This window comes from Sipha flava, unplaced genomic scaffold (assembly GCF_003268045.1).
Source record: "Sipha flava isolate LNK unplaced genomic scaffold, YSA_version1 252_pilon_pilon, whole genome shotgun sequence".
Classification (NCBI taxonomy): domain Eukaryota; kingdom Metazoa; phylum Arthropoda; class Insecta; order Hemiptera; family Aphididae; genus Sipha; species Sipha flava.
The window spans coordinates 2,046,049-2,165,817 of NW_020272904.1; the positions used below are offsets into that span (position 1 = coordinate 2,046,049).

At 26.8% G+C, this 119,769-nt stretch overlaps 7 protein-coding genes across 9 annotated transcripts; 4 read left to right on the forward strand and 3 right to left on the reverse strand.

Annotated features, from left to right (window-relative positions):
* Positions 1-22,344: 22,344 nt before the first annotated feature.
* LOC112684610 (serine/arginine repetitive matrix protein 1-like) lies at positions 22,345-41,285 on the forward strand. Its single transcript, XM_025556219.1, has 9 exons — positions 22,345-22,526; positions 27,806-28,018; positions 29,582-29,753; positions 33,606-34,955; positions 35,044-35,357; positions 35,435-35,520; positions 36,207-36,271; positions 36,818-36,990; positions 41,010-41,285. The coding sequence occupies exons 1-9, from the start codon at positions 22,515-22,517 to the stop codon at positions 41,013-41,015; spliced, it is 2,391 nt and encodes a 796-aa protein (XP_025412004.1). The 5' UTR covers positions 22,345-22,514; the 3' UTR covers positions 41,016-41,285.
* A 5,037-nt stretch (positions 41,286-46,322) lies between these two features.
* LOC112684578 (40S ribosomal protein S16) lies at positions 46,323-48,047 on the forward strand. Its single transcript, XM_025556164.1, has 5 exons — positions 46,323-46,503; positions 46,663-46,707; positions 47,360-47,491; positions 47,660-47,774; positions 47,839-48,047. The coding sequence occupies exons 1-5, from the start codon at positions 46,465-46,467 to the stop codon at positions 47,982-47,984; spliced, it is 477 nt and encodes a 158-aa protein (XP_025411949.1). The 5' UTR covers positions 46,323-46,464; the 3' UTR covers positions 47,985-48,047.
* A 4,083-nt stretch (positions 48,048-52,130) lies between these two features.
* Positions 52,131-56,057, reverse strand: LOC112684613. The gene is made up of 9 exons (XM_025556223.1): positions 55,906-56,057; positions 54,805-54,963; positions 53,967-54,096; positions 53,601-53,883; positions 53,315-53,501; positions 53,061-53,237; positions 52,838-52,987; positions 52,591-52,773; positions 52,131-52,524 (listed from the first exon to the last, which is right to left on the reverse strand). Exons 1-9 carry the CDS (start codon positions 56,054-56,056, stop codon positions 52,247-52,249), a joined length of 1,698 nt encoding a protein of 565 aa, XP_025412008.1. The 5' UTR covers position 56,057; the 3' UTR covers positions 52,131-52,246.
* A 2,031-nt stretch (positions 56,058-58,088) lies between these two features.
* Positions 58,089-75,438, reverse strand: LOC112684556 (protein PF14_0175-like). The gene is made up of 23 exons (XM_025556129.1): positions 74,755-75,438; positions 73,970-74,080; positions 73,738-73,845; positions 72,570-72,644; positions 72,153-72,212; positions 69,990-70,187; positions 69,855-69,917; positions 69,076-69,180; positions 68,741-68,863; positions 68,132-68,194; positions 67,459-67,560; positions 67,156-67,347; positions 66,841-67,044; positions 66,338-66,709; positions 66,216-66,278; positions 66,049-66,135; positions 65,693-65,794; positions 65,541-65,630; positions 65,380-65,481; positions 58,614-58,745; positions 58,428-58,544; positions 58,268-58,370; positions 58,089-58,127 (listed from the first exon to the last, which is right to left on the reverse strand). The coding sequence occupies exons 1-23, from the start codon at positions 74,771-74,773 to the stop codon at positions 58,112-58,114; spliced, it is 2,607 nt and encodes an 868-aa protein (XP_025411914.1). The 5' UTR covers positions 74,774-75,438; the 3' UTR covers positions 58,089-58,111.
* Positions 75,439-75,566: 128 nt separating this feature from the next.
* Positions 75,567-92,400, forward strand: LOC112684614 (homeodomain-interacting protein kinase 2). Of its 3 annotated transcripts, none has more exons than XM_025556226.1 (21): positions 75,567-76,068; positions 82,388-82,738; positions 83,533-83,754; positions 83,813-83,905; positions 84,761-84,979; positions 85,122-85,296; positions 85,373-85,593; positions 85,652-85,840; positions 85,908-86,117; positions 86,698-86,904; positions 88,410-88,646; positions 88,716-89,007; positions 89,073-89,164; positions 89,227-89,327; positions 89,402-89,588; positions 90,388-90,545; positions 90,613-90,831; positions 90,906-91,076; positions 91,225-91,431; positions 91,786-91,959; positions 92,086-92,400. In XM_025556226.1, exons 2-20 carry the CDS (start codon positions 82,394-82,396, stop codon positions 91,943-91,945), a joined length of 3,705 nt encoding a protein of 1,234 aa, XP_025412011.1. In that variant the 5' UTR covers positions 75,567-76,068; positions 82,388-82,393; the 3' UTR covers positions 91,946-91,959; positions 92,086-92,400. The 3 variants fall into 3 exon arrangements, with proteins under 3 accessions (XP_025412011.1, XP_025412009.1, XP_025412010.1); XM_025556224.1 differs by having other exon boundaries at positions 92,096-92,399; XM_025556225.1 differs by lacking the exon at positions 75,567-76,068 and adding an exon at positions 76,277-76,521 and having other exon boundaries at positions 92,096-92,399.
* A 4,630-nt stretch (positions 92,401-97,030) lies between these two features.
* Positions 97,031-110,277, reverse strand: LOC112684596 (glucosamine-6-phosphate isomerase). Its single transcript, XM_025556196.1, has 7 exons — positions 110,051-110,277; positions 103,387-103,515; positions 103,188-103,289; positions 102,613-102,795; positions 102,085-102,269; positions 97,982-98,155; positions 97,031-97,242 (listed from the first exon to the last, which is right to left on the reverse strand). The coding sequence occupies exons 2-7, from the start codon at positions 103,508-103,510 to the stop codon at positions 97,201-97,203; spliced, it is 810 nt and encodes a 269-aa protein (XP_025411981.1). The 5' UTR covers positions 103,511-103,515; positions 110,051-110,277; the 3' UTR covers positions 97,031-97,200.
* A 2,005-nt stretch (positions 110,278-112,282) lies between these two features.
* Positions 112,283-113,499, forward strand: LOC112684576 (signal recognition particle receptor subunit beta). The gene is made up of 5 exons (XM_025556162.1): positions 112,283-112,510; positions 112,590-112,756; positions 112,828-112,967; positions 113,025-113,156; positions 113,235-113,499. Exons 1-5 carry the CDS (start codon positions 112,420-112,422, stop codon positions 113,428-113,430), a joined length of 726 nt encoding a protein of 241 aa, XP_025411947.1. The 5' UTR covers positions 112,283-112,419; the 3' UTR covers positions 113,431-113,499.
* Positions 113,500-119,769: the final 6,270 nt, after the last annotated feature.

A 119,769-nucleotide genomic window follows, 5' to 3' on the forward strand; every position in this document is an offset into this window, starting at 1 on the left:
TCTTTATTCAATTAAAATATAAAGGTACAAAAAATGTATTCCATTATAAAAAAAATGATTATGACAGGTTCTGCTTGTAATCACTAATAATCGGGTTTTGTTTAAAATTATAGGAATTGACAATTTAATATGTAAAAATTAATTTGTTAAATTTCAACAAAAATCAAAGATTCAACAGATTGGAATTATTCAATAAATATTTATGTAATTAATTATAATTATTTGTTGTTTAATCATCCATTTATGTTAATAGTTAATTTATAGAAATCTTTAATGTTAATCGAAAAATGACATATTTTGTTGGCTGTAATTATGAACCAAAATTTAAAAAAAAAAATTATAAAAATACATACAAAGAAAATCTTTAAACCCAAGTTTTTTTTGGCTAATTTGTTTTCATCTTTAAACCTGATATACACGTTTTCATTTAATTTATAACTTGAATTAGAAAAAATTGCACATTAAAGTTATATTAAGAATGCAAATATGTTTTTACCTTTATTAATTTATTTCATTATAATGTATGCTTAACAAAATTGGTACGTTATATATAATTGTACACATTTTAAAATTAAAATATATGCTTATACATTAATGGTTATTTTTCCATTGGTAACAAAGAAAGGAACATTTAAATTAATTTTGAGTCTTACACTTATATAATTTTTTAAAAAAAAAAATATCCAAAAACTACCATTACATAAAATATTATTTTAACTAATGTTTATAATATATTTTAATTTCATTACACAGTTGCTATTTATTTTAATACTTTATGTGTATATTTTGTATTAGTTCAAAGATATTATTTTTTTTTTTTTTTATATGTATTAACCAATGATTATGTAAATTAAAATTCTCTATTTTATCAACTTCTAAATACAAATAAGTAATGCACAAATATTAACTAACAAATAATGAAGTAAATTTTACATATGTACAAATTGGAATAACTTATTGTTTTATTTATACTTTGTTCGTTATTTTTATTTTTAAATTGGCAGTATTCGAATGATAAATTTTTGAAACTTATCTGTCTTATATATATATAATTAACACATCAAATAACTTAATCATATTTATTCACAAAGTTGATAGTTATAACAATTACAAGATGACTTTTATGCTGTTTCTGAAGTAATTATGATTTTTTTTTTTTTTGCTTTGTTTTTTTGTTTTAATGATTCTAATTTTGGTCTGTTTATAACATAAGTATGAGATATGTCATAATATTTATGAAATTAATTTACAAATGTGTTTTTGTTTTTTCTCTGGTTTAACAAGTAATTGTCATTTTTATAAAAGTCATTTAAGCGTTAAAAACAAAAAAAACTAAACTTATTTGATAAATAGGTTTAAATTAGTTTTTAAATATTTTTTTTTTTTAATTTTAAAGAACTTTAATAAATGGAGTTTGAAAATGTCCATACACACAATTGTGATTACTTTTAAATTAATTAAATTAATTTGAATTCATATTAGTATTCTATTAAAATATCTTCTGTTTTAAAAGTAATAAATAATATATTATTTATAAATTGTTTAGTGATTTAACAAACATATTTTATTTGATACTTAAACAACTAATTTACTAAGTACCAACAAATTTTAATTTCAATACTTCACATGATATTTGTAATATTTCACTAAAAGTTACCATTTTTCATTTACTTATTATATACTATTATTATTATTATTATTATTATTTTTTTTGTATGAAAAGTTATACGGGATATGTATATGTCTAATATAAATGATAATCATTTAGTAACATGTGTAAAACAAGCAATAAATTGTTATTGTTGTTATAATTAAAGGAAAACATATTAGTGTACAGTGTTAATAATCATTTTAGTAATTCATATTGTCTAACAATATGTTAGAATATTTAAATTGTTTAATTGTTACTTTAATATTCATTATTTTTATGAACAGCTGTGGTTAAAATATTTTATTATTCAATACAATAATGAAAAATATAACTGTGTTTTTTTCAAATATGTAATAATTAAAAATAGAATAAGTGATTTCCAAAATGGTCGGTGATTTGTTTTTATTATTTTCATATTTTCAGTTATATGTAGTTTAATATGACCCAGTAGTTGTCTTCATAATTTGATGATTTTCAATAGCCTAGACATGGGTGTATATGGTGATTTGTAGTACCTGTTCTTGTACATAATTCTATTTCTGTCCATAAAATATGTTTTAAAAAAATCCATAGTTCTTCTTTATTCATGAAGACAACTTATACAAAAACTTGATTTTGCCACTCTATCATGAAACATTAAACTATGAAATTGTTGAAAATTATACTGATGAAGCACTTTTTTTTCAAAAGTTTCCATACTGAAGTTTTTGTAAGTCTTGCTGAAATGGGATGAATATTTTTTTGAATCTTTTGTAGGTAAATCAAAATCTTTTTTTTTAAGTTTCACATTAAAAATCACGTCATGTTCACTATGATGTTCTATTAATATAATTTTTCCAAAATGTCTGTTTATCTGTAATTATAATAAAATATAGGTATCTATTGGAAATCGGAACTTTTACCTAGTTATGTTCTGAGGCTCGAGTATTTGTTTTAAAATACTTACACAAAATACATAAAAAAAATGTAACCGATACATCAACGTGGACCGTTTATTTATTTTCCCAGTAGAAATTTCTGACCTAGTCCGGCCTGGTGCACGGTGTAATTTGAACATTTTTTGTTTGTACGCTGATGGACGACACACAGTACATTATATATCGTTGTACGGTGTTCGAACAACACCGAAATCGACCGCACACTACTTTATTTTTTTTTCATTTTTCCTACAAATGCTCTTCTAGTTTCCGCATATTGTGCCTCCTGTTTCGTGCACCGTACATTTAGCATTAGCAGCTACTGCCATACGTCATTGTTTCTTAAAACTATCTGGGCGAAACTAGCTCTGGCAACGGAGCGGGGTTTCGGGGCACTGGTTCTCGCATCCAGATCGGGTCCACGAGTTGTGGATGGCGGTAGTAAAAAACTCTCCTGTGGTGGGAGAGACGGGTGGAAACGCCCGCCCCAACAGCGAACTTGCGCGCATGGGCTGTCCAGGGTGGTGGCTCCACCTACGCAAGCCGTCCACGGAAAATGCGATTCTGCTCCGAGCCGTAACCTTTATAATTCCAAAGTCGAATCTGAAGTCGCTTGGAGCGACGAAACCGACCCGTCATCTGGGGGTTACGATTTTCGTCCCCCGGGTGGTGACCGGCACGTCTCACGTTAGTCTCGGTCAAAGTCGTCTCATCCCGGGGCCAAAAGCGGTAACGGGCGACTAACCTAGTCGTGATGGTGCCTGTCCCTCAGTCCTGTATTGTCGGTAGCTACTGGGGTAACGTCTCGTTAAGCGAGTTATGTTCAACCAATAACAACGTTAAGTCTACGATTGGTACGTCGGGAGGTGCAGTTAGCCCAGGTTGGCATGTGTCTGACGTGTCTTTCCGCTGCACCTATTTCAGTTTCGGCTGAAACTGAGGTTGGACTCGACGGGGCTTAAGGGATTGCTGGATAGCTACCGGGCGTACACCGGACGCACGAGGCCTCATTCAGGGTTTTCACGGTACGAGGGTCGGCGGGGAGCGGCGTCAATTTGCCCGGAGCACATGCTATCCGTTGCGGCACCTTTTCGTAATTAGCGCCCAGCGTTACTACACGGTAGGGTGAACGATACGAGCCGACCCGGTGCAACACGATTGCGCAATTTTTCCTTTTTTGACTCGACTAATTACACCATGATTGCGCAAAAAATTTGTATTATGATTGCGCCCCGATCCCTTATTACCTAACAAAATCATAACACCATTGCGCACCAAATTATATGTGTATATACTATGTATAATAATTAGGCTTAGGGACTATAGCTCTGGTGTAATCAATATTATATGATATAAATACTGGTATTTAAGTACATTTTAAACTTATGCCTTAGAGAGTAAATCCATCGGAGACTAATTAAATTTTTAATATAAATATAACATTAACTAAGACTAAAAAACAACAACAGCGTTATAGCGTAATAATTTTTTTTAGATTCAGATAGACCAATTTTTGAACTTCAAAAATGAATACTTCAATGAACAAAATGAATAAATGCAAACAAACAAAAAAGTATATCATTGTTTAGTTGTTGATTACTTTATTGCAGTACACCATTTTTATTTTTACTTTAAGAATTTTAATAATGTACGATTTTACAAAATTAATTTTATAATTATACAAAACTTGAAAAGTTAAATTTAACGTATTTAAACAAGTCGTAGTACAATTTCGAAATATAATAGGAGCCAATTTTCTAATGAAAATGTACCCGATGAACAGAAGATTGGTGATAACAATAAAAAACTCATAAGTTATGCAAACATGTGCAAAGCAATTAAATCGAAAATTGATACAAGTAAAAATGAACCTACTTTAGAAGATAGAATTTGGTATATATGATTATTAATATTAATCACTTATTTATAGTTTTAGTGAAATAAAACAGCAATAATAGATTACATTTCAGACTAAGTACTATATTATAATTTAAGAAATATTTTTGATGATTGTTATTATCTGTACACTATTAGAAATGTAATTCATCTAGACTATAAAATTTAAAGTGAATGTGCATAATGCTATCCTTCAAAACGGTTTGCTTTCACCGCCTGGGTTCGTTGCTTCCATGGAGAGTACACAATATTTCATACGTATAATAATATCATCAACAAAATTATCTTCGATAAATTAAAAATTATTTTTAAATATTTTCAAGTTATTTGAAAGAAATTAATGAAAATCTTTTCAACCTGCCCGGAGACGTTCCTGTCGCTAATTGAGTTGCCGAGGACTTGCGGATGAAAGCTGGAATTGCCGTAGAATTCAAGTACAAATATCATGCATATGCTCTTGATCAAATCAGTACTAATTTTGATTGCTTTCTAGACAGTATTTCGGTAATATTGAACAATTGTTTGATCAAAATCTGACTGTAGGCGATATTGGTGTGATTGTCGACGACCGTAATGAGACCGTTTTTTACATGATAACGAAAAAATCTAATGTCGGACAATCAACTATGCAAACGTTATCAGTAGCCCTAAGGTCTCTATTGATAAAAATGAAAGCGATGAATTTAGCCGTGTTGGGGGTTCGAAAAATCGGTTGCGGGTTTGACGGTCTAGATTGAATGAAAGTTAAAGAGATTATTGCAAGTATCTTCGCTGGATCGTGGATAGTTTGCATCCCATCTAAAGTAAATGTTGGAGATTACCAAATATTGAGAAGTTATCATTTTATCCTTAAACCTTTATAAGATATTCAAACACATACCGCTACCACTGTTGGAATAATTTATTACACCAAAAGATTTATTGAAAATTTCTTAAAACCCTTCTGTAGCATCACAAATATACTACGAGTATGTATATGACATTTTAAACGAAATCACAAAACTATCGTTTTGACTTTATATGTGATAACTTAACCTTCAACCCAGATTACCTTTATGTAAATAATATTTATATAATACGTTAATATAACAGAAATAATAAAATATTGAATAAAAGTGCTGTATAAATAATTAATTATAATAATTTTAAGTACCTAATATTGCCATAAATAACCAATATAAATTCTAATAACGAAAAAATCATATATTAATGATCTCATATTGTAATTTTTATAATACTTGTTAGACCAATTAAAAATAATCAATAATTTATTGTATGGATGATATAAATAATTATGTATCATACTTATTATTTTAATAATAATAAACTATATTTAAGCCCGGATTAAGGGGGGCAAAGGGGTCCATGGCCCCAGGCTCACAACGGATATCAAAAAATAGTAGGTTTTTCGTTTTTAAACTTTTAGCTCGAATAAAAACAAGTGTAAAATAGTAAATAGTTTTATGGTTTTATGTTCAGAGAGTAATTCTTTAGAGGTAATTAATACCGATGATATAATTAAAGGGTTTGCTTCCCGAAAAGAAAGAAAAAAATTATAAATTAGAATATAATTATTTTTTGTCTCTGAAATATATTTATGTGTGGGTCATCAATATTTTGATTATGGTTATGGGTCCCTAAAATTGTTTGACCCCAAGCCCCAATTTATCATAATCCGGGCTTGAACGTCATGTTACTAGGTGATATTTTTTATTTTATATTAAGCCGATATTTAAAGCCTAACCTGTTTTGTTTTTAAATTAAAAACAAAAAAATCTAAATAATCTTATTTACCCAAATTTCAGCAGTTCACTGGAGAAAATGTTAAATGCCGCTTTACTACCTACATATTATTATACAAAATTATTAATTTTTTAACATTATGTTAGATAAGTGAAAATTGAAAGTTAAGATTTAAAAAAAAAAATTGTATAGTAATAGCTATAACCAGCTGTTTTGTACTTATTTTAAAACAAGATATGTTAAATATCAGAGGGGGCACTACCCCTCCTGATTTATTCTAGAAAGGCAATTGCCCCCCCCCCCCCCCAGTGTAAGCCTATATACCTAATAATATGCCATAATAATAGCTTGGGGAGAAAATTCACTGCCTTTACCCTGATAAGAATCTTCCTAGGTTAAAATGTTTATAAACATTATCAACAATATCTTCTATGTTAGTATCCGCGAAAATCGCCATGTCTGAGGCCTTGATTGACGGACGAGTTTTCGATATATGGCCTGTTGTATGTCACTTCTATTTTAAGTTGAATTTTACTGGTAGTGCTAATGATTTCAAAATTTCTAGTAGCTCCAATTTGATTGATACGAGGAATGTCAAATAATTGAGATTACTTTTAATATTCTTTTTATAATACCAGATGATGGTAATATTATTAAAAGCTGTACCTACTCGCACAAAACCATGCGTATTTCCAACTATGTTCAGTCTAGTTCTTTTTTGTACGTCTACGGCCGCAGAGTTTATCGGTCTTTTACGTGTATCAATCCTACAGAAATTAATATACTTAGAAAAAAAACTAGCTACCTAACGGGTTATATTAAAATTAATCTTACCTGGATTATCACACAAATATGCACTTTCTACACAATCCGCTAAGAGACCTAGTAATTCATCGTCATCATCGGGGAGTAACTGAATTGGTTCCCGTGTGAAAAAGGTATTTTATTAAGTTAGACCGAATTGGTTCCCGTTTATGTACAGGTAATTTTTAATTTGGTACAAAATATAAATTAGACAGTATAAAATATAAATGTACCTAAACGGCTACACTCTATAATCTATACTATAGATTCTATAGTATAATATACAATAAGATGATAATATATTTATATATTGGAAGTTTAGCAAATTATCGGTGATATCCCGATTAATTAAGATAACGATTGAGATATATGTACTTTTATAGCTGTATGGTATATCGTCTATATTATCGTATGTACGAATGACAATAATTTTGGTGAGCAGTGAGCACTGTACAGTCTTAAATAACACATCGTGTAAATTTGTAACTTGTATTTCGTATTTAAATTTATATTTTTGAATTTTAATTTTTCGTAATTATGGAGTTTATATTTAGTGAAAAGGAAACTAAGTTGTTGATTATTGTTAATTACAAGTTTGGATTCCAAAAGAACCTAGCAGATAACATACAGAGGTGGATATGTACAAAACGAAAATGTAAAGCATACGTTAAATTGAACGGAGATTGTTTATGTGAAGAAGTATTAACATATAACCACGAAAGTGAAGACGATGGTAAGCTTGTGCGACAACAATTGACAAATTCACTAAAAAGAAAATGTGACAAACTTATTACAGATCGACCATCTAAAATTATACGCAAGGAAATAGCTTCAAACAGTCATAGTGAGTCACTACTTCAAAATGATATTAACAGAGTCCGTAAAAATTTGAATGCTGCTAAATTAAGAACAATTCCCAAGTTACCTTCTAATCTTGAAGAACTGCATAAGTGTTAGTGAATATTCGTTAATAACTAATCTCGGAGAAAACTTTATTTATGACAACGATTCTGTCAACAATATAATTACATTTACATGCACGCAGAACTTGGAACTCAAGAAAGCCGCTACGTTATTTGTCGATGGAACATTCAAAAGTTGTCCTAAGCAATTTTACCAATTCCTTTCTATTTTTATCAAGGTACAAAACAGCTATGTTCTTGTCGTATTCAGCCTACTCCCAAACAAGACTACAGACACTTACATACTTGCATTAAATAAGGTCACAAAATATCTAACAGTTGGCATGGTTTTCGTAGATTTTGAAACAGCTATCCATAGTGCCATAACTTCACAGCTACAATAAGTTACAGTTAGAGGTTGCAGATTCCATTTATGTCAGTCATGGTGGAGAAAAATTCAATAGTTTGGTCTCTCCAATGAATTTAAAGATAATGCTTCAGAAATCGGACAACTTTTGAAACTATTTTTTGGACTGCCCTTATTTAAATGGCCATAAAACCTTGCTGCCAAAAACTGGATCAGTTCTTCGACTACGTTCATGATACATACATAATGACAGACAGTATCTTCCCACCGAAAATTTGGGCTAGATTTGACAAAAATATTGATAGGACTACACATTTTTGCGAATCGTTCCATTCAAAGCTGAATAAAGAATTTACATCTGCTCATTCTAATATATTTTATTTTATGGAAACTTTAAACAGTATTCAGACATAAAATTATATTAAATTTCGAAGTAATAATACTAGAAAACTTACTAGCAAACAAGAAAAAAATAACAAATTCTTGGAAAATTGTATGGCTGAGTACACTAATAAGAAGCTTACGCGAATTGAATATTTAAAGAAAGTTTGCTTTAAATTTTCAAATCAACGGTTTTAAATAATTTTATTTATCATATTTTATTATTTGTATTTTATACTTACACCTAGTGATGACAAAAGTTGACTTCCAAATCAACGATTTAAAATTGTATATATTATATCATTTTTTTTTTATAACACACATAACCAAACCAAGCCTTCTTTTAAGTTAACAGTTCTAAGCCTGTAAAATTGAGAAGGAAAATGTGCGTAAATAAATGGGAACCGATTTGGCTCAACTTAATAAAATACCTTTTTTAAAAGGGAACCAATTCAGCTTACCTTAATAAAATACCTTTTTCAAACGGGAACCAATTCGGTACCAGCCCATCACCGTTATCGTCCATTGTTCTTCGTTGTTAGACGGTCCAGCCGGAATGTCGGATACAATAATCTGCGGAGCAATTTCGATTTCATTACATTGCACTACCATCTGCGCTCCTATTTCAGCACGCTGTGCTGCTTGAACGCTTGTAATAACTGAAAATGATTAAATAAATAAAAAAAATTATATTATAAGTGATGAAACATACCATGTCTATTTTTCATATGTTTTGCAAGAGTATCGAGTCGGGTATATGTTTAAGGGTATATAATATAGTATACATGTATACAAATGTAAACCGGATACCGCTATGGATTTTAACATGTCTTGATAGATGATTTTTACTCGAAAAAGATTTCATGCACACTACAGTTAAAAATATTTGATATGTTTAAAATAACACAACAGTAAAGTAGAACGTAGCGAATTAAGTTAAAACTGTGAAAACAAGGAGCAAATAAAGACGGTTATGTGAGTAAAGGACACATAAAAATGATCACATTTGGATTGCCAATATGCCAAGAGCTCATAATTTTAGTCGATTTCACTAATTCTCGGATAAATGTGTAAAAAAAAGTTTATGGGGTGGTAAAATATATTTCTCTAATAATATAATAATTCGTATACATTTTTTTTTTTTTTTTTAAGAGCTTTTATTATATTTTAAGCTAAACAGTTAATTATATAATACAATTATAGAACAAATTAACATAGATTACCAAAGAAAAAGAGTACTTAAAACAATTATAGAACTATGATAAAAGAGAGGAATAAAAATATATAAAATTGAAAGTATTAAATGGTAAAACCGGCATCCTGAATAAAAAAAAAAATATATATAATTAAAACAACCTGTTCGGAATTAAAATAGAAGAAAGATCAAATGGAACATTTAAGGAGTTAAGAGAGAAAATTAGATTAATACGTTTTATGGAGAGTAGTTATAGGACAATAAAAAATATAAGAAAAGTCGCAAATGCTTTTCTCAGTATGGAACGTACAAAAAGGAGAATCATTTAGATTTAATTTGTAAGCGTGAAAGGGTAAAAAATAATAATAATAAAATAATATATATATAGATAATGCCCTACACGTAGACGGTTGAACTTTATAATGTAAAATTTCGGTAGCAATATATTTCTGAACCAAATATCATTGGTAATATTAGGTACAATATATTTGAGTCTAGTTGCAAAGTTAGCAATGAATTGATAAGGGCTTTCGATAAAATATTAGATGAGGAGGAAACCCAAGAATAGTCATTGACCTTATAAATAGACGCCTGATCCTGCTCTGTATTTTGCCTCAAAATATTTACCATTGGGGGAGGAGAAAAACGGTAAAGAATGAAATGAAAAAACATTTTTTGAAAGAGATGAGGAACGAACTTTAGACTTAGATTTTTTTGAATTGAAAAAATGGTAATTGTCATTTAACTAAGGGAAGTCCTCTACCTGAGGAGAGAATTTGGGGGCCATATTTTTAGAGGCAGGAGACTGGCTATTAATCATATCTGAATATTTCAATACAGAGGTGCAACACTTATTTTTTTTAAAATTCAATGCATCTTGATAAGAGATGTTTTCACTGGTCATAATTTTCTTGATTTATTTCTGAGCCACCCATTCCTGACAACTATGATCAGTGGCCACATGAGGAAGTTTACAATAGAGGCAGGAAGGATCAGTGGCTTGAATGATAGGACAATCGATGATGGAATGTTTGGAGCCACCACAGTGGCTACATCTGGTATCACTCCGACAACATTTCTGGGTATGACCAAACCGGAGACAACGATTGCATTATACCGGAGATCGTACACTGGGATTGACTTCAAATAAAATATTGAACATCGAAATAAATTCCGGCAGTTAGGGTGAGAGAAATTTAAATTCAACAATGCGGGTTATTGTATTAATGCCATCCTTATTTATTGTAATACGTCTAAAACTATTGGTACTGAAGAACGGACTCCTCGAAAATCGCATTCGAAAATATCCGTATTAATTTTAATCACACCAAAAGAATACAATAAATTAGAGGGAATACAAGCAGAAAACACATTTTCGACTAAAAATGTAGATATCAAACACAAATTACCATTAGTGAAGGAATCAAATGTTATTTTGATTTTTTTAAACCCAACGGGTTTGGTATTAGTAATGCCAGTAAAATTAATAGAAAAGAATTTAGCAGCCTTAATTGGATGCCACCTTCCTAAATTTTTATCTTATTTTTATTTTTATCAATGTATTCGATGAGAATAAAAATAGGACCATTATATTCTGACGAGAAGATATGTTGTTTATGCTGTAATGCATTCTGAACGACATTAGAGCAAGAATTATCCCTGATTATTTGAAATAGAAGTAGAAGTGTAATTAATTTGAGGTACAGCATGTTGTGAATTGTTGGGCTCATTAGTATTATTGGTGATTATAACATCGTTACGTGCCGAATCCAATGGCTTATTTATTGTAAATAAGGCATTATCGAATTCAAAAACCGAATTAAGCTGGTTTTCACGTAGTGGTTTAGCCGCGAGCGGTCACGGTTTTTAGCCGCTGTGAAAAACCGCCTAAAATTGAACACCCATGTTTAAATAAGTTTATTCGCACGAGAAAAACCGCGCCGCTTCTTGCCGCGTACAATCGCCTCCGACCACACATGTTTAAATTTTGAGTGGTCGACTGCATCCGCTAGCTAAAATAAAATGGGTATTCTTAATAGGTAAATACACACGAAGTGGTTCTACCGCTAGCGGTCGCGGCTCCTGAATGTACGGTCAATTTTTAAATTACTCTCGAAGTGTCATCTTTATTAAATAAGTACATTAATTATAAAATAATATTCGTATTGAGATCTTTTGAAATGTTCGATACCGAACGATTTATTGTTGAAATTCAACTTGAAATTGGCCTTTATTGAACCTTTTTAAGTTTAATGGGTGAACCCAATGGTTGCGTTTTCTTTTCAATGCGTTTGGATGTATATGCCTCTTGTATAACGCGTAGATTACACACACAGCCTCAAAGTCGTTTAATGTTTCCATTTATAAGTTAAGAAAAAATGTTAAATTTGACCAATACTCAACCACGTTGCTTACACGACTAACCTAATTACAATGTCCTCTTCTCTTAAAAATTAAAATTTGGCGGTAAAAATCATCAAGACCGTTCGTGGGAAAAAACCGCGGTGGCTAAACCGCTACATGTGAAACCAGCTTTAGATGTCTCTAAAAACGAAGTCTTATCTAAAATCTGTTGTAGGCTCGGAGGTGAGTTCAAGATGTAGTATTATTCGACTTACGTGCATTTTTTCTACTGACCTTAGTTGTGAAATCGGGATCATATCCACGAGACGGATTTTTTATTGATTTCAATTTGGAAGGAACAGGGGATTTACCCACGCGTAGATCGCCGTCCGAAAACGAAGACATCAAAGTGTAGCATAATTATCACAAAATTAAAGTACACCGCGATAATTAAATAATCGAAAAGGGAACTGTACACTGTAACTGCTGAGCCAATACTGATTCTTATACATTAATTCCGATTGAAAAGGTATTTTGTAGAGATGGGCAAAATATATTTTTTAAAAACATCGATGTTTTCGTTCATTATGGGTATGGAAACCATACATCGATGTTTTTATTGCGATGTATTGAAAAAAAAAATCGATTTTTTTCTAATCTGAAGTCCGATGTTTATATAACGCATAAGTTCCAAAGTGTGCGCCGCGATGTATGAATAAGCAGTGCTCGACTTAAGGGGGACGGAGTACCCCAACTAATTTTCAGAAATTTAAACGTCTCCCTACTATTATGTTATAATTATAACGCTTAACAAGTTTTGGGGACGCTCTATTTTTTAAAGTAAATAGAGTCCCTCTTCTTTAATTTTTCCAAGTCGAACATTGTGTATAAGGGCGCCGCACCGTCATGAAATACTATCGGGTCTAAGATTTTCCTTATGATTAGTCATGCTATGACTTAGAGAAGAGTGCCCTGAAAAAACCTTAGATCAAAAAGGACACCTTGAGTCGAAAAAGTTTGGGAAGCACTGATATAACGTATTTATTTAAACATTTTATAATTTATACATAACATACATACATATATCATAGAAACTTATTAAGGTACAAATCGATATTTCAAATGTAGATACATCGATGTTTTAAACTTTTGGCCCATCCCTAGTACTTTTGGTACGCATTGATAAACTCATGTTTCGACAGGCACAATAATATTTATTGTTTAAATAGCGTCTTTATATATATAGTCTAATGCAGAGGGATGGCCAACCCAAATGATCTTGCGGGCCACTATGGAAATACATTATGATCCCGCGGGCCACATATAAAATTATATAAGAATTTTTCTCCAATATTAAACAATTTGGAGTAAACATTTTAAACAGGATTAACTATAATTAATTATACTTAAAATAAGTTATGATGTATTAATTATTTAAAATAAACAGAATAAATTATTATTGTTTTTATCACCGTATACTGAATTCAATTCTTTCAAGAACTCTTTAAATTGTTGGTACTGAATTACATGTGATCGAATGTAATTCACTGTTTTCATGACTACTTGCATAACATGGTTTATCGATAATACTTGGGAACAAAGATTTTGTTGATGAATCAATTTCTTACGATTACGTTGTTAACAATACGAATTCCGCGTTATGCAAGCACTCCAGAATATTTTATTGGGACAAAAATTATTTTTTTTGTAATTTTTGATAAATCTCGCAGGTTGGCCACCCCTGGTCTAATGATTCTTCAATACATCTGTTGTTATCCATGATTTATAACTCATACGTTAACAATTCTGGAAATAACTATTAGGTAACCAGATGTTACAACGTTATTGTGGTAATAATTTTAAATAATAGGGTCTAATAAAAACATAGGTACTAAACAATAATATCATTATGAATGGAGAATTTCTAAATGATTCACTAATATCGATGGTATTTACACGTGCATACATTGACATTCCTGGTAATGACTATTAGGTGACCAGATGTTACAATGTTATTGTGTTAATAACTTAAAAAATAATATAATTATATAATAACATTTTAAATAATTTTATGTATGTGTATATAAATGTATATCATGTATCTTATGTATCATCTTAAATAATATACGTATGAGAGGAAGTATAAGGAGAGGTGTTAATATAAAATATTCAGATGGCATGTAGAATAAAAGAGGGGATATTATAAGTAGGTTACGCAAATGATAGCAAAAAAAAAAAAAATACATCATAGTTTTAAAAAAGGGGGAGTAATGGGGAAAAGTAAATTACGTGAAATATCAGAAAAAAAAAAATGTAATATTGAAAAAGAAAAAAGGAGTGGCGGCGGCGGGTTTGGTGGCTGTTCCAAAATACTCTATTTCTATCTACTCTAAGCAAATGGAGAATTTTATTGGTTTATTTTTTTTTTATTTATCAAACCTTTTATTATTATTATTATTAATTTATTATAAGACATTCTTAGCCCATAAGGCTACTTACATCTAGGATAATTAGAAACAATATTTTTTGATTATTTTCACAGGATAATAATTATAAGTAGAATAATAATAATAATAATAGTAAAAAAAGTAAGAAAAACGATAGTAATAAGTTAGTTTGGTTGGACATACCTATGGATACTACTGATTTCCAAAAATGTCAAAACATAATAATTCAAGAACAAAAAATATGAAATTTAAGAAACTAAAGTTTTAAAAAATAAAAATAAAATATTACAATATCGATATGGTAATAAACTCTTTAATTTGTTTATATATATTTTACCTTAAAAGTAAATGAAAAATAATCACAAACATTAACAAAAATTGATTACATGCTATACTTTAAATAATAAAAAACACTTAGTATAATATGTACAATGGTTTATTATTCAATAATGACAAAAAAAAAAAAAAAAAAAAATTTGAAGCAATAATTTATAAATTATATTTAACTAGAAATGCAACAAACAGTTTATTCATTTTCAAAGTTTTGGACAACCAAAATAGATACAATAAAAAAAAAAAAAAAATAAAAATTTGAAGTGGTTTTTTGGTAAATAAAAAATAAAATTTATATAGAGTATTTTTATGTGTTTAAATGTATGTATAATTAAAATAATTATATCAAACCATTATTTTATTTATTTTCCAGTTCAACAGTTAAAAAAAAAAATAAAATAAAATAAAATAAATAAATAAATAAATAAAACATAAATACATCATTTATATTTATAAGCTCTTTTAGTTATTATTAGGGACCGGGTTTATATGCAATATATGCAAATGCATATATGTATTGGAATAAGCTTTTTGAAATCTGATGCGCATTGTCCCCGATTTAAATCTTTCTTATTAAAATAACACTAATTTTACTTTGCATATTTCAACGTTTTAACCTATTAAATGCATATTCAATGCATGTTTGTAGTATTATAGTGCATATTATTATTAATAGCACATATATTCGTTTTTGTCGTAATTTCACATTCACAGCACCATAACATCGATAAAATTGCGGCCGAATACACAGGGTTATCGAAGAAATAAGAAATCAATTCCCTCAAGTTGATGAAATCCTTTCTGACGTCAAAAAACTTTTTTAAAAGCTTCATCGCAAACGACACTTTTCTGAAATATGGTCCCTAATCTAACACTTCCACCACAACCAATATTAACGTATTGGGGTACATGGCTAAATGCAGTCTTTAATTATTGTGACAACTTGGAAATTATTAAAGAAATAATTTTTCAATTAAATAGTGAAGACTATTTCAATTAAAAAATCACAAGATTTGATAAAAGATCCAAATTTGAAAGCTAATTTAATTTACATTAAATCAAATTTTGAAAGAATTCAGAGCACGATAAAAATATTAGAATCAAAAGATTACTTATTATCAGAAGCTATGATCAAAATTAAAAATGCAAAAACCACATTAAAAAAATCATAAAACAAAATTGTTGGTATTATAAATGTCAAACTTTTATACATTTATAATACATTTCACATAATTGTACATCATTTTAAACAACATTTTAAGTGAATATTTAAGTACATATTTAAAAATAAAAATATATTTTATAGCATATTACAGCATTTTTAAAAGCATATTTTGAGGGTTTTTTGTGCATATAAATCCGGTCCCTAGTTATTATATATAATTAATTAGTAACTAATTAGACATTTTTTTTTCTCTTAGGCAGTGATGTATTGCTAAAATAAATCATGGGTATACACCTTATTTCACGCAGTAATTATCATATGGTAGAAACCAAAAAAACTCACTCATGAACTACACATCCTTAATTATGACTGTTTGATAACAAAAACTTGTTGTTAAATGATAACAAATTTGAATTTTTCATTAAAAAAAGAAAATAATGATAATATATTCAGTACCGAATCACATCATGAATATAATCACAAGTTAGGTTAGTCAAGGTACAGCTATTTTTCAAATTACAAGCTATACACTATATATGGCGGTATATCCACGTATCATCAATTTCTCACTAACTATATGCCATGGATAAAAAAAGCATATTAGGTATACGCCGTATACCCTCAAATACACCACTGCTTTTAGATTCCTATTCTCCTTTTTTTTGTATTTCACGGTCTATATAAATATCCTAGCAATATGTTTCGATAGATTTAGTTTATAATTTATGTACCTATATTTATTTGTTCATTATGTGCGGTCAATCAAGATCCCACAGTAATAATGAGCTATCTCTTTCACCTAATGTGCGAAGTTTTCAATGTTTAAATATATAATTCAAAACACAATGCCAATAAGTAAAAAATGATTAAATAGTATAAATTTAATGTTTAGAGTTTATTATTAATATTTACAATAATGATAAAATATATTATGTTGCCTGGTTAACACAATGCAATAAGTAAATAAATATAAATAAATAATATTAATGAATAAATGTGCTTATAGCAGCAATACAATAGTGAATAAATTGTCTATGATGGCACACCACAATGTTTAATAATAACAACAAGATATAATTTGCCCACGGCAATATGACTAATTATAATGAAAAATAATAGCCTTTAGCGACTAGGCCCGTCGTCCTTTACACAACAATGAACACAAATATGGTCGACCAATACTCACATGTGACTGTGATTGATGGCGGATTGCATCCCACGCGACTGCACCAGTACTGTGACTATACAATTGCCTGCGACGGCACACCGCAGTGTATGAAATAACACACTAAAGTCACAGCACTTGATACGTGCGACCACCAAAGCGCAGCCACAAACGAAAACACTGCAAAGGTCCACAGCCCTGGACTAAAACACAACGAATGAAAACCACGTTATTCATAAAGCGACCGCTGGTAAAACTGAAAAACAATAAAAATGAATCCGCTGGACAATATCTAATTGCCTCGAACGTACATTACCAAAGGTCGATTCACAAACGAAAATTAAAATACTCAATAACGAGGTTTGAATAAAATGGCTGCAGACGTACGAAAACTTGACAATGAAAATTAATATGCACACCACGAAGACACATAGACGAGAGCATAGAAAAGAATACTAACACTTTACTAAGTTCATAATATTATCTACACAGTAGGAAAATAATACAAAACATTATACAAAAACAAGTCCGCATTTTAAAGTTGTCATGAACAGTCGATAATAAGGTGAAAAGAATACGCGCGCGAACATAGAAAAGAATGCGATGGACTGAGACAACCGCGATAGTGGCGCTCCACGAGTTTGATGTAATAAACTAGAATACCTAAAATTGTGTTACCACAGCTTGGACGAAAGAGAGACGGCACTGGCGACATTCACCACGAAGGTGGTCGCCGGACACCACAATGAAGATAAATGCCTCAGTGCCACCACACAAAACTGAAAAACATGAGAAATTAATGACATTTTGTGGCACTGAGAACATGATTTTGACTTTTACTTAAACATAACCGGAAAAAACTTGAAAACGTGCAATAACGAACATTTACGTGCAATGATAATAATGCGATTACGTATCCGGCCGGTCGCACACGGAGGCTTATCATCACCTCTTGACGATGGCAGCGGATACGTTACGCACCGCTACGCATCGCACGAAAATGATATCACAGAAACAAAGATCATGCCATGTTGGTAGGAATGGCAATTTTTTTGTGAACTTCGATGTATCGATTTATTTATTTCAAAACATCGATGGTGACAATATCAACAAATTAAAAAACATCGAAGTCAAGAACACGATGCATTTAGAAAAACATCAATGTTTTTTAAAAAATAACACATTTTATAGGACAAAAATTATTATTCTTTGCCATAGCTTACAAGCAGTGACGGTGCTAGAGTTAGCGAGGCCCTGGGCAAAATAAATGTTGAGTCTTATAATTGATATTAATAAAATATTTTAAGTTCAGTTAAATCAGAATCGCAGGGCCTTAATTATAATTTAAGGCTCGGGGCCATGGGCAATTGCCCCTATTGCCCACCCCCTCGCGCCATCCCTGCTCACAAGCTAAATGAATTATAAACAATTAAAATTTAAATAAACACAATCAACTCAATTGATTTACTCATTTATTAGAAAGATTAAAAAAAAACATTGTGTAAAAAATGTAATTTAAATTAAATGAATACAGTTCACAGTCAATAATAATCACAATATATTCGTAAGCAGTGGCGTATATAGGTTTTCATTTGGGTGGAAAGGAAAGAGAAAGCACACTATTACGAAAAAAATTACTTTAATACTATTAAGACTTCTCGACAGTCTTTACACCATCAGAAAAATAAAAAACTCAATTTTTTTAATGATTTATTATTTTTTAAAAGTATAAAAACTACATTGTAATAAACAAATTTTTTATTAGAGTCACTCAAAATTCACCACATATTTTCTTAAAAGAATAAACATATTTTATAAATATAAATATTTAAATTATCGCATAAGTAACATTCTCAATATCGCGACAAATTTTCGGAAACCCCCATTAAGACATATCCATGTTAAAAATAACAATCTTTAACAATGGTGTTTTTCATTTCGGAGGGGGGCCGGGCATATTATTATGAAGATCAAGATACAGTCATCCTGACTTATTTTATTAATCAAGTTAATATTAAATTATAATTATACGCAGTGGTTAGTGGGAAAAATGTTGTGGGGGACTACATTCATAAAAAATTGAGGAGCGTTTCCCTTCCTAATTTTAAATCTTACCAACCTTTTTTTAGGAAACCCATGAGGTTTAAGCCTCATCTGTTACATGGGTGTGAGTGAGATGCGGCCCGGCGTGTCGTTTCCGGTGTTGGAGACCGGTAAATTCCGGCCCGATAATATTTTAGCCGTAGGTTAGTTGCGGCCCAACAATATTTTAGTTATAGGTGAGTTGCAACCCGAATAATTATCATTACCTATGTACCTATTGGCTAGTAACTATATTTACGATGCGGTGTTGGCTATACATTTAGTGATAAACGAATTGTTCGATACGTATAGCAAGTTATATCTTTATATAATATAATGCAGATAATATAGATCGTTTTATTGTATTATCTGCCATATGACTTACATTAACTACGTTAATCGGATAATTTCAAATGGCAAAATGAAAATTACTATACGGTGATATTAATTTACGAATATTTTATTTTTATTTATATTCTTGAAATGACAAATATTAATAATATACGACAATACTAGAAAATACGTAGTATTAATAAATTTATATTGTGATGTTTAAATACATGTACTATGTATAGTATATAAATTATTGAATGAGCCGCAACTCGTACGTACCTCTCATAAACCTGGGCCGTAACTCGAACGTTATTTAGGGTTTGGGCCGCAACTCACCAACACCGTGTTACACATATGTTCATAAAACTTTATTTTCATAGGGTGTAAAAACTAATTTCTCCCCAAAAAAAATAATTCTATACATATGCCTGCTCAAAAAATAAATAAATTGAAATACATAGTAGGTAATGTTTAAAAAATTTAACTTAAATTTAAAAAAACTAAAAAGAAACAATTACTAACTTTGCTAGTTGTTGGTCAACGTAAACAGTATCAAATACGTACATTCAATGCTGTAACTGGAAAAAAATTTCGGGGGGTCTAACATTATTATTTAATACAATTTATAGTTAATAAACTATATTCACAGCTAAATTGTTTCTACTTTTGAAAATTTCGGGGGGGGGGGGGAACCCAGTTACGGCCTTACGTACATTGCACATAAGGTGTGTACTGTTTATATTATAAGAGTGCCTATCCTATCTGTATCTCTATCTATCCGTAATTTAATATTTATACTATTTAAAGTCATTCTATTTAGTTTATATTTATTTTAAATAATAGTCGATGTCACTATCACTTTAATTTTAGAACTATGGGTAATAACCGCTCGGGGATCATCTATAACTAAACACAGCGTTAATTAAATTAATCCATGGTGTATATTATCTACCATTTTTGCTTATCATTATAACTAAATTTTATTTCTTCGAAATTTTGTCCAAATCAAGATAATAAATTTCATGTAATATTATAATATAATAAGTATTGTATATTTAATATTGTATTTTAGTGACCAATGCCATTAAGCGTTCACTTAGACTTTTGGCAACTTAAATTAAAGAGGACGCATACTTACCTTAAATAAGAAGGGGGACTCCGTCCCTCTCTGTCCCCTCCCACTGTAACCACTGGTTATACGTATATCTATATTTTATTGTTTGCAAATGAAAAATTTTAAAAATATTTTGTGTAATATCCTTAAACATCGGAGATAAAGCAAACATCAATAATAAAACATCGGGAAACGTGACACAGCGATGCAAAATATCGAAACTTTACCATCGATGTTATACATTGATTTTTTTAGCTTAAAACATCGATGTTTCCGAAACATTGAAGTTTTTTTGACATCTCTACATGTTGGCGCTGTGTTGTCAGATTGGACAGTTTCTCGGCAAATGGGCTACCTCAAAGGTCCTAAAATCGCCCAAAATTATTAATTGGCGTATACACGCCAATTAAGCTATTATTTCAATATAAATGGGTGATTTTGGGCGCCTTTTTTTTAACCTAATATCGTTGACGGGAGATTATTTTAAAATAGGCTCCTGAAGCCACTACTACAGAATAACTATATTACCTATATATATTCTGTGTCAGGCACGTAAATGGATGCTCATTTTAAGGGGAGTCATTAGTGCCATAGTCAGGGAAGGTTTAGAAGTTAGCTCCCTCATTTTCCTAAAAAAATGATATCAGGATTAATGATGAAATAAAAAAAAAATGATAAAACGAATGCACCGGAATACGACGTTCGGGTATTGATGATAAAAACAGTTTTTTGTTGTAGTTTCGGAATTGGTTACTGTATTTTGAGTAGAGTGACTATCTTGTTGTATAATATATCTAGTTTACTTGTTCTATGTATGATCAAGACCTAGCAGTAAGTAATTCAGATGGCAACCACAGTAATAAAGTTCAAGATTGTGCATTAGAAAAAGTGCTTAATTTAATATACATAAGAAATATGAATATATAAATAAATAAGAAGTGCTTAATTTACAAGTGTTTAATGAACATGAAGATTATACTGATTATAGTGTGTACATTAATAATGTGTTGTACATAATATTTTTGTAATATAACAACTTAAATAATATAATAGAGATATTAAGTTCATGAACGAATAGTTCATTTGAACTATACTGAACTGTTTCAGTACCTGTAACTTAAGAGTTCACAGTTCGAAAAAAATTGGTAGCATTGTATAAATGAAATAGTTCGCGAACTTCTTTAAAAATTCTCTGTGGTTCGTTGTTCGAAATCCTATAAATGGTAAACAGCTATTTACAATTAGATAAGAAATACCGAATTTCCCATAAGTAGTGTGAACTACTATTGAACTGTGTACTGCTGTAGTAATAATGATAAAACGAATAGTTTATTGCCAAACAATATCAGTATGATCAATAAAATTAGTGAACTACGTGAACTTAAGAATAGTTCATCTGTACTATTCACTTGAATGAACTGTAAACTAATGAAATATTCACAGAAATTAATTAAACTTTCCATCTCTATAATATAATATAACAACTTTAAGTTTAGTATAAATTAAACATTGATATTGGCTATATTGGGCTACCTGACTTATACTGGCTCTACTGGCTATACGACTCAAACATTATCTGGCAACCCTGGTTGGCGCGAACACATTAATCTTATTGTCCACATTTATACGTTAATCTTATTTTCCACGATTTATTTAAGTTGATCGATTAAAGCATAATGGATTACAATGTAAGTATTAATTATAATATAATATATTATACAGGTCACAATATTAGGTACTGATTATATTTAAATAAGGAATGCAATTATTTTGCCATACAAATTTTAAGTCTATTTTTGAAGTATTAAAATATTGTGTGTAAAACTTGTTGAAAGTACAGTATATGTATTTGTAAATTGGAATATATATGTAATACCCATTATTATATTTATATAGAATATTTGAAATTTTTCTATTATTAAACATATTAAAGATTTTGACTATATGAAATAATTTTATTCTAAAGGTCATTTTTTCAGTCCATAATATTTTTTTCGTTATTGTTAGATAAAATATAATGTCTTTAATATATTACAATGTTTAGTGTTTATAACTTTTATTATAATTAAATATTTTTATAGTAGGTACTATAGTGCTGTAGGTTTTCTTTCATAACTTTTAACAAAATGTTAGAGTTACTTTGTTACTTAGCCACTTTGTTCATGGCGAATTATAACATTAATTCTTTATCATATTTTGTTGTGCATGATAATTTCTATATTGTATTTTAGTCTCTTGGTATTTCAACTTTTTCATTATCTTACTAGAAGTTATAGGTTCTATTCATAACATATAATAGTAACAAAGTATGTTCATTTTCATGATAACAAGTCCATTTGGCAGATGGAATCTTAATAATATTCCTATTGTATCCATTATTTTGTTCTTGGTATCTTTGTAATAGTACAATTATTTTATCTGCACTGGCAATAATAACATTGCTTAAATTCAGCTTTATTTAGATTTATGTTGCTATATCTAATTGAATTTTGAAAATCTATGTTTAGAGACCGATGCATTTCTTTATTTTGATGTAGACATTATTTTAAACTTGTGATATTTTTTACCGAAAACAGATTGCCATAATGTTGAGAATTGATTATCTCAATAATTTTATTTGGTCTAGCCAGTATTTAAAAAAAAAATTAGCACATATTTATTTATTTAATATTTATTTACACTGCTGTAATCCTTGCAATCAAAGATTTTTTTTTCTATTCTGTTAATATGAATTTCTGTCAACTACCATCTCATGAAACCACATCAAAATTTATATTATCTGTAGCATTTAATTCTAATCTTCTCAAGATTTGGTAATGGTCCAATACGTGACCTATGTCTTAAATGTATAGTACAAATAATTTTAATTAACCTTTTTATTTCACTTCTCAGTGTCGTCAATAACTGTATTGTTTCATTCCATATTCTTATGAAATGTCTTTTATATTGGTCAAAAAGTTATCAATAATGGTTTTTGGATTTTGACACGATCTTCACTACTCTAGGAGTTGTCTATCTAGTACTATCTAGTAGACGCTTCATTCTTTTAATATTATATTTGAATTTTATTATTGTCCATAAGTCTTCAATTTGTAGAGTATGTACTCCTGTTTCCGAATCAATAAAAAATTGTAAATGGTTAACTGTTTAATGAGTATATTCATGATGATTTAATATTGAGTATGCTCTCCATTGATCATTATAAATTGTTCCATTTTTTATTTAATTTTTAATAATTTGTAAGAGTTTCTCAGTTCCAAAATACATAAATATATTCTCATAAATAGAATAAAATGCCCACAATGACAATAACTGTAATAACCAAACATGTAAATTAACACAATCTTATCGGTAAGTCGAGTAACATTTGTAGGTTGCATATTGGACCGTTACCCAAGATTTGTTGGTAACTTTAGTTTATCCAAATTTGTATCAAAATTTAACAATGTTTTTACAGACACTGGCAGTCGCACCTTAACATTTATTTTTAAATCCAAATATTTTACGTGATGTCAAACTAATAATGATTATTTGATGGTGACGTAAAGAATATAATTTTGAATCAATTGATATATTGTTTACCTTAAAAAAAATTTTCATACCTTTAAATATTTTTCTTTTCTGATTATTTGTTCTATAAATGTACTTTTGTACATTCAAGGAATAACATAAAAATTATAGCACGGCCTAGTGCATAGGCAGACATTTAGTTGAATTTTTGTGGAGGGGGCTATAATAATTCAATGTAAAATAATCCATAGGGGCTTCGCTCCACATCTCCTTCCCATGCACAAGTAAAATTATTACTATTAAAAATATAGATATTTAAATTGTATTAAAAAAAATACACTAAATAACGTATATTTAAAAAAAATTAATATTTTATTTTAATGATAAATATCTATTTGTATCAGCAAAGATATTCAAAATATCACAGCTTTTTTTTATTTTTCGATACCTATATCTTTTTCAATATATAGTATTGAAAGATTGCTGAACCTACCTTAAACCAACGATGTCCTTAGCTAAGTTTTTATATTTTTTTTTCATCGCACTGAAACTTCTTTCGCAAGTAGCCGAACTAATTGGTTTTGTTAATGCTATTGTAAATAGTTTTGTTATTATTCTTATTTTACAATTTTCAAAAAAAAAAAAAAAAACAAATATAAAAACAATGAATAACATTTTTAACAATTTTCGATTTTGATGGAGCTAAGCCCTCTTCCTCTTCATACGAAATAACAATATAAATTATTAATTTTACTGATCTTTTTTACGAAAAATGTTATAATCTTAAAAGTTCTTTAAAAGATTGACAGGTGGAGCATCATAACCAATTAAGTTCTTTGAACAATTACACAAAAAACGTAATAAGCTAACACATTCTTCAAAATTTTAACACATAGAACAACACAAATTAAACCGTTCATCAAACTTTGAAAATAATGTTATGAATCAAAATTATCTTTTGACTATTTTGAACTTAAAATTATTTAAGAATAATAAGTACTTTAATATCAAAATCAAAAACTTGAATTAAATTTAGTCCTATCTTTACTAATAACTAAGATAAAGATTAAAAATATACCTCAACAGCATAATGTGACTTTGAAAGAACTAAAAAAGCTTCAGCCAAAATAAATCCAATAGCCGATCATTTATTTTTGATAATATAAGATGATATACTATTATGATGATAATATAGGTAATAAGTTATTATGAGTAATGATATAGTAGTACATATATCCATATTCTTGAGAGCTTCCAAATTTTTTGGGTATCTCAACATCTTCATCAATCTCCGTGATTTGTTTATAATTGATTTTATACTTTCTATTTTAAATACATCTAGAATCGATAGTTGTAAAGTATGAGCAGCACATTGCATACTCCTCAATACCTCCAATGTACTGACTGCTGTACCTAAATCGTTGAAGATTGAAGGCAATGTCTCTTGATTATTTTCATTTTCTTGTTCATTTATTATATTATCATTATCAGAAACATTGTTACTATTTTCTTCGTTTATATGAGCTTGATCATTTTCAAAATTGTGTTCATTTTCAGAATGTTCAAGAAATAGAAACATTATTCAAGAACGTATAACTTTAAAGAATTCGAGAACATATGACTGTAAAACATTCTTCTGATTAAATGTTCAAGAACGTATTATTTCAAAATATTCTAATTAAATGTAAAGGAACTTATTATTTCGATAAGTTTTTTTTAATTAAATGTTTAAGAATGAATAACTTAGCAATGTTTATTTGGTCTATCATTCAAGAACTTTACATTTTTTTACATTTTTCTAGTAAAATGTTCGGTGAACCATTTAATTTATAACGTTACAATCTAAAACCATTTGTTGAACATATTGATTTAACGTTTTATCACAAATAAAGATCAAAAACAAATTATGGAACTGAACCAAAAATGAACGGTTAAGGTGACCCTGGTCCTAAGCTTGTTGTTGTTGACTTATTGGTTGAATTATTGGTTCTGAATTTATATTAGAGCTTTTTATTTTATATAAACTTAAGAGATACAGAAACATTAGTTATTTTTTTACATTGTTTGCAATATTTATTTATTTATTATTGAATACTAGATATGCCCAATTACAATGTATAGTATACATAATAACTAAGAGAAAATTACATAAATAAAAATAATTACATAAATATTTCTCCCGTGTACATTTGAAAGTTGTTCCATATTTCATCCTGTTCTTTATATATTTTTTTTTATTGTATATTAAAAGACTATTTCATTTTATTTTTATTTTTTTTATTGATGAAGCCACAACTACAATGGTTATTGGCTTAATACATAAATAGTAATATTAAATTAAATTGTACATTTTTGTTAATTTTAAAAATTTAAAAATTTTGTAAACATTTTCCGGATCTGGACTTAGTGCTTGCTGGAAGTTGTCGGATATTTCTAGACTGTCCTTGATGTCTCTATATTTTAGGCAGTTGCAAATTCCATGTTTGACTGTAAGAGTTACTCCACAAGTGGGGCATAGGGCAGGATCCGTTCTGTTCATGAAGTGTCTGTGGGTCAACCATGTGTGGCCAATTCTTAATCTGTTGAGGATTACTTCCTGCCTACGAGGTAATGATGTAACTGGCCATGGATATATTGAGGGTGTTATCTCATTAAGTTTGGTGTGCATTATTTGCCATATCTGTTGCCATTGATTTGTTATAGATTTGTTAATTATGTTTTTGCTGTCTTGTAGGGTATGGATATTAATTTGATGTGCATCAGGAGAGGTAATGGCTTGTTTGGCGTATGTGTCTGCTAATTCATTTCCTTGGATTCCAAAGTGGTTTGGCATCCAATTCATAGTGATTGATTGAGATTGGAGTTCTAAAGACGATATTTGGTTTTGAATCTTTCTGCTAATGTCGTTAGGTTGAAGATAGTTTTGGATGTTGGTTAAGGTGCTTAGAGAGTCACTGAGTATGATGGATTTAGTTATTTTATTTTGTTTAATGATATCGAGTGAGTGAGAAATTGCGATGGCTTCAGCGGAAGAAATTGTACATGAGCTAGGAATCTTGATCATTATTTTATTCTCTTTGTAGTCTTCAAGCAATGATTGTAGTTCACTGTTATACGTTCTTGGTAGAGTTTTGCTTTTAGGTAGGTCTGATATTGAAAGATTTATATCTATGTTTAAGATCCATGGGGGGACTATGAGGTTTTCGTGTTTAATGACCCCGGATGGGTCGATGGATATATGTAGAAGTTCGTCTTTGATGTATTTCATTTTATTATAGCATATAACAATATAATAATACGCGGTCTACAAATTTCCTACATTATATGAACATAGTTGCTGGTTGTGATAAAGCCTTTAGTATTTTTATTTGTTAGTAATAATGTAACTTATATCTGTTTTTAGATCCAATTATTCATCTTTTTATTTTTAATAATTTAAATACAATTTATTATTTAGAGTATTGATGAAGATGATGTTGAAAAATTACGTCTAGCTGCTCTAATGTCTTTTAAGAAAAAATCCAATGTACCAATAAATACAATAAGTGGTATATCTGGAAAATGTTGTCAGAATAAATTCGCCACTTGCAATTCTTTCAATAACCCTTCAAGAAATAGAGGACGGTTTCCTGTATCAAATAGACCCTATAATAAACGCATATATCCAAATGTAAGTTACTATTAATAGCATTTTAGATGTACTATTTTAGATTCTGAGCGGAGTGAGAAATGTAATGGTTTTGCTATGATGTTAATTTCTTTTTTTTTTTTTTATTCTGTCAACAGTTTTTCTCCCTCTAAACTTGCTCAAAAGTATCAAGTGTAATATTTTTTCTGAAAAGTAATGTTCTTGAATTGGAACTTTAAAGAGGTCATTTTTCGATTTTCGAAACAGTACTCGAAATAAAAACGGTTAAAGGAGAAAAACCGTACGATTTATAATATTAAATAATTACGGACAACGTTTTCTATCAAAAATATTGTTTCAAATAAAAAATGACAAGAGATATTTTTTGTTGTATTTTAGATTTTGTTCCTTATGTTTAAAAGTTCGAAAAATTTTAGCCATTTTTGAGCTATTAATTGATATTTTAATTTTGGGAGTTTTTTTGTTGTAATTCGGTTAAAAACATTCGTAAAAACTTGAAATTTGGGTTGTTTACTTATATTATCCTTACCTAGACATGGTAAAATTTTCGAAACATTTGAGTGACTTTTGAGCTTTTTCTTTTATTTTATATATTTTTTTCATTTTTATGATATTTCCTAATTATAAGGACGCCTTCACACGTAGTCACTTAGCAGCGCTGCTAAAGGAGAAATACGAACACATACGGATGGTTTCACACACGACCACAGCCACTGATCTGAAGCGCCACAGACGGCGTCAATGGTTGACTTCGCCACAGAACGGTGCATCTAAAAGTCGTGCTTCTCGAAACAGAACATGTTTTTAGATTGGGGGTTTCACACGCAACCACAATCGCGCGTCTATTTTTGTAGCTGGTCAGCAGCGCGTTAGTATTGCGATTAATCCGTATAACGAGTTCAATTATTATTTTAATATCAGTCTTTATTGATCATTCCGAGTACTGTCAATAGCTCTTATTTTTTATTTTTGATACCAGATAAAAGTTCTTTGAATGTATTTTTTAACATACGAAAATATGAAAAAAAAAATTTTCATCATCTTCTATGTCATCAAATAGTGTATAAATAATCCTCTGTTCGGTCTTTCCAGAAGCAGTGGATGTACCCAGAATTTTCTTGGTGTATTTTTACATTTTTTTATTTTTTTAATTAATAACATCGCTAGCAATAATTCAGTTTCCACGTCCATTTTGAGACTGATGTGGTATGTTTTTGTCTTCACAAACTGTCTACCGATACACATTCGTAGTACCAATAATTACGCTTCTAAAAATATGAGCAGTACCACTAACGCGCTTCTAAAAACATGAGCAGCGCCATTGATGCGCTGCTAAGAAGCGCTGCCAAGTGGCTACGTGTGAAGGTGCCTTAAATTATAATTATATAAATCGTTCTTATGCTATTCTTAAAACTCTTTGTTTATCACCATAGAAACAAATAAAATTAAATAAAAAGTACCTCGTTCTCTCAGAATTGTTTCTTATTGAATGCAATCATTACATTCAAATTAAATACAGTAAAATTGCACTATCCTGTCTGAGTTATTTATATATGATGATTATTAATTACTCTATTTTTACAGCTTACTTTTCAAAGATCTTCTCATACAAATAATAATTTAATTGCTATTATACCAACTGATGGTGAAAGTGCTAATGATTTAGTATCAAACAATTTACCTAAACCTTCTAATTCTAAAGTATTGACTACTGATGGAACAAAGACAAATGATGTTCATAATTTGAATGATGGAGGTAATTTAAATTAGATATAGAGTATTATATTTCCATTAAAATATAAAGTATATATAAGTATTTAGATTGTAAAATGTATGCAAACATTTACTTATTTATAAAACCAATGACAGTCTAAATTATGATGTGGCACAATAATCAACAACAATTTTAAATTGACCCTTTGTTTACATATTATCCAACATCTTTAAATCCCAGACCATATGACCCCATGGAATTTTAGAGATGCAGTCATGCCCCCACAAAAAACCACTAATCATTTACTTACCAAAACACTGTCGTAACCAATAGCCTAAATTGCCATTTAAAATATAAAAATAAAATAGTTATTGTTAATTCCTAAACTGTTAGTATTTATTTTTAGTGAATGTAAATATTTATTACCTACATTTTAATAACAAATAATATAATTACTTACATTTAAAATTTAGTTTAATTTAATACTTAAAATCTTTTAATTGTTTTTATTTTTTAAAATTGAAATTTTTCATAAATTATTTAATATATCTATTTTTCTTCTTCATGTTCCACTTTTATTGAAGGTTGAAAATAATCATGATTATATGTTTTTTTGCCCTTAATTGCACTAAATAGTTCCTTAGTGTTGTATTGGAACCACTCTAGCCAGCTTGTTCTAGGTCTTCCTCTGCTTCTCTTCCCGCAAATCTTTCCTTGTGTTATGGGCTGCAAGAACTGATATTTTTTACCCTAAGCACATGTCCAAAATATTGCAAGTTCCTACATTTTATAATCTTTATCATCTTTAGATCTTTACCAATTCTTCTTAAAACTTCTGCATTTGTAACTTTGTCGACCCAAGATGTGTAACATAATCTTGTCTTACTCCTTTTTTATTTTTATTTCGTCTGGGAAATCGTTGTCTACTTTAATTTTAGCAGTTTGATTCCAATAGAGATTTGAAATTATTCGTATATCACGGCTTTCAATATATTTATCCTTTAATATTTTTATTAATTTGTCATGCTGTATGTTATCGAATGCTTTGGTAAAATCTATAAAACAAGCAAAAATACTTTAATTGATATCCAAGAAGCACCTTTGCATAAGGGTATTTATACTGAATAATGCTTCTCTGATCCCTATTTCTTGGTTTAAATCCAAACTGCATCATACTTATGTCATTCTCCTATTTAACATATATTCTTTGATGTATGATCTTTAAAAATAATTTCAGGGTATGGCTCATATTAGGGCTATTGTTCGATAATCTAAACGTTTTTTTTGGGGTGATTTTTCTTAGGCAATGTAATGAAAGTTTATGTCAACCATTCATCTTGATTATTTCCTTATGCATAAATTGTATTGAATAAATCAACTAACTTTCTATGTTATCATCATCAAACAATTTTAACAGTTCAGAAGATACTTCATCAGAGCTTGCTGTTTTTCTTGATTTGGCACTATTTTGTATATTTGTTGTTTCTTCTTTCATTATATCGAATCTTTCATCCATTTTTATGCTACTTTATTCTGGCCTATTTTGAGAGAATAGTTCTTGTGCATATTCCATTAATTTTCTAATCCTTCTTTTTGTATCTTTTATTATACTACCATATTTTTCCTAGAGTGGGCGGTATGTGAAATTTAGCCACCAGTATTCGGTATGTATTTACATACCGGTTTTTAATGGTATACCGGTCTATCGGCGTATATCAATAAATACCGAGTGGATGATAAATAACGCTCGTTCGGTAATTACCGGTCACTCGGTAATAATCGCTCGCTCGGTATGTATTGCTTGCAGAGTAATTACCACTCACTTGGCATATACCGTTTGCTCGGTATATTCTACTCGCTTTGTATATACTGCCCACTCGGTAAATGCCATGTAAATAATAAATAACTCTAATACCGATTTTAAGCGACAAATTGATAGATTATCGTTGAGATTTGAGAGAATAATTAATTTTATTATTATTTATGCTCCCAAGAATAGGAGCCCCCATTATGTGTCCAATTTTGTTTTCAGTGGTTTATCTTATGATAATCAGATAATATAATTTAAGATTAGCTGGTGAAGTTTGGTGTCCCACTCATTGTTTATAGTAGTTTTTTCATTCCTTAGCCGGTCTACATGAATAGTTCATAATAAATACTATAAAAGTATAAAATATAATGCCATTTAATAAATGTTTGATTCATTTTGCACTATCGAATATCCTATAATGTATTTTTATTAAACGCCATATGCCCTTGCGGCTGCCGTGTAAATAGTGTATGAAATTGTCATATTTATTATTTTTGTTTTTTGATAATGATTACTGATCCACGGTAAATTACGATAAAACGGTAAATACCGTACATTTGATATATATATCATACATTCGGTATATATATGTATAGTATATACTGAATGTTCAGTAAATACCGAAAGATCGGTATATTGGCTAGTGCAAGACGTTGATATTTATAAATACCGGTGACTCACCGGTATACCAAAAATATCGTCAACTCTAATTTTTCCCTTATAATGCCAAATTTATTTTTCCTAGCATCTGCGTAGTAATTATCTGCGATTGAGGCATAAACTTGTATCAGATTAATAGTCCTTTTATTACAAGCAATATTAAGCATCATAACCCTTTCTGATATATGCATATATCCAGTTGTAGATTTATCCACTATGATAGCAACGTCATAGTGATGTCTTAATTCACTGCTGCTTAAATGATATAATTTGTGTTCACCATTTTTTGTTCAAAAATTACTTAGCTCTCTCCACTGTGTATCACTCACTCTAAGAATGTTGAGTTTTTTTCTCTCCATTTATTTAAAAATATTCTCCAACTTTTCATCTTCAACCAAACTCCTCACATTCCAAGTTGTAATCTTCTGAGCTGAGTCTCTGACCATTTAAGGTCTGCTGGGGACTGAGAGCCATGGTTATAATTGTCTCTGCCATGATAGATTTATACTTGGAAAAAATAATATGGTGGTTTTACGTTGCCTTCTATGAATGAGACCATACACTGTATTCAGTTTCTCTCATTTATTCATATCTAAGCCTTTCTGACATTCTTGTATCTGCCTTGTATAATACTAATGTAGCTGCTGCCCTACATTAGAAATTACTGGAATCACTCGTTTGGAGCTTTTCACCAGTAAGAGCTCAGGGTCCTCGGCGTTTGCTAAGCCCGTAACACAAGGTGTTCCCCTAAGGGAAGAAATATATCTATACATATTATACGAATATTGTAGTTTGAATAAAAGTTAAAAACTATTGTATAATACAGTGGTCAGCAAATAATTTTTATTGGAGTCCTAATGATTAAAATAATAAATCAATGAGGTTCAGTGATAAAAATCTTTTTCAAATCTATATAGCAGTATAAAAATAAAAATAATTATTTGGTTATTATAATTAATTTATATTAAAAATTACAATATTAGGAGTATGAAAATAAAAGTTGTCAGGGTCCAGATTATTGCCTTCTGCCAGTTGCCGACCCCTGGTATAATATTTCAAATTTTACACGCTCTTATAGATGTAATTCTGCATGTAAGCAATATTCATATATTTTATTGAATATTTATGAATAATATAGTACTTCTCTGTGTGCGAGTATTTAAAAACACGCTAAACATTATTTAAATTGTTGCTTACTTGTTACTATAATTACCATCATGGTAAATCAAAGCAGTTTGAATATTTAAGTTTTACTAATTATTTTATAAGGTAAAATTTTCTATTTTAATGCAAATCCCTAAAATAACTACTTACTTGACTAAATAGATTAAAAATGTATTTTATTTTAAGAATATGTATTATGTAAATAAGTTTTATTATATTTTCTTGGTTTGTTACATCATTTTTATTTTTTATGTTTTCAGTTTCTACTAAATTCAGCAGGTTAGATAATGATTCTGGTTCTGAAGAATGTAAAGACAGTGAAACAGAAAGAGACGGACAAGAAGAATCAGATGATGGTGATGTCTTATCCCTTGGTGAAAAAGATGAAGATTTGGATGATCTTGAAAAGTTAATGGATATTATGGAAGCTGAAATTAATGGTGAAGATGTTAAACCATCAAAAAAAGTTAAGAAAAGTATAAAACAAAATAATAGAAATAAGAAAGAAAAAAGTACAGAGTTGAAAATGAAAAATAAATTAACTGTGAAAGTTGATGAACCAACTGTTATAAATCCACCTAAGGTTGTTAACAATTTAACATCTCTAGTTAATCCACCTGAAGAAGAATTAGAATCAATTAAAACTCTAGAAGGAGTAAGAAATTCACCAGCACAATGCATTCTATTAAATTCTCGTATTCCCTTAAAATCGCCATCACCACGTAATAGAAAGAAGTCAATATCTCCTTACAGTAAACTTCGAAAAAGATTACCATCAAGATCTCCTACTCCTGATAGATATAGATATTCACCATTACGTTCAAGGCCCTACCGTAGATCCATATCACTCAGAAGATCGCCTAGAAGATTATCACCTTTAAGGGAAAAAAATCTTTCTCCGAGGAGATACTCTCCCTTAAAGTCCCGATATCCCTATCGTTCACCATCTTCAAGGAGAAGTCGTAGATCTCTATCACGAGATATTTCGCCAAAAAGAAAACAACTGTCTCCATTAAGGAGAAGTAGGTCTCCTCTTAAGATTAAATCTAAGTCAAGGTCACCTAAAATTAGAACTATTGTTAGAAAAAGATCACCTAGTCCATTAAAGAAAGTAATTAGATCAAGACCTGTATCCCCTAATATTCGCCTTAAAGATAATAAAATCTTAGATGATGAATATTTGAAGAAAAAAGAAAAAATCAAACCTGTGGATAAACAAATAGAATCCAGGTCAATAGATCCGGTTTTAGAAGCAAGAAAAAGAAAATTTGAGTCCAACAAGTTGGTTGAACCCTCGAGCAAAAAAATTATTTTAAGGAAAACTAATTCAATTCAAGTAACAATTCAGACTGAAAATAAAGAAATGCAAAATAAAAAGAATGAACCTGAAATAAAACCAAAAACTATGCAACTAACAAAAAAATTAAATAAAATTTCACAATCCTTTCCAACTCCTAAAAACATAAGCAAAGAGATGAAAAAGGATTTGAAAGTAATAAGATTACAAAGAACTGTTAAATTAAATAATTCTCCAGAAAAAATAAAAGATAAAAAAAGACCAAGAATTGTGTTTGGACATGATGATACTAATGATTTGCTCATTGATCAAGGTTTGTATACATATTTTTGTAAATATTTATTATGTATAATATTTATATTATTATTTTCGGTAATATTCTATTAATTTTTTATTTTTAGAGGGTAGATTTAACTATCATAAAGAAAAAAAAAAGAAAACAATGGTAGTAGAATCTGAAACTTTAGAAGTATCTAGTGCATCTGAAGAAGAATCTGAACCATCAGTAGAAGAGATGTCTGAAGAGAATGAGGAAGACGAAAGTGATAAAGAAGTTGGACAAAAATCTAGTGATGATTATGAAGAATATATTGAAGAAGATGAAGGAATTCAAGAAAGGCAGCAAATAGATGATGAAAAAGTAACTATACAACATAATGATCTTGTTGATCTAAGAACAGAGTTAAAAAGAAGGAGGGCTCTTCGTTTAAATACGGTAAAATTTAAACTATCCTATTTAATTAACATAAATTAATACTTCAAAAACAATTAATTTTCTCTTTCAAATTTTAGATTCAAGTAGAAGTTAAGAAAAAATCTGAATTGTTTTATCCTGCTCGTTTATTACAGTCTGCAATTAAAGGTGTTGTAGGATCAAGGTAATATTTACAAACTTAAATTACAATAATTATAAATTTAAAATAAATTAAATCTTTACTTTTAATCATTTTATATTTAGTGTAATTTTTATCCATTTTTTTTTTTTTTTATAATTGCTAATTTTTTATTATTGAAATATACTTATTTGAATTAATTTAGAAAAACTTTACATTTGAAAATGTATTGATTCGGTACTTTAAAATGTTCATTTTATGAATTTCTAAGTACAATACATTTTAAAAAATAAAATACATAAATTGGGTAAAAATTAGTGTATGGAAACTTTTGGCGAAAATAATATAATTGTATGGGTTGTCCAACTGAATTTATCTCTACGCAAACCTAAATTTTACCTAAATTTACCATAAAAATTAAATAATTGATTGTTGAGGAATGGAATGTTTTGTTTGATAAATAAATATGCTGATGTTTAATATAATATTTATTGAAATAATTTTATAAATCAAAATGTAATGCATGGAAACTTTTTTGTTACTGACTACAATATACAGTTAGTGTCAATAATTATAATTTAACGTTCCAAACTAGTTGTGTATATATATATATATATGTATACAAATGAATAAAATAATATTATTCTACAACATATTTTTAAACTTATGGTTAATTTTACTAATCCGTCAAGTTTTTTTACTTAAATTAACACGTATTTAATATTTTTCAGTGGTTCAAATGAAGTAAAGATAAAAAAACATTCTAAAATTCCTGAAATAAGTATTAAAACCAAAGGTATACATACATTTTTTTATTTATTTAGAAAATACGTATTTTAATCTACATAAGAATTATTTTTTATAAATATTTGATACAAGTTAATTTTTTTAATTGAACCATAGTGTTCATATTTTGTAAAATATAGCTTGGTTAAATAAAAAAATAATAACTTTGTTTGCATATACAAGTATTTTTATAAACTTATGAATCTTATGTTAATATTTTTGTAATTTTAAATACATTTTATTTAATATTACAATAAAAAGCATTTTTAGGAAATTTTGATGGTCAAAGAATTATTGTGATGAATATTCTAAGACTAGAAGATACTTAAGTATTTTATTTCCAGAAAGTAAATTTTTTTCTTATACATAATTTATAAACTAAAATTATTTATTTTAATAGTCTTTAATTTTTAAATTCTTAATGTTTTCCATCTAATTTTTTTTTATACTTAATTTATTTAATATATAGAGCAGGTTCAACTAATGTATTAATTTTAACATAGTTTGAAAAAAAAAATAGTTTATAATATGTTTATTTTTATTTGTGTTTATTTAGATCAAAAAGTTTATGACAGTGAAGGAGAATCTTATACAAATGTCAAAAAACAAAATGCTAAATTAAAAAAAGGTCCCATGCATTTAAGCACAGTTGTTAATAGTGGTAACACAATTCAAAAAGGATTTAAGAAGATCAAAAAGTGTAACATTAATGTTACAGATTTCGATCAGGTATTTTATATCGTAATCACATGCATTTTTTCTTATTGGTCATATTATTCCAAATTCATACAATATTTTTCAAAATTCGATTTTACTGTAGTTAGTTTTAAATCATAACGAACTGATAAAACTACAATTTTTTTTTTTGTAATATTGTTACTTATTCATTATTTATTTTTATTCGTATTTATAAACCTTAGACATATGTTACTTTCTATTATTTAATATATTTTATATATATATATATTATAATTTGTAACAAACATAAATTGTTTCAATCAAAAATTATCATGCATATATTGGATAGATTAGAATTTTGATAATTTTTTTACTTTTATTATTTGAGAGTACACCACATTTATTTAGTTATGAATCATAAAAATGTTATTTCTTTTTTAATGAAAATTAATTTAAATTCATTCATATATAAGAAAAGTTAGTTGTTTTTTTTTTTTTTTTAATTACTGAAAGTTCTAAGATAATTTTTGTTTACTTATTGAGTATAAATGTTTATTTTTTATACATATAGATTAAAAAATGTAATCACTGTATTAAAATTCTACAGTGACATAACTTAAATTCTATATTTTTAAATATTTAAGGATTTTAATACTTACATAATACATTTTAATTATGAAGCTTTAGTTATTAAAGGGATACCACACCTGTATATTTTGTTAACTCATTGTTAATGTTTTTTATGTTATTTTAATTTTTAAATAGTTTATGAACTTTTTCAATTTTGTACTATGTAATTTGTGCAAATCTCACTTTTTCAATGTCCTAAGGATTGAATATTTCTAATTTTAGAAAATTTAGGTCCGGATTTTTAAAAATACAAAACACTCATTTATCCGGTAGTCTTGCTGTGAGTACCCCAAATGTAGATTAGGACTAATTAATCAAATTATCATTATAGCAGATATATTAATGATAATCATTTGTTATTTTAATATCTAAGCTTGGTCTATTACTGAAATCAGATTAGTTATGTATAACATTTGTTAGACTGAGAAACAGATGCTGGAGTGGAATGTTCTTAATTAATTAATTTCTATTGGTTGTGTACTTTATTTTTCTGTACTTATTAAGTATATTATTATTTTCAAAAATTTTCATATAAACTAATTTAATAAGTACTTAACAATTGAAAGGGAGGGTTAATTTCATCAAAAAGATCAATAAATTATTATATAACTCTAATTTTTAATATTTTGTTAAAAAGAATATCAGATTTTTCAAAATCTAAAAAATAAATATGTTATATTTGTGTTTATATAAAATAATGTTACCAGATAATTACGTTACTTGATTAAACTTTAAATTATGATTTTTTTCAAAATTTTAATTTGGTAACAAAAGTTAATTTTTAACATATCAGACTAAATATTTTTATATTTTATTTCCTAAATGTTTCATTGTTAAAATAAACAACATTTATACTCTAATATAAACATATTTAAAATTATTTCCCTTTTCAATCTTATTTAAACTTTTCATGTTCGTTAGAAAAATATTTTTCTTTTATTACAAGTTCATACTATATTATATTATAAAAATGTTTTAATAGTTATTTTTTAACAAAATAATTAAAATATTCTATGTTATAAATGATTACAATAAATTTAATTTATAACAATTAATTTGATTTCTAATCAACAATTCTAGTCCTTAAAATTTATATTGCTGTACATTATTTTTAATTAATATTATTCCTACCAAATTTCCATGAATTGTATAAAATAAATAAATAAAATATATTGTAATTAAAAAAAATTTCTAAGATACTTAAATATAAAATAAGAAAACTATAATCTAAAAATTAAAAAATAAATGTAATGAAACGGAGTGAATATATTATATTATAAAGTTATAAAAAGTTTGGAATTAAATTTCAAAATTAAATTATGAAATTGCAGAAGTTATTATTTTATTAATATTTCTTAAATCAACATTATTATTTTTATTAATAAAATGAACATTGCAATTTCAATATTGGATATTTATTAAATAATTTACTTCCCTGGTTTAATTGAATTTCCAATTTTATCTATAAACCTCATTTTTATAGTAATTATTATATTTGTTAAATTAGTACATTATTACTATTATTTTTATTATTATAAAAAGGGATTACACATGGTTGTATTCTCATTTTAAATAAAAAAAAAACCAACATAGTACAGTTAATATATAAATTAAAAATGTATAACCTAAGGGCAAAAATATATTATTATTATATGTACCTGCATTAAAAACAATTGAACTTTTGTGTTTTTAATGGTCATTAATTTTATAAATGACATTTAAATAAAATTGCAGTATTTGAAAATAAAGCGTTCAAAAAAGCTCATTCCTTTGATTATCTTAAATTTTCTGCTGTGTTAGCTTATCATGGATATAGTTCTTTTTTCATGTGAAGGAACATAATGAAATTATATTCATATTAATTTAGAGACACTTAAACAATTTTTTTCATTTATTTGATTGTTTATTTATTCTTAAATATAACTTATTTTTAAGAGTTAAGAAAACAAAAACTTTTATTATAAAAACTTAATATTTTCTAGCTATCTAATTGATTCGCTATTGGTGGTTATTATACAGCATTGATAATTAATATTCTATGTTTATTTGCAACCTTAAGTATGGGTAGTTCGCATTATTATATTTTTCTTCAACTAAAGTTATTTATGTATAAAAAAAAATATCAAGTCAGTTGCTGTGGCCTTTTCAGTGTGACATTATTAAAGGCCGGAAAAATGATCAATTACATTTTGTAATGTTTTATTTCCATTGTGGAATTTTTATAAAGCCAATGTCAAAAATAGTTATAATTATGATAGTAAATTTTTCAAATTCAAATTATGTAATATCATTTTTACCTATATTTATTATTTTTCCTATACATTAATGAACTTATTGTTAATTAATTATTCATATAAATTGTAATGATTTTTGGATTCATCAAAATATTAGCATTCTTCAATAAAATAAAATTGATTCAATACCTTCTGTCCATATAATCAAAATTATACAATAACTGATTAATTTTAAAACATAAAAACACTTAACTACTGAATATACATAATTAATTTTTTTAGATATTTTATATCAAATCTGATAAAAAAATGCTCAACAATTTAAAAATAGAATATAATTTTACTCTGATTGTATGTGATATTTTATTTATGTATAATTAGTTTATACTTATATCATTGATTATAGAATAATCAATTGTTATATTTAATGTACTAATATTATGCTAATATTAAATTATTTTATAAAATGTTATATATATATATATATGAAATAATTATCTTTTAAGAACAAAATGAAACTGTATATGATTGATAATTACATTTTTGTATATAAATAATGTAATTATGTCCATTTTACAAAAGAATTTATGAATCAATGTTTAAAAATTATAATTGATTAACATCAAATATTTTCTAATTATACATATTTTAAAATTATTAATTTTTTTTGTTTGTATTTGATTTGTCGTCTTAAGCTATTTTGGGAAAATAATTTTATCAGTATTTATTATTTATTAGTCAATGGACATGATCATTTTTATTAATGTTAAAATCATATTTAATATTATTAATGAATAATGACATATTGACTAATATAATGATCTATTGTAATTATTTAATATATGTATATGTTTTTCTTATTTGATGCCTTTAAAATTATATTTATTTGGGTTATATGAATTATGTATTGGTTGGTATTTTCGATTTTAAGATATGGATTATTTTTTATAAGCTTCATTTTATTAATTTAAAGCCCTTATATTATATTTGCAATTATAATTATAAATAATAATTAAAAGGGCTTCTAAATTTAAATTATATATTTGTTTATTTTTATTTTATTTTTTTGTTATTTATTATTATTTTATGTTTGTTCACTCCGTTGCTTAATTGTTATATTGATACAAAATTTGTAACATAGATATTTAAGTAATCAGAACAATGTTGATTTTTAACCGAAATTTGAATTTTTATATGTTGTCACAGATGTAGGTATTGAAAACAGTTTTTTTCAACTATACACCAGCAACGATATTTTATTTTTATGGACACAAAATAAAACCATATTCAACTTGGATGGCAGTCAACTTGTGACAACTTTAAATGTTCCGCTGTTGCTCATATATGTTTTGTTATTATTTTTATGTATACAATTTCTTTACATATGTTATGTGTTTGTTATTTTATTTCATAATTACATATGTAATTATGATAAATGAGTTTACCAAATGTATTCTGTTTAACTGGAAAATAACTATAAAAGAATGGTTTGATATGATTATTTTAATTATACATACATTTAAACACATAAAAATACTTATTTATATAATAGGTTCCTACTATTTTATTTACCAAACAACCACTTCAATTTTTTTTTTTTTTATTGTATCTATTTTGGTTGTCCAAAACTTTGAAAATAAATAAACTGTTTGTTGCATATCTAATAAAATATAACTTATAAATTATTACTTTTTTTTTTTTAATCATTATTGAATAATAAACCTTTGTATATATTATATTAACTGTACAATGTAAACACCTAATTTGTAACCCATAAAAAAAATAGTTTTTATTATTTAAAGTATAGTATGTAATCAATTTTTATAAATGTCTGTGATTATTTTTCATTTAATTGTAAGGTAAAATATATACAAACAAATTAAAAAGTTAATTATAGCCTTATTGATATTGTAATTATTTATTTTTTATAACCTTAGTTTCTTAAATTTTCATCTTTTTTGTTCTTGAATTATTATTTTTAAATTTTTAGAAATAAATAATAAATACATTAATATTATAAATTATAAACTGATATACACTGTATTTATCTTTCGTGAGAAATATGATAGTACTCATTCTTGTGTTTAATTATTTAATGATTTAAGGTCTATTTACACACATCCATTCCGAGTCCGATCCATCAGGGTACCCGAGTGCTCAGAAATATGAAATTATCGTAATCATATGTGTATATTCACATATGTCTGATCCGAGCTTTCCGGGCTTTATTCAATCAAAAAAATATTGTTTGTGACTGATTTCGGACACGGAATAGTGCTGGATCGGACATGTATGAACAGGCGTCCAATTTTATTTTGACGTATTTTATATCATATTATATATATTATACACTATTTACTATTTTTATCTTTTAATTTTTGACATAAACCTATCATATACCATGTTCATCATCAGTTTATTATTTTTTATCATCAGTTTGTAATACGCAATTGACAAACACATAATTTTTATTCTTTTATATTATATTATTTTTATTCCAATTATTTCTAAGTAGAATATGGAGTGAGTATTGAGTCATTCGGAAATATTCATAAAACTTGCTCATCGTCCATAAGTTCATTATATAAATTTTAAAATTCCACTTCCAGTGCTCTTTTTTTTCCATAAATCATGTATCCATAAAGACCGTTTTTTTTTTCTTTTTTCAAGTTGTCGTTTTCATCAAGAATCTGGGCTATCACAATTAATTCATCTTCGTTAAATTCACTCATGATATTTAACTATATATAAACTTGAAATTTTTTAAATTTGAAACAACCCGTCCGTTTCCTAATCAATTGTACGTATTAAATGCTAAATAAAATAATCGTATGTTACTTCCCCCCCCTCCAAAAAAAAAAAAATAAACCTCATCCATATACATTCACACATATACACACAAATCTCGAGAGTTAAAGTCCAAATATCTGTCATATCATAGACAAATATTTTCTTTTTACTTTACACTTTTTCAGTAAAACAACTTAAATAATAAAATATTTTCTTTTAATTATTATTAAATCAGTAATTTTATAGTTCGTTGGCATCGGGACTTGACGCTCGTTCCACGAAAACTTTTATCTGTTATTTCTTATACCGGGTTCACACTATTGCAATTTCTTGTATGCTTTTTCCCGCATGCTTATTTTTACTCGTGCAAGAACTTAATTGAACAAATTTGAACGCTGATAATACGCATGCAGTCCAACATGTTGGACAGAAATTGTATGCCAGTTTATTCTCGAACACGAATAGTTAGTTAACTGCATGATCAATGTGATTGTGTTTTATGAACTTTTAACATTTTTTTAATAACAATAATAATAATATTAATACAATTATTAATATAAATTATTTTATTATATTTTATAAGCTTCTTGCTTCTTTTTTAAGATTTTTTTATGAAGCATATCGCAAACAATAATTACACCTTTTTTTGTTGGGTCCATTTAATATTCTTGTTAAAAATTTAAAAAAAACAGCATTTCTACTTGCAATCAGATCACTTTTGGAACTAAACAATATTTAATAGCAAGACTAAAAATGTATAAGCATATATGTGAACATGCACTTGCGTATAACTATGCGTATTCTTGCATGATATATATTGCAAGCAAGTCTACAATGCAAAATATTGCAATAGTGTGAATCCGGCCTAACTTTGGTTTCACATTTGGTACTTATCTATATTTCATTTACAGAATGTCCCAAAACTATTTAACAAAGGCAATACAAATTGTCTCAACTGATCACATTACGTATTTCCTATAGTAAGTATAATCCTGTATTCATGAATAAAGGGTATATGATGTGGTACTTAACTATTTAATATATATATGTTTACTGGACTATTCCTATAATAAAATACGCTATGAATATAATGTATTTTACAATTATAATTGATTTATTTATTATATAATTAACTCTTAATATTAAACATTGAACCATAAATTGAGAACTTTAAAACATTTTTCTATTTTTTCTACTTTATTATTAAATCATATAAGTGCAAAGATTGATTCATCCGTTGAAAATCGCTAATCTAATTTTTAAAATATTTTTAAAAAAATAAAGTTCTATTAATTCTTGATTTAGAATATTTCTTGATTTTAGAATTATGATTCATATTTATATATTGATGCATAAGAATATAAGAAATATAAGAATATGCTTATTTGGCATTCGTGTAGCAGGTTATCTACTGGGCGTTGGGTGATCTGCGAATTCAGTACGAGTGATCTATGTTTTAATCAGGAACATATTTAGAAATTTGAGACACCAAGGGGCAACAATAAAAAACGCTTAATTATACCAAATATAAATTTCTGCTGATTGAAAAAGATCTTATTGAAGAATAATTCGTTGCTGGTATACACAAAAACTTTCTAAGTGCAACGTCAATGTAAGGTTAGATTGTTTGTAAATCTTTGGATCCAGGGATTATTCTAAGGATTTTTATCAATTACGCATTTTGTTTAAATAAGCCTATTAAAATAAAACTATGATCTCAAAATATACTGTCAAATTATAGTTAAAAATGATAAAATGCGTAGCTTCTATATGAAGTAATTTAAAATGTAATGTATTTAAAAGATAGAAAACAATTTACATTCGTGTTAAAAGTATTTTTTTTTAATATTTTTTAATAAATTTACTTTGTTATTAAAAAATAAAATTTACTTTTTACTTTGTTTATAAATCATAATGAAATGTATAAAATAACACTAAACAACATTGAATTACGAATCAATTACGCAAAAATTTATTATCAAGTGCGCATCTACCTTTTCCAAATACGTAAAATAAGCCCAACTGCGCTTTAGAATAAGCCCTGGTTGGATTTATTGACAGTACTCGACCGTTACCGAGTATGTGTGTGTGTTATGCACCGTGATTGGCGATATATATTTTTTTTGAGAAACACTTTTTATTTAGTAAAGAAGTTTCGTTTCAAAAATATTAGATCATTAAATATTGAAAATATAAAAAATTAGCCACCCAGGGCAATCGGATCCTGTAGCTCCCCCCCTAAATACGGCCCTGGTTCTAATAGTATAAAAACACGTTTCAAATTGTTTGTTAGGTTAAACCTATCCAGCAACATTACTAATGACTCGTAGCTATGTTATAAATGTCATTAATCGTTATCGCAATACTGTCCATTACGGTCTACGATAAAGTGCTATAATAATAGGTAATAATAATGGGCGGGACCATTTTCCTCCAAAAAAGAAATACCGTTTTTGGAAGAAAAAATAAAAATAATTCTTGACCATTTTCCTCCAAAAAATAAAATAATAAAATTGTCGATTGGTATCGTCAACATTTGAACAGTCAGCAGAAATTTGTTCTAATTTCTTAGGTATTACTTTTTTTGGTCGTGAGAATAAATCATCAATTGCTTTACGCTTACATGCATTATTTACTATTTGTCGATGTATTTTTTTTTTTTTTTTTGGTGGTGCAAATGATTATGTAAATTTTTGTATTATTTATCAACTACTATTTCTTCAGTTTTATTTATGTATATAACTGCTTGACAAGTACTAAAATAACATCACTAACGTGATAATCCAAATTCTAATTTTAACTTATACACTATAAAATATTTGTAACTATTACGAATTATCGAAGGTTTTCCTCGAGAACTTTCAATAAACATCGCTTTTTCAGACATGTTAAAAATTAAAATTTGATAGATTCACAAAAACTATAAAACACACTATAGATACTATTCGACGTACAGTAAGGTACTAAAAATATAGTCTTATTATTATTATCACAATTATGAGGAAAACGTGGTATAAATTATTTCCCTTTAACTTATAGTCGCTGGGTAATATACAAATTTAAAAATAAAATTTTCAAGTGTCAATAATAACGATAATCTTTAATCTAAAATATGATACAATATATTATATTATAATTATTTTTGTTGTGTGGCCCAACCCCCGATGGCGCAAAACTTTCATTTTGTTAGAAGCGCCATTATTGAGGCCCGGCCCTGCTCTAGCTTATAAAAAGTTAGACCTCTACCTTTAAAAAAGGTTTATCCAATATTTTTAGTATATTATTCATATAAAGCAAACCTATCACTTCTTTTTGTATATATTATTTATCCAAATAGCCATTACTTCTATTTCAATATATTTGAATTATTTAATATTTTTAAATAATTAATAAATAATAAAACTACAGTTTAAATAATCATATTATAGTTACATCGAAATAAATCTTCTAAGTGAAGAGTTATCTCGTACAATCATTATAAACTTTTTAAAAATATTATATGTATCAAATTGAACAACAGTCGACTTAAATGTGGAGAAAGACATATCTTCTCAATTCCAAACGTAGCTGTAAAAATTAAAACGTGGGTTTGGGTTAAATGTCTAGTGTTAAAGGTATCTATTATCAACATTATGATATTGGTACCACTGGTCTTAAGATGATATAAAAATCAGAGAAACGTTGTTGATGCGTTGGTCACTATGTTCATTTATCCACAAAATTTCTAACCTCAATCGCGTCATAGTTAACAAACCTCTCTTTCGCGTTCAGGATTTTTTCTCCAGTTAGTTGTTTAGGTATAACGATTCGTTTTGTTCATTAAATTAAAATTTTTCATTAGGTTTCTATTAAATACACCAACACTTAAAAAATGACTGCTGAGAAAAAAGTTAAAGTTAAGAAACCCAAGGTAATATGTAATTTGTTATAACTGTATTTTTCTGAACTCTGAATTAAATCGACTGTACACACGTGTATTAAATAAGTATTGAAACGATTGATATTCGCAACTCACTTTAAATATACTTCAGGCATTTTTTTTTCTAAATTAATATTTGGATTTTTATAGGTAAAGAAAACACCAGTCCAATGTGTACAAGTGTTTGGCCGTAAGGTATGTATTGTTTTGTATTTATGTAATATATTGAAGTTAAAACGTTTTTAGTAGATTTTAGATTAATAAGTATATGATTTTTAGTTACCAATTACTAATTAATATTAGTTGTTTCTTATTAGGAGGTAAATATGCAGATTATTTTCAATTCTGGTTTAGGTGATAAGGGGTTCAAAATGTTAATATTTTCCTTATTAATTAGGCGCTTGATCAATTAATTAATGATTGCAATATTATATTCATATTCATATGAAATTTATATCATAATAAAGATTCAATTTACAAATCGCGTCTTAAATTATTAATTTATACAAATTTAAGTGCATATTTTTTATACATTTTGAAAAATGTTTCATTTTATTTTTTTGTTCAATAATATCTTTAGTCACTTGCAGTATGGGATTACAAACTTATTATTCATTATATTTAATTATTACTTATTAACTTATTATGTTGATGTTTTGCCATGTCTTGAATTTGTATAATTGTATTGTATTCTTCAAATCAAAAATCAAATCAATCAAACTTAATTTTGTATTAAAATTATTAAAATGTTTAAACTTTATGTATTAATTGAAAAGATTCAAATAACTTAAATTTTTTAAATTAAAGAATAAAAAGTTTTATCTTTAAATTATTGTTTTTGTTCTAGAAAACAGCTACAGCCGTAGCTTATTGCAAAAGTGGTAGTGGCAACATTAGAGTTAATGGACGTCCATTAGACATGGTTGAACCCAGAGTTCTGCAATACAAATTGCAAGAACCTATTTTATTGTTGGGAAAAGTGAGTTTTCTTAAATGCTTATGTTTTTTTTTTTTTTTTTTTTAGTTGTAATAATTTAAATCATATTTTTATTCTTATTTTCTTTGAATAATTCAATGATTGTTATATACATTAACTCTTTATTACATTTATTTTATGTTGTATGATTAATTATTTTGATTAATTTAGGATCGTTTCAATGAAGTTGATATGAGAGTTCGTGTTAATGGTGGTGGACATGTCGCTCAAATTTACGCTATCAGACAAGCAATTTCTAAAGCTTTAGTTTCTTACTATCAAAAATGTAATTGACTATATATATACACATCATGTAATATTATTAAATATATTTTTATAATTTATTTTAGTTGTTGATGAAGCCAGCAAGAAGGAAATCAAAGATATTTTAATCCAATATGATAGAACTCTATTGGTTGCCGATCCAAGACGTTGTGAACCAAAGAAGTTCGGAGGTCCAGGAGCTCGTGCCAGATACCAAAAGTCTTACCGTTAACATTTTTTTTTTTTTTATATATATTCATATATTGACTTTGAAAATATATGTAAATTAAAAAAAATAAATATTTTTATTTCTCCTGTTAGCAATAAACTATCATTAATTTTGAAACAAAACAAATGCTTAGAGAATAAAATACAACTATAATTTCAGTGTAAAAATATGCTTTATGGAAGACTATTCAATGAATATTTATAATTTAGAGACCAATTTGGTTTTATTGTAGAGAAAAAAATTCAAGATTTAAAGTTTTTAGTTTTTTTTACTAACATAATGGATTCAATATCTCTTATATGTTAGTATTTGTAAAATGTAAGATTTTTATTAAAAATTAATGAGATAAGTTATACAAAAATAAACCATAAAAAACCTTTAGGTCAAATTAAATGGATGGGTAAATTAAATTGTTTTAGTCAATTTTTAAATTTGAAACTGACGTGCTATTTCACTTAAAGACCAAAGTTAAGGGATCATATAAGTTTGTTTATATTTTTGAAGAGATTGATATATGTTCTAATTTAATAAAAAAAAAAATAAAAAAAATGTAGGACTATAGAGTTAAGTAATTAAATATTATGAATAAAAATATATAATATCTTTAAAATAATGAAATCTGAAATATTAAGTTATTACTTGGGTAAGTGTTTCAAATTGCTACAACAGTTATAGAATAGGTAACTGAAAATGTATATATTTAATTCAGAATTTATGTCGATCTTCATATGAAAACGAGCCATAATTTTCACAAATATGTTTTGTTGGTTATGATGAAAAAGAAACAGAACTTCGGTTATTATAGTATTTAGTTGTCTCAAACCAGTTAAATCCTGAATGTATTTCTATATGGGTGATTGCAAACTCTAGCTAAAATATCTGTAAAGATAAAAAGATAATAAAAGATTTAGTGTAAACTCCGCCAGTTTTTTTTTTCTTACTTGTAATGGGCATGTGTAAACTTAAGTTTAATTTTTTTTACCTGCTCAGTGCTCATATTGCCATGTGCCTTCTTACATTAAATATGTTGACATCTATTGCGATGATGTATGTCGAAATTGATAAACTATTGTCATGGATCGAATATATATCCACATCGATTCATTTATTTATAATTTTATATTCATATTTGAAATTAGTATTTCCAATGATGATATCGGCAGTAGGTAAGGTATACGTAAAGTACACTTTGACGAACATTCGTTGTCTGCGTGTTTCAGTGTATATTTTGTATTGAACGAAATATGTCGCAACAAAGTAATAATATAAAATTAATTACTGGTCAACAAGGCAATTTATTGGTTTTATTTGACAACTACAAATATAACCAAAATATAAAATATGCGTCTGGTGAAATAAAATGGAGGTATGATATTATCAGTGGCGTACTTTCAATTTTTTCTGAGGGTGTCCACAGTTTATACATAAATAATAATTTAATAATTAATATAAACTATATATTATATTGCAATAGTTACGTTCTTATGCAGTTTATGGTGGAAGTTGAACTACATATATAATGTAATAATCGTAGTCTTATGTAATCAGTGGCGTAGTAACGGGAGGGGACAAACCCCCCAAAATATTTAATATTTAGGAAAATTTTATAAGTATAAATAAACTAATTATTTCTGAAACATTACAGGATCTAATCCTCATTTAATTTTAATATGTATGTTTGTAGGTAATATTGTATAATTCAATTTTATTTTAATTTATAATCCAATTTCTGTTGTGGAACGGGAGTAGTGACGGGTGGAAGAGATTGAGGACACCCCCCTCCACCCAAAAATATTCAGTGTTATTATATTTTATTAATTCGGATTTTTCAGCTCTAGAGACCTTTTTATTTATGCTAATTAATTTTTTTCTTACGTATAAAACCCCCCCTCCGAAATTTTTTTTTATTACACCACTGTATGTAATATATATATATATATATATACCTATATATTGTATTTAACACTATATACTATAAAGTATTGTTATAAAATAATTTCCAGTCGTCTCGATTTTTTGGCCAACTCCTCTATCCCTTCATCAATAGCAATTTCAACTTCCCTGTGAATGTTTAACATAGCCAATTTTGCAAATATGTAAGAATTTTAGTTTATTTTTTGGAGAGGTTCTGGGGGGGGGGGTCCAGTACCCCTGGACCATTCCCATATATACACCACTGGATATTATATAATATTATAATAATAATATTCACTTATTATTACTTATTACGTATTACTTTTAATAATATGTCATATTAATTTTATACTACTATTCGATTTTCTTCACTGCCGGAGTTAACATGTATATAATTTTACTTGTTTTATATTTCTGGCGGAGTTTACAGTAAAAAAAGGTACTTGTGGCGGAGTTTACATACGCCCATTCCATATAATTAACGATCGTATAACAACAATTAAATTCTGAGATTATATTTTATAAATATTCGTCACTTGACAATTTGAGATAAGACAATAGTACGTGTATTATAGATTGAAAACTAGGAATTCCAAACACGGATATTGAACGCACATTTGATAAACACAACTACAGAAAAGGGTCAAAAAATGTTGGCCCCCTTATAAAAATATGTCTGGTTACGTGCCTGCATGAAGTACAGGACCGACTTGCTTTTATGATAGGTGTCATCCATTTTATCAATTTGCCTGTCAAACTCTGGGGTTGTTGGAAGCTGATGCTCATTGGGACCGAACTCTTGAAGAAGCCACTATTTCTGATTCCCCACAAAAAATTCGTCAACTATTTGCTGTTTTGTCAATTAACTGACCCGTTAAAACTTTGGGAAAAGGATAAGAATAGTATGTCAGAAGATTTCAAAAGAGAACTGGTAAAAAATTAACGAGAGATTGTTATTAAAACCATAATGAATATTGTTTACAACAAATGTTTAGTGCTACTAGAACAGGTCGTGTTTTCGATGGGTAACCTACTAATCACTTCACCAGTTTGGACTTCGTTTACTGTCTTATGATGCGAGTGAATTGTCAATCGTGACTACCAGTTTCAATTCAAACAGCTACAGTTTCCCGTAAAGGTATGTTTTGCCATGAAAATTAATAAAGCGTAAGGACAGTCTTTGAAAGTGGCAGGAGTGGATTTAAGGAATAACTGTTTCTCCCATGACCAATTATAAGTTGTCTATTCACGTGTAAACTCTCCTGATAGTATGGTAATACTGCTTCTCGAAGGAAGAATCAAAAAAATTGTATACAAGAAGGTATAATAAAAAAAGTAAAAACGACTGACTAAGCATAAAAAATATTTTAAAGCCAGTCCTGGATTGAAGTACCCTATATCAAAATTATTTACAAATGTAAAAAAAGGAAATAAACAGTAAAATCAACATTCTTCATTTCACTCAGAATCTAAAAAGGAACATGGTTCCTTCAATTAAACACACTACCACTTAATATTAATTTATTATCAGATATTTCTTTATTTCATGTTATAGTTTGTACTAAAGTGGGATATTGGATTAAAAATGAGTAAGGTCGAACCATAAAATATAAAATATTAATCAAATATGTTAACCAAAAATATTTTCACATATTTAATACTATTAAGTTAGGGATACTAGGATAAAACATAAAAAAAAATTAAGTCTGGTATATATACCATATGCTTAATTCACTAAAATTTTACTAAACAATTTAAATTGAAAATTTATAATTATTTTGATAACTCAGTATAGAAAGTGTATTTTGTAAAAATTTTTTTGGGATATTCTGGGCTACTTAAGTACTTGTTGATATAAGTTTTAACACTAAAACTATTACATAAATTTATTTACATTATAACAAAAATGTAAAGAAAATAATTAAAATTTGCTTAACACTAAGTCAATGACAAAATAAATTAATATTCTATATTAGAAAAAATCATATAGTTTCTGCATACATTTATAAATTAACACCACATTTAGAAGAAAAGAACATTTATTATAAACATAAAAACAGTTGTATAATAAGAAATATAACAATGTTTAAACAACATTTATTTCATAAAACTATACTAGTATATAGATAAATACAAATAATTAATTGTACATGAATATACACATACATTCCACATTTTTTAAAAATTTGTTGTCATTACACAAAAATAAAAATAATGATTACTTAGTTTGGTATACACACCATTAAAAATTTTAAAATTATTTATATCACAGATATTATCAGTCAATTTGCTATTCTAAAATATTCTAAAATAAATAATAAATATTTATTTTCAATTATGTTAACTTATAATTAAATAGAGTAAATTCGTAATATAGTATTATACACATCTTTTTTTAGTATGCAACTGTTTACCAAACACTTAATTATATCAGTATTGTCTATAATACACAATTTATCCCATAAATTGTGACCAATAATTGATTTAAACATATTCATTTTTTTGCAAAGAATTGTAGACAGCGGAAATTTTGGATTCCATTTCATCAAAGAAACACAACTGGTAACATAATCTACGGATCCTAGTACTATAATTATTGATACAAGAGACTCTTCAAATAACTGAGAACCTGAAAATAATTGTTCAACAAAATATTCAATATTGGATTAAGAAAATTATTAGTTATTATACTCACGAGGTCGAGTATCATTAAGATATTCAACAAATTTATATTGTATTGTCTTGTAACTGTTATAAGTGGTGTTGTAAATATGTTCTTTTTCGTCCTTCTTAGTACCATATGTTGTACCTTTACATTTTTTTAGGTATGTAGCTACAGTACTATTACAAGTTATCTTAAATGGTTGGATAGCTAAATCTAAAAATAATTTTCTATAGAAATGATCGAACAATATAACATAAATAAAATTAGATTTACTTACGTAATGTTTCCATTAATTTTATGGCATTAGTTTCGTTTTGTTGTGAATTAAGATAATCCTCAACTATGGGAAATAAACAATTTATCATAAACTCTACCGAGTCTTTGGGGTTGCAGCATTTTAAAAACATAACTATAGATATGAAAAAATCTATAAAACATAAATAATTGTTTAATTTTTACTTAAACTAAAATATTATAAATAGTACAAAATATAATCATACCAGGTTTATGTATATGTTGAACAAAATTATGTGGCATATCTATATTGAATGAGTAATTAAAATGAAATGATAGTAAGTTGATCAATTCTCTCTGAAAAATATCTCGACCAACAGTTTGTTCTGATAAAACCTTTTTTTTCGCTATTAAATAAGACATGACTGTAATAATAACTGGATCTAAACAATCAATTTATAACAATATTTTACTATAGTAAACTATGTCGAATCATTATTTTATTTAAATAAATATTTACCTATTTTGTTATTTACAGATCTTGGTAAGCAATTCTTCCATAACAATAAAGATGTAAATAAGATACAACAATATTTATTGGATAACAAAATCATTGAATCAAAAATAAATGTTTGAAGTGTTTTTAATAGTCCTAACCTAACGCAAATATCAACAAAATATACTGTTTGCGTTATTATTTGATGATCCTAAATGTACAACAAATTTAATTAAGAGAAAATGTTTTAATGAAATGTGAAACAATAAACCTATACAAATTATTTGTACAATAATATTTTGTTACTTACAATTGTAGTAATATGATTATAATTCATTTTCTTATTTAATAAATTTTTTCGAATAACATTTAAGATAAGATCAATTAGTTTATTGCTTCTTAACATTTTTACTAATGCTAGAGTAATTGTAGTTAATTTCATTATTTGTGGACAAATAATGCTTAAGTTCACAGATCCCAATTCTTTATTTTTCACTTCATCATTTAATTGATCATAATTTACTTTATAAGCTGATAATCCAGTTATAATAGGAGGACCAAATGTTTGTTCAAAAATAAATACCCCAATTGAACTAAAATTTACAAATAAAAACATTGATATAAGCCTTACAACCATTTTAATACACTCAATATATGTATGTATATGATGATTTACCTGGCAATTTCTTCTTCACTAAAAAATCTTAAATTTCTGAATTCTTTTGATTCAAACATTTCATTCAACATTTTATCTGAATTTATTAAATTTCTAAAGATAATTCTGATTTTCAAGTTACTTTTAACATCTAGAAAATAAAATAAAATACTAATTAATAATTATACATTTTATTAAAATATACTCAATAAGTTTGAAACAATAAAAATAATTTATTTTTCACCTCAACTTCATAAGAAATAATTGAATTTATAAATTTATTAAAATAATCCATCTTCTTATATTGCTTGTGTTGACGGTTATTTATAATTTGTATTCAAATATTATCTAATTTTAGGTTTCCCCTGTTTTTTTATTTTTAAATTAATAAAATAATAATAATAAAAAACCAATTCAATTTAATCTATCCTATACAAATAATAATTTAGATGATTTCTAAGAACTATATATTATACTAAGGGGAGAAAATTTTTTTTAAAAAAGTACTAATTAATTTATATATAGACAAAATTATTTTTAACGTTTATATTAATTATTTGTAATAAATGAAGATTATATTTTAGGATTATAGGTCATTAGATATTAAAATTTAGGGTCAAAATACCAATTAATTACACTTAAAACCATAAATTCTTTAAAAACTAGAATTAATCAGAATTATAATTTGTATTGCCTATTCGGTCATATTATTTTACTACCCAGCAATTAAGTATTGTATATACTTAACAATAATACTAATATTATTAAATAATATTAATAGCTGTAATCACTATATTGTATTTGTGTCAATTAAATCAATTTTAATCAGTGTTTAGGTGTTTTTCATATTTTATCTTACTCTTTGTTTTTTGTGGAGAGTTGGAATCTTTTGTCTTCTTGACAGAAATACTCGGTTCATTATTTTCTTGATAACTGTTATTCACATCTTTTTTAATTATTATTTCTGCAGTGGTTGAAAGATTTGATTTTTTCAATGCATGATATATTTTACTTTCATCTAAAATACAAATGTAAAATAAATAAAGAAAAAAATAAAATAATAATTACAATTTTATATTAATTAAATTTATTTATTCTTTTACAAATTATTATTTATAGGCTTATATATATAACATAGAATTATAGATATTTAGGGTATTTTTATTATTTAATTATGTGAATTAAATGACATTTTAAAAACTATTGATGCTGTAGATAAATATGATACATAATTATTAAGGTCTGTATTTAGTATAGGCATTTGTACATTTGAATAAAATTAGCAGTGTGATAATAATCTGTGAGAAATTGACAGGTAATAATTGTTTACCTGTGTCCTGCACAAATTTTAAAAGATAATTAAATTGCGAGCATGAAACAAACATTTTATAGGTGTAATACAAACATAATACAATTCTGTAAGATTGGTACTTAGTACTTTCTACAGAATGGCCATATTTCACTACTAAATACTTGACTTGTTCTGTATTAGAATTATACAGTGGTCAACTTGAGGAGGAATGCAGGGGGGATGGAGTGCCTCAACTTGAGAAATTTTAGCATCCCCCTACTATTAGTAAATTATAATTATAACGCTTAATAAGTTGATGCTCTTTTTTTTAAAGCAGAGTCCCCTTTCTTTAATTTTGCCAAGTCGAGCATTGAAATTATATAAAACCAAAAAATTGAAGTATAATATAGCAAATTAAACAATAAAAGAATATTATAGATGAAAAATAACCAAATTAAAATCAGAATGTGCAAAAATTTTTTTTCCAAAAAAAAGTGAGAAAAATAAGAATAAGCCACAAAATGAATACCATTAATAGTTTTAATATCATTGACTTCAATTGGCCTGTTTATATGTTTATTCATCTTTTGAAAAAAATGTTCATCCACTGAAAAAATATATTTAAAAATAAGTAAAATAATAAAAATAAAACTTAATAAAATATCTTACCACATTTTTCAACCATATGTTGACACAAAGATATAAACATTTCATCAACATACATTTCTTTCAATATATCTTTTATCTCCTTTGAAAAAAATGTATTTGTATTAGTGGTATTGTTATTTAATAATTTATTTTTATAAAAATCATCGCACATCTCAATAGTCATAAACATACAATTTCCTAAATAATTGTTTTCTTCTTTTAATGCATGCAAGTTCTCAGATTTATTATTAGATAAATCAGTTTCTTTGTTAAATAAAATAGGTTTCATAAATGTTTCTGAAAAAATATAAAGTTAATTTAATTATAACATTTTATTATTATTTTTAAAATTTTTTTTTCTTTTTTCTTTTTAGATGATAAGTTCTCAAAAATTTTATATGATCATATAAACCAATTAATCATAGTTATATTAATAAAAAGTCACTTATTATATAAAACAAGAAAACTCCATCTAAGGAATTTTATAATTGATATATAATATACTATAACACTATAACAATTAATACAAGTCAGTAATGAGTTGATACTATAATTGACTAAAATTCAATATATCAATATATTCAACAGATATAAGTAGTTTCTCAAATTTGACACAAACAAAAATAGTGGAGAAAGTATGATATATGAGAGAAATTGACTTAAATTTGTGAATTAATTTTTTTTCGAAAAATATTGAGTGGCACTTTTAATAATTAACAAATCCCGATAAACCTATGAAGTTAATAATGAAAAGTAATGATAAAAATTTTACTTTGATCATTATTTCCTATTTTTATTTTGGTTGACTGTTTTAACTCTTCTTTTTTTGAATCTACCAACTTAATTTCACAAGATTCAATATCTGTTACATTGTCTGAAAATTAAAATATTTACACATTAAAAGTTTTTATAAAAAATGAAGTATGAAATTAATATAAGCAATAATTACGTTCAATAGAAGGTAAATCATCTTTTACTATTGAACCTTTTAAGTTATCAATAGAGCAGACGAGTGTTGGATTTTTATGAACTTTGCATTCATTATTATCTTCATCATCTTCTAAAATGATAAACAGGATTTAAGTTCTTTAGTAAAGTAATTTAATTAAAATTACCAATTTAAACTTTTACATAACATTTTAATGTTCAAACATAAAGAATTTAAAATTAATATTAAACAACTTTCAAAGAGTTAGTTTTTGAAATTTATAGGTTAACAAAAACATGTTTAAACAGCTCTAAATAAAAATATATACTATTAGTAAGATTTAAAAGTGTTTTAAATTCAAACTTAATAATATTATGCAGAATTAATTACTTATACTGTGCTTTTTATTGTATTTTTTATTCTTCGAATTTTAATAAATATTATTGTTGTCCATCCGGCTTCTACTAGGATTGTTGTTTTAATTAAATGCCAAATTAATTATTTGAAAGTATACTAATTATGTAAGTTAGTCATTACTATTTTTATTGTTGATATAATATTTTATGTATAATATGAACTACTTTTAAATTACTTACCAATTCTTAATCTAGTATCGTCATCAGAACTACTGTTACTCATTGAATCTTCAATATCATTGTTAGTAATATTAAACAAACTGCTATTGGACTGCTCAAGTTTATGTTGCAATATAGGAACTAAAAAAATTTAATTTTTAGAATTTCATTATAATTTTAAATTAATAAAAACTTAATTATTATTATATCATTTGCTAAGTACAAATACATTTTTCCTCATATTAAAAAATAAAAAAATAAGTAGTATAATAGAAAATAAATGAATGCACATCTTGAACTCAACTCATAGAAAAATGGGATTTACACTAAATCATTTGTTTAGTTATTATATGATCATGTCTAAGTTAAAGATTTTTATATTCAAACAATAATTGAACCATTAAACGTAGATTTCAAATCAAATATAAATGGGTCATTTTATTAAATTAAATAAGCATAAACAGCATTTATTTTATTTTATAAATGATATATTTGTAGATGATTAAATAGAATCAGTAGTTAGATCCATAATTGAAACAAATTATTATAAAAATTATTATAAAATACATAATTTTTAATTAAAAAAATAATAAAAACTATAAATGACTTACAAGTATGTATGTTTTGGTCATTAATAGAACTTTGCTTAACATCACTTTTATCAAAAAAAGTTTTATAAACAGGTGGTTCAGGCAATTTAAATACATTTTCTTGAATATTGTTTTCATTTGATGAAGGAACTAAAAAAAAAAATAAAATAAAATTTAACATACTAAATTATTTTAATGGCCACTTAAATGGTTCACCTAAATTAAACAAACATATACAATCTACTGTACATTTAATTATTAAAATAATCTATACTATTTAAAATACATACTTGATTTTTTCTCCTTCTTTTACACCATAAGTTATTTCAGTTTGAATAGATATAATATTGCATTTTGTTGATCTATTTTGGAAAGGTTTTACATTTTCACATTCTGAAAAATATTTATAAAAATGAGATTGTGAAATATTGAATTTTAATTAATACATACCTTCATAATTTTCACTCATTAAAATAGGATCATTATTTGTCAAACAAAAATTGAATGGTTTGATATCAATATCTGAGTTATACTTTAAATCTTCAATTTTTATATCATATGTTTGATCTAAATTAAATTGATTTAAAAATAATAATAATAATAATAATAATAAAAACATTTGCTTATAAAACATACCAGTATTACTATGCATACAATTATATTCAATATTGTTCACATAATTCATACTTAAATTAGAATTTGTTTCACAGAAAATGTTATCTTTATTGAACTCTTTTTGTTCAGTAGTAGAAATTTGAAAATCATAATCTAGAAAAAAAATTAATTTATTTGATTCAATAATATATTAATTATGTAAATCAGTAAGATAAATTGTATAAACACAATTAATTGATATAAATATAATTATAAGGACATAAATTAATTAGTTTTTAATAAATAATTTAATAATTAAGAATTAGCTATTCCTATATAATTAAAAGTGGGCAATAAGTTAATTATAACCAACTACTTCAAAAAAGTATGCATACCTTTAAGTATGCTATTGAGTTGTTGAATAATTATTTGCAAAATACAAGATAAACACTAAGTACTAATAATAAACAGTAAACACTAAATAATTTATTGATGTACCAGAATTAAATGTTATAAAGTAATTTGCTTACAGAGCTAAAAATACAAAAATGAATGACAGTAAAATGCTTAGTCATAAAAATGTATCATTATAAATTATTTATTATAATTTATTTTAAGCATAATTAAATACTTTATCAATAAAAAATAAAGCATATATTAAATTATTATTGAAATCTATGATTGTAATAATATTTAATTTACCAATTTCCTTTTTACTGGGTAATTTAAACAAACTTGAAGATTTATTATCTGTGGTTGATTTTATATTATGACATAGTAAATCATTACCAGATCCTTGTATAAAATGAGTATTCAAATATGATGTAAAAAAAAAAAATTAAAATCTTAGAGATAATCCTTTTAAGTATTACATAATATAATCCTCTTTAATTGTATAGCTAATAACTTAATGTTTATCGGAATTCATTAAATATTTAACATAATTTCTTAGATTATTGATAGATATCATTTACTTAATCATTAAATAAACCACTGATTTCCAAACTGGGAGGTGTGCAATTTTTGAAAGTCTACAAAGGGGGTGTAGAACAGAAGAGATTGAGAACCACTGACATAAATAATGATGGAAATAAATTGATAATAATAATTCTCAAAGATTTTTGTAAAATTGCAATCAGTCTTGTAAAGTATTTGAGTAAATATATTTAAATACTTTTGTAGTATTTAGAATATTTTTAAAATATTTTTAGATTTGATTATTTGGGAAGTATTTTAAATACTGTCTTGGACGTATTTGTATTTGAAAATCAAATACTTTTATACAAATACTTTTGAAAATTCAGTCGTCAGTCATTACATTTTTTTTAATTTATTTTCATTTTTCAGTATAATATAATTAAGAAGGTGGTACAAAAACTTCTAATAATACTTAGTTGAATATAACATGATAATATTTTAAAATTAGTTATTACAAAATTAATTTGGCTTACTGACTAGTAGAAAAGAAAGATAAAAAAGTATTTGAAATACATTCTGAATGGATGTATTTGTATCTATATTTAAATAAAATTTTAAAAGTATTTTTTACAACACTGATTGCAATGCATAATCATACTTGGCTAATAATATATGTATTACCATAAAAGCCTTTTCGATAGATCATACTACTTAATGCTAGGATTTATTATTTCTTTCTGTAAAAGCTGATAAATACAACAAACATAACAAATACAAATTATTAATGTGCTACCATCATAACTCATATATAATTTTATTTGGATTGATTTGTGTAAGTGTGTAATGTGTTATGAGGATAGCGCATATTTTATAGAATTTTCATCAATTTATGTAACTTATTAATTTCTATATATTTTTATTTAAATATGATTTAAATGTGCCTTATATTGAAAGTTTTAAGAGATTATAATTTCAATAGTTCAAAATAAGGATTCTAGGGGACACGGAATAAGCCTCTACAAAGATTCCTTTCGCAGGTAACTACTTACAATACCAATGGAGAAATATATAAGATACTAAGCAATCGGGCGCCCCCTAAGCAACGTCAGTGGGATGCAGAGTGATAAACAACGTACCCCACTGATGGTCAATCTTTCTAAACCAGGTCGACAACCAAGACCCTTCACTGGGATGAAACAGCCCTTACCAGGGTCAACCTTGACGATTATGTCCTTTAATGCTGAGGGACTCACATCTGAGAAAGAGACAGTAATTTCACACATAGTCAGAACAAATAGTATAGACATACTGTGCTTACAAGAAATCCAACGTGACGAACACCACCATAAACTTACTATCAATGGACTTAGGCTGATAACAGAACACCATCACAACAAGTATGGAAGCACAGTTTTTGTGAAAAACAATATAGATGTTATATCGGCCCATAGTACATGTGTAAACAATATAGAAATTAATATGATTGACATCGGCAATATTACAATAACATCAATATACAAGCCACCTAATGTAGATCAGCGGTTCCCAATTAGCATGAAGCCACGGACCCCTAGCTATAACTTAAATTGGTCCACGGACCCCTTTTTTGTAAATACTTACTCTTCAATTTTATTTAATTATGAAAATGAGAAATAAATTGGTACGATTTATTTTCAATATGATTTAATTTTTAATTTTGTAAACATTTTCGTAATATAGTACAAACAAATTTTCTCAAAAAAAAAAAAAAAAAATAATTACAATAATATATTTATAAAAAAAATTATTTGATTAACCACCTTCAAACTTTATGAAACAAGTGAAATCTTTCTTTTTTGTTCATAATTTCGTCTAAGTCCGACTGCATGCTTGAAATTTTAACTATTAAATCAGCGTCAATATTAAGTCTATTACGAAATTTGTTTTTCATGTAACAGTAGGTAGAAAAAGCTTGTTCACATCTATATGTTGTGCAAAAGGGGATCAAATGTCTTAAAGCTTTCTCAGCCAGTTGCTTTTGATCATTTTGAATAATTAACCAAAAATCAATTAGTTTTTTTATCGTTGAAAATATTTTTCATCGTTCCATTTGTTACCAAATCAATTAATTCATCTTGTTCCTGTTCAGAGAGATTTTCTATTTTTTCAATATCACAGGAAAATGGATTTCTTATCCATGTATTATTTGGGTCAGGTTGATGAAAATATTTTCTTAATATTTTGGCCATGCTCAACAAGTGTTCAGATTTTTCACTCTTTACCTCCTGTGATAGACATTCACACGAAGATTCCAAAAATGTTTGTAATGTCGGAAAGTTACTGAAAGAGTTATTTTCAACACGTATTGCCCAAATTTCAAACTTTTTAATAGTTGCTTCGATTTTATCCTCAACGTGAAAAACATCAACATAAATTCCTTGTAAACTCAAATTTAGTGTATTCAAGTATTTGAACACATCAGCCAAGTAAGCTATGTATAAAAAAGGACACACGGCACTAATTGCTGACCAGTAATGACTGAGACTACTAATTAATACTAATGTTAATCATTTACTTTAAATTATATATCCGAAATATATTTTATTGGTTAATGGAAAGAAAATAATCAGTATGGTTTCACGTTTTAAATTATAGTAATAATAGTGTAATATTGAAGATAATAATGATATTTATTTCTATGAAATTGATTATCTATTTCTTTTTCGCAATAATCGTGTTTCATTAGTCCAAAAATACTTGGAATATCATATTACTACAAAGATAATAATTTCACTAAAATAAAATAAAAATAGCACTACAGAACAACACAACCGTGGACCCCCTAAAATCAACACGCGGACCCCTGGGGGTCCACGGACCACCAATTGGGAACCGCTGGTGTAGATTTTGAGTTCAACGAGCCAGTTGATTTTCAAAAACATAAAGCAAAAATAGTTATCGGAGATTTCAACAGTCAAAGTGCCCAGTGGGGATACCAAGAAATGAATGATAATGGTGAAAGAGTCAAAGACTGGGCAGCAACTAATGCTCATTCATGGTCTGAAACTACCAAAGTCCTTTAACAGACAATGGAAAAACGGCTATAACCTGGACAACATATTTGTAGGGGAAAATATTGAACAACTAAGCGTAAAATGTGTAATAGATCCTATTCCTCGAACACAACATCGACCCATCATATGTGAAATTTTAGCAACAATAAGTCCAACTATGGTACCGTTTAAAAGACGGTATAATTTCAAGAAAGCAAAATGGAGTGAATACGCAGTGGCACTAGACAGGGTAATTAAAACATTCCAACCAACACTGGAACATTACGATGATTTTGTGAAAATAATAAAGAAAATCTCGAAGCAGTACATATCCAGAGGTTGCCGCCAAAATTACATACCCGGGATGAAGAAACAGCTACAGAAGACCCTCGATGAATTTACAGTAAGATATGAAAACAATCCATTTGACGATGAAACTATTCAAATAAGAGACCCTTTTGACAAATATTTCGAAGGAAAGAAGGAAAGAATGGCAGAAAACAGTAGAAGAAATAAATATGGCACAAAATAGTAATAAGGCCTGGCACCTCCTTAAGAAACTAAACAGCGAAAAGAACAACGGATTTGTATATACGAATGTTACGGCAAACGAAGTGGCTCATCAACTTTTACTAAATGGAAAGACAAAACGAACTGTTAAAGAATCCAAAAAGATCAAGAGGAACCCGTGTGATGAAATCAATACATTTACGTCCGAACTAGATATTAAGGAAGTGGAAATTACAATTAAGAGTCTGAAAAACAAGAAGACAGCTGGTGTTGATGATATACTTAATGAATAAATCAAACATTTTGGCCCTATAACGGTGAGATGGATCACAACACTATTCGGAAACTGCATCAAAATGAGTAGAATATCGAAAAAAATGGAGAGAATCGCATGCTATAGCATAGCTTAAACCTGGTAAAAAGATCCGACAGAAGCAAAAAAAAGTTACAGACCAATTTCACTTCTGTGCCACCTATATAAACTGTTTGAAAGACTTGTTATAAACAAAATAACAAATCTCGTTGAGAGCAGGTTTAACCACGAATAAGCTGGTTTCAGAGCGGGAAAATCATGCACAATTCAAGTACTAAATATCACGCAACATATCGAGGACGGTTTTGAAAAAGGGGAAATAACTGGGGCAGTCTTTGTAGATCTCACGGCTGCCTATGATACGGTGAACCATATAATGCTTAGAAAGAAAATTTACGAGATGACGAAAGATTATTGTCTAACAGAAATTATAGGAATGTTGCTGAAGGATAGACGGTTTTATATAACACTAAACGGCAAGAAAAGCGAATGGTGAAAACAAAAAAACGGCCTTCCTCAAGGGAGCGTATTAGCACCAATGTTGTTCAACATCTACACGAACGACCAATCGATAGGAACAGTAACACGACATTTTATATACGCAGACGATCTGGCATTAATGACATAAGAAAAGAATTTTGAAGAAATCGAAGAAAGACTGGAAGATACCCTAAAAGATACCCTAACTATATACTACCAAAAGAACCGAGAAGCAAAAAGAAACCTGCATATCAACTGGAATAATGAAATACTACAACGCAGTGACAACCATAAATATCTGGGAGTTTATTTGAATCGAAATCTTATATACAAAATGCACTGTATAAAACCCGAGCAAAGGTAGAAGCCAGGAATAACATTATACAGAAGCTCATTGGTAGTAAATGGAGAGCTGACGCGAAGGTACTCCATACGTCTGCGCTAGCTCTATGTTTCTCGGCGGGGGAGTATGCGAGTCCGATCTGAGAAGAATCAACACACTCAAAGAGAGTAGATATGGCCCTCAATGAAACTGTCCGTATGATCACTGGGTGTCTTCGACCAACGAACATTGATAAATTATACAGTCTGAGCAGAATTGCCCCACCACATATTCGACGGAAAGTAAGCGCAATGGTTGAAAAGACGAGGAAAGAAACGGATGGGCGCCATTCCGTGTACGGACAGATCCACCACCAAAACGCTTGCGTTCAAGAAAAAGTTTTTTAAACAATTGCGGACCACTGAGCGTTCCACCTCAGAAATAGCGGACTAGATTATGGTAAAGAGAATTTCCTTTTACGGTGTTTCCCAAAAAAGAAAGTCTTCCTACTGGAAATGACCTCTCATATGCACTATGGAGAACGTTAAACCGATTAAGGGTAAGCGATGCTAGGACTAGCAGTACTTTGGTGAGATGGGGTATTCAGGAAGACCAACTATGTAGGTGCGGACAGGTCAGGACAGACGACCATATATTGCAGTTTCATAGAGCCCCATATAGAATTGTGGATCGTAGATTTAATGGGTTGTATAACAAAACGAAGAAGGGAAACTGTCGGATACTGGAATGGTGAAGGAATCCGATAAGTTGTCGACTACATGATAAAAGAAGAATAAGGATTCTAGTAATATTCTTATAAAACACCTGATATTAATATTATATAAATATTTAAAAGGTGTAAAGCAAAAATAAGTTACATAAAAAAATAACTTAAGTTCTTATTTTTGAATATTGAATTTAAAATCTAATAAAAGCTTTCAATATAATGATTTTCAGTCTTCATCAAGTACTTATAGTAAATCCTAACATTAACTAATAAGACAAAGCTTTACCTAGCGTTGTACTTTTTTGGTACCATATTATACACGCAATTATTAATCAGAGTACAAATAAACACAATTTTTTTAATGTATGACTAATTTAATTTTTAACAAATTTAACATTATTTTCATGACAATGTTTATGAAATTATCAGATTTATTTGTTTTTTTTAATGTTAAATTTCTTAAACTAAATAATTATTAAATTCATAGCTATAAATGTTATACTTACTATTTTTTTGTTTACCAAAATCTAAATTAATTTCTTCATAAGGAACTATATGAACAGGAGGTATATTCAATGTTGTAATATTTGATGAATTATCGTGATTATCTAGAAAATGGATTCATGTAACTATAATAATTTATAAAGCACAAAAATATATAACTTACTAGTTTGGTTTTTAGAACATTTTTCATTACTCTCAAGACAAGATTTGAAATTATCAGATTTAATTGGTTTTGTATTATTTAATGTTTCACCTAAATAAATAATTTAAATTTAAACACACCAAATATTTCATAGCTATAAATATTATACATACTATTTTTTTGTTCACCAGAATCTACATTAATTTCTTCATAAGGAGTTAAAAGAACAGGAGGCATATTCACTGTTGTAATATTTGATGTATCATCATTATAACCTAGAAAATGTATTTTTACTGTTACAGAAATATATTAAAAAACAAAAAAGAATTTGCTGAAATCTAAAAACCTATACTATATGTACAACATACTATTTTTGTTTTTACTAAAATCAACTATTTTTTTATTATGAGATTTAAAATTAGCATGTTCAATTTTTTTTTTTATGAAATAATACTCAAAAAAATTAAAAAAATCAAAAACGATTTTACTAATCATAAAAATAGTTTGTAGTAATGAAATTTAAACTAACAATTATTTTTTTCACCAGAATCCAGATAATTTTCTTCATAAGGCATAATAGTAAGAGTAGGTTCATTTTTTGAAGTAATATTATTCTCTGAAAAATAAATAAAATTAGTAAATTATTTACACAAAAAAATGTATGGAATACTTTACTTTTAGCTAAGTACAACATACCTATTGGTTTATTTTTAGAAGTATGGACATTTTTGTCAATTAATTGTAATTCAAATGAAGTATCTGAAATAAATCATATAACAAATGAAGAACAGGTATTTTTTTAATTTCAATAATATTACCATCTTTGTTATCTTCACAATATTCAGATACATATTCAAAATCTACATAGACATCCTTAAGCATATTTAAAATATTAGTCTCAATATGATCATTATCATTTACATGGATTTTTTTTTCATAGTTCATATTATTTAAAATAGAATTGGATAGTGGTGTAAGTTTTTCTAATTTAATAATATTTTTATTGTCTTCATTTATAAGCATTTTTAAAATATTAGCTTCCAAATACTTTTGATGTAATACTTTCTGACGATATTTTTCTGCATTAGTATTAAATACAAAATGGTTTATTTTAGATGTCAATATTTTATTGGCATTTCTATTAAAACTATAATAATTTTTACAATGACACATGGAATCAAATTTTTCATCTGAAACAAAAAAATTAAACAACCTAAAAAGAAAATTATAAAAAAAAAATCTAATAATAATGAAAAATTGTGTAGTAACTGTTCAGTATCAATTCATATGTATAGTTTTTTAAAATGTAAAACAGTCTTACTTTTTGACTTTTTTAAAGAATTTTTAATCATACAATTCACATCATCATTTTTGGTTCCACTGATGAGAGTTTCAAATTTCCTTTTCCCATCATTTTTATTTTCATGGGTAGTAACATTTGATAACTTTAATGCTTGGAGTTCATTGATTTGGGAAATATGAAATATTTTTTTTTCAGGTACCAAATGATTATCTATTGATTGATCTAAAACATTATCATATAATTTATTTAAATTATATTCATTCTCAATAACTTTTAATAATTAAGAAATGTGAGATTTTACTCTTATAATCAAAGTATATAAAAAATTCTAACCAGAGGCTCCATTTTCAAAATTATTTGACAGTATATTATGTACTTCAATATTTTTCATAGGAGTTCTAGAAGTCTGATAAGGAATGCAATTTTCATTATTACCATTAAGATTCAAATTTGCTCCTTTTTTTATTAATGTATTATTTATTATTGGAATGTCGAAAATACTTGACAAATTATGTTCAGTAACTCCTAAATAAAAATAATTAAATACAATTCATTATTAATGTCATTCTAAGTAATTAAAGCTAAAATTATCTTGATCTAAGATAAAAAATATTTGAACAACATTTCATAACTCACCAGAAGTTTCAAATGATAATGATTTAGAATCAACTAATTCATTTAAATCAATATTTTGTTCTAATGAAGAACTTTTACTGCATTCATCACCAACAATATTATCTGTCACAAATATATTATTTTGGTTTGTTAAAACATTGAATTTTTATATTAATGTTAAATTGCATTTTATATAATTAATATTTTATAGCAAGTTAAATTATTTTAAGTGTAATAATATTAAATTGTAATAATAGATATCTCAGTGGACAAGTATGCACTTATAAAAAGTATAAAGACAATAATTAGAGGTTTTCTAAAAGAAAATAAGTATTTTGTTAACTACATTAAATTAACGACTTTCAATCATACTTTATAGTACTTGAAATTTAGAAATATATTGCTCTGAAAGTAAAAAATATCATAGTTTCATTTTTTTCTGATTTTGTTTTTTATAATTTTAAACACACTTAAAAATTAATAGAAAAATCAACATTAAAGTTCTAGATTATTTTACCATTGAAACATAAAACAAAGTATTGTTCTTCAACAATTAAATCATTAAACATAAACTAGTAACATAACATTTACTTGAAAATGATAAACAAATATCTAAAAAACTAATTAGCCTCCAGATATAATAGCACAATTAGTTATATTTGTCAATTATATTTTTAAAATTATAATTACTTACTTATAAAATTTGAAGATGATAATTCAGATTTGTATGATTTTACTTTATTTTCTTCACTTTTTTCTATATGAGAAACATAAGAGTCATTAACATATTCACCATGAGATGTTTTTTGAGTTCCAAATACATATATAATACAATGTAATATGTTTAAAGACTTACAACTTCATATGAAGTCTTATGATTATATTTGACACATTATTCAAACTTTTAATATTAAACAATAATACAATTTAGAAAATGAAGTTTAGTTAAAAAAAATTAAAGATAAATAATGAAGTCTCAAAAGTAAAATCAAAATACTATGTCTGTTATAATAAAAATATCCTATGTTTAAATACTTCTAATCATTACGCAACATCAGTAATATTTTTTTGATATTGACTTACATTTGGTTGTCAACATACCACCTTACAAGCCTTGGGATATATAATAATAATAATACATTCATAGAGGTATTTCTATATATTATATTACTGAGAAGTCAACTATTTTATTTATAAAATACTAAACAATCATTAAAAAACAATTTCAGATTATCTCTTAAATTGAGATTTAAATGAGAATAAAATATTTAAACTTAAGTAAAATTAACTAAATTAATACTACCTTGTTTACAGTAAGTATTTTCCATACAGAATTCTTGCTCCAAATGTCTAATAAACTCTTCAGTAACAACCATAGCTTCTTCATCATTACTATTTTTTTTTATAGAGTTCATTGTATTAAGATCTATAAATATATAAATGTAATAAAATATGTTGCACAGCATAATAAGAAATGATTATTTTTATTTCAATAATGCGATATTAAATTTAAAATAATAGTCATAACAGATAAGAAAAATACTAGTTAATGTGTCATTGTATTTACGGAACAATAGTAATATAATCTACATTACAAGTATTTTATTATTATAATATTAAAAAATAGATAATAATTACTTGATAATTCTGACAAATCATCCATGTTCTCATTAAATTTGATAATTTGATTAGATAAATTTGAAGAACTTTCAATTTTATAGTTAGTTTTAACCACTTTTGGAGCTAAAAATAATAATAATTTGCAAAATTTTGATTTAATTATTAAATATATAAACAAATTGTAGTATAGAATTGTACACTATTTTCTAGTTTTTTTTTCTATATTAGATAAGCTTATACATTATCTTGATTAGTTAGAATCAGTTTCACTGGGAAATTCACTTAAATCATTTAACATACAATTGTATATAATACCATTGATTATAAATACTATTATAATATTATGGTATTTATATTCAATGATAATATTTTTTATTTCAGTTTTGCAATAATATAATAATGGAATATCATAAAATAATTAGTGTCCAGGGGAAAAAAAATAAACAATAATATTGTATTAATGGATACAAATTTGTTCTCCAAAAAATGTTCAAACAATTTGGAAGAATCGAATTTGGTGATAACTAATTTGGGTGAGATAAAAACTACATAAGATGAAATTTACTTGATACAATTGAGGACTTGTGCAAAAACCGTGGACACAACTAGGGTAAAATATCATTTATAATAATTTAAATGCACCGATATGTATAAAAATAAAATATAACATAAAAACGTTTTTCATCATAAATATAGTAAAATAATTATGTTAGATAAAGTTTAATGAATTTCTTAGTCATAAAATATTTTTTAAATCAAACTTAATAAATATCAACAGTTTTTAAATGGAAACTTACGAGTTATATTTAGCTTTTTGTTAAAATATGATTTTTTGTTGAAATAAGTTTTTAAACCAGAATCTAAAATAAATAGAACATTAACATGAACATATATAAAAAAAAAAAATTAAATAATAATTTAGTTTGAATTACTTTTGAGCAATGTTGGACAATTTAATTCCGATTCAAAAATACTCATTGACTTAGATTCAACTTCATTTTTAATATTATTAATTTGAAAATAATCAACTTCTGATTCTGAATCTGATTCAAATAATGATGGTGTATTTTTTTTATTCTGAGTGGCTTGATGATGTTCAGGACATTGCGATAAAATATCACAAGTGAAAACTAAAACATAAATAAATATTCATTTTTTTCAAGCATAATTTTGGAACTTAATCAGGGCAAGCATTAGAAAATTATGACGGGAATGGGTTATAAATATACAAATTTTCCAATTACTTTCAGCAAAATTCAACAATACTAATGTTATTTAATTTGTTCATGAATGCCGTTCATATAACTGGGCCATTCGTAGAGGGGGGGTATTGCACCCCCTGAACTTAATACAATATTCTAGCTGCGTCCGCCGTCCATAACATACGTGCATACAAATTACTCGGTTTTTTTTTAAGTTTCTACTATAATTCAACCTTAAGTACCGTAAAAGTCGATGATAAAATCAGTTCACGCTGTCCCTCTTACTCTAAAAATCCAACTAACATCCAGTCTTATAAACGGCAAACATAGATAAATTTAATTACTTTATAGTAATTCATTCGTTACATAACTGTTGTTTCCATACAATCAATAAGCATATAATTACGCTTATCGTCAAAACACATTCGATCTCCCCAGCCCGGACACCCAATTTTAGTTAAAGCCAAACTCACAATCAATTCTAAAACGAACCGTATACATGGCGATTATTCAGGTATGGGCTAAAATCAAAACGACTCTACTGAATTAGTAGCAATGCATGAATAAAATGTATGGAAAAAATTAACTATTGAGTGAATTTGTGAATTTTACTTCAACATTTAATTGATTTAAACTACTAAGAAAACTAATGGTTTCTTATACAATATTACGTTAGAATGAGGTACTAATTAATGGAATTACCAACTACTTTGACATTAACGAGTAAATTTTCCGTCTTTATATTCGACTGATAAATATGAAGTAGATTTTTTGTTTTTAACTTTATCATTCGTTAACGAGTGAACAATTTTTGTCCAATAATACATCTAACCTACAGTGTTTTGATGTCATAATTTAAATATTAAATCGAAAACGCGGTAAATTAACGATGCACCACACAAATTTACGTAATGAATAATGTATTAACGTGTTGTCCAGTGACCATGATTTTAGAATATACTACTTCTAGTATATTCAAAAATCAATTCTGAGATTGGTTTCCCGGTGGTTCAATCTCATCCGTTTCTCGATCACTATATCATAATTAATTTTATTGCCATCACGTCGTCCGTCACTATCGTCAATTCAAGAATAACTCAGAACGTAAGTTGAACTTAGTATGTATATTGATTCGTGCGTAGTATAGACACACGCATGCGTATAAAGAAAATATAACTGACAACCAGTTATACTTCAAAATCATTTTTCAACATATTTAATTATTTATTATTTTTTCGTGTTATAATAATTGCAGATATATAATTTCAAAGTTTCCGATAACGCACTGCTCCTGTTCTGAATGCCAAGTCAAAATCAATAAAAAAATCATACAAACTTAAACTCTCATTACTTCTTTCGTTAAGCTCCACCTCATCAAAAACGATTAGAAACCAACATATTAAGTTTCCGAAAATAGGTACGCTCTAATTTCACTTGATAGTTTCTGAATTCGCTTCAAATTTAATCGAAAAATTTGAAAAGATGAAAAACAAACCCAGCACCAGAGGCAGACTGGTCTATCAGGAAACTTCCCAATGGACTCAATACTGTAAGAGCCGCTATCCTTATTATAACAATTTTTTTTTTTTTGTAAAATAAGCATAATAATCAAATATTAAAAATTTTAAAACAACAATTTTAGAACATTAATCTTTCCAATACAAAGTTCCTCTGTTCATAATAAAAATTGGGTGAGCTAAATCTTCTGACTTTTTACTATAAGGTTAGAAAATAATCATAAGAGTTAAGAAATGTTTGGTAACGATTAATTTGCAACAAGTTCAAATAATAAAACACAAAATTATATATTTTCAAAAATATAGGTAAAAGAGGTTAAAATCAGAAATGTTTTCAGTTTTCATTTAAAAAACAAAAGAAAATAATCATACATACCATAACCAAGATCCAATTTTCTTTTAAAAGCTGTCGTTGCTGATTTTTTTTTATTTTTTACTAAAAACAATAAATAAAATTATACAGTCTACTAGTATATAAAAAAAAGGTCAAAAAGAAATAATTATTTAATTATTAATCTCTAATGGCTTTCAGCTTATTAAGCCTTTAATTTTCTAAATTCATTACCATTTGAGCAGTTATTTATTTATAATATATGCATATTCTTGAAATAATATCATATAATATACATTTTTTTTAAGTAAACATGGATTAAGTAGAATAAATAAAATTGGTTAGTAAATACTACCAATGTATTTGAGATACTAAGACTATATTCAACATAATTGATTGTATATAGCGAAAAATTTTTTCAAATAATTAACAGTAAAATAAATAATTTAAACAAGTACTTACTTTTTCTAGAATTATTCGTTGATATATCAGCTTTTGATTTTGTTTTTTTGACATTTAAGTCACTTTCATTATCTTCTAAAAATTAAAGATTGATTGAAGTAAAAAAAAAGAAAGTTGACTTTTATAACTGTCTATATTTATTATATAAGTAGACGCCGCTTGTTAGGGACATGGATTATTGATACAATCGCGTTATTGAAACAAAATTTTTAGGGATGGATCGGCCGTATGTTAAAACAATGTAAATCAATTGGATTATTGAGACAACACATTGGTTATTTGAAACAATAAGAGCAAAGGTCATCTAAAAATGAATTGTAATAACAATGTACTTTATCTTATTTCGTTATGAAGAAAACCAGTCAAACTCTTGGAAGTATACAAAGATTGGATTAATGTGGACTCACACTTTGAAATTGCAGGAGTTTCAACACAAGAAATCTGTAATGCAGTTTTGAATCCTCAAACAATTTAACATGCTTTCATTGACGATGAAAAAGAAAAAAAAGAAGTATTCCCATGAAGTAAAGAAATTGTAGAAGCTATATGTTCTTAGGAGAGTAGTCTGGAGATCACCGTGTAAACAGAAAGGGCTTTGGGCGACATTATTCTTACGAAAGTATAATCATCTAGTTACTTGACGAAAAACAGCATACAACGATAAACGCATATTTTACTCAGCATATACATTTTTTTTATAATAAATAAAACAAATCGCTTATTAAAAACATTCGGTTAATTAACACATTTCACATGAATCCAAAAGTGATCCTAATAAGCGGTTTTTCTACTATATTTACAAATAGTGGTAGAGCAAATAAATTCAAATTTACATGTGTTATAAAGTATTTAATCATTCATATTTATGCATACACATCAATCTTAGATTAAATAAAAAAGAATAGGTTGAAAATATTTAATAATTAAATTTTGAATATAATATAATAGAAATGAGACAGGAATTGTTATTAAAATAAAAGTAAAAAGGAGAAGAGGATAAAAATGAAAACAATTATTGAAAATTATTGGAATTGGTGTAAGGATAGATGTAGACCTGTAGTTAAACTAAATCGGGTAGGACAAACAAAATTGTAGAGGGGAAAATGAAACAAAAATAATTTATGCCATCACTATTTATAAATAAAAAAAAAATTGCAATTTAGTTTACTTGTTAATTCTTTTTTTAATCTATTTCTTGTCATATAACCATTAGATGTGGTCTGGATAGCATGATTAATATCTATTTGAGAATTAACATCAATTTTTTTTCTTTTAACTGAAAATTAAATATATATATATAAATATATATACATATATTATGACACTAAAATAAATTATTTGATTTATATTTTTTTAAGTTTAAATCAGTACCTATATACAAAGTAAGTTTAATTACTTACAGCTTATATCATTGTTTGCTACATCACAGTCTGTTCCACTAGCAAATATTGATCTTTTCACACTGTTTTTCTGAAGATAAGATGTTGATTTACAATGTGATAATAATGTACCTACAAAATAAATTAAATATTTATACAAGAAGACACAATTCCAAATGTTATTTTTTTAAATTCTACTATATTCTAAACATAAAAATGAGCATTAAAAGGTTAGTTAAAAATACTTAAAATACATTATAGTTAATATATAAATTAATGAATTCATGTTGAACTGTAGAAAAAAAAACTTTATATAAAATAAAACGTGATTATTAGTGAATCTTAACATTTAGAAAAGCATTTATATAGTACCTAACTGATGTGTATCATTTTATTCAGTTAATTTGTTTTATAGCTTTCATTATAATAATAGAAAAGGTAGTGATCCTAAATATTGTAATTGTAAACAAATTATTGGCTGTTTCATTCATTAGAATATTAAATGATAAATTAAAAATAATAGAATTGGAATGCATCTGTGCAAGATAGATGTGTAAATGATCAATTTTTTTAACTGGTTATAAATGGATAATTTCATGTTTATATTATAATAGAAAATTAATAAAAGAATATGAAAATATATAGAATTTTATTATGAATTGAATAAATATTTATATATGAAGTTAAAAATAAAATAATAGTTAAGAATTCTTGGTTTTAAGTCTATCAATCTAAAAATTGTACTTATATAGTAGTGAAAAGGTACTAGGTGAAAATTAAATGAATAAAAGGAAAAAAATACTTACCATGATTCGGACTCATCATGAAGTAAAATTTTCGGGATGCAGTTACTGTTGGTATTAGCACTAAACTCACAATTGTCAAATACTGCTGAACCGGCGTAAATTGCTCAAGTACCCGTGGACCGAAATCCACATGTTATGCTGGAATACTGATAACGTATAAAAACGTTAAGCATTTATCGCTTGAGCCGGAGGTCATACCGACTGGAAGATATGTACGATGTATCTATATAAATGTCGGCTACCGGTAACCGTTTTAGTAGATATTATTTACAACAAACGAAAATGCAAAAGAAATATTGGATCACGTTTGGCCGGCGAATGCGTGGTTCCAAGGGAAACTCGGCGAATTCAAAACACAATGAAACAGTGTTCCCCACACTATCAGTCGATTTATCTTATTATCACGCGAACTGAACAAATACAAGCAAAGACCGCCTACGGTGTACAGAGTGCGACGGACCAAGTGGTTGCGGTACGAGTAAGAGCGAGATGGAGTGAACGGGTTAGCCAACGGTTATCGACGTAGATGTTATTCGATTATAAACGAACATTTTGGAAGCGGAAATTCAAAAGATTCGTTTTCTTTTAACTGCAGTCTCTGATTCGCGTTCGTAGATCCGACTCATGAAGTCCGTTTAACATTTGGGGTGGCTGCGATTTTCTGTGTCCGGTGTGGCGCGGGGTATTCGAGTCCGCCTTTCTCGGTCGCACTGCGGCACCCGTTTACCACCACCACCAGCGCTACTGCTGCGCTAAATACTATTACGTTCTTTGTCACGGTCCGCGTCCGCGATTTTGCGTAGCAGAATGCAGACGCAGTTTCGTTTTTGACCTGGAATTGCACGCTTCTCGTCGACGACCACGATGCACATAGCGTCCGCTGGTCTGCACGAATCGTACGAGGAACGCGATTAACCGCGTTTCAATAGCTTCAATAAACACCAATTCGATCATCAATTTCGGTTCTCGTGCGCTAAGAGTGCGCACGCACGTATGTTCGAAGGTCATACCCCGTGGACGTGACGTTGTTATTTTTCCTCGCGAGGTTTCCACGCACCACCGAGGAGCGCAACCGAACATCATTATAGATATAGTGAACGTGTGTTGTCTCAACCGTCGATTACGTCGACGTGTCGAATAGTTTGCAGTCGGTGCTGCTCGCAAACGAGCTGAACCACGCAATCCAACGTTTTAATGAGCAATATGGTTGTGTGAAAAATTCAAATTCAACAAAAGACGGGTCATCTTTAACTGCAGTGTGATAAAAATAATGAAAATTTGTTCTGGCCCGGCATACATCAAACACCGTCCCAGGTAATTTTCGTATAGTTGTGTATCGTAAGCATAGGTTTCGTTTTTAGGTCTGTTAGTGTGTGTATATGATGTATACTTGTGTGTGTATGACCATCATGTTATTATTGTTTTCACCCTTCCCCCGCCGCCGGAACCTCCTTACTCATCCCTACCGCTGTTGTTACCACCCGTTCGTCCATGCCACGCGGTGAGACTGGTGGTGTGTCGTGCTGGTAGACGGGTTGTTATTTTAATAATAATTTATCGATATAGTAGAAGTAGGTACATAGTAGCAATCGCATGTATGTGTATGTCGGCCACTGCCACGACAGAATGAATGTGTTTACCGGAGAGTAAAAAAAACTGACAAAACGAGGTCAATATGGAAAGGCCGCCGTCGACGTGTTACCTAGCCATTGAGTTTCGTTTCAAGTTCTGTATGTCGTTATTGTGAGCCGCCGCCGTGTCACTAGGGTATGTGCATTGTTTAAATTTTATTTACTTGATCTCGTGTCCGTCAACAAAGACCACTTGGCACCTGCCACAATATCTTCTCGTGACGATATCATCATTGAAACTTGGACAAACTATTGTTCCTATGTACTTTTGATGTGTTCTAACAATATCTGTTTGTCATCTATGGTTTCCATTCAGGATTTAGAAAACAAACAAAAAACACCTTCTAAATCGTTTTTCATTTGTTTCAATCTATTTTCGAGCTTTGAGTGTTACATAACATTGTGAAATGTTGTTAAATATTTACTTGATTGTGATTTAGGCTTAAACTAATTGACTAATTTACATCAAATTTTAATTTCCAGTGAAATCTTTTTGATTATACTTTTCAAAATTCTGACTAAATTGTTTTAAAATTTACCAACTTACTCCAGGGGCATATTTAGACTTATTTCTAGGGGGGGGGAGTGACTCTAATTTTTTTTTTAATTCAGGCTCAAAATTCACAAGTAAAATTTTTGGTAATATTTAAATCAGACGAATCCTTAATATTTTTGGTTTTTTTAACCTAATGCTGGATCCACTTACTATCAAATTTTGTGTAGTTCTTTTTTTTTACCTGTCTGTGTTTAAAAAGTTACGCTTGTGTTTTATTTGATTTTTCGCTGAGTATGGACCTGACAAAAAGCCCAATTCATTACATTCAATATTGACCGTGGTGTTACCACTGATCATTAGTACTGATACTGATAAAATATGTTAAATACATCATCATACGCATCCGTTTGTCTTCAATTATTATATTTCAATATGTTTTTCTATAATTTTTCTTATCATTCATTTGTATTTTATGACAAACAGTTTTGTAGAAAATCAAAATTGTTAATTAATTCAATTTCGTTATAAAACGATACACATTAAAAAAAATTTGAAATGTACTTCTCACATATAATCAATTCCTTAAATACAGATTCAGGGGGAGAAATCACCCCTTCGCCTCCCTGAAATATGCCCTTGACTTTCTGAAAAACCTCAATCTATCTCAAGTACCGAGTTAGCAATTACTACTTTTTTTGTATAAGTGATATGACCATCAATATTTTGTCTACTACAAGTTATAGTTCTCAATCTTCTGAATGTATTTTTTTATATTTATGGATTATCATATTTCAGGTGGTCCATATTAATAGAAAATTGAATGTACCTATGTATTTCGTAAAGTAATTATAATTATTATTTGTTATCAATGGACAAGATTTATCCAAAGTTTATCCTGCAATAAAAATAAAAAACATTGGCACTCTACAAAAGTTTCTAACTTTTTAGTATCTCAGTAAATTTTTTTTAATATTTGTTTCTTTTAGTAATGATTGCTTGAATTGTTACTAGTATTAATACTAATGGTTATATCAATAATATTTGCTAGGTTATCAAGAACGACAATGTAAAATGTTAATATACCATTATATTATGTTGATACGATTCTATTTCGTTAACTAATGATAATAATCCAATTTTAATAGGTAACTATTATTTTATTACGAAAAACTGATAGTATTTAATGGTTAGTAAAAGATTAAGTTTTGATTTAACTGTTATAGATAAAAAATGTTGGATTTTAAATCTCTATTATTAATAATATTACCTATTTGTTTATTTTATATTAGTATTTTTGGAATTTATTTTAATATTTACCTACATAATTTACTCTTAATCATTATCTAGATTAATCTTCTCCCTCACCTTTCTCCCATCTATTTGGGGTCAGCCCAGTGCTGTAAAAACCAGGTGTGCAGAATGTGCCGCACAGATGGACCACAAGGCTTACATAAATGTGGGGAGGGAGCGTAGTCCCAACTTGAAATAAACTACACACAAATATTTAATAATAAAAAGAAAATTTTTTAAAATTCAGGTAAGGTTGTTATAATATTTTAAAATAATATAATAATATTATAATAATATATTATTAATAATAATAATATTTATTTAACAATGAGTCCATTGAGAATTTGAGTAAGCATACAACATACCTACCTAAATTACTTAATTAAATTTACTACATAAGTATGTAGTGAAGTATAATATACAACAATTATAGGTATTTAGTTTGATATATATATACATATATCACACAATAACTGATGTGAAACATGTTTTAAAACCTAAAAAATTGATACTTGAACAAAAATAAATCCTAGGAAGGGGCCCAATATATTACTGCACACGGGCCTCCTATTATGTAGTTGCAGCACTGGGTCAGCTACCTTTGTCCTACATTTTCATCTGTCTCAATTTTCTTCATCCTGTCCAGATGTTAAGATCATTATGCTATAAAATATATAGAAATGTGATATTGAATAAAAAAGTATTAATACTTTTACTTAGTACTAGTATCAAAAACAAATACTGATATCAGTAAAGTATTGAAACAGAATTATTCATATGAGTAAATATCGAATAGAATTTGTATAGAATGAAAAAAAATTCCATACACTATTACCCTTTATCTGAAATAATAATTACAATTTATATAATATTTTAAAATTAATATTGATAAATTATACTATTTAAATATTTATATAATTATTATATTTATAAAGCAATGCTTAATGTTTATGTAATAATGTAGTATCATTCACTTTGTCTTATTTTTTTATATTTACTATATGTTTTTAGAATATGTATAGTTAATTCTACATTGAAAAAAAAGTATTTGATGCCACCCAAAAACCGATATGGTGGCAAATAAATGATTCGATACCATATATACTTGCATTGAATGAAAAATATTGATACTTTACTGATATTGGTAGTAACCCAACAACCTTATATGTATACTAAATTACATAATTTCCAAAAATATCCAACCATTAAAAGATATTTTGTTTGTATTTTTATTTTTATATTAATTATCTAATTAATAACTATTCATACCTAATTGTTGGATGAATTCATAAGACCCCTTGAGATGTTTTAAGTCTTTGAATTACCATAACTTATTTTAAAATTACATGAATTTTCAAGTACAAATTTGTATACTGGTGGATTCTAAAAATTGTTAATTTTTTAACTTTTTTAATATTTTTAGCATAAGGAAAAATGAAATAATACTTCATTTTATCCTGATATCTAGATGATATTAATCTAATTTTTAATATATATTTATATTTAATGAGTAATTATATATTTTATAACTGAATGCTAGGCTATTAAAATACATATATATATATTATACGTTTTACTTAATATTACATGTAGTTATTTTTCAATTATATTGAAATATACTATTTTGATTTTAATCTTTGCTTCAGGTTTTTAAAAATATTTAATCATATATCCTAACTATTATGCTTGTTTTTAAATATATACTTAACTGCTAAATTTTAGTCTTTTAGACTTGTGTTTTGAATATGAATATGTATCGATTTTTTTTTTTTATTACCTATATATATTAACACAATCATTTGAGTTACAATATTATATTAAATAGAACATAGTCTATTCTATAATTAATACTTTTTTGTATTACACTGAACTTCTATAGAAGCTTTATTTTAAATACCAATTATGACTTTCAAATCAAAACAAATACTAGGAACTGACTATTAAAAATAAAAAACTTACACCTGGTATCTATTTATCTTAACAGACAATTGGTTTTCTGTATTTATCAATTTATAAAATATTAAGCTTAAATAAAATATTTAGTATATTTTGCAACCTATTAAAATTTGTTATATTATTATTTATTTTATTTTCAACAATATTTGCTTGAAATTAAAGAAAAAAATTTTACCTTCAAAATTTACAAATTACATCTTAATTCTTAGTGTTTTTAATTTTTTGTCATAGATAATTTTTAAAATTAATGTATCATATCAACCTTGGGCTTGCTATTTGGATTTCTATTTAATTTTGGTAATAAATATGTTAATTGTTTTGATAGAGACTATTCATTTCAGTGAACTATTCTATAATTGTTTTTCCCATGACAGAATATTAGATTACATAGAAATTTACAATACAGACTGATAATATGAAACCTTGTTTAAATCAGTTATTATGTTCACGTTGTCTTGATTTCAATTGTAATTGCCTGTTTTCCTTTTATATATACTATATTCTTAACTTTTTGTTTGAGTTAAATATGTTTAGATTACTCATACAATATATTTTATAGTTTATAAATGATTTAATAAATTAAGTATAATTTTTTCTTTTGTTGTAGCAATAACATATTATATAATTCTTTACTTTTTTTGTCTTTTAAAACTTCTATTAAACATGATTATATCTAAGATTCTATGTCCTTTAGTATTTTAGTTATTTATCCATATTCAATGTTCTCTGATTAATGAACTGAAAGCTTTATATCTAATACCAATATTTGAAAGATGGCAAGCAAAAATACCTTAAATAATATAAAATGCAGATCTAAAACATTTTATGTTTAAACACCACAAAAATATTTCAATTATTGACTTATAAAATGTTAACCTAAATGTAAACCTATTGACAACAATTATAATTAATACTTAAGCTTGTATTTTCTTTAAATTATTTTATTAAAACTGAATAGGTATTTAACATTTACCTACTATCTATTTACTTTTGAGAAGTATTTATTAATTAAATATATAAATAAATAGATTATAAATACTGTACTTATATATAACTATATTTATATAGAAACTGTATAATTATGACCATATTAGGTATTAGTCAGAGTATAAATATTAATTTATTTGGTATATTTACATTAGTTAAAATTCAATAGATATGCAGTGAAGTCATTTGGATGTTATCTAGATATGTAAAATTATTTTATTTATTAACTTAGTTAAAAAAAAAACTGCTTAACACGGATGACTAATGAGTAATTATTATATGAGGAAAACTTACTTAAATATTAAAAAAAATTAAATTTTAGTTTTATTTAATAACTATATGCATAAATTTATAATAACAAATAATTTATGTAATGTATAAAAAAAAATGGATTTTTGTTAATGCATCAACAATAAATCTTGGATTTTTATTAAAATTAGATCTATTGTGAAATGCAAAAAAGGTCATAATAAAAATAATAATATATTTGTTTAAAAAATGAACATAACTCTCATTAATTTGTATCAAAATTCAAAGTTACGTTAAAGAAATTATTCACTGTTTGTTGTGTTATCCGATTTAATTTCAAAACTTTATTCTATAATTAAAATATATAAAAATAGTAAACATCAAAAAAAAAAAAAAAAATTAAAAGTTTTACAGTATCTTGAGTTATTTGTTAATAAAGGATAACATCAATTTAGACTTATCTATTTATATTTATTTTAAATTATTATAGAATCTTGTTTAAACCATTGTTATAATCACAACTTAAATGAAATATTTAAGTATAAATCTTGCTATGTATTTAACTTTATTTTATTTTATCAAATTTTATTTTGGTGGCTGAATATTTAATGATAGTACTTTAATAAATTATAACCATGTCTTATGTCTATGGCTATGGTCTTATATATTGTTGAAATATTAATTAAATAGTCCATAACTAGTCCTCTAGTCCATTATAGTATAGATTTTTTTCTGTTTGTGTAACTATCATTAATATCTGTTATTACATTCTTATTCCTTAATTGATCTCTGTAAAGTTCTTTTAGCTCAGAATTGTAACTTATTTCCGGTTACCTTGTTTATTCAATTTTTTCATAAAAACCTGGAATGTGGAATAGCATTTGTTTTCCCTACTGTTTATTATCAATCATCATTGTTTTTTAAAATGAGATAGAGCCGAGTAATATAATGAAAATTTTTATCTATTTTTGAAAAATTAAATTGATTCCAAAAATATTTCAAATATTTATTTTCACTGTTACAGAGTGACATGTACAGCAGTCAATCTCAAAGTTTGTGTTCAGACCGTCTGGTGGCTGATGAAAGTGTCGCAATTGTCACGCATCACAAAAAACGCAAGCTGGACCAACTACATAACGCTGCTTGCGGCCCTGAAAACTATCACCATAATAAATATAAATTGAGTTCGTTACACCACCATTACGAACCAATTGTTGAGTTGGTGCCATATGAACCAATCAAGTATCGAAAACATCATGGTACTTCTATTGCTCCATCCAATATTAAGACAAGTCCATCGTCTGCACATAATCAGAATTTTATACGGGCATCAACTATCAAATTATTAGATACATACCAACGCTGCGGACAAAAGGTAAAAATAAATAAAAAGTCAAAACTTTAATATTTTTACTATATAATTAAATCGTAAAATACTAATTTTAATTTTGTTTTTATCTTTGGAGGATGAAAAACAATATGTTTGTTGGAAGTTTTTGAATTGATTAATTTTGTGTTGAATTTGAATAATATTAAAAATGAAATACGTTTAATGTCCTTTCAGTTTTTATTTATGCGATTTAAAGCTTTCAGATACTAATCGACAATGATATAAAAAATAAAATAAAATTGTGTATGTTTAAAACCAGGTAACTTAAATAATATATTTGTTCATTGGTACTAGTGATAAAATTATATCTGTATTAAATCTAATGAGTAGTTCTTAAAATTAATGACTATATTATATTTCTTTTATATATTATGATTATAAGGTAAATTTATATTTATTAAAATTTAATAACTTTGTTTTGAACTGGGTTTTTTAAAAAAATTAATAATAAATAGTTATAAAAAATATAAATATAATATAAATTAAGTATTCAAATTTGCTTAGTTGTGTTAATTTGAATTAGTAACAAACGCTTGTTATCTGTGCATAAACCTAGTGTTAATTAGTCACTTTAAGACTGATTTATGATAAGAATTTTATAATGTTTACATATCTTCTATATTTTAAGCAGTGTCCCATTCAAATTTACTATTCTAAAATAGTGAGATAATGGTGTTAACAAATACATGTATAGATTGTGTGTGTAATAATGAATAATTGGTGTATTGTATCTATTTTTTTTTATTATTATTATTATTTTTTTTTTTTATAAATATTAGCGAAAATCGTGTGAAGGCGGTGTGACAAATGGTGTGGAGTCAAGTTGTGGCGCTGGAGGAGCAAATACTGCATCAACAACAACCACCACAACTACCACAACGGGGCAACAAGGGAAACAGGGTGCTGATGGTGATTATCAGTTGGTCCAGCACGAAGTATTGTACTCAATGACGAACCAATACGAAGTTCTAGAATTTTTGGGTCGAGGAACTTTTGGTCAGGTACACATGGTTTAAATCATATTTTCTACGTACAAAGGTTTAAAATATTTATTTTTAGGTTGTAAAATGTTGGAAAAAAGGAACAAATGAAATAGTTGCCATTAAAATATTAAAGAACCATCCATCATATGCTAGACAAGGTCAAATTGAAGTGAGTAACTAACCATAATTATCTAATAGTTATTGATTTTTTTTCTACCATTTGATGAAAATTTTTTATATTATCATGTAAAAGATTATTGGTTCAAACTTCTGTAAATAATTTTAACTTCATTAATTTACTATAAGTCAATTGTATTCAACTATAGCGCCTAATAAATTTAATAATGTTATCTTAAAAATCATTTTTTGATGAGACCTTATTATAATTTACACAAATTTATGTGGTATAAATTATACTGTATAATATTATTATTTTATAATTTCTACTGTAAACACTTGGTTTATAAATATTGTTACAGTTATTTGATTTTTATAAAGCGTGGGTCAGTCTTAGAATCGATATTGTAATCAGCTGATATTAGTGGTATTGTTTGTTTTTTTCAAGAATGATGTCGCGATAAAAATATACTTATAAAATATTAATAACAATTGTATCACAAATCACAAAATATGTAGAGTACAATTTGTTTTATATTGATAACACTAATGGTGCAAGACTATAGTAACAGTTAAACAAATTAAAATTCGAATTATTTTTTTTATTAGTATTTTTTCATGGTTTTTGCCTAAAAAATAACATTTTTAAATTATGGAATTTATTATGAATAATTGTGTATTGGTAAAAATGGTATCAGCTCATCTCTAATATTCTTGGTACTCGCACACACACATGAATTTTTATTTTTTTTTAATTTGTTTTATGATTATTTTATTTTTAATTTGTTTTATGACAGAATTAAGAATTACTTGTATTTGTGATTCAAATGATAAAATTATTATGTATCACTGTGTGCATTTAAAAATCCAATGTAACATGTTATATTTATTTAATTTAATATTTAAGGTGAGCATTCTGTCACGATTAAGTCAAGAAAATGCAGATGAATATAACTTTGTTCGTGCCTATGAGTGTTTTCAACACAAAAATCATACTTGTTTGGTGTTTGAAATGTTGGAACAAAATTTATATGATTTTCTCAAACAAAACAAATTTAGTCCACTTCCATTGAAATTTATTCGACCAATATTACAACAAGTTTTGACTGCTTTATTAAAATTAAAGGTATTTTTATCTTTTTAATATTAGTTTTTATTTTATGTTTAAATAAAACAATTTATTTATAAACTTTTTAATATAAAATACATTTAAAATAGTTAATACTTCATTGTTAAAGTGATAAGTTATAATTACATTTCTTATGTAGGATTTAGGTCTTATTCATGCAGATTTAAAACCAGAAAATATAATGCTTGTTGATCCTATCCGTCAACCATACAGAGTTAAAGTTATTGACTTTGGTAGCGCATCTCATAAAAGTAAAGCTGTATGTAATACATATTTGCAGAGCAGATACTACAGAGCTCCAGAAATCATTCTCGGTAAATATTTTGATAAATTAATGTATAAGAATATGTATCAAAATATGATTCATTATTATATTTTTATATCTTTTAGGTTTACCATTCTGTGAAGCAATTGACATGTGGAGTTTGGGATGTGTAGTAGCAGAATTATTTTTGGGTTGGCCATTATATCCAGGTTCATCAGAATATGATCAAATACGTTATATATGTCAAACACAAAATTTACCTAATTTAGACATGTTAACAAATGCTTCAAAGACTTCAAAGTTTTTCTACAGAGATGTGACATATCAAAATAATTGGAGGTTAAAGGTGGGTACTACAATATCCTTTGATTTTATTTGTTATAATTACCTAATTAATATTATAGATAATGGAAGAGCATGAAGCTGAAACTGGAATTAAATCGAAAGAAGCAAGAAAATATATATTCAACTGTTTGGATGATATTGGACAGGTAAATGTGCCAACAGATTTAGAAGGTGGTGAATTATTAGCAGAAAAAGCAGATAGGCGAGAATTCATTGACCTTCTTAAAAGAATGTTGTCCATGGATCCGGTAATTATTATAAGATCAATATTATTTTGATTCTTATTAAATTTTATTTTAAACAATAATTTTTTAGGCCAATAGAATACATCCTAATACTGCTCTTCTTCATCCATTTGTTACACTTGCACATTTAGTAGATTTTGCGCGATGTGATAATGTTAAAGCAAGTGTACAAATGATGGAAGTTTGTCGACGAGCCTTACCAGATCATCATTCAAGTTCTGGTCAAGCAGTACTAGTGCCAGCAACTAATGCTAATGTTACACTTACTTTTAATAATCAAGTAATTTATTTTAGTATTTATAATGTTTTCATTTTATATTATAATTTTATTATTAATTAACAGTTCTTTACTTTTACCAGTTTTTTGGATTTCTACATTCTCGTCCATAATCCAGTAACCTTTCATGTCACTCTTAATTCCATTTAATCATCTCTTTCTCTATATATCCTTTACATTAGTTTAATTTCTCCTTGTCTGATATACCTGAACTATCTCAACATATTCTGTGATTTTATCCATGATTAGTACAATTCCTTAATTGCCCTTTTTATACTCCCTTATCATTCCATATAGCCATCTTAAAGTTACAATTATTAAACTCATTTTCTGTTTTGGTTTTTGGTATTCTTGACCATTTCTTAATTTTTAATATCTACATTTTTTTCCCTTTGTACTTTTCTATCTTTATCATTATTCTACCTCTAATTTCCATATTCCTGTTAAACACCATTGTAATTTTATACAGGTATAAGATTATTATAGAATAAAAGCTGTTTATTTAATTTGTCTAATATTTTTATTAATTTATCAATACAATACAATATAATATTATTAATTGATTATTGATTACGTGTTTTAGTATCAGTTATATAATAGCCGTTCTATGGCTCGCCAGTATAGTAGTAGTTCAAATCAACATCAAGCTCATCTCTCAATACTTTGTTCTGCTGGTCCTGGAGCTTATCAAACTGGAACATCGCCTCCAAAACATGTTGCTGTTATGCCACCTCCACCTCATCCATCACAATTGCAAATACAACATTCAACTAGTTTAATTACACAACAGGTAAGAAAAAATATTATTTGTATTTTATAATAGTATAAGATATGTTTATTATTATAATTATTATTATTTTTTTTTTTTTTTTATATATTTGTTTAAAAAAGACCTCGCAATTGAGACCATTATGGTGATTTTAGTTCTATAGGTTGTTTTTAGTTGAATGATAGAACTCATAAATAAGTTGTGATGGACAGGGTCAGATCTAGCATACTTTTTACTCGGGGCAAAGTATAAAATTAACACCTTCTCATAATTCAGCCCCTTCTATTATACTACTGTTGTACTTATGTACCAGTTGCTCTCAAAAAATAAAAAAAACCTTAGATACTTAATTAAGAAAAATGTGTACTTTAAAATGCGACTTTAAAATTTTACAATAAAAACATTTTTATTTATATTTATATATTTATCAACGCCATAAGGGCATAACTACAATATAGATATTGATAAAAAATGCATTGGAGTAAAAGTAAAAGAATGGTGTTACAAATAGCTTCAATATGAGTAAAAATAAAAATTAATACAATTTCTTAATTATAGATGGCAAATAATCATAAATAATATCCATATTTGACAAATCATTAAGAGTGCAACATGCGCATTTAAAAAGTACTGAGTATCCGTAGTTACTGGCATAGAATTTTGTTTTAAAAATTTGAGGATATCTTAAGTAAAAGGAAGGAACTACTAGAGATAATTTAAATAGTAAATCAGGAGCATCAATATAATTATTCATAAGTTTATGAATAAAGGTAACATCAGATTAAATTCATCTTTCAGTTAGGGTCTTAAAACATATCTTTTAACCTAGATATCCAAAATCATTATAGAAAATTATAAAAAAAAAAATTATCTGTTGAGGTGATTGTGTCTCCAGACAAACTATGTTAATAACTTGTTGTAATAGTTTGAAGAAAAATTTGTTTATCAGTTTTTAGTATCGTGATCATCTGGTTATTGTAATTTGTTAGTATTCTATTAGTAATATATTGTACTCCAATAATTAGGAACAGAAAAAATGTATATTACTGTCTTACACAAATAATTCTTATAGGAAATCGAGTTATTCATAGCTAAAATCAAATAAAATTGTAATTTATATTATAATATTAACTGTATAATGATTAAAAACTGTTTATATATTCTATTTTTTGATTATTTAGCACCTTCCCGATTAAGATTTCCAAGGTATGTGTGCCCGGGTTTGCCCTCTATATTTAGCTCTGATGTTAGATGAGTATGGGGACCTTTTTGGTTTCTTTCAAGATTGTCATTACACATGTAAAGCATAACAGTCAATGGTAGGGTTTCAACCAATAAATACAGTCACGACCACCTTATCCTACTCAGTCATGCCCCTAAAATATTTTAGTTTAAAAAATAATTGTATTGGAAAATAAAAAGGTTTACATTGAACTAGTTTATTATTTATATTTTTAATTGTTTTCATTATTTTGTTTAAACATTCATTATAATTTTAAATAATTATATATTTGAATACAATACAGCCTGGTGGTGGTCAGCAACAATATGTACCTGTATCCATGGTTGATGGAAGCCGCCAAATGATTGCTACTTGGCCAGCTCCACCTGGACCTCACCATCGTCAAATGACTATTGTTCCTCCACCTGGTGCAGGAACTGCTTCAGCTGCATGGCATCCTGGTTCTGCTGTTGCTGCAGCTGATTGGGCAGCAACAGTTCCCAGACCTCTGATTGTTGATTCAGCTACTGCAATCTTACAAGTAATATTTCTTTTTGATTCTATTGTATTAAATGTTGATGAATTAATTTATCAAAATAATTTAATATAGGATCAAAGACAAGTAGCATTTACAACAGCTGATGTTTATGAAGGTATATTGGATAGCCCAACAATGGTTGGTACCATTTGGGGTAGTTCCAATAATAGTGGAAAATCACGTTCAACTAAAACACATATGGCTCCTCCTCAACCCCATCATCACCATTCAAATTATCAACAAGCACCACCTGCTCATCACCATCACCATCATCATAGACAAGACAAAAAAGATACTGTTATTAATACAGTAAATCAACTGAGTCCAGTAAAGAAACGAGTGAAAGAAGGAACTCCTCCTCAAGGTTTTATTTAAATTATCTTGATTTTTATTGACTAGTCTTATTTGCTAAATATTTTTTGTATTCAGAGTATGATGGAAGAGTAAATAGAGGAAATTTATTATCATCTTCAAACAATATTCCGAATTGGCACCAACCTTCACCTACTTATAAACAACTGGTTACTATTTTAAAAATATTGAAAATCACTTTATATATTAACAGTCAATATTTATTTTACAGATTAATAATCGACAACATACTATAACTATTCATGATACTCCATCTCCTGCAATTTCTGTTATTACTATATCAGATAGTGAAGATGAAGCTTCAACAAAAGGGTAAATCTAATTTTTTGAATTTACTCATTTTCTTTTATTATTTTGTTTACAATTTTTTTTTTTTTTTTATCTAGAGCTCAGTTGAATATCAAAACTAACCGTAACAACCGAAAAAATGTAATTTCATGTGTAACAGTTGGAGAAAGTGACAATGAAGAACAACTACAATCGAAACCTTTGATTTACCATCAAAAACAACTTCAAAGTTTACGTTCAACACCAGTAATTTATCAATCTTCATCTAAAAATTCTAATATACAAGTATGAATTATTTGTTTACATAAAATTTTATGTTCTATATAGTTTTATTTTATTTGCTACTTCTTATATAATTTCATTATAATAAAATAAATCTCAAAATGTATACATGTTAAATTATATCTTGATAACATTTTCAGTTATCTATAGTTTGTACATGAATATACAATTAATAAAAACATAAAATATCTTATATTATTGATAAATTTATTTACCAAGAAATTTTCTATTTAAAAATATGCTGTTGATAAACTAAATCAAGGATAGCAAATAGGATTTTTTCAATGTACCAATTTATGACAAAATTAAAAAAAAAAAAAAAAAATCAGCCATGCCATATTATTTTTATTAACACAGAAAAATATAAATAATGTAAAAAAAAATATTAAATTGTTATTATTGTTTGTTAGAATACAACTTCTAGTTGAAGTGAACATATACTTCTAATAATCTAGTAGCCGCCACTATATTACAATATATAAATTATATTTTATTTTAATAAAGATGAGATAACAATATTTAGTTGTGAAATATATATTATTAATATGTGCAATTGATAAGTCAATGTATTGTATGTTAATTAAAAATCTATAAATATATACGGTCAAATGATAGTTTTTCAAGTGCCACTTATTTGCCCTCCTGAACTAAAATGTTCCGACATTTAATTTTTTATCGTTATTATAAATAAATACAATGGTATAAATAAATGTATGTTTTTTATCTATGATTTTAAGGACTTACTAAGGAAAAGCATGATTTATTCATCGAAGATATAAAATAATTGATTTAAATTTTTCAGAGTGGAGAATATATTGCTTGTCGCAATAGTCCTCCGGGTATAGAGTTAAATGGTGGCCGTCAATATTCTCAACATCCTTCAATTAACAACTCTCAGCAACCAATTTATATGCCACAATTGCAATTACCAAGTGAAGTAAAACATGAACCCCATTATAGGTACTAAAGCTTATTACAATATCTGATATTAAACTGTTTAAATATATTTATAATTTTATATTTCTAGTTCTTCTCATGGTACCAATACCATGTCCCAGTCACAGATTAAAAGAATTGTATCAAAAGGGCAACATGCACATCAAAATCAAGATTGTAGCATTTTTAATACTTCTGGAACAAACAAACCTGAACCACCCCAAGCTATTGAATATTACTGTAGTGGAACAAATTGTAAAGATCCTTATCATTATGTCACACCACATGATCAGCATATAGTATATGCTAGGTATTAACAATAATATTATCAAAGAATACTATTGATATTATTAAAATCATTATTAATTTACTATATTTTTTTAGTGACAAACGTTTATCGTACGCAATTCCATCAGCTCATAAACGAAACATTAATAATCCAATGGATTATCAACTACAGCCTCCGGTAGCACATTCAAGTAGAGATTCTCATATTATAAGTGCTTCAAAAACAGCATGGACCCAGCAAACAATACCAGTGCACCAAGCTTATAGGTACATTTTATAATATTACTATTGTCTCAAAGTTGTTACTTGAGATATTTTTCTTATACATTTTTCATTGTATTAATTATAAAATACTAATATTAAGTTTTTAATATAAGTTTTTAATAATATAGTAATATATTCCTAAATAATTTAGGAGCCATGTAGCTGATTACACAGCTGCTCATCTTTCACCACAAGCTCTTGGAACCAACCGTGGTCTTTCTCCATTGGCAGGTCAACCTTTATATCATCAAAGTGATATTTACCGCCGACAAGCTGTATATGTCACAACAGGTCAACCACCTACTGCTGCTGCTTATTTACCATCCCCACAAGTTCCAGCTACTGCTTTCACTACCGGGTAATTGTTGATGAATATTATATAAATGTCTAATTTTAAATTTTGCTAATTATATCTTTAATTTTCTCAAATTTTTATTTCATTTGCACTCTTAGAGCTTATGATGTTTGATAACTAATTATAGTGTAAAACTCTTCTGATTACCTAGTAGCCTGTATTTGTTGTTTAAATGTGGGTATATTAATTTACTTAAAGGTACAAATTTAATTTTAGTCAAGCAATTTAGTCTTGATCTTATTTACCTTGAACTATTCCTTTTTTAATATGAACTTCTTGATGTGATGTGTTAAGAATTTCGATAATCACTTCTTATAAATAATTTTATATAAAATTTATATATTTTTATATTTTTAGCCCTATTCCTCCTCCTGCTCATCACGCAAGTGCGAGACCATTACTTACTACCCACGCTACCCACCCATTACCAGCTCACATGCAACCAACTGCTGTCTATGGTTATTTAAGTCCAGCAAAAACACATCACCAATACCAACCACTTTGGTTTACTGAGTAGGGCTTACCACAGGGGTATGTATTTTAAATAATACTTATATATTATCTATTATATTCATATCAAATTAATTAAATCTTTTGAAACAAATATCTTAAAATATTTTATAATTTGCTGACTTTTATATATTTAATAATATGTAGTCTTTTCTAGGTCTGACAGAATGGCACCACTACTTAACAACACAGATCGTCTAGTCATTAAAGTCAGACCTCTGTACATGTTAACAACAATTGATAATGTACATGCCTAAAGTAATGTACCCTATTTAGTAAATACTTTATTTTCAATATTAATGGTTCTTTTTGTTTTATTGCAAATTATAATTTTTAAATAATCATTCGTTGTACTGTCAAACGAAGAAAAAAAACTGACATTTCAGACTTTAATATTGCTTATAATTAAATTTCCTTCACTTAATTTCTTACTTGACCTTTTATATAATTACCATTTTTTTTTTTTTTTTTTTTTTTTATATTTTTTTTTTGGTCAAAATTTTTAAATTGCATATTTTTTGCTTTGTATATACACGATTAGTACCTTGTAGAATGTATTGATTTTATATTAATATCTATATATATTGATATATTTATATATTATTTTTTACATTACAGAGTTCTAAACTTACAAATATAATCGTGTAAATAGGATGAATATGCCATAACTTACTCATTGTTTTCTTTAATTATAATATTAGTGAGACTTTATTAACTTATTTGACAATTTTTCTTATATTTTTAGTATAGTGTTAGAGGAAAGATATTTGTAAAATATATTTTTATTATATTAGAGCTCTACATACACATCATCCTATACATTTTATTTTTATTATTATTAATGATTTATTAAATAATATTATTGATTATATATTATAATTGTCACATGTGTTATATATTTTTTTTTATGTTTAAAGTGACAATAATTATTGGTTTAAAATACTTACAAAACTAGAATAGTTTTACAATATGGGTGATATTATGGGTTTTAGACCTTTGTAGTAATTTTTAAAAGTTATTTTAGTCTGAATAAATATCAAAATATGTCACTATTAGTTTTAAGGTCAACAATTGCTAAAACTTTTGATCATTAACTTTTTGCTTTTCAAATTTTTATTTTTAAATTATTATGGTAATGAAGTTCTATAAATTATATCAAAATAATAAATTACTAACCAAACCAATTAAAAATTAACTAATCCACTTTAAATTTAAAAATTGATATGGACATTTGAAGATAAATTATATAGAATATACATTTTAGTTATTAATATTATTATTTACCTATATCAATGAAGCTTATCTTCAATACATGTTATATACTAAAATGCAAGTTACATTTTAAATCAAACTTTTTTTTTTTTAATTTATGATAATTAAACTTAATGATTATAATATTATTTAGAATAAATTGATGATATAGTTAAATTTAATTGTTATTTGGACTGTATTAAAATATTAGTATTTTTTTATAAAGGAAAAAAACTATTCAATAATTAATTTGAATTTTATGACTTACTCTTAGTGTTAAGTATAAATTTTAAATGTTTATAATAATGACCATTGTCAATTGAACGTTATCTTAATTTACAATAACATTGCCAATTATATTTTAACTTCTAATATAGACAACATTAATTATCTCTATATATTACTCATATTGAATGATAATTTATATTTTAGCCGTGTGCATATACATATGTAGTCATTTATTATTATAAAATTTTCCGTATAAACATTTTTAATTTAGCTATACATTTTTAAAAAAAATTAAACTATGTTGGTGTTAGATATCTTTGTACATAGAAAAGTATATTTTTTAAATATAGATTAAAATGTTAATAGCTTTTTTTTATATTGGGGCTGCATTTTAACTCAAATTATTTATTTATAGAATATTAAATTCTATTTATTTTTAGCAAATTAATTGTTTAGTCTCAACATTTTAACCATCTATTTAATTTAATCTAAAATATTCCGAATTTTGTTAGCAAAAAAAAAATTAAATTAAATTTAGGGAAAATGTTTGGTGATAGAATTTGTAACAGTTTGCCTTATGAGTTAAACATTTTTATATTTTATACTTTGATTGAATTTAATTGATCAAAATCATAAAATATGTATTAATATATGTTCTATTTTTATTTTTTTAATACATAACTCATTTTTGAAAATTATGAAATTTCATTACAATAAAATTTTTTCATAGTATATTACATGAATATAAATAATATTTGTTGGTTTCATACTCTTATTTCATATTTTCTTTCAAGAAGTACAAAATATTATTTTGGCTTGAATTTATTTAAACTATAACATTAATAGTAATCGAGATATTATATATTCATGTAATACAAATTTTTAACATTCTACGCCAATTACTAAATGTTAATTGTTAATTTAGGTTTTAGTTGCGCATTTGTGATTAATAATTGCCCATAAATAGCTGCTAATAGAGGAAACTAATTGATACATAAGTTATTTATTAGATATTATTCTTATACTTTACAGGGATTTTCAACAAATTTTTTTTTTAACTATTTATTAAACATTGAGGGGAAAAAACATAATCATATTTTAGTAAGAAAAAAAATAAAATAAAAATAAAAAAAAATGAAGAAAAAAGTATATATATGTTTGTATCAACATTTTTAGTCTTGCACTCTTATGCAAATTTATATTAATATTAAAACCGTTATTAGAAAAGATGAGCTTAATGTCTATGTATAATGCTCATCATTAGTAACCATTAAAAAATAAAAATGTTTTATTATGTTAATTATATATTATGATTATCTTTGGACCACTAAATAATAAAACACGTTTTTGTAATAATAGTATTAAAAGCACTTGGCTAAACACATTTTTTATAAGTGTTGATGTGATATAATTTAATACAAGTAATTTTGTTTTTAAAGCACCTTAAAAATATATCTATTGTATGTTTTTTACAATGAGTTAATTATTTGGGTCAATCATTAACTATAAAAGTTAATATTTAGTTAATACAAAATATTTATATATAAGAGTTCCTTTCTTAGGGTGTCGGTACAAATAATAGTTATAATAACCATATGCTAATGTATATTTGAGTTGTCATCCTATATATGTGTATAATAGTTAGTAATTGATTAATATAAATGTAGCTTATTTATTACGGATCATAGATAATTTTCAAATTACTAACTCATTAAGTCTAATAATAATAAATTTAATAGAAGTTGTAATAACCCATTATTGTCATTAATTATTTGTGATTTGTATGCGATTTGAAAGTTTGCAATTAAGACATTAAAATACTAGCTGTGTATGGATAATTAATATATAATGATATATTTTTCTTTGTTATTTGACTATTATAATAATAGATATTTAGAAAGTAGTTAGTATTTTATTATTTAAAATATATTTTTTAGCTCAACGATTATTTTATTATTATAATTTCTATTTGTTTAACATTCTCTGTATTCATTTTTCATTTGTTGGATTATTAATTATTATGCTTAGTATTTGTGTATATACCATTTTATGGTTTGATGTACCTTTATACTTTTTGTGATAATATTAATATATTATAATATATACACAATGTATGTCAATAATATGATGATGTACAATCAAAACTACTAATTTGTTCATATTATCTTTTTTTTTTTTTTTTTTTTAATATCATTGAATTTTTGTACATACGACATGAATATAAAATAAAAATCTTATAAAACACACTTTACTTCAATGTAACCATTAATTGAAATTATTTTTACACATGACAATCTATCAGTTATCCACTATAGTATTATTTCATTATGTTGCTTCTTGGGACATATTTTTCCACTTTTGTATTATTATATACTTAAATGTTAATTATTTACTTTTTATGAACTCATTTTAATATATGCATATTATATGTTAATCATGTGTATATATATGTGTGTGTGTGTGTGTGTGTATGTTTTAAATATTTATACGCATACATACTCACCTTGAAAACATGTTTAATTGTATGTTTATGTATTTTTTTTTTCTTAAACAATATTTAAATTTAACAATTTCTCTAATTAAAAAAAATATAAAATAAAAAAATGTCACTCTTATATATTAAACAAACTTACGCATTTTGTACTGTGTAAAATTGTTTGGATATTGATGAGATTTTTGTTTCATAATCTTATTATTATTAATCCTAACCTATTTTATTTGCTTTTTTTACTTTTTTAAGTATCAATCACAATCATCAAAATTTAAAAAAATACATAATCCTTTATGTTGTGTTATATACTGAGAAATGCGTGAAACAACACTGATGTACAATTACTGTGATATTTATTAAGTAATATTTTTACCTCCGATTTTTTTAAGTGCGGCTACGCTAAGTGTATAAGACTGTCAGCCCCTTTATTCCCTTAGCTTGAGGTCCGTTTTTAATTAAAATATATTTTTTATTTTATTATTTTCACAGTATGGATTGTATTCATTTTATTTTGTGTTTATTCTTTATTTATTTTCCTCCTAACTTTTATATTGGAAGATATCAAAGCTAGTTAATTTGAAATGTAGTATTTCTATATTGTCACTCTTAGGTTAACCATAATTTGTACTGAATAATAAAATCTTAACTTACATGTTTGTTTATATATTATATTATATTTATAATCTTATAGATTTATTATACTTAATCCTCAATGCTTTTATATATTATTGTTTAATTATTATCATTGATATTATTGTATTTTAAACAAATATTGTCATCTGCATACATTTGGTTTTAGGGTATTAACCTATTGGAACAAAAAAAAATATATATATCTATGTATAAAATATGTCCTCTAACCTCTTTATTTAATGTTCAATGTACCTGAAGCCAACACATTAAATTTGATAACTACATCCATCCTTTAGTGTGTTTCTTTCTGTACTTGATTCCTAATATGTAATTTCAGTTAAATTATATTTCACATTGCTAGAAACAAATATTAATTATGTATGCCACTAACATAAATTTATTATATTGCTAAATAAGTATTATAAATATATTATGTTTTGTTAAAATTAAATTGGAGTTAGTCATATTAAGTTATCATTTCATCAACAGTTAGTTTAAGATATATATTTTATTAAACTATCTGATTATCTTGAATGCTAAACTTATATATGAATATAAAAAATATATAAATATATACATTATATAATCACAATTAAATCAAAAATCAATAAACAAATATAGTTTTGAAATTCATTTTGATGATAAATTTTTATTGAAAGTCAGTCGTCTTCTATTAGCTTTTCGTGGGTTGCACCTAGAGCCTGTAAATTAATAAACTATACATTACTATGTTATAAATGAGTGTGCAAGTGATTTATACATAGCTGATAGACTATCCACATAATTTTCTCAAAAATCATCTTTATTATTTATTATGTATATTTATATATATTATAGTCCATACAACTTTACTATGTAAATAAAAAACAACTAAATAAAACATTTGAAATTCTAAAAAGATTTGTTTGTTACACTATAATTCTGTTATTTCTAGTTATGGCACTGGCATCTAATGCCGTATTTAGAACCTGTTGGGCCCCAGGATTAAAATTTCATATGGGCCCTTTTGACAAAATATGCTTAATAAAACAGGGTGCTACGCTCGTAAAAAAATACATTTTTCAACAAATAACAAATTGTATTATAAAATTATATGTGTATATATGAAGTAGCAATATAAACATGGTAATTGAGTAGTAATTCCTTCTCAATTTTCCATATTGTTAGAAATACGGGTTAAAACTCCTAGATTAGGTGAGACTATGGTGAATGTGGTATTGTTATATAGGACTTTTAAACTAAGTCGGTAGACAAAAAAAATGTCTTAATCTTTTTGGATAAAATGTGGACGGGTGGGTGATTTCTATCGCTTGATTATTTCATATAAACCCAATCTGTCCCTAATCGCACACCATGTATTTATTTACTTATTTATTTAACCAAAAACACTCGGTTGTACTGCAAAATGTTCGTCACTGTTCGATGTGTATACAGACTTACTTTGAAATATTTTACAGTCTTCACTTTCAGTTCCATCGTGGCGTCCTCGTCGCACACTATAATTGTTTTTGGATGCTGTTGAAATGCCGAGACAGTCCACATATGATTGACCCCTTCCTCGATGGCTTTGTGTAAGGCAAACGCCTTATGTGATCCAGTTGTCAGTATCATCACCTGTAGACAAAAAAATTATTACCTGTGATGAAGGCAATGCACGCAGAATGATCCAATATAATAATTATAAATTATTATTATTAATTAACGAATACTAACTACTATTTGTATGCATTATACATATTCATATATACTAGCTGACCTGACAAACGTTGTTTTATCATATAAATTATTTCTAGAGAATATTTTGCTAGAAAAATATAACTAATTTAATACAAATGTGTAAGGATGTGGAAAAGGTATGTAGTGCTGTGAACGGTGACGAAATATAAAAATGAAAAAACATCAAACATTTATTTTTTTTAATAATTTATTAAAATTGATCCATTAAAATTACCGCTAATTATGACAATATTAGTAAAAAACAATATCAATCCCTTAATGCAACAGAGTGTACAATATTTTTCGTTATCCCATCTTTCGCCAACACAAACAAACTGGATGGTTCGAGAGCACACCACGTATAATTGTCCGTGTGAAAAACATAATATGCTCAAATGTAAGCTACAGACAGACATCGTTTGGCCTTAAGACTTATTGATAGTCATTGCAAATGCCAATCTAATTGGAAGTTGAAAGTGTTTAAATTGTATTGACACATCTGCGGGTATAATAGAGATCGCAGTAATAATATATTTTCACCTCAGAATTAGCCATTTAAAATTATGGCTTCGATAACACATTGTTTTGGCACCTGTTGCGGGATCTTGTTGTTTAATATTTATGCAATTTTCGTCATTTAATACCAAAAATAAAATTAATAGTTTGGCTCAAAAATTAGTAAATTAAACTATGATTTATTAAACAATAGCACTTAAGAGTGTGAAAAATAGATAAAAACCTATTCGTAGACCTACCAAATGTATATACAAAATTTCATTAAAATCGATTAAGCCGTTTTGAAGGAGTATGGTCACAAACGCTGTGATACGAGATTTTTATATATTTATAGATATCTGTTTGGAGAGTAGGACTGTAGAGATCATAGTGGATATACATTGTTAGCATTCGTGTAGATTGTACAGTGTCATTTAAGAAGTTGGCGAAATCTACGTGGTTGATCTTATTTATTGGTTTATTGGGAATGTTTATGTTTAATTTATTACTAGTATGAGAGTGCCATTCATATTTTCATAATAATTAGTAAACATTTAAACACGTAGTAATTAATTGGAATTTGCTACTCTAACCGCTTGTTTATTACACACTATTTTTATGTCAAAACACGATTTCCTTCAGAAGGATTGATCCAAACATCACAATCATGGAATGTTTCGAATAGGCGATGTTTTGTTTGTCATTTGACGATTTTCTAATAGTAATTGCAAAAAACTGACAAAAATGATCAAATGAAACATACCGGTTTTGAAAAAAATCAAATTTTAATCTTAATTGTTACAAATAATCATAGAGACGTAAAATTTTTCACTGAAGCTACCTATATCACTGTTCACTTTAAATGTTATAATATTCAAAACTCTTTTTTAAGCTATTTATCTAATGATGAGCAAATCAAGATCAAGATTATTGTAGGTCTTGATCTTGATTTTGTACTTCACGTCTTTGTTTTGCTGTAAGACTTGCATTATTTAAAATATAAAAAAAATTATATTCTTATTTAGGCTAGGAGTTAGTAAAATTTTGATGATTGTTTATTATAACTATAATAGTATAACATATATATACCTATATAAGAATATGTATATGATTCAAGTATAAGCAATTCTTCAATTTACCTACAAATGTATATAATAATAATATAATATGTGTAATAACTTTAAGTGGGTTAATATAAAAAAAAATATAGCCTAAAAATGATTTTTTATATTTAATGTAAAATAGAAAAATATTACTGTAAATTACTGTAAATACTAAACATGTATAACAAGCTATAATTATAAAGAAATATAAAAAAAAAATCATAAATATCATTAAATTTATAAAAGCTTTTTTGACAAAAAATTGATAAAAAGTAGATGTAAATGCAAAGATTCGGTACCTACTAATTTGTTCCAGTGCTTGCGTGTAACTAATAATGCTTTGAAAAAGAATCTCTCTGCAGGGACTGAGGTGGTTGAAATTTATTAAAAACGTCTTGTCATCTTAGCTAATACAGGAAACTGTACTTGATTTAGTTTCCACAACATTAAAATGTCTTTACTGCTAGCACTTCTTGACTGACAGGTATTTTTCCAGTTCTTGCTTCCTATTCTAGGAATATAGCACATTGAAGTCTATAAAGTCTTCTTTGTCTGGAAACTCTGACACTGGCTCTGTTTAAATATACTTCATGGATTTTTTTAAATTTTCTAAGGCTTCTTTCTTTTAATTCTACTCATCAAGGCGTTAAATCAAACGTTTCTGCCTTATGCCTTGGATCTAGAGTGAGTTATGTGCAATAAATCCAGTTTGATTTTTTTATGTTTTAGAATTTTACCTTGTGCAGCTTGAAAACTCAAAATTAGTTGCTCGTCTATTTAAGTGCTTATGGTTTTCTTATCTGACTGCTTTATGATATTTTCTATCTTCTCAAGTAAAAGATTAAATGAAACAATAACACGAGGAAAAGTTAAATATTTTTCACCACCATTCTTATTGTAAGACTTTAAATTTATTAAAAATTTATACACTTTTTCAAATATCAATCATTTGACTTCAGAGATTTAAAATTCTGTTAACTTACATAAAATACTGCACAATGTAACGATACTATTTTTCTGTTATAATGCTACCCAAGCATATCATGAGTTGAATTTCATTTGGTAGGGCAGTTTATTAATGTTGGTGTACCTATTATTTCATATATCGAACGAAACATATTTTTCAATTTTTCGCTTCTATTTTACTGAAAATGGAACGTAACTTCATTATAGCAGTACTTGAGTTTTCTATCTGTATTAAATGGTCCTAAAAAATAGCTTCATCGTTATCCTGATCCAATTCCTTTTCAATTTCATTATCTGTTTAATTTTCACTATCTATTTCATCTTCACTCTCTTAATCAGTTTGTAATTTTAAATTTTTCATTAAATCTTTAACACCTAAGTTTAAAATATGTGCCATATAGCGAAAATATTGATTTTCTGCATCGAAATCGGGAATAAATTTTTCAAGTTAGCTCATAAATTTAGTGTTGCAGATGTACTGTCAACAGTGATACCTTGAACTTAAAAAGAAAATGTGTCTTTTGGTGAATTTTTCTTTAAAAAAATAGGGAACAATACAAATTCCAAAACTGTAAGACTCTTGCAGTGAAGGTCTTGTTTTAGCCTTGGTCTTGTAGACTCAGTCTTGGTCTTGTTATAAGACCTAAACAATTTTGCTCATCACTATATTTACCAATATTTAAAAGTGTCATGTTTTCAAACATTTTGATAAAAAAAATTTGGTTTGGCAGAAAGTTTTTAAAAGACAAAATGATGAAAATCCACAACCATAGATCCATCCGAATTCTTTTACTTTGAATCGTTTTTCGAGAACAATGGTACATTGTTTCAAGTTTAAAATATCAATACATTCACCTGTCCCTGAAACTCATCTGATCTAGGGGTTTTAATCATTTTTAATTAATACCTGTACGAAATAATTTTTTAAAATAATTATTATTGTTTTTTTTTTATATATATATATATAAAATATAATTTATTCGGCCCAATGTTATGTTTCCATCTTCTAAATACTCCAAACAAATTAAATTACTCTAGAATTTTTAAATATTGAGACATTGGTGGGTTATATTTACTATTAAAAATATATAGTTTTAATTATAGGTACCTATAACTACGTACCTACCGAATTGTAAATATAAATTTTGTATGAAAATTAAGATTTTATGAGCTGCGCTAGCCCTAATACTTCCTGAGCATATTGCTAATATTTATTATACTATAGGTTATTAAATAAAACACCAATTATTAAAGATAACGTACCGTTTCGGCGTCCATAATTGTACCAACGCCGACAGTCAGCGCCTGTTTAGGGACTTTGTTGACGTCGTTGTCGAAGAACCTGGCGTTTGCCTCTAATGTCTCCGAGGCTAAAGTCTTTACTCGAGTCCTGGACGCTAATGATGAGCCGGGCTCGTTGAACGCGATATGACCATCCGGACCTATACCTACAGATTTGATTATTTACTTAGATAATACTTGTACATAATAGAATTATGAAGTATGAATGACTCGAACAAATGCTAATCATTGGTGTCATCGAGTCGTACCATAATCGTTATTAATATTTAATAATTGTTGAAATCACGAATGACGTGGCTTTTAACATAATATATTAAAAAGGAAAGGGGACTCATAGATATTTGATACGGTGAACTGTTTATAGTTTATCTCTGTCTGTGTGAACATACTTTTAATATCACTACAATCTAAAATCTACACACAGTGGTAAATTTACCTCATTCGGTTCAATACTCTACTAAACTTAATATTGTATTTATCTAGACTTACCTCCGACAAACAGATGAACACCACCGGCTTCTTTGATCTGTTGTTCGTAACGCAAACACTCGGCCTGTAGGTCAGCTGCGTTACCGTCCAAAATGTGCGTATTCCTTGGGTTGATGTCGACATGTGTGAAAAAGTTAGTCAACATATAGTAGTGATAACTTTCTACGTGATCCCTTGGTATTCCTATAAATCATAATACAAAGCGTAAACCAAACGTTAGAATTATTTCGGTAGCGGCTTAATTTCCGTTGTCATTATACAAAATCGAAGAGCTTTTAAAATTTAATTTATTGGCATATTAATATTTACTTTGGAAATTAAATTATTAGAATTACATTTTTTACTTGTTTGATATGTAATCATAAATTATTTTGTAATAAATTCATAATAGTATTATTTTTAATTATCTTATGATGGATTTATTTTATTCCCCCAATGGGAAGAACCTATTATTATTTTCAATAGACGTGCTCTCGATTATATCAAGTTGAATCTAATTTACGTTATTTATTTTATGCCTAAAGTAATACGTAATATATATTTTAATAAATTTAATATGTATAATCATTAATTACCCACGTATTCGTCCATGTTAAACGTCTTAACATACTTGAAGGAAACCTGTCCGGATGTGTAATAATTTTTCAAATACTTGTACATACCCAATGGCGTTCCACCTATATTTTGAACAAATATAATTTTATATTTTTGAAGAGTTAGAGGTTAATCATAATTCGTCGATTTGACATCACGATTGGAATAAATAATCATTACCTGTCGGTAATCCTAATACAAAATATCTGTCTGGTCCCGGGTTGAAGTCTTTTATCCTCTTCACTATGTATTTAGCGGCCCATTCCGAAACTTTGTCGGCATCATTCATAATAATTAGTCTCATTTTTTCTAGAAATGAAATCGTTGAATAATTTGATTAAAAGTACTTCGCAACAACAACTTTAAGAGAGCGTCGAATCATTAATGGTAGGTACATTTCAATCAACAATAAATTTAACTAAAGTATTTGTTTATTTTTTTTTTTTTATCGAGTATACTGAACATCTCTATTTTGTATATAATTTGATTATTAGTTTATCTCAATTAAATGTATACCATTAGTTGTTTATAGCCGTTTTACGATAAACATTGAATAATAATATAACTTTATATAACATGTATTTAGCAGGTATGTATGATGATATTACTCTCTTTTTAATGGTAGATATATTGTTTTTGTGCTAATGCATACATTGGAATCATAATATATAGATTTAACCTTTTAAATTAACATCTTAAGTCCAAAGGGCATAGGTTATACTGTTTTTACCAATTTAGGGAACACTGAATTTATCGACCGGATTATATAGGAACAGTAACGCAATCAGGATTTTTTCAAGGGGGAAGTCCGCCAACGGTATAATGTACAATATAATATATACACGAGTACAGTTATTTTCTAAAAGCTTATAATTACAGAATTTCGAATCTCTACTATTTAATATTTATTGTATTATCTTATAAATCTACCATTGTAATTATTTCTGTGTTTGACATTCATTCGATAAACTGAAAATCATTACCAACATTAATTTTTAGATATAAATCACATATAATTTTAGTAGTCACGTTAAATATAAATACATATCAGAAAGTTATTATTCATACCAATAGTAATAGGTACTAATTTTGTTTTTTCCCGAGTTAACTCTTTGATGATGTAGCTACTGTAGCAACTGAAATTTCACTAGTGAGTATTTAACGTTGCTAATCTATTTATTCTACACGCTAATATTAAGTTTTTGAGTTATGTTTTGAGCATTTTTAAAGTTTTTTTTAAAAAAAAATCAGTTATACTTTTATTAGTACATTTCATCATTTTAGTTCTTCGATGGCAACAATAACATTCGAACAACTGAACTGATATAATAATAACACGTAGGAGGCACACACAGACAGTCAAACAAATATTATATTATCCAACTTTTAACAACCATAAATCGAAAATATTAGTTATTAGATACCCACTACTTGTGTAGCATTTCCAGGAGGCGGATGTATTGTCGATTTTTTGGACAAAATAAAATAAGATATACACTTGTGATTATCATAATTATAATAATCATAATAATGTGTTCACACATTTGCAACAATTTGTTTATTTTAGGATAATTGTTGATATATTTCAAAATTTGTTCTATATACTATATGAATAAAAGTTATTATGTACATTAATAAGTTATAACACATAATTATTTACATTCAGCTGCCATAATAGTATTACTATGTGTTCTAATAAACCTTATGAATAAAATATGACGGCAGTTGAAGTTATATATTTAAAAAAAAATGTCAACAGTCATTGAATACAATTTCTATAAATTTAAGGGGAGTGTTTAGACACCCAAAACACCCCCCTTGTTTGTGCCACTGTATAGAAATAAATCAAATTTTTTTTACAAGCTAGTGGTTAATAAATACACATTTATTGACATATTTCAAAATTTTTATAATTTCAGTATGCACATGCACAGTACAATAAGTATTTTTTTAATAACAACACCTTAATTGAACACTTTCATTCACTTTCAAGAATGCCTATTTTTTTAAAGTAATTTTAATTTATCAACAGGTGCGGATACAAGAGGGACTATGAGGGCTGAATCCCCCCTCCCTTAGAATTAGGTAGAACCATATGGGACTAGGTAATAAAAATATTTAAAAAATTAGACATAAAAAAAACTGTACAAATCGACATGCGCAACGAAATTTGGTAGTAACTCACTTTATTAGCCCCCTCCCCTTTTTCATTTCTAGATCCGCGCCGATACTTTTAGTTATTTATTTATTTTTTTTATACATATATAGCTGTTATAAATAAGATTAACATACTAACAATTAACTAAAAACCAAGAAAATGTGCAAATGCTTCTAGTTTATGGTAGATGCAATAAAAATTCTCGTCAGTCAGCAGAAATGTATGCTGATCAATACACAGGTAGGTATCAACCACCATACACACATTTTATTAAAATAGATAAATTATTGATTAACCATGGAGTATATTCTGTAAAAGTATTCAATAACGGTCCAATATATGACCTACAAATGTTATTCGGCCTATCGAAATAAAATTATGTTGATCTACAGATTTCTTTATTGCGTTTATTTTCGCTGTGGGAATCTTATTCTATTTTATTTTTGTTCTACGATACTTATAATAACTAATACTTGACTTCATTGTCCTCAGTCAGTATAGTTTTGTTTTCATTCGTGTGCGCTTGTTTTGTAAATTTTTATTGTGAGACGTAAGTTTTATTTACTGTGTGTGAATTTTTGTATCTTAACTCAACATAACATCTACTATTGGTCGCTTATATATTATACATGTATATGCACATTATTAGAGTTAAGTATCATGTGTTCAATATTTAAAAAACCTAGGGTTATTACTGACCGATAATCCAATAACATGTATTAGATGAAAAACTGTGATTTATATAATAGCCAACTTGTAAATATTTAAAAAATAATACAAAACAAAATTTTGATGGCACTATGAAAAACTTATGAAACTAATGAAGAACTCTTTTAAAAATTATTAAAATTGAAATAAAAACTGAAATTTCGATTTATGGAGAACGTACTCAACATTAAATCATCATGGGTTTATTCATTAGTTAACTAATTAGTTCATTAGTTAACTGAATTTTTTATTGATCCGGAAACAGGAGCACACAGTCAACAAATTGAAGGCTTAGGGAGAATTATAAAATCCAAACATAATAATAAAAAAAATGGGGCGTCTCCTTTACTAGAGAGACAACTCTAATGAAAGAGGTGGAGATCATGTCAAAATCCAAAAATCACTTTTGATGAATTTTTGGCCAATACGAAAAAGACATTTTCACAACAATACAAACTGAAACAATATAGTTATTGACGACACTGAGAAGTGAAATATAAAAAAAATGTTTTGTATTTTACATCTATGAAGTATGTCGCGTATTGGACCGTTACCAAGTATTCTGTAGATTATCTAGAGTAAATAATATTAATGAAGAAGAGGAACTTCAAGTTTTAACTTACATTAGATTAAATTCACAATCTTCTATAAGACTTGTAATCGATTAATTATATGTTATATTAGGAAAAAAATCAATAAATTTCAACAAATATCTGAACAGCTTGAACAGCTGTTTGTCAGTGAAAATGCGTTCAGTCAATGGCTGCATTTACAAAGATATTCGACAGTAGGTGGAAAATGCAATAGAAAAAAAATGTCAAATCGAAAATATTGGCATTAATAAAACAAAAATAGACAACTATGTATGAATTTTCAAATCAAATTAACTTTTATAAAATGAGAACTGGATATATTCTTTGTAAAAATGTATGTTAAAAGGTTCTCGATGTGGTAGATTTAGAATCCTCTCCCTTGTGCACGGGACTGGGTGTTGATTTTAAAAAAACGCATATTTTACTGCGCCATACCAGAATGATAAAAATTTTGAAATGTGTCTATAAATGTATATTTATATATCATTAGCTTGTAAAAAAAATTCGATTTATTCCAATGTAATCCGGCCAAGAGATTCAGTGTTTCTTAAAGTGGTGACACACGGTTACCTACTTATCTACTTATACAAAACAATAAAAAATGACTAAATATGCCTGTGCAGGTGGTGGTAATCAATAATATGAATGGGAAGGTAATATCATTGATTATAGAATTTATAGAGTTTATTATTATAGAGTTTTATTAATAATTATTATTAATTTAGTTTATTCTATAATCAATGGTAATAGATACCAAAACTATAAATTAATATGATATCTTATCAGAAATTGTGATGCATTATAATGATGATGTACGGATTTCAATAACGTGAGTTGTTTTGTGTCTAATATTAATGTGTGATTAGGTACCCTATACAAAGATATTTCCCATATTTTACTCACATAGGCATATACGTGCGCAAATCTGTAATTCAGGGGATGCCTTTAATAATTTTATGTCCTATTTTAATAAAACGTTTAACTATATTTAATAAATTATAATATATAAATAATTAAATAAACATTATTTACTTAATAATGTGGTATATTGTTTAAATAAATAAGTTTTCTTTAAATTTAGTATATTTTTCTCAGATAGTTTCAATTATTTATGATTTGTACTTTTGTAGCTGTTATATTATCATGATGAGTTTTGTATGAAAATGTGTTTTATTTTTTCTGTTACAAAACATAAATTATTTTTACCAAATATTTTAAAACAAATTACATTTAATCTGAGCAACATAAGTTAAAGTACGGGCCCTTTATTCTTAGACTTAACATGCAAAGTTCCATTTACAATATTTTAAAGGGTTCCCGGATCCACCTGGAATCCAATGTATGCACAACTATGCACATAGGTCATATATTGTAGACAAAATAGTTGGAAAATATGTTTTCTGTAATGTCTGTATTGTAAATTGAAAAAATCACTTTTAACAACATGTTATGTTTTTAATGTTTTTCTTCTTTTTGAGTGCATAGCATTTTTTATAACACTATTTTAGTATGGAAAAAATTTACCCACTTACAATAAATTAAGAACTATTTGTATGATACATAATGTTATTATTAATTAATTATCTTTTATATTATTTAAAATATGAACAAATTAAAACTCCAAAATATTATATGCTCCTTATATCTATAACCTGATACTTTAATCAGTTAATTTATCAGTGATAAAACACTCAAAATACTTTAGTTTACGGAACATCATAATTACATTAATTGAACGTTATCCGCAACAGCCATTCAATTTATGTCATTGACTCGTTTGTAAACGATATTGTTAGTAAAACAATAACATGTATATGCTATATAGGTTGTATCCAATTTAAGTATAAGTTGCTTTGTTTGACATGTTTCTAAATGGAATGAGGAAATCGTTGTCAATGTTATAATTACTCAAGTAGTTCTATTGTGTTAATAATTGATAATGATATATTAGGAAGTTTTGTCACTATAGATAGTACCTAGTTATATAGAATAATTATACTGCAATATTAATGTTTTAATCAATTCGTTTATAAACATTACCTACAGAAATCCTTCACTTACAGATATGCGCAATAAAATAGAAATAATATATATTAAGTAAAAAACAAACCTCGGAAAACTTGTAATAATTAAATATTGCAATATTATCTAAATTTTATTCAACAAATTACGTATCTGTTGATGTGTTGAAATGTGGAACAGAGACTAAATATTAATACGTCTATTTTACAATGATTTTATTTTATTGTATTTTTATATTCCCGAGTAAAGTTTTACTGATATGTCTTCAGAAAATAAAAATTTTATACTATGTCATCTAGACATAAATAGTACATAAATGAATAAACATAGAATTCCTAGAATTTAAAATAATTTTTTAAAAGCTGTCATCTTAGTGCCTCACTTGTTACATAAAGACACCCAAGTCCGAAAAACACTTGGTGGATAATTTATATATTCTTAATATTCTTCAAAATTTTTTTTCATTTTATAGTTGTCATATTTCTTTATCGTTTTAACAGATAGTTTATTTCGGTATTTTATACAAATACACCATGAGGCAAAACTTAAAAAAGATAAACTTTTATAATAGGTTTATGTCGTATATGTATTTACAAATGGTTGAATCTTTTAACTTTTAAATTTTATTTTACAATGTATAACTTATTTTTTTTTAATTTTTCCTTGATATTTTTAAAAATCTAAATCTGAGTCCAACTTAAATCGTTGTATAAACATTTATATACAATTATGCTTATGCCAATATCATACATTTGTACTCATATAGACATATATTAGTAGGTTGATTAAATTTACTTTAGTTATTAGGATATTTTAGGATACTCAACTACTCAGTGTCTCAGTTCTTCAACAATCAATACCACCAAACTATGTATTACAAATTAATATTTCGTTTTCAAAATGAGAGAAGTGGCAACTTTGATTGGATCAGAGATGTAAGTTCTAAACCACATTATTTTAGTGTGCAAAATAACCTAGAACCCGTGGTTATTCGATCCAAATGTAAATTGAGTTTATAACGCAATGAGAATTTATATAAATATTTTAGAGATGTATAATAATTTAATGTCAACGTACCAGTTCAAAATTATAAACATGAAAAAATATTATAGTATTTTTTAAGAAAAAAGTCGTGTTCCATATTATCAACGATTAAAACATTTAAAACACTCTTTCGGCAATAAAATTAGTGAAAGACTGACTGTTGCCTACCGCTGTAATTCACCGCATCAAATATTTTCAAGTATCTATGTGCATAAACTAATACCAAAATATATTAGAGCATTCACAGGTTTGACCTGGGCGAATCGTATCCACCATTTGTATACTAATAGGTATCAACCGCGTTTGAATGCAAACTTACCGCCAATAAATGATTCGCAAGACGACGAAATTATATGGAAATATTGGTTTTGGCGCCAGCACGATCAACGTTGATATTTTAATTATAAAATAAGTTAAATTATCATATTATACCGAACAATACAATATATACAAGCGCGAATGATTTAACGGTTTTTGTTATTATATTAAGACACAATTAAAAACACTTCGGGCGTGGTGTCGCTCGCGTATAACTGACGACTGTGACGAAGATGAATATTCACGCACGCGGTAGTCGGCCATAAAAATTGTTGTCATACACCGTGCGCGCAAGAGTGTACTTGTACTTTTTTTTATTTCCGAGCACAAATGCACACTGATAGTAAATATTTTAGCATGGTAAAGGGAAAAGAAAACCTTTTCTAAGGCAATACATTCCTTAATTCCTCTACTTATAAGTATAATCGACAATGATGTCAGTGCTGAACTTATGGGTCTCGGGGCTCCAAGGCAACTATATATATATATATATATATATATATATATATGTTTAAAATTCCACTTCTTTAGTAGTTGCCTTATATATAGTTGCCTATATATATATATATATATATATATAAACTACTTTTAATTTGTCTATATTCAGCATACTCTAAAAAAAAAAATCAAATTATAACACATATATATTTATCATATTCGTACATACCTATGTATATGTATTAAATTTTTTTTGGCCCTCGGACGAGAGCCCGGGTCCCGAGATAATAAGAGCACCTAGTTTGTAAAGTTCGGCACTGCAGTCTCATCCATGGATGACGTAGGTATAAACGGCACGCGACTGACAAGAATTAGTTGTTTTAACATACCTACTTGTATTTTCTTCCACCTCGAGGTTGCACACATTACAACTAATAAACTTGTGACCAAAAAAAAAAAATAAAAAATAACCGTTCATATATATTTCTATACATTATCTAAGCATAAAATTGGTACAGTTTTTTAATAATATAGTATTTCAAGTAAATACCTACATAAATTATCGGATTCGTGGTAACAAACGGAAGAAAAAACGATAATCATTATTTTGATTTGACTTACGAGAATCGAGATTTTTACCATCATTTTCACCGTACGTGAGTTATGTTAGAAAACAATTTATCCGTCATAATTTTTGATCTTCCAACGATAAACTCATCAGAATCGCTACGAAATAACTAGTGACATTAACATTAATTTCTTCATACATCGGGTAAACTTTAGGTTTTTCACAGTATTATTATTATTACAGACCAGATGTATACTGATTTACGCTAAGTTTGATTTATTTCATTCGATAGGAAAAATCTTTCAGTTGTTTCAGAAATTCTATAAATTACCGCGATTCGAATACTGTCTCAAGCACAACCACGATTATATATGTCATATAACAATATTTACTATTGTAGATTTTTCAAAACCGAAATTACACAAGCTTGTCCAATACAATACAGTCATTGAATTATTTAAATCATTTTTCAAAATACTAACTACTTATGTATTACATTACATATCACCTTGTCTCGCGAAATAGTCAATCACGATGAACACCACGTATGTTTCGATTTATTGATTAAAAATCAAGCACAACAGAATACCAGCTGCTGAATTATCTTATCGTAAAAATATTAAACATTTTATTTACGGAGTGTGATAGTATTATTATTAAAATTTTGGAAACAGAATCATAGAATTAAATACACAACAATACATGTAAATATATTTTTTTATTCGGGTGTTGAAAAACATTCGAAATCAATCAAAATTATCTTTTTTTATTTTCCCAACCAAATCAATTGAGAACCTTTGCCTATTAACATTTCATTACTTGGTCGGTAAAAACAGTAAAAATTTATTTATATTAAAATATAGTCTAGGGTTTGTTATAAAAAATAATTCTGAATTTCTGAATATTACGATAATAGAAGGTAGACGCAACTATCGTGAGAAGGACAAGAACGATCAACGAAGTTGGCTGCAGGATAAACCAGTAGAAGATTCCACAATAGGCAAAATATAAAATATAATCTGCGATTCTACGAGGAAATTTTAATATTTGGTACAATTCTATGGACGATATATGTTTGTTTGAGGGAAAACGAACAATAATCAGTTAATTCCGAACGTTACTGACAATTTCGTGTAGGTACCCAACTGTTAACAGCTAACGTTGAACGTATACATTCTTTACTCTATGACGTATACACGAACACACGTAATTATGACACGACGGCACTCGTCACTGATAAGTGATAACGGGCTCCACTGAATGTTATGATCTTGTTTTTAATTTTAATTTTGTTTTCGTTTATTACAGTTTTTCTCACAAGTTAATTTTTTCTATTTCATTATTGTTTCTGAATATCATTCGTTATGTCTTTGAACGCTACAAAAGCGCAAGGAAATGATTATTTCCTTACCAGAGAGCTGTTAGTAGCTCTTCTTGTTCTGATTATCACTATTGGTAATTTGCTGAATTTTTTTTATCCAAACAATTATTTATTTGATATATTAATATATCAAACTATCTCTTGTATTTTTAGTATTATTTGTCTTGTGGAAGAAAAGCCGTAAGGCTAATCGAGATGTACTCCTTGTAGGATTGTGCGATTCTGGTAAAACAGCTCTGTATGCGTATTTGTTATACAACAAACCGATACAATCCTTCACATCCCAAGTGGAGAACTTGGGCGATTATAAAAGCAAGAAAGTATGTTAAATATTTATATGTTAAATTTCAGACTGCAACATGTAATTATTCATAATTTTTTTACTTTCTAGAACTTGTTACGCTTAGTTGACATTCCTGGGCATGAGAGAGTGTTTACAAAATACTTGGATATTTATAAAAATACTTGTAAAGGTGTTATGTTTGTTATTGACTCAGAAACTGTAGAGACTGACTTATGTGATGTTGCCGAGTACGAAATATATAAGAATTTAAATCATAAAAACTATCTTATATTTATACATTTCAGGTTATTATATAGAATCTTAACTGATGTTACACTCCAATCCAACAAAAGCAAAATTATAGTACTATGTAACAAACAAGACAAACTTATGGCCAAAGGATCAGAAGTGATCAAGACATTGCTGGAAAAAGAACTGTATGTATTCAAACAGTTATTCAATTATTTGATGTAATAATTGATATTTTTATTTATTCTTATTGTTTTATTTTTCAGCGATACATTGAGGTTAACAAAATCAAATCAGTTGGAGAGTATTGATGGAAAAATAAATAAAACCATATTGGGCAAGAAAAAAAAGCGTTTTGAATTTGCACACTGTCACGTACCAGTTGAGTTTGCTGAAGTATCGTCTGCATCTCAAGATGTAGTTTTAGAACCAATCAAAGATTGGTTGGACAAAATTCAGTAAATATCAATATTATATTTGTAATTTATGTTACGAGTTATACATTATACAATAATGCATTAATTTTTCCTATCTTTATGAATTTTTTTTGATCTTGCTTCATTCCTTTGTTATATAATCTGGCTTAAGTGTTTTTAGTTTATTATAATTAGTTATTTTTATAATAACATTTAATTATTTTTCATAAATACTAACATTTATAATTGTAATTTATAATATGAATAAAGGTGTACAAATGTCTCTGAATTTGTCAGGAAAGGAAGATGATTCTAAAAATAGTGAATTGTTTTTCTTGAATAAATTGTTTTCGGATATATCTTTTTCCGTAAGTTTTTACTTTGTTATAATATAAAATTTCAATTATTAATTTTTTGTATTGAATCTGGTTAAAATATTTAAAATATTCTGGGATAAGAGTTTTAATTTTTAATTAATGGAAAATAGGTGTATAAAGTATAAATATATACCTATTGGCGAGTACATCATCTCATGTTAAAACCATAATAAATAGTATGAATGAGAAGAAAAAATCTCTGAATGTTTTTATTTTCTAAATATACTTTGATTAGGTCATTTAAATGCATAAAGTTATTAAATTAAGATTTATTTTCATTTTATATATATATGTAATATTAGTTTACATTTGTATTTCAATTTAATATGTGTTGTTTTGTATTATATTGTATAGTTTCTACCATTATTAGGTGTAAGTTTGTAAGATAAAACTAACAAATTATATTAAGTGTAAAAAAATTAAATCGTTTTTCTATTTATAAATTGAAGTCTTTATTTATCCTTTAATAAGTACTTAATTTATTCAATTAATTTTTCATATTAGAGAAATATACAATTTTAAACTGTATTTAAGTTGGTTACTCTGTTTTGATTAAAAAGCAGTGATATCCTATCTCTGTCTACCACATGTGCAATAGAGGGATTTGATATTTATAATTTTCAACATGTCAATTGATCTATACTAAAGGTAAAGATTTTGAAACTAATATAAATTAGTTATTTAGTTTACGTGTGAAGCTAAAAATGACTTTTTTAAATTTTAAATTTTATCCATGTAAGCTCATCTAAATATAAAAATTTATATTGACATAATTTTTTGAATTTATTATTTATATTATTGATATTTGATGGTATGTAAAGGAAACATGTTAATATAGTAGGTTCAAACTTAGTTAGATATAGTTATATTTGCCTTGGAAAGTTCTTATTTACTTCAAAGAACACAATTTTTAAAGATTAATGGGACACTAAGCACAGATGAATTTATCTCATGTGGTCTCCTAAAAGGAACTATACTATCTTAAACATTTAATCTACTTATAAATTACATTTTATCACTAAATGAAACACAAGTTTTTTATGCAGATGACATATTTAGTTATACATTTGTGGATAGTTGCATATTTTCAAATATTTTATTTGTGTATGTAGGAAGGGGGTTAATGTTTTTCTAAAAATTAAGTGATCTTATAATATTTTAAGAAACATGTATAAGGTATAAATTAATAGTTATATTTTTCTATTATTATTATAAATACAAATGAATAGTTACTTACAACCACATGGTATAAATTAATGTTATCTTTCTCTGAACCTTCGTAGCAAGTCATTTATGACATTTGAACTTATTTTTCTTTGGGGAATGTGAGGTAGAGACCCAGGACTCCCCCCCCCTTTGAAAATACGTCTCTGTTTATGACTATTAAATAATAGCTTATTTTTAAATTTAGAAAACCTTTTATCTTATTTCACTACCTAATAAAGATTTCCCAAATATTGATTACATTTTATTACATTCATCTGATTGTATTATCCTAAACACATGCTCATGTGATAATATATTAAAAATTAATTTTAATTTAAAATATTTAGGTTTAAAAATGTCACATGATCCAAAACTGATAGAGCATATTAACTTACTACAAAAGTAAAGAAACTCTCTTTGGCGTTTAAACAACTTCGATCAATTTTAAACAAAATTTAAATTAAAACAATTTACAAGACGTTTTAGAATTAACACTGACCTATATTATAATTGCATGGAGTGCCCATGTGCGCCCGCAGAGGGGGGCAAAGGGGCTATTGCCCCTACTGGACATTTTTACTTCAAAACTATTGTTAATTTAATACCATGCATATTAAATATAACATAATTTTATTGAGATCCATTTATGAAGTTTACAAAATATTCATTATATTTTTAGATAATCTAAAATATATAATCTTAAATGTATTTATTAGTTTACAATGTTTACACATCACTGCATATTGCTTAAAACTATAAATTTTCCTAAGTACCGATTTCTATGGTATTTAATTTTGTTGTCATATATTTTTAGATACACGTTGTTTTGGCCCTTAGAATTTTAATTTTGTCCCGGGTGGAATTTTATCTTGCGGACGCAATTGGGCCGTAAATAAAAACAGTCTCAATAAATTACTAATAACACAAAATAATATTCTAAGAATAATCTTAAATAAAACCTGATACTTACGTTGATAACTTGTAAAAGAAATGAAATATTTTAACAATAAAAACTTTTCAGAAAATAACAGTTACTTTCTCAGTAAAAAATAATTATATTAAACCTATTTCCCATAATTTTAACACCAAAAGTAAATTAAATAATACTATCTCCCCTAGTATACATAGGTCCACAAATCAATATTCTTTCCTATAAGACTTATTGGTTAGGTTACTTACTGGTTACGGCCCATTACATACACTATACTATGTTATATTTATATTAATATTTTATATTAATAATAAATTAAATAAAACTAAGTATTATTATCAAAAAAATATATTAAATTTAACTAGTTAAAAAAAAGTGTGTTTAATAATTTTAAATTACTACATAGATCATGCAAATTAATCGTACTACTTTATATTTTATCATTGTAATTTTAATAATTATTGATTGACTATGTATGAGTAATACTCAAAATGATTTAGACTTTTAGAGTTAACTTAAAGTTATATGTGAATTTATTAGATACCTTCTTATAATTTTTGTATTTTAAACGTGCAGGAATTAATATGAAATATTAAATTGAATTTTAATTAAACCCAGTGATTCCCAAATGTTTCAATTCGTTGCTCAATTTAGGAACTGAGGTTGTATCCTGGCGCTCTTGATAAAACTGATCACCTTTACTTTAGATAAAATAAATTATAATGAACAACTGGATAACGGTCGGAGCTGTGATACGGTGTCACTGACACCTCAGTAAAGACACCACAATGCAAACTTTGAAAACAGCTGATTTTACCTATAATTTTTAAAGTAACTAAAAGAAGTTATTGATAGTTATTACTAACTACATAGGTAACTAGTTTCAAGCTATCAAGTTAACTAGTTAAATAATATTAGCTAGTTGAATTAAAAAATACGTTGAAATGTATAACATTTTATTCAGAACCTGTGATTCGCGAGTATGTGACGGATAATTTTAAGTCAAATCATTTTAGGAAAAATCATACATCGTGCACATGCGTGGATAACCTAAAAGAAGGGGGACTATGAGGGCTGAAGCCCCACCCTTAGATATTAGGTATAACCATATCGGACGTAGGTACTTAGAATATTCAAAAAATTAGACGTAAGAAAGACTTTGTACAAATCGACATGCGCAACGAATTATCGAAATAACCCACTTTACTAGCCCCTCTTATTAATTTCGTGCATTACACCATAACATTATTAGTATATTGAAAACAATATTATAAACCGATAATATTAATAGTTGATAAGTTATGTTTATTTATAAAGTTTTATGATTAAATGAGTTTTACCGAATTCTTATTCATTGTACTTTTTTTATATTTTACGGTGGACCGATAAATATGGGTTGTACGGCATAATAATAACGGGTATTAACGTATATACTAAAAATCATTTATATAATTACTTGTTCGTTTACTGCAGTTTGCATTCGCTGCCTTCTTGGCCAACCACTCATGGCATGATAATAGTTTCGTCTGCACCACCGGCGTAGTCCAAAAACTGCAAATGATGACCGAACTCGTGCAGCGGGACGATAATGGCTGTATCACTAATACTGCTTATGATGATTTTAGTGCATTTTTAGACTCTATGTGCCATAACGAAGAATTGTTGAACTTTTTTAAAAAAATTAACTCATCTCAGGTGATGACACGCCAGATATTCTAGTAAATAATATTATATTTGAAAAATGTTTTGTATTTATTTTTTTGATGCGAGTACAATATATAATTTATAATGCATATAGATATTAGTTGAATATTTAATCTATATTAGAGAGAGATGAACAGTGACAGGGCACAAAAACATGTCGAGAATTAGAATTAATTAGAACTTACAATAATGGGAAGAAGCTGAGAGAGGATGGGCTTTATATTTGAATACTTTTGGAAAATTAGAAAATTAATGTATTTCGAAATGAAGTATAAAGCTTACATGTATTGATAAAAAAATAACGTTTTGTTGACGAATTAGGTTTCATTCTTCAGTAAAGTACTCACAGCACCTAATTTTCGTAAAAATTCATACTACACATTTTTAATGTACAATGATATGATACAGAGCCCCCCTTTACCCCCTTTCATATAATTATAATTTGTAGTACAATGTCAGTAATAATTTTTAGTAATAGCTCTTTTTTATTAATCAAATTACACATTATAATTAGGTAACTACTAGTCTGTTATTATTTTTTAAACTGAAAATATACCTTTGACTGATATAAATTTGAAAAATATTTACAAATTAGTTATTTTAATGTGGGATATATAATTTAAAATTGAATAGATATATCTAAGTCCTCGTCAGCTGTATTGCTTAAACTGGCTTCCTGAAAAACTTCATAGTAGTCAGTGGTGCATTTAATACATACGCGCCCCGGAGCAAAATAATTTTTCTGCCCTTCCCCCTTACCGAAAAAAAAATATATATAAATAAATTAAGTTAAGCAATAAAAAAATTTGTTTTTATCAGTTGTTTTGCGATATTGTATTAGATAATATTATATAGTAATACCATTGATTTTATAATATAATATATATATTGTAATTATAAAATCAGTGGTAATACATATCTTAATGTTAACCTAATTTTTATTTTTTTTTCAGTGAATATTCCTTTCTTAAAAAATATATATTTATATATATTAAATATATAAAACGGAATTCATACTTATTACATGCACAATGATAAACAATACATGGTTTTTTATTAGATTAAATATATTATATTTATTATTAATTATATATAATAAAATAATCGATAACTAATAATTTTTTTCTTGACTTTTGAAAAGAAAAATGTTCAATAATATCATTAAAATTAATAGTTTTAAAAATATTTATTAATATATAATTTATAATAATAATAATAATAATTTTGGTTTCAGTGTTCAGTCACTTGCTCCACTCTGACAGCTGCATCCTCTTAGGCGAATTTCTGGCAAATTCAGTTATTATTTCACTTTCATTGAATTGTTCTTTTTTATTTATATTAGCCATAGCTAACCCATTCAGTCTGTTTTCCGACATGGTGCTTCTTAAAAAAAATTTTAAACGATTAAGTGCTGAAAACGTTCTTTCCGGAGTGAAAGAGGTAACTGGTAATGTGGCGAATAATTGTAAAAGTATTTTAATGTTAGGTCGAAGATTGGTGCGATGAGAGAGTGAATCAAGACCAGAATTCGGTTTTGGAATAGTATTTTGACTCCATTGTTGCCTCCATATGAACAGGTCAGCTCTGATTGTAGATGAGGTATCATCATGGAGATCTTGGACATATATTTTAGCAGCTTATATAATATTTTTATCGTCATACATATTTAAATTAGCCGGAATAAGTCCTTCAAGTGGCATAAAATCAATAAGCCTTTGATTAAAACGAGCATCCATTGATTCTATTAAATAGTCAAGATACATTATACATATAAACACGGCCCATGGGGGAGGCTATAGACCCCTTGGCCCCCTCTTGGCTACGCCACTGTTCTAATATATACCTTGTACATTATACCACTAATTTATAAGTATAAATTATAGAAAATCAAATTTTTTAGGGTAAAAAAGTGTTTAAAATAAAATGTTATAAAAATAAAATGTTTAATTATTTCTTATTAAACCCTTTATTAATAATTTACCGTTACAATATTTAAATAATATAATATAATTTAGAAATTCTTGGTTTTATTCACCGCATATAATTTTCATTCGATATTATAGGTGTCAAAAGATGTCAATAATTTTATAAATACAATTAAAATATATTTTCATAATATTGATGATCCCTTAATGTACGAAAATGATAACGTAGATGAGGAAACCTG

Excerpts from the sequence above, each read along its gene's own strand:
- LOC112684576 (XM_025556162.1), top strand. The coding sequence starts at position 112,420 with ATGTCTTTGAACGCTACAAAAGCGCAAGGAAATGATTATTTCCTTACC. Across the intron at positions 112,968-113,024 it reads GACTTATGTGATGTTGCCGA|GTTATTATATAGAATCTTAA; the intron begins GTACGAAATATA and ends TATACATTTCAG. Across the intron at positions 113,157-113,234 it reads ACATTGCTGGAAAAAGAACT|CGATACATTGAGGTTAACAA; the intron begins GTATGTATTCAA and ends TTTATTTTTCAG.
- LOC112684614 (XM_025556226.1), top strand. The coding sequence starts at position 82,394 with ATGTACAGCAGTCAATCTCAAAGTTTGTGTTCAGACCGTCTGGTGGCT. Across the intron at positions 86,118-86,697 it reads CACTTACTTTTAATAATCAA|TATCAGTTATATAATAGCCG; the intron begins GTAATTTATTTT and ends TACGTGTTTTAG. Across the intron at positions 89,328-89,401 it reads GATGAAGCTTCAACAAAAGG|AGCTCAGTTGAATATCAAAA; the intron begins GTAAATCTAATT and ends TTTTTTATCTAG.
- LOC112684596 (XM_025556196.1), bottom strand. The coding sequence starts at position 103,510 with ATGAGACTAATTATTATGAATGATGCCGACAAAGTTTCGGAATGGGCC. Across the intron at positions 103,290-103,386 it reads TGTATTAGGATTACCGACAG|GTGGAACGCCATTGGGTATG; the intron begins GTAATGATTATT and ends TTCAAAATATAG. Across the intron at positions 98,156-102,084 it reads CAATTATGGACGCCGAAACG|GTGATGATACTGACAACTGG; the intron begins GTACGTTATCTT and ends TTTTGTCTACAG.
- LOC112684610 (XM_025556219.1), top strand. Across the intron at positions 29,754-33,605 it reads TCATAATTTGAATGATGGAG|TTTCTACTAAATTCAGCAGG; the intron begins GTAATTTAAATT and ends TTATGTTTTCAG. Across the intron at positions 35,521-36,206 it reads AAAGGTGTTGTAGGATCAAG|TGGTTCAAATGAAGTAAAGA; the intron begins GTAATATTTACA and ends AATATTTTTCAG.
- LOC112684556 (XM_025556129.1), bottom strand. Across the intron at positions 65,631-65,692 it reads TTCTGGTGAACAAAAAAATA|GTGAAACATTAAATAATACA; the intron begins GTATGTATAATA and ends TTATTTATTTAG. Across the intron at positions 58,371-58,427 it reads AATGAGTGAAAATTATGAAG|AATGTGAAAATGTAAAACCT; the intron begins GTATGTATTAAT and ends AATATTTTTCAG.
- LOC112684578 (XM_025556164.1), top strand. The coding sequence starts at position 46,465 with ATGACTGCTGAGAAAAAAGTTAAAGTTAAGAAACCCAAG. Across the intron at positions 46,504-46,662 it reads TTAAAGTTAAGAAACCCAAG|GTAAAGAAAACACCAGTCCA; the intron begins GTAATATGTAAT and ends GGATTTTTATAG. Across the intron at positions 47,492-47,659 it reads CTATTTTATTGTTGGGAAAA|GATCGTTTCAATGAAGTTGA; the intron begins GTGAGTTTTCTT and ends TGATTAATTTAG.
- LOC112684613 (XM_025556223.1), bottom strand. The coding sequence starts at position 56,056 with ATGTGCGATGATTTTTATAAAAATAAATTATTAAATAACAATACCACT. Across the intron at positions 54,097-54,804 it reads CTCTCCACAAAAAACAAAGA|ATGTTAAAAGTAACTTGAAA; the intron begins GTAAGATAAAAT and ends TTTATTTTCTAG. Across the intron at positions 53,502-53,600 it reads ATAATCATATTACTACAATT|GATCATCAAATAATAACGCA; the intron begins GTAAGTAACAAA and ends TTGTACATTTAG.